We start from the raw sequence: 131,863 nt of genomic DNA, 5'->3' as shown, positions 1-131,863 counted from the left end.
GTTGAAATTTTCAAAACAATAAGCACGTATGCTTTTTTTATCCAATGACAAAACCTTTTAAAAATGGTTAAAGTCCGTCCTTTATTTTACCTAGCCCCCATACATATACAAATGTATAAAGCCTTTCTCAGAAAATTAGTTTAAATATATCGGAACCAAGGTTCAATTCAACATAAATGCTTTATTACGAAAAATAAATCAAATTTTATACTCATATGGTCAACCACGGCAGATTATACTTTCTTACTTGTTATAAATTACAATGAATTTCAGTTACAAATTAATATGAATTGTTCATAAAAACACTTAAAAAATTTTAGCTTTTTTTTTGGCATTTTAAAATCAATTTAGCATTTTTTCTAGCATTATTTTGGATGGGATTTAGCCGCAACATTTTTTGAGACCTGGTCACACTGATTTCAGTTCAGTTAACTTTGTTAGTATTGCCAACTTTTCACTCAAAAACATAACAATGAACAGCTGTTTTTTGCAAATAATACTTTTGTAAAATGAAAAATTTTGGAAAAATAATAAATAAAAAAAACAAATCAGAAAATTGCAATTTACTTAAAACATTAGGTTTTTGTTCTTCCGAAATCATTGTTTTATTGCTTTTGTTAATTGTGTCTTCTCACTTATAACTTAAGTTTAATTGGCCAATAACACTCAGTTAAACTAAGATAATAATTAACGTTACTGTTTACTGAAAAACGCAAAATATATATTAAACTAGGTTTAAACAAAGAATGTAGATTATCTTTGAAAAACCCTAACTAACTAACTAACTAACTAACTAACTAACTAACTAACTAACTAACTAACTAACTAACTAACTAACTAACTAACTAACTAACTAACTAACTACTAACTAACTAACTAACTAACTAACTAACTAACTAACTAACTAACTAACTAACTAACTAACTAACTACTAACTAACTAACTAACTAACTAACTAACTAACTAACTAACTAACTAACTAACTAACTAACTACTAACTAACTAACTAACTAACTAACTAACTAACTAACTAACTAACTAACTAACTAACTAACTAACTAACTAACTAACTAACTAACTAACTAACTAACTAACTAACTAACTAACTAACTAACTAACTAACTAACTAACTAACTAACTAACTAACTAACTAACTAACTAACTAACTAACTAACTAACTAACTAACTAACTAACTAACTAACTAACTAACTAACTAACTAACTAACTAACTAACTAACTAACTAACTAACTAACTAACTAACTAACTAACTAACTAACTAACTAACTAACTAACTAACTAACTAACTAACTAACTAACTAACTAACTAACTAACTAACTAACTAACTAACTAACTAACTAACTAACTAACTAACTAACTAACTAACTAACTAACTAACTAACTAACTAACTAACTAACTAACTAACTAACTAACTAACTAACTAACTAACTAACTAACTAACTAACTAACTAACTAACTAACTAACTAACTAACTAACTAACTAACTAACTACTAACTAACTAACTAACTAACTAACTAACTAACTAACTAACTAACTAACTAACTAACTAACTAACTAACTAACTAACTAACTAACTAACTAACTAACTAACTAACTAACTAACTAACTACTAACTAACTAACTAACTAACTAACTACTAACTAACTAACTAACTAACTAACTAACTAACTAACTAACTAACTAACTACTAACTAACTAACTAACTAACTAACTAACTAACTAACTAACTAACTAACTAACTAACTAACTAACTAACTAACTAACTAACTAACTAACTAACTAACTAACTAACTAACTAACTAACTACTAACTAACTAACTAACTACTAACTAACTAACTAACTAACTAACTAACTAACTACTAACTAACTAACTAACTAACTAACTACTAACTAACTAACTAACTAACTAACTAACTAACTAACTAACTAACTAACTAACTAACTAACTAACTAACTAACTAACTAACTAACTAACTAACTAACTAACTAACTAACTAACTAACTAACTACTAACTAACTAACTAACTAACTACTAACTAACTAACTAACTAACTAACTAACTAACTACTAACTAACTAACTAACTAACTAACTAACTAACTAACTAACTAACTAACTAACTAACTAACTAACTAACTACTAACTAACTAACTAACTAACTAACTAACTAACTAACTAACTAACTAACTAACTAACTAACTAACTAACTAACTAACTAACTAACTAACTAACTAACTAACTAACTAACTAACTAACTAACTAACTAACTAACTAACTAACTAACTAACTAACTAACTAACTAACTAACTAACTAACTACTAACTAACTAACTAACTAACTACTAACTAACTAACTAACTAACTAACTAACTAACTAACTAACTAACTAACTAACTAACTAACTAACTAACTAACTAACTAACTAACTAACTAACTAACTAACTAACTAACTAACTAACTAACTAACTAACTAACTAACTAACTAACTAACTAACTAACTAACTAACTAACTAACTAACTAACTAACTAACTAACTAACTAACTAACTAACTAACTAACTAACTAACTACTAACTAACTAACTACTAACTAACTACTAACTAACTAACTAACTAACTACTAACTAACTAACTAACTAACTAACTAACTAACTAACTAACTAACTAACTAACTAACTAACTAACTAACTAACTACTAACTAACTAACTAACTAACTAACTAACTAACTAACTAACTAACTAACTAACTAACTAACTAACTAACTAACTAACTAACTACTAACTAACTAACTAACTAACTACTAACTAACTAACTAACTAACTAACTAACTAACTAACTAACTAACTAACTAACTAACTAACTAACTAACTAACTAACTAACTAACTAACTAACTAACTAACTAACTAACTAACTAACTAACTACTAACTAACTAACTAACTACTAACTAACTAACTAACTAACTAACTAACTAACTAACTAACTAACTAACTACTAACTAACTAACTAACTAACTACTAACTAACAAACTAACTAACTAACTAACTAACTAACTAACTAACTAACTAACTAACTATAATATATATATTTAATAGTAATTTAATAATACATTCGCTTTCATTGCGAATTTAAAAAGTGACAAAACCTTTTAAAAATGGTTAAAGTCCGTCCTTTATTTTACCTAGCCCCCATACATATACAAATGTATAAAGCCTTTCTCAGAAAATTAGTTTAAATATATCGGAACCAAGGTTCAATTCAACATAAATGCTTTATTACGAAAAATAAATCAAATTTTATACTCATATGGTCAACCACGGCAGATTATACTTTCTTACTTGTTATAAATTACAATGAATTTCAGTTACAAATTAATATGAATTGTTCATAAAAACACTTAAAAAATTTTAGCTTTTTTTTTTGGCATTTTAAAATCAATTTAGCATTTTTTCTAGCATTATTTTGGATGGGATTTAGCCGCAACATTTTTTGAGACCTGGTCACACTGATTTCAGTTCAGTTAACTTTGTTAGTATTGCCAACTTTTCACTCAAAAACATAACAATGAACAGCTGTTTTTTGCAAATAATACTTTTGTAAAATGAAAAATTTTGGAAAAATAATAAATAAAAAAAACAAATCAGAAAATTGCAATTTACTTAAAACATTAGGTTTTTGTTCTTCCGAAATCATTGTTTTATTGCTTTTGTTAATTGTGTCTTCTCACTTATAACTTAAGTTTAATTGGCCAATAACACTCAGTTAAACTAAGATAATAATTAACGTTACTGTTTACTGAAAACGCAAAATATAATATTAACTAGTTTAAACAAAGAATGTAGATTATCTTTGAAAAACCCCTAACGAACTAACTAACAATACTAACTAACTACCACTAACTAACTAACTACTAACTAACTAACTAACTAACTAACTAACAACTAACGAACTAACTACCTAACTAACTAACTAACTAACTAACTAACTACTAACTAACTAACTAACTAACTACTAACTAACTAACTAACTAACTAACTAACTAACTAAACTAACTAACTAACTAACTAACTAACTAACTAACTACTAACTAACTACTAATAACTAACTAACCTAACTAACTAACTAACTAACTAACTAACTACTAACTAACTAACTAACTAACTAACTAACTAACTAACTAACTACTACTAACTAACTAACTAACTAACTAACTAACTAACTAACTAACTAACTAACTAACTAACTAACTAACTACTAACTAACTAACTAACTAACTAACTAACTAACTAACTAACTAACTAACTAACTAACTACTAACTAACTAACTAACTAACTAACTAACTAACTAACTAACTAACTAACTAACTAACTAACTAACTAACTAACTAACTAACTAACTAACTAACTAACTACTAACTAACTAACTAACTAACTAACTAACTAACTAACTAACTAACTAACTAACTAACTAACTAACTAACTAACTAACTAACTAACTAACTAACTAACTAACTAACTAACTAACTAACTAACTAACTAACTAACTAACTAACTAACTAACTAACTAACTAACTAACTAACTAACTAACTACTAACTAACTAACTAACTAACTAACTACTAACTAACTAACTAACTAACTAACTAACTAACTAACTAACTAACTAACTAACTAACTAACTAACTAACTAACTAACTAACTAACTAACTAACTAACTAACTAACTAACTAACTAACTAACTAACTAACTAACTAACTAACTAACTAACTAACTAACTAACTAACTAACTAACTAACTAACTACTAACTAACTAACTAACTAACTAACTAACTAACTAACTAACTAACTAACTAACTAACTACACTAACTAACTAACTAACTAACTAACTAACTAACTAACTAACTAACTAACTAACTAACTAACTAACTAACTAACTAACTAACTAACTAACTAACTAACTAACTAACTAACTAACTAACTAACTACTAACTAACTAACTAACTAACTAACTAACTAACTAACTAACTAACTAACTAACTAACTAACTAACTAACTAACTAACTAACTACTAACTAACTAACTAACTAACTAACTAACTAACTAACTAACTAACTAACTAACTAACTAACTAACTAACTAACTAACTAACTAACTAACTACTAACTAACTAACTAACTAACTAACTAACTAACTAACTAACTAACTACTAACTAACTAACTAACTAACTAACTAACTAACTAACTAACTAACTAACTAACTAACTAACTAACTAACTAACTAACTAACTAACTAACTAACTAACTAACTAACTAACTAACTAACTAACTAACTAACTAACTACTAACTAACTAACTAACTAACTAACTAACTAACTAACTAACTAACTAACTAACTAACTAACTAACTAACTAACTAACTAACTAACTAACTAACTAACTAACTAACTAACTAACTAACTAACTAACTAACTAACTAACTACTAACTAACTAACTAACTAACTAACTAACTAACTAACTAACTAACTAACTAACTAACTAACTAACTAACTAACTAACTAACTAACTAACTAACTAACTAACTAACTAACTAACTAACTAACTAACTAACTAACTAACTAACTAACTAACTAACTAACTAACTAACTAACTAACTAACTAACTAACTAACTAACTAACTACTAACTAACTAACTAACTAACTAACTAACTAACTAACTAACTAACTAACTAACTAACTAACTAACTAACTACTACTAACTAACTAACTAACTAACTAACTAACTAACTACTAACTAACTAACTAACTAACTAACTAACTAACTAACTAACTAACTACTAACTAACTAACTAACTAACTACTAACTAACGAACTAACTAACTAACTAACTAACTAACTAACTAACTACTAACTAACTAACTAACTAACTAACTAACTAACTACTAACTAACTAACTAACTAACTAACTAACTAACTAACTAACTAACTAACTAACTAACTACTAACTAACTAACTAACTAACTAACTAACTAACTAACTACTAACTAACTAACTAACTAACTAACTAACTAACTAACTAACTAACTAACTAACTAACTAACTACTACTAACTAACTAACTAACTACTAAACTAACTAACTAACTAAAACTAACTAACTAACTAACTAACTAACTAACTAACTACTAACTAACTAACTAACTAACTAACTAACTAACTAACTACTACTACTAACTAACTAACTAACTAACTAACTAACTAACTAACTAACTAACTAACTAACTACTACTAACTAACTAACTAACTAACTAACTAACTAACTAACTAACTAACTAACTAACTAACTAACTAACTAACTAACTAACTAACTAACTAACTAACTAACTAACTATAATATATATATTTAATAGTAATTTTAATAATACATTCGCTTTCATTGCGAATTTAAAAAGTGAAGTTTTAATAACTTTTTTCTTCTGTGTTCGTTCTGCACATTTAATAAATTTGTAGGCAGTTTGTTTAATAGAGTTGGCAATACGACATCTAAGCTGTTTTTTCCATAGTTGTTTTGGAAACGTTCTACCATATATCTTCCTTCTGCTCGACTCCTGGTGTTATATGTATGGTTGATTGGAGTGAGGTATCTGTGATCGTTATAAAATTCGTTGATGATTGTGCTATGGTATATATTTTTCACATTCAAAACTTTCAGTTTTCCGGCTAGGCTTGTTGTGTTGACGTTTGAGTTGATGTTGTTGTTTGTTTGAGTTGAGTTGATGTTGTTGTTTGTTTGAGTTGAGTTGATGTTGTTGTTTGTGTTAATATTTGTAGGTATGGTGTTGGCATTTTGGTTTGATATGTTGACGTTTGATGTTGTAAGGTTGTTGTTTGTTGTACCATCATCTTCTACGTTAGTGTTATTGGAGATGTTGATATTTGTAGATGTGCTATTGTTTTCGTTGTAGTTATGTTCGAAGATAGAGTAGTGTGGTGTTGAATTGTTGTTAGTGGTATTGTCGTTTGTAATGACATTTGTTATCAGTGTTGCGTTGTTGTTGCGGTATATCATGGAGTATTGGAGTTGTTGTTTATGTAGCTGATTTTTATGTAGTATTCTTAGAATTTGGTTTTGGGTTTGTTGCAAACTTCTGCAATACGTAGAACTTCCCGAAGCAGTGATACCATGCCTTAGGTAGGATTCAGCTAAAGAAAAATAAGCCTGTTTCAGAACATTAAATGTAGCACAGTTGCTTAGGTGAAAAAGATTGTACGCAGATTTTCTTAGTTTTTTGCGAAGCTCTTGAGTATGCGATAGCCATTTAAAGTTGTCGTCTACAAGAACACCTAGATACTTATATGTTTTAACGACTTCGATAACCGTCTTACATGTATCTGATGTATCAGGGATTTGGTTGTGTAGGCATTGGTTGCTGTGGAATTTTATTCGAATTTCGTGGTTAGAAAGATGGGGCGGTTTAATGTGCATCAACTTTGTTTTCGATGCGTTAATAACGAGACCATTATCATGGCTCCATTTTGTCACGATATCTAATTCTTCTTGCATTGTCCTGTTTGCATCTTCTATCTTTTTATTTGACACAATGATGGCGGTGTCATCTGCATATGCAAAGGCAGTGCTATTCTTGAGTATGTTTATCATATCGTTAGCATACAACAAGTATAAAAATGGACCGAGTTTTGAGCCCTGTGGAACACCGTTTTCGTTTAAGGAAGTTTCATTGCTTAAACAGTTTGAAATTCTCACCTTGTATGTTCTCAGATTTAAGTAATTTTTAAACCAATTTAAACAATTGCCTCTTATGCCATTTTTTTAACTAACTAACTAACTAACTAACTAACTAACTAACTAACTAACTAACTAACTAACTAACTAACTAACTAACTAACTAACTAACTAACTAACTAACTAACTAACTAACTAACTAACTAACTAACTAACTAACTAACTAACTAACTAACTAACTAACTAACTAACTAACTAACTAACTAACTAACTAACTAACTAACTAACTAACTAACTAACTAACTACTAACTAACTAACTAACTAACTAACTAACTAACTAACTAACTAACTAACTAACTACTAACTAACTAACTAACTAACTAACTAACTAACTAACTAACTAACTAACTAACTAACTAACTAACTAACTAACTAACTAACTAACTAACTAACTAACTAACTAACTAACTAACTACTAACTAACTAACTAACTAACTAACTAACTACTAACTAACTAACTAACTACTAACTAACTAACTAACTAACTAACTACTAACTAACTAACTAACTAACTAACTAACTAACTAACTAACTAACTAACTTTTTTTTTTTTTTTTTTTTTTTTTTTTTTTTTTTTTTAAATTATTTAATCTTTATTTGCTTAAAAATTCATTTACAAATTTCTTAAAGAACTAATCCCGCGAAGCCATTAGGCTTATCTGCAGGATAATAATACAAGATATTATGTTTTATTTTGTTTTTCATTGCGAATTCAAAAAGTATAATTTTAGTAGTTTTTTCCTTTTGTGTATATTTTGAATATTTTGTAGATTTGTGGGCAGTTTGTTTAGTATAGTAGGTAATACGACATCTAAGCTGTTTTTTCCGTAGTTGTTTCGGAAGCGTTCAACCTTATACCTTCCTTCCGCTCGTCGCCTGGTGTTGTATGTGTGGTTAATTGGTGATAGGAATCTTCGATCGTTGTAGAATTCGTTGATTATTGTGTTGTGGTATATACTTTTGACGTTTAAGACTTGTAATTTCGCGGCTAGGCTAGTTGTGTTGACATTTAAGTTGTTTGGTGTATTATGTGAAGTTGTGTTGTTGTTTATACCAGTGTTAGCGGTTGTGCTGTAATTAACGATATTGTTGTTTGCGTAACTAACTAACTAACTAACTAACTAACTAACTAACTAACTAACTAACTAACTAACTAACTAACTAACTAACTAACTAACTAACTAACTAACTAACTAACTAACTAACTAACTAACTAACTAACTAACTAACTAACTAACTAACTAACTAACTAACAAACTAACTAACTAAAAAAAAATTTCTGTAGATTTGAATAAAAATCCTGTAGATTTAACTATTTTTTTGTTAATGCCATGTTTCCACTGAGGCGTTTTTAACAAATCTAGTTGATTTGGGCAAAACTAGTTGAAATCATGAAGATTTGCCATAAAGATTTGACAAATCCAAATCTACTTAATCTACTAACTTTAGTGTCGTTATATCAAAATAAAATGACGAGATTTGTTCGAAAATTCGAATATCTAAAACGAGTAAGCTCAGTGGAAACACCTTGAAGAGGTTTAAGCAAATCTAGTAGATTTCAAGCCAGTGGAAACATAGTATAAGGGTTTACTAAAATTTTCGTTAATATTACTTACGATATTTTTTTCTGTGTATTTGGTACACTAAGGGCCAATCTTTAGGTGAAAGATTAGCGATTAAATTAAAATTAATCCTCGATAGATGTTTTTGAGTACTCAATTAGTTAATTTTGTTTGCAAGTTTAAGCGCCCAATGGAGGTGGTTTAATCTTAAGCACGAAATGCAAAAGTATAAACAGCTGATGCAAAAAAATTAATAAAATTTTTATAAATATAAACATTAAAATGTTCTATTTGTTGATTAGTATAAATTATGGACACTTCAAAATACATTTTTTTGTTTTTAATTTAAGTTTTCATTTTCATGAAATTTAATATGAAAATTATTAAATTTACAATTGTCTTCTTCTTTTTTATAAAATATGCATTGTTTTGATAACAAACAGTGACATTTCCTGTTGTTTTGTATGGCAACACTGCGAAGTTTAATCTTGTACTCACACTTTCTGGATGACTTTCGAACCGTTAACTACAATTTCAAGTTTTCCGTTTAATTCCAATTTAATAGAATACCATAAAAGTTTTTGATTTTTGATAATCTTTGAACATCACGTTTTTTGGATTTTGTCTTTAATATAAAGAACACATAAAAGCGTATAAGGACATTTCTCTAAAATATGTCGGAGTCTGGGGGTCCTGGGCCCCCGCCAGTCCAGAGGAGGAGTCGAGATCGGAGTTCACTTTTTGTAAGTGATAGAAGCCGTAGCAGCTCTAGTACCACTTCTAAGAGAAAGCGTGAAGATAAGGAATTAAATAATGACGAAGGCTCAAATTTGAAAATGTTGGCTGAATCAGCCGTCGCCATTGCAGAAAGAATAAGTATGGAATATAGATATAATGACGAACATCGAGGACCTTTCATAGTTTATGTTGATGCGGTGGATCCTTCAGGTTCCCGTAAACCCATTAATGCAATCTCCCTAAACAGAACATTGAAAAAATATGAAGTTGAAGGTATAACTGAAGTTTTGAAAATAGGTTATGGACGTTGTAAGGTGACCTTCAAACAACGAAATTTGGCAAACAACTTTGCTTATGATAAACGAATTAAACAAGATGGCTACTTGCCGAAAATATTTGCACATTTTGTGTCAAAGATTGGTTTAATCTTTGATATACCCACAGATTTGTCTATGGAGGATTTTCAATCTTCAATAATTTCAGAAGTACCAATATTAAAGTGCATAAGAGTCGAGAGAAAGGATCCTGAAGACCGAGAATTAAAAATACCAACAGGCAGAGTAAAGATATTTTTGATGGCCTTGAAATACCAAAGGAAATTTCACTAAAATAAAAGTAAATTACACTAAAATAAAAGTAAAGCATTACATTTCTTTTGCACAATGTTACCGTTGTTACCGCTTTAATCACTTTGCGCAACATTGTAAACAGCAGATGGAAGTTTGTAGAAATTGTTTCAATAAACACGAACAGGCTCAGTCTTGTGGTTAAATGATGTGCACTAATTGTAAAAATGATCATCACCCTACTTCAAAATCATGTCCGGCAAGAATTAAGGCCTATACTATAAAGAAAATTATGACTTTGGAAAATCTCTCAATTAATGAGGCAAGAACAAAATATTCTGGTGCTTTTGGAAACCGTTTTGCTGTTCTTGATGATGAAGTCGAAGATATCTTCCCCCGTTTAACTCCTAAGTCCAATTCAAATATTATCAACAATAGTAAAGAAGCTGCTAAGACAATACACAGTATAATGTCATATTCTGGAATAGTTCGCAGAAACCCTAACCGTGAAAGAGAGGCTGAAAATTCTAGACAAAACATGGAACAATGACAAAAATTGACCAAGGATTCTAATTATGTTAATAATAACCCAGCGGTAAAAATACACATTATGTACTCGCTTATCTAAGTGATATTTCGTGGCAGTCAGTGGTGATGCTTTCACTTATTCTTCCACTTAGATTTAACATAAAAGTGTCCTAGGCTGCCTCATCGATGTGCTCTCGCTTAGAATGTAAGCCACAGTTTCATTAAGACAAATTAAAATTTCACTTACATAATGTGTGGAGTTCTAAGCGAATTTAATGAGACGCCTATAAACGCTTGCAAATAAGAATGTAATGTATGTAGATTACAATCCTATTTGCATTTGTAAGTTAAAGTACCATGTCTTCCGATTTTGTTATAGAAAAAATATATATTTTTTTTACGTTTATTTTAAAATTATGCAAGTTTATTTAAAAATTATCATCAAATAATAAACATGTATTATAGTTAATTCAATAAAAATATAATTAAACAATTTTAAGGAAGATAAATGAAATGAATCTTAATTTTCTTTTGAAACTTTCGGTCATCTTCCTTTACAGATCCTGTAAAGAAACAAGAGGAAATTGTTAGTATTAAAACTAGAATGTATGAAGTAAATTTACCCCAATTTTTAAGTCCGTTTGTGCCATTTAGATCACCACAATTATTTAAAATTTTTACAATAAAATACATTTTTTAAGAAAACACAACTTCACTTACAAAAGATCAACTTTAAACTGAAACAAAAATATTATTTTTTTCATGTAGTACTTATACATACAAAAGAAAAATAAAACGGTACTTTAGTTCTGTTTTTTTAAAAGATATAAAAACAAAAAACAACATGAAAAAGGCAGCTAACTCTCTGCTTAAATCGTAATCAATGTTATAATTAAAGTGCATGATATGTTAAATTACGCATACATTGCACTCTAAGTACTTAGATTGCTCGCTTAGAACGTCATACTGATGTCATCGAATATTATCTAAGTACTTTGTTTCATTTACCGCTGGGAAACCCAATACAAATTTCAATAATCCACACAAAACTTCAAGTGTAGAAAAACTTGCTAGCCAACTAAACGTCAATACAGCTCAATCAGAATCCGATAAATTATTATCCGATATAAAGTATGGCTAATTATAATTTCGTTTGCAAAAATCGACCTGACGGCTATGGAGGTGTAGGCATTTACATAAAAAGGAACATCAAGTATAAAATTTTGAACTTTTCAACGAATATGGATGTAATTGGTATATCAACATTGAATTTAAAGAAAAACATCAACTTAGTATCCGTTTATATACCACCGAATATGTCAAGAAATGTTTTTAAGATTGAGCTTGAGAAGATGTTTTTACTTTTTAACAACACAGCGACTCCTACCTTTATATGTGGGGATTATAACGCAAAATCTACAACATGGGGCTGCCAGATGACTGACAGCAAAGGCCAAATTTTAGAGAATATATCATCAGATTATGGTTTCTCGTCTATCAATGACGGCCATTCAACTTATATATGTAACGATTACGAATCAGCTATTGACGTTTCTTTTGCAAAATGCATTCCACCTATAATTACTTGGAGAACCCTTGACATGAAAATTTCTAACAGCAACCATTGTCCAATAGAAATTGATTTATCTAATCTTTACACTGAACCAAACAGATATTCCTATCTTCATAAATCTAATATGCTCCGGGATATTCATTTGTTAAGAATAGATGAGAACTTGAAAAATATTAATAAATCTTTTACCAACATTATAAGGAAGAATACTATAAAAATCCCGTCCGGCAGTAAATACGTTCCGAAGAGTTGGTGGTCGCCTGAATCTCTAAGATTATTTCGTTTGCGGAATGCCTTAAGAAAAAAATACCGAAAATATAAGACTAATGATAACCTAAGTCAGTACAAAGCGGCCGAGGAAAATTTCATTCATCACATTCAGGAAAAGAAGAAGCAAAATTTCGCTGAGGTGGTAGAAAACGTAACAAACCCAATTTCTGCAAAAGAAATGTGGAGTAAAATGAAGAACCTTAAAAAATATAAATGTGTAAAGAACGCCAATAATTCCTGGGATAACCAACAACAACACGATTATCTAAATCATATAACTGGCGGCAATATTACATCTACAGTAAGTTACATTTCTCCGGCAACAACAACAATACCAGATCTTTCTATACAGCACTTTAACGAATTTTTAAGCACACGCAAATTAGACTCTGCGCCAGGTATCGATGGTATCTCATACAGAATGGTTAATACTCTACAATCCGAAGAGAAAAGTAAGTTATTTCAAACTCTTAAAACAATATGGACAAATGGAACTATTCCCGATGTATGGAGAAAAATAAAGGTAATACCTATTCCTAAACGAGATCTAGATCAGTCGGAAATTCGTAATTATAGACCCATTAGCCTTTTACCATGTTTCTATAAAATTATTGAGGGAATGATGAAGATTATTATTGAGGATCACATTTCGCACAATCGTTTACTCCCTGATAGAACATATGCATTTAGAAAAAATCGTTCAACAGCACAATGCATTAATGATGTAATAAACACAGTTTGCCTATTACAATCAAAAGGTTTATGTATAATGGCAGCATGTTTAGACTTGGAGAAAGCTTATGATAATACAAATGTGGATTTATTATGTTCTTCACTGGAAAGAATGGCCTTTAATACTCACATAATTAAATGGATTTACTCCTTCCTAAGTAATCGTACACTCTTATTAGGAAATGCTTCTGTCTCTACAGGAAAAGGTCTATTACAAGGAAGTGGTCTTAGCCCCACACTTTTCAACTTACCCAGCAAAAACTGGGTAATAGCTTTCAATTGTAACTACTTACCTAACAATATACTTTTCAATGACTACTACATATCGTCTAGATTACATAGAAGTAGTCTAATAAGGTCTTACTAATAATGTATTATATAAATACTTTCTAAATCATAAGTCATCTTGCCAGTGAAGATACAGAAGCTGTATACGTTTTTTCAGGCGATTTTCAATGACTACTTTTTCAAATTACTTGTAATCGTTTGTGGTAAGTACTTGCCTCCAATGACATCACCGTGTTAAAATAATGACTTAAAATGCTATTGTGTAAGTAAATTTTGGCATTTTAACCGCTTACATGGTAATGAAAGTTTTTACTGGGTATTTACTATATCACTTCATCAAGTTTCAAATGAGAACTGTAAATTATTTCAATTCGCCGACGACTTCTTTTTGGTTGTTTATGCAGATACTTTTCAGGAGGCGAAGAATCTTCTCCACGACAAAATTTCGGAATTTACGGAAATTTGTGCCAATATTGACCAACGTTTGAATCATAATAAAACTAACATCATGTGTTTTAACACATACAACACACGTCTTGACATCACAGTCGACAATATTAGCTTGAATCAAGTCAATGAGTTGAAATATTTAGGGAGAATTATTTCTTCCAAAAACTCAATAAAACCTCACGTTGATTACATCGTTGCTAAACACAATAGGACTTGTAACTTTCTGAACATTTTAAGTGGATGCAGGTTTGGAATACATCCCAGAAGGGCTCTACAATTTTCCAAAGCATACAGTCGGTCTAAACTTGAATATGCAGCATCTTCATTTGCAAATTTATCAACATATGCTTCAAATAAAATTAAAACTACTATTAACTCTAGCCTAAGGAGATGTTTAGGATTAATTCGCTCTACTCCAGTGCATTTAATATATCACCTTGCCGGAGAACTACCACCCGAATATAGAATACAACTTTCCACAGCCAAGGAATTGGCTAAGGTATTTGCATTTGGCTTACCGGCAGTCCAAATATTTGATGGAGACAACATTCCACATTTTAATACCAGTTACACTGCAATCTTTCGTATATATGGTCATATATTTAAAAGAATCCAGCCACTTCATAGTATTCGTTTGAATTCATCGAAAATATCGTTTTATGAGGACTTTTACAATGGATTACCTAAATCAGCTTCTAATACAAACCTACTTTTTTCCGAAAAAACAAATAATCTTAAAATTTAAAACTTCGAAATTTTATTCTCTGATGGTTCTGTGGGGGATTGCACATCTGGAGCGGCTTACGTTCACATGGGTACTGGAAGGACAAATAGCTACTACACTGACTTTAAACTTTCGTCTATGTCTGCCGAATTGCTGGCTATTGAAAAAGCTATTGAATTCTCTGCTGAGATGAACTTTACTAAACTAGCCATTTTAACGGATAGCAAAAGTGGAATTCTTGCTTTGAAGATGGACTACTCAGAAAACTATTTCATTCACAATATTTTACGTTTGATAAATAACAGCAACATTGAAAAAGTAGAATTTCACTATATTCCTGGACATTCCAACATTATTTACAATGACTTAGCTGATGATGCGGCGAAAAATGCTCATGAAGTAGGAAATTTCGTTGATACTAAATATCCATTAAAGGACGCAATCAACATGATCGAGAATGATCTAATTTCCAAATGGAATGATGACTACAAAAACAGAATACTCTCGAAAGGCAAAGACTATGGCCGGATTTTTCCGCAGGTGTCAAAACGACCATGGTTTTCTGATAAGAACATTTTTTTTAAGCCCTTGGAAATTAAACAAATAAACAGACTAATAACTGGTCACTCGTTTTGTAAAAGTACCCTGGCGAAAATGAAAGTTTTTGCTGACGATTTGTGTGAAGAATGCAACAGTCCTGAAGATAATTCTCATATAATTTTCCACTGCACAAAATTTGATATCCAGAGACGGAAATACCCAAATATCCTGAAATATGACAGCATTGTCTATTTTTTTGTTGCTGAAAAATCTTCTTCATATGCAGAACTAATTAATTTTCTAAATGATATCGAACTCAATATTTAATGAATATTTGACATTTAATTTATCATATAATTGGTGATGGCAGTTTGTCGTATGACAGCCAAATAATTATCTAGTGCAGGTCGCTAGAACCTCCATATGTTTTTTTTCGAGTTATCGAAATGCGTGTGGAGTAATCGTAAATACAAAAAAAAAAAAAAAAAAAAATCTTGTACTCAAAAACATCAAAGGGGATTAACATAAGATTAAATTTACTTTTAGATTAACTAATCTGATTATTAATTGGCATTTGATTACCATCTCAAAAACCCGCTCTAAAGGCCAAATAGACTACACAAGCGGCTTGACAAACATACCAATATTTTACGTTTGTGTAAGCCTGTTGTGTAGTGTATGAGGGTGTTTCGTGTTTGTACAAATGCTTGCTGTTCGTTTGTACAATAATTAAAAAAAATTGATTTTTACACAAACATATTGAATTTTTGTCAAACCGTTTGTATTGTTTATATTCATTAACAACAAAATTTTCACAAAATTTCCATTTCTAAGAAAAATTGACATCTGTATCTTTGCAAGTGCACAAAAACGTGAAAAAATCGGTGTTTGTTACTAACTAACTAAGGGCGGGTTTCTTACTACTCAGTAAAAACTAGGCTTAACTTGCTGTTAGATTAAACTCGGAACAAATTTAGGCGGACTTTAACCGATGATTATGTTTATGGATTTCAGTCAGTATGACCATTTTGGCATTTTTGCAGCTAGATTTCGCATTTTTGCAGCTAGACTTCGCATTTTTTATTTTGATTTAGCTGTAAAATTTTAATTTAGCATTTGGCATTTTATTTAGCATTTTTATAAAATATTATTAGCATTTTTAGCTTTTTTTTGCAATTTTAGTATATAAACAAAAAAAAGACAAATTTTTGCAAAAAAGATTTATATTGGAAATAGGTTTAACCGGAAAAAATCAGAATTAAATGTCTACCCAAACACAAGCAATAAGAAATATGAGAAATGTAATAATTTACACTGTAATTCAAAATAATGCAAAAAGATTCATAAAGATAAATAACTTAAAATTACGCCAATACAAGTGAATACTTTAAAATGTTGTATTCTCAAATATTTTTCTGGAACCCAATGCTTTTTTAAATTCGAGGTGATAGAAATAATTCAAGAGATTTCATATATTTTTACAAATACGTTCAGTACGCTATTTTACAAACTAATACTTTTTGTTTGCTCATGGAATAAAACATATAATTTTGGAAAAGGCTATATATGACGGTTAATTAACAAATTTTATTTTTTCCTATACGAAATAAAGAGATTTTAATTTTTATCATCCTTCAGGAGTTCTTGTTAATTTATTGAAAAAAATTAATAATATATAATTAAGACTTTCTCATCCTACCTTCTGTTCTTTTTATTTTTACCAAATTTTTAGTAATTTTTTTGTCACTTTTTTTTTAATTAAAAAAATACATAAATTTCGAAAATATTATTGACAATTTATTCTAGAATTACAAACTTACGGATTTGAATATATCTCTCAATTCATTTCATACATTCTCATATATATTTTTCCGAAAAAATCTTGGAATTATGAGTTATAAACCTGACATCTATTCACCGAGATTTAAAATTATTTCAACGGAATTTTCAATATTTTTGTGACATGAAAACCATTTTTAAAGTGTTTTGAGGAAGACAAATAAAATTGTTTATATAAAAAAAAAGTAAAACTAGAAATATTATACTCTTCCTTCCGAAAACACATATAGGTTTTATACAATGAGCAACTAGTGTAATTAATAGAGTTTTTATGTAATTTTTGCATTCAGAAATATTTTAAAGTTAGAGACATTACATATCGCTAAATTTACAAAAATTTTGAAATAATTTTTTGCATTTCTTTTTATCTTAATACCACGGAACTTAATTTTTTACCCTACTCCACTATACTACGTTTGAGTATACTAATCGGTTAAGAATCATTTTCTGAATCGATTAAGCCATGTAAGTCTGACCGTCTGGTAGAGGTTGAAATTTTCAAAACAATAAGCACGTATGCTTTTTTTATCCAATGACAAAACCTTTTAAAAATGGTTAAAGTCCGTCCTTTATTTTACCTAGCCCCCATACATATACAAATGTATAAAGCCTTTCTCAGAAAATTAGTTTAAATATATCGGAACCAAGGTTCAATTCAACATAAATGCTTTATTACGAAAAATAAATCAAATTTTATACTCATATGGTCAACCACGGCAGAATATACTTTCTTACTTGTTATAAATTACAATGAATTTCAGTTACAAATTAATATGAATTGTTCATAAAAACACTTAAAAAATTTTAGCATTTTTTTTTGGCATTTTAAAATCAATTTAGCATTTTTTCTAGCATTATTTTGGATGGGATTTAGCCGCAACATTTTTTGAGACCTGGTCACACTGATTTCAGTTCAGTTAACTTTGTTGGTATTGCCAACTTTTCACTCAAAAACATAACAATGAACAGCTGTTTTTTGCAAATAATACTTTTGTAAAATGAAAAATTTTGGAAAAATGTTAAAACAATAATAAATAAAAAAAACAAATCAGAAAATTGCAATTTACTAAAACATTAGGTTTTTGTTCTTCCGAAATCATTGTTTTATTGCTTTTGTTAATTGTGTCTTCTCAGTTATAACTTAAGTTTAATTGGCCAATAACACTCAGTTAAACTAAGATAATAAGTAACGTTACTGTTTACTGAAAAACGCAAAATATATATTAAACTAGGTTTAAACAAAGAATGTAGATTATCTTTATCTGAAAAACCCTAACTAACTAACTAACTAACTAACTAACTAACTAACTAACTAACTAACTAACTAACTAACTAACTAACTAACTAACTAACTAACTAACTAACTAACTAACTAACTAACTAACTAACTACTAACTAACTAACTAACTAACTAACTAACTAACTAACTAACTAACTAACTAACTAACTAACTAACTAACTAACTAACTAACTAACTAACTAACTAACTAACTAACTAACTAACTAACTAACTAACTAACTAACTAACTAACTAACTAACTAACTAACTAACTAACTAACTAACTAAGTAACTAACTAACTAACTAACTAACTAACTAACCAACTAACTAACTAACTAACTAACTAACTAACTAACTAACTAACTAACTAACTAACTAACTAACTAACTAACTAACTAACTAACTAACTAACAGCAGCATCAAAAGAAAACAAGAGATTGCAATCATTGGAGACATAAACATCGATATCTTTAAGAACAATGCAACAAGAAAAAAATATGTAGACATGATGATGTCGAGTGGCCTGGAGAGCATAATAAATGAGAGTACGCGTGATGATGTACAAACAAATACACGTGCATGTATAGATCACTGCTTTGTCAGAGATAATAAAACAAAATCATCTGGTTATGCAGCATCACAGTGGTATAGGAAAAAAAAAGAGGGAAATAATTCGGTAACTTCTAAACGGTTAATCCGATTTTAATGAAATTTGATGTTGTCGAGATTAGGTTTTGAATTTGGACCTTATAGGCCAACCAGGGGCCCGGCGGGGTGTCCTCAAATTAGGACACCTCGGCTATGTTAAATTTTTAAAACGATCCTATTTCTTCATTTGAGTTTCTTCATTTAGCAGTAAATTATCTCTTATAGTTTAGGAGATATTCGCATTTGAAAATTAAAATTTTAAAATTTTTACCGTCCTTACTTTAGTTTTTTGATAATAGCGGGTCCAAATATTTATTTTTTTATTCGCTTAACAACAAGTTTATATATCAAGCAGTGAAAGAATTATGTAAAAATCATGACTGAGTCCAAAGTTATAGGAATTTTAATTTAAAAAATTAAAAAAGGCGATTTTTTGCCATTTTTTGGGAAAAAAGTATCTTTTTCTTTTTAAGTTATCTAAAAAGTTTCTAAGAAGATGTATATAGAATTTATACTTTTTGTAAAGCTGACTTTACATAAAATACGATAAATGAAACAAAGCCTAAAAATTTTTGATACCGAGGGGACCAGTTCCATCCAAAAAAACCCTATTTTTTATGGAAAATTAAATTTTGAGCAAAAATTCTCAAATCGCATAGTCGATATCAAATTATAGTGACCTGTTTTATATGACCCAATATGTTCTTAATAATTTTGTAACGGGTTTCGATAACCCCGCCCCTGGTATGGATATAATAGGCAAAAAAACAAAAAATCCCATTTTTGGGATTTTTAAAACTTTTTTGGGAATTCCGGGATTTCTAATAAGAAAATTCGAAATTTTTATTTAATTTTGGATTTTGAGTAGAAAAATCTACCTAACTGTACAATTTCATCAAAAAATATTCATAAATAAAATTTTTATTGCAATTTGAAAAATTTGTATCTTCGCAAAAACTGAATAAAAACATTTTTTAATTTTTTTAAAAAAAAAGTATTCCGCAAAATTACCTTTCCATTGATATATAACATGCCTACCTAATGTTTTTTAAGTGACAAATTAATTAGTGAAAACTCTACATCTTTTAGAAAATTTACTTAGCACTATTATTTTCATCCATAAGGTTAACTCTTAAATTTGTTACATATATTAAAAAATGTTCAGGTATTATTTTTTAAACTGTAATGATTTTTACCCCTATAGGTCACTTTAATAGGTAGCTTATTAAAGTGACCTATTGAGGAAAAATTCATTACATAAGGAAACGTTAGACATATTAGGTAGAATATCATAACCCTTTAAAAAATAATTTAATTTAAGTACCTGTAATTAATATATAAGACAGGTTTATATCTGTTTGTAATTATTTGTAATTTTCTAACTGGCGATCGTACTAAAAAAAATTATTTGTGCTCCATTTTATTTGAACACTCTTCAGCTCCTTTTCAAGATAAAGTCAACTTCTTATTGAAATATATTGAAACTGCACATAAAAATAAAGTGGATAAAACTGATATATGTAAAATTGAAAATTTTATAAAATCAGTTGATATAAAACTGAAGAGTGTTCGGTATTCCATTGCTAAATTTCGATCGAAATTTTCTGATTGGCTGGATGAATGTGTAGAAGTTGCTATTTGCGTATCAACTGTTGGTGCTCCCTGTAAGCAGTATGAGGATTTGAGCTCAAAATCAAAGAGGAAAAGGTTATCAGCTTCACTAGAAACCTTATCTAACGAAGAAGTTTCGGACACTTTTAAAGCAATGTTAAGAAAAGAAAAACAGCCTTTGGATGCCATAAAAATTGCAAATATTCTTCCAACCGCATCACCAAGACGACCGAAAAGAATTGTAAAGAGTATACCCACACCATCATCTGATACAACGTTCACTGAGGAAGAAGCTATTGCGCTTATGTTGCAGCTGGGATTAAGTCGTGATAACTACATAACGTTAAGAAAGGCGCTATCTGAAAAAGGAGTGGATGTTTTACCATCATATGACAAAATAAATGAAAAGAAGAAAAGCATTATACCACCTCCTATTGAAATAACTGATCGGAAGGCTGTTATTGGACTCGGCGCTCTACTCGAAAATACTGCTTTAAGGATTGCTTCTGACTTTTCTTCAGACCAACTAAAAAAAATAAATTCTTGTGATCTTCAACTCATTTGTAAGTGGGGATGTGATGGATTATCAGCACTCTCGGAATATAAACAAATCAACACAAGTGAATCATCTTCCGAGTATAAAAGTGTATTTATGGCATCGCTAGTTCCATTAAGAATTCGAAAGTATGCTGACAGCGATTCTCCATCAACCAGTTTCGATGATATTTGGAAGAATTCGACTCCAGGATCCAAAGCTTTTTGTAGGCCAATAAGCTTTGAGTATATAAAGGAATCCAAAACAACAACGCAAGATTTGATAAATCGTATTGAAGCAGAAATTAAAAACTTGGAACCTATAACAATCGAAATAGAAAATTATTCGTTTAACATGTCCTATGATTTAAAACTTACAATGATTGATGGGAAAGTTGGAAATGCCATTACAGGAACATCATCTACTTGGTACTGCTACATATGTGGTGATAAAAAATCAGAATTTTCGAATATTTCCAAGCAAAGATCAATAAATGAGGAAACATTACAATTTGGAATATCCCCCCTACATGCTCGCATACGATTTCTGGAACATTTTCTACATTTAGCATATGATTTAAAGTACAGAAGCATACCGGAAAATGCAAACAAAAGTGCAAATAACAATAAGGAGTTAATGGAAATGAGAGCCAGTGAGAAACGAAGAATTCAAGAGGAATTTAAAAAGCGGATGGGATTAAATATTGATAAACCACTCACAGGATATGGAAGCACAAACGATGGTAATACCGCTAGACGTTTTTTTAAACATTTTGAAACTACTTCCGAAATAACCGGAATTAGTATGGATTTACTGCAAAAGGTCAATATTATTCTAATGGCGATAAATAGCAAGCATAAAGTGAACGCAACAAAATTTGGAGAGTATTCTACAAAAGTTTCTAAATTACTTTTGGAAAGAAATGACACCTACAGTTCCCTGGAAAGAAATGACACCTACAGTTCACAAGATATTATGTCATGGAAAGGTCATCATAGAACATAATATTCTGCCTTTAGGAGAGCTTACAGAAGAACCCCAAGAATCGAGGAATAGAGACTTTAAGCATATTCATCAGTTTAGCTCAAGGAAGTGTTCTAGGCAGTCTCAAAATGAAGATATTTTTAATAATCTGATTCTATCTTCTGATCCTGTTTTATCTACTATAAGGAAACGTTGGATTTGCTACAAAACGTTAGCATTTGAAAATATTCATGAATTTAAAGATTTACTTTATCTTTTAGATATGGACTACTGTGATACCGATTATTTTACAAAATTATATTAATTTATAAAAAAAAATAAATAAAGACTATTTTTATATAAAATAAATACTTGTTAATTTTTTTTAGGGATAAAGAATAAAAGATTAATCGTAAAAAGTGGATGTAAAAATTCATAAAAATTTAGGTAGTAAAACAAATGTATGGATGAAAATAATAGTACTAGGTAAATTCTCTAAAAGATGTTGAGGTTTCCCTAATTAATTTGTCACTTAAGAAACCCGTTACAAAATGATTAAGAACATATTGGGTCATATAAAACAGGTCACTATAATTTGATATCGACTATGCGATTTGATAATTTTTGCTCAAAATTGAATTTTCCATAAAAATAGGGTTTTTTTTAGATGGACCTGGTCCCCTCGGTATCAAAAATTTTTAGTTTTTGTTTCATTTATCGTATTTTATGTAAAGTCAGCTTTCCAAAAAGTATAAATTCTATATACATCTTCTTAGAAACTTTTTAGATAACTTAAAAAGAAAAAGATACTTTTTTCCCAAAAAAATTGCAAAAAATCGCCTTTTTTTAATTTTTTAAATTAAAATGCCTATAACTTTAGACTCAGTCATGATTTTTACATAATTCTTTTACTGCTTGATATATAAACTTGTTGTTAAGCGAATAAAAAAAAAATTATCAAAAAACTAAAGTAAGGACGGTAAAAATTTTAAAATTTTAATTTTCAAATGCGAATATCTCCTAAACTATAAGAGATAATTTACTGCTACGACGACATTTTTTATAGTTCTCGATGAGGAGATTCTATAAATTTTTTAAATCGGAACTCAAATGAAGAAATAGGATCGTTTTAAAAATTTAACATAGCCGAGGTGTCCTAATTTGAGGACTCCCCGCCGGGCCGCTGGACCTATAAGGTCCAAATTCAAAACCTAAACTCGACAATACCTCCAAATTTCATTAAAATCGGATTAACCGTTTAGAAGTTACCGAATTATTTCCCTCTTTTTTTTCCTATACCACTGTGGAGCGTCTTAATTGGTAATTGTGTTGCATTCTGCCCTGGAATGACTTCTGGTTGTCGTAGTTGTAAAAGCAAATTAGGTATGCCATTATTCACTAGGTCTGCTAGGGTCCACATCTACTTTCTACTTTCCGTAGTTGATCTACGTGCCTTTTGCATTTACTGGATTCCGTGGTTGCTGGAAAATATATAGGGTATGCCAAACTGCAAAAATATCTCAAGGCATTTTTGTATTGTCGTTTCTGTTGTCATGCACTTCCGGCCATTTACTAAATGCATCCACAAGTATAAATAAATATTTTCCCATGAATGGTTCGGCGAAATCAGCATGTACACGCCAGAGACCTGCGCCGAGCAAATTTGTCGGCGGCGGCGGCTTATGTTGAAAAGTTTCGGCGGCGGCTTTAAGTCGGCTGTGAGCCGATGTTTGTAATTAATTTTATTAAATTCTCTAGATACAAAAATTTTCATGATGATAGTGTTTTACTTTTAAAGCATAAAAAACATTTTTCTGTTTTAAATCGTTTTATTTTTGAAAGTCAAAAATAAATACAAACAAAAAATTCATATTTTATTACATGAGTTTTAATAATATTAATAATAAAAATAAATATATACATACATATGTAGGTATTTTAAATAACAAATGAAAATATTTCATATATTTTTTATAAAAAAATTTGTACTCGAAATTAATTTTTTTAAATTTAAAGATTTTAAAATTTGAATTCATTGTTAAAAAAAATAAACATTTGTATTATTTTATACTAAGCTATTAAATATTTCATAATTGTCATGAATGAAGAGCACCCTGTTTATTGTTAATGGGCTTAAATTTGATCTTTTCGCTGTGACTAATGAGCCAGCACTTGAAAACGCTTCTTCGGATGATGCGCTAGTTGATGGAATGCATAAAATGGATGAGGCTAATTTCGCCACATTGGGAAATTGCTACAAATAATTTGTTATATTATCGAAAAATGTAAACACATTTAAGGTTTCCCTGACATTCATAAAGTTAACAATTGCTTATTAAACATTTTTCCATACAAAATTTATTTTATAAAACATCAACAATTTCAATGTTCATTTTTGAATGCCAGATATAAAATTTACTATTAAAATATGTATGTTACCTTTTCATTGTTTTGCCACCAAGTAAATGCTTCGCATTCCTCATCATGAGATGAAGCAAAATAATCCTTTATTTCCTTTTCTAAAGGATTTACATCATCTGAAGTAGATGTTTCAGTTATAAATGAAGCAATATTGCTCCGTATTTTTCCTGTCTCTAATTTCTGAAAATTAAAAATTATAAAATTTGCCTTTTTTATTAATTATATGTGTATTACCCTTTTTTTAGCATTTGTTGATGTCGTTGGCATATCGTCATTAATATCTTCACTTGAAAATTTCCGAATTTCCTTTAAAATAAGATCTGTTTTTGATATTCCTCCATTTATATCATCATTATTTAATATTTCGAACAGCGACATTTCCCTGTGAGCGGGAACCTTTTTAAGCCATTTCTCCAGTCTTTTCCAATTTTTTTGTAGGGGATCTAGGAGCGCCGCTACCAAATGAATTTTATAAATTTTAAATCTATTTGAAAAATTTTCTGTGGCAAAGGTATAAATTTTAATCGATTCCTCAAAACTGGCAGATTGCAAATTTTGTTCGATGCTGTCACTTATTTTTTCAAAAAAGACAATATTAGTGTTCACTGTTGGGTACTTACGACCCTGGAGATATTTCGTTGCTTCTTCAAATATCTCAAGAAATTTTAAAAATTCTTCCATAAGACTCTTCTCCATTTCATTTAATATCATTTCGGATTTTCCAATTTCCAATAGGGCTATGTTGACTACTTTGATGTTTCTGTGGAAACTTTTAAACATAGTGCAAAGTGTATTCCACCGAGTATCATTACAATTTTTTAAAGTGCCTGGAGGTTGCGCTCGAAAGAATTTTTCATCGACGTCATCAATGTCCATTAGAAATTGTTGTTCTGTTTCCATTACGTCACACATTTCCGTAGTTTCACTTAGGAGGTTTACAAGTGCCTCATTTTCAAAGGCATTTTGGATTTTGATTATATTATCCGTATTATAATTAAGGCACTTGTAAATCCTCTTTAATTTGCTAACCATATTTGCAAAAACGTAAAAATCATTATTGCATAATATGTCATGCACAATAAACCGATGCAAGGAATGTATTGAACACGGCAACCGGTTCATTTTTGCTAGTTTTAAGGCCGCCACTATATTGCTTCCTCCATCGCTCACAACTACAATCTCTTTTTTTCTAGTTCAAAGTTCTTCAAAGTATCATATACATTTTGACAAATTGTTTGTTTATTATGAGGATGGGGAAAAATTTCAGTTTTTAATGAAATACATTTTGTTTCGAAATTTTGGCAAAATAAAATTCGAATGTTTATAAATCTTCGCCTCTTATAGGAGTCGGTCCACATGTCAAGGACTAGCGAAATGTTTACTGGACATTGATTATTTAAAAATTTGGATATAGTTGTTTTATATGTTCCATAAACATCCTCAAGAGCAGACCGACTTAATGTTGTAGAAGATGGCAATGTCATATTTGGTTTTATCGCCTTAATATAACCAATAAATCCTGGTTGTTCTACTATATTGAACGGCCTTAAGTCTCTGCAGCACATCTGTACAAGCAGACGTGAGTTAGCAAATTTTTCTGTATCAGATTTGTCCAACATTTTTGATTTTCCAGATAAAACGGATTTGGTTTTCGCGTTTGAAGTTTCCGTATTTTTTGATTTCACCTCAATACCGTGTGCACTTCTTAAATGATTGCATAGGTTTGTGGTAGAGGTGGAAACGCCGAATCTGAAATTATTTCGTCTTGATTTAGAAAAAAATCTCATTTGAAATGTAGAAAATCTAATTAAATTGGAAATTCTTTAATTCCAATGGTTCCCAGTCACTTTCAAATTTGTATTTTACTTCCTTCCTAGAAATAATACATTTACTCACCCCTTTAGTCGCATGGGAGTCTCATCAAAGCAAACTTTGCATAGTTGGAACTTTTTTAACATAGGCTTGTTCGCAATCACCAATTGACCAAAATAGTGCCAAACCACTGATCCTCCTGAGGATTTCTTTGTTAAAACTATTTTACTTTTTTCTTTTATTTGGTTTTTACTTGATAATATTTTTTCATATTCATTAATATCTTTATCTAATCCATTAAACACAGCCAAGTCGTCATCGGAATCTGATTCTGAATTGGATTCATTTAAAACATTATTATTTTGAAAAAAATTTGTAATTTTTTGGCTCGCCATTTTGGTTTGATTTCTTTTAGCTCATAAAAAAAAATAACGTACAGTTAAAAGTGTTACCCCATTCGCCGAAAACAAAAAAGAGTTTTTAATGTTACCATATTGCAAAAATAAAAAAGTAAAGGTTTTAAGTCTACCCAAGTAAAAATATATAAATATTATATTTTTTAAATTTATTTTTAATAATTTTTAAGCAATATAAAAAAGTAATATTTTCATATTTTTAGTTTTTTATTATTATTACATACATAAAACGGCGGCTGCATTTAAGCCGACTGGAGCCGAAATTTTTTTCGGCGGCGGCGGCTTTTTAAATTTATCGGCGGCTCGGCTTAGCCGGCTGTCAGCCGATCGGCGCAGGTCTCTGGTACACGCTCGAACGTTTTATTGGGTCTGGTCCAGCAATGAGTATTGTTTACCTTTTTTGGATGGGGTCGGGTTGACTGGCACAGTGCACATTTTGGTACCAACTTCTTTATATCATTATCCAGTTGGTTCCACCAAACGAAAGCTCTTGCAAACATCTATCATGTAGGGGTAATTCCAAAATAAATCGACCAAAAAACGGTGTTTTAAATTTTTGTCCCCTTCGAATTTAAAAATGTACTTTACAAGAGACCGCACTATGGGTCAGAGATTAACTCTGGCGCGAGAAGTATAATTAAATAATTATATGTATTACTTATTAAAGGCTTAAATGAACAAAAAATGACTATAACTCCAAAACTGCTGATAATAGGAAAAAAATTCCTGAAACCAAAATGCCTTAAATTTGATTCTCTACAAATTTTGTAATGACTCCTAAATCCGTAGGATGTATGAAAAAGGAGATATTTAAAAAAAATTATTGTTTTGACCTATGACCTCTAATATTTCAATTATATAAGACATGATTTCAGATATTATTCACCATCCTATTTATAACATTAATTTGATGGTCTGTGGTAATTTTTACCTTATTCGGCATTAAAACCTTAATTTACTAGACTATAAATATTTTAAAATGCATAAAAAGTACTCATTTCCTATGGAAATTGTAAATGTAGCTAAATAAAAACTCCTATAACTTCCAAACCCATTGAGATCCCATCCTAAAATTTTTACACAACAATGACAATAATTTCGTCAATTTGTCATTAAAAAATTAAGAAAAACAAAATATCCTTTTTTAAGATATTCAAGAATAAAGGACATTTTCCACTATATGGTACTTGCGCCAGGACATCATGTAATTTTAATGAAATGTCAAAAACGATTTATCGAAGACCTGTCGAACGAAACATCAATTGTTAAAATCGGATAACTGGTTCCAAAGTTATTCAGTCATCAACATTTTTAATTTTGAACAAAAATACCCGAGATGCCCTTATTAAGTGGCCCATAAAATATGAACCAACTGAGTTAAGGATCCTATTTATACGCCATAGAAACCGCAATTAAGAGTAGAATATATGTTTCGAGTTATAACTAAATCGAAAGGGATGAAAATTTTAAGTGGTCGAAATGTCTGTGGAATTACCCGTAGGCTAAATTCCGTCTGAGAAATTCCGAAACGATCTTTGGATCACATTCACGACCATATTCTAAACATTTAATTAGCTTCTTAACTTCATAATCGTCTTATCTTTTGAGTTCTTCCAAGGTCACAGGTAGATTATCAATCATTTCCCCCTCAATTATATAAACTTCCTCTACAAAATTATATATGTCTGTACTTGAAAGTCTAGCGTTTTCTTTCGATTTCTGCATTTTATATCGTACTCAAATTGTTCCAAAAATAATGCGTAATGTTGTTTTATATTTTGAATGGCCTCAACTTTGCTCTTATTTATCATGTAATCAATTGACTCCTTCATAAATTATGATTTATCCTCATTTGTACTCATGTTAAATTTTTCCAACCGCTCAATTCTTTTAAAATGGGTTGTATCATCAGGAGCAGTAATTTTAATGTCATCTAGGAATACCGAAACACCAGGAATATCGCCCAGCACTTGCTCCATAAGCCTCTGCTACTTCGCTGGAACACTAGCAATTCCGTACATCATACGTGTTGGTCGGTATAGACCTTTATGTGTGTTGAGGGTCAATAAATGTATATCGTCGGGATGAACTTCTGGTTGCAGGTATGCCTTAGTCAAATCAATCTTAGAAAAGTTTACGCCGCCTGCCATCTTGCTAAAAACTTCCTCAATAGTGGGTAATGGGTACTCGTCGACCAGTAATGCTGGATTTGAAGTAATTTTATTACCGCCACAGGTCCTTACAGCTCCATTTTCCTTCGGTACTACTACTTTGGGTGTGGCCCACTCACTACACTCTACTTTCTCCAACATACCTTCATCAACTTGCTCTTGTAATTGCTTTTCAACTGCCTCCATTAAAGGGAAATGGCCTTCAGTCGAGCTTGTAGTTTTGAAATTTTATAGATTCCGAGAAAACGTTTGGATATTTTCTTTTTAACATCTGTATCTATTGTGATGGGTCGTTGGCTTCCACAGTATTTACCACATTATTACCATTAATAACATTATTCCAATTTAATTTTATTTTGTATAACCATTCTCTATCCATCAATGGTTTGCGCTTTGATCGTACAATGTATAATTTGACATTAGTATCAATTTAATTTTTAATATTTACCCATATATAACCAACACATTCTAAAGGAGTTTCACAGCAACTTATTAGATCCATGTCTGGGGCTAAACTTTGGCATCCTCAAGATTGATTATCGAAACAGGGGATCCAGTTCCACCTCAAAATATATAATTTGTTATTACCCTCCAGCTTGTACATGCTCTTCTTACGGCATCCTGAAGCATTTTGTGGGGCATTTATTTGTAATATGTCCTCCACTGTTGACACTGCTGAATTATATTCCGTATTACCATCGGTGTAGTGTAGCTGTTTTTTCTCCTTGAAGCAAACCTTCCATAAATGTTCCTTTTTCTTTCAAAAGTGATTTACATTTATCCGCTGTATGCTTAGGGTCACCACAACCAAAGCATTTCTTTGTATTGGTTCTTTTATTCTTCTCTGTGTGAACACCAATTGCCTCTTTTGTATTACCTTGTAATTCGTTGCCGCCTTTTTCTGCCAATTTGCTTGCGGTTTTTGTCTTTCTCTCCAACAACCTGCTTTGCAGTTTAGAATCTAACAGACCAAAAATTGATTTCGCAAAGCTTTCTCTAAATGTGTTTCAAAATTGGAATTGACTGCCAAATTTCGAATCTCTACCAAAAAGTCCACAGCTTTCTCACCCTCTCTTTGTTTTCTCATATTAAAACGAAAATTTTCCAATAATTCATTTGGTTTCGGATCGAAATGATCTTGTAACATAACCACAATATCCTTGTATTGTAGTTCCTCTGGTGTTCGTATGGGTAACTTGTCACCTGCGTTGCCACTGACCAAACATTAATCCTACCAAACTTTTGTAAAAAATCTACCAAAATCGTTTGAAACCTACCAATTTTTGGATATCATATATTTTATTTTTTTTTGGAGAAAAGTATGACTTTTTTATTAACTACAACACTATTTATTTATTTTTTGAGTTCCTTTTTTTATTGTGCGTTGGATACGCCCTTGAAGATACGAATTTTGTAAAACAGGGATGTTGCGAATGATAGTTTAGCGAAAGTGAATAATAAATTTTATTTTTTGCAAAAGCGAATGCAAATGGTATAATTCAAGTTAATTTGAAAAGAAAATTAAAATTTGTGGTATTAAATATTTTGATGAAAAATCGAGTTGTAACAATTTTTTTACTTAATAATACCTTACTAACACAAATGCAGCTCTGGGACTTTTGATTTTTATTCGCTAAATGTGTTTACATTTAAAGTTTTTTTTAGTTTTCTAAGATTCGATAAAATTTAGGAAAATCTTGAAAATCATTCATACGATGGTTATGCAGCAATTGTGAAGAAGTTTAGATTTAAGTATCGTCAATATCAGTCCCCTAACTGTCAATAAAATACACTCAAAATAACACAAATATGTATAAAATACTAATATATACCTACATACATATATATGTATGTATATATAGTTAGATACAATTCGTTATAAACATTTTCTGCGTTTTCTTAAATCCCTCTTCAAATTACAGACAACATTTAACCCTAGCCCCTATAGGTCGCCTTCACAAAATTACTTTAACATCCATAATTTATTTACAAATATTAGGTAGAATCGAGAAGAAATTTGTGATATGCTGTTATGAATAAAAATTAATATTGTCAAGACCTCCTGGTGGTAAACAGGTGGAGAATATAATGGCAACGCTTATGTGGTGTAAACCCAGGTGGCAATGCTCAGCATAGCCGGTAGAGGTGGCGTAGGGTTCACCATCCTATTCCCCACAAAGTTCTTGAATAAAAATAAATAAGGAATGTACAAATCAAGATTCTTCCTCAGTTTCGATCTCCCTTTACTCTACTATTTTAACCTAATTCCTAGTCATCGCCACGTTGTACCTACTGGTCAGCAGCGGATGTTGTGCTGCTTGGCCGGCCCTTCCTCTGCCATGCCAAATCTTTGGCCAGTTTAAATAGGATTTGCCCCTAGCACTACCCCTACAGACTGATTTTGAATTCTCACTTAAGCTTGGTATTCTGTTCAAAATTTCACGTGAAATTTTTAAAAACTTCATACAAAAAAATTGTAATGAAAATTTTATGGAAAAATGTTGCTGAATTAGTACTCTGTTTGTATTTTTGAAAAACCTGTGAAATGTTTCTAACAACATTTCAGCAACATTTTTTTTATTTGTATGAAATAATATAGGCTCTAGTTATCTTCTTCTATCTATCTATATCTATATATATAAAAATGAATGTGTGTTTGTTTGTATGTTTATATGTTTGTATGTTTGAACGTTATAGACTACTAAACGGCTGAACCGATTTTATTCAAATTTTCACAGCGTATTCCTGTATGTCTGGAATAGGTAATAGGCTACTTTTTATTTTGAAATTCCAAGTGGGCGAGGAGCCACGCCCATATTAAGAAAATATTAAATCCGTATATTTTAGATAATATAACAGTTAGAGTCCTCAAATTTTGTCGGAGCAATTTTAGTGTCAATATAAATATTTAGGACAAAAAGCATATAAATTAAATACAAAAATACGTTTGTCTTGGAAACTATGACAGTTAGAATCTTCAAATTTTACACGAATAACTTTAACATCCATCTAAACATTTTGGGTAATAAATTTGCAGACTACCCATGAGGGGAGCGGCACTTCCCATATTAATTGGAGACAAAAATTCGTTTATATGGAAAACTTATGGAAATAAATTCTTCAAATTTCGCACGAATATCTTAAATATTCATTTGAACATTTTGAAGGAAAAAAAGCGGGGGTCTTGAAGCCCCCATATAAATGAAATAGAAAAATTCATATATCTGAGAAACTATTAGAGCTAGAATCTTAAAATTTTACATGAAGAACTTTGAAATTTATGTGAATATTTAAAGCATAACGGGCGGACTTTCAATGGGGAACTTGGCATTAAATATAAAATTTCGTTTATCTGGGAAACTTTTATAGATAGATAGAAATTAGCGATAGATAGAAACTGGCGAACTTGACATCTTTCATATGTAACATATTATAAATCTGGAAAACTATTGTAGTTAGAATCTTCAAAATCGTTAAGTGGGGAATTTATTTATACATATTCCTTTTAGGGTAGCAAAGCACACTGGGTATAGCTAGTATATATCTATATATATAAAAATGAATGTGTGTTTGTTTGTATGTTTGTATGTTTGAACGTTATAGACTACTAAACGGCTGAACCGATTTTCTTGAAATTTTCACAGCATATTCCTGCATGTCTGGAATAGGTAATAGGCTACTTTTTATTTCGAAATTTCAAGTGGGCGATGAGCCACGCCCACATTAAGAAAATATAAAATCCGTATATTTTAGATAATATAACAGTTAGAGTCCTCAAATTTTGTCGGAGCCACTTTAGTGTCAATATGATCATTTAGGACAAAAAGTAGGCGGACTAGCATTCGTTTATCTGGGAAACTAATAGAACTAAATTCTTAAAATTTAGCACGAAGAACTTTAACATCCATATAAACATTTTGGGTAATAAATTGGCGGACTACCCATGAGGGGAGCGGCACCTCCCATATTAATTAAATACAAAAATTCGTTTATCTGGGAAACTAATAGAACTAAATTCTTAAAATTTTGCACAAAGAACTTTAATATCCATATAAACATTTTGGGTAAAAAATTGGCGGACTACCCATGAGGGGAGCGGCACCTCCCATATTAATTAAAAACAAAAATTCGTTTATCTGGGAAACTAATAGAACTAAATTCTTAAAATTTTGCACGAAGAACTTTAATATTCATCTGAACATTTTTAAGGAAAAAAGAGCGGACTTTCATCTAGGGGGCTTGGAGCCCCCATATGAATAAAATAGAAAAATTCGTATATCTGAGAAACAATTAGAGCTAGAATCATTAAATTTTACTTGAAGAACTTTGACATTCACCTGAACATTTAGAATATAACGGGCGGACTTCCAATGGGTTACTTGGTACCTCCCATATGAATTAAATACAAAATTTCGTTTAACTGGGAAACTAATAGAACTAGATTCTTCAAATTTTGAACAAATTATTTTAATAATCATCTGAATATTTTGGAGGAAAAAGGGCGGACTTTCATCCGGGGGGCTTGAAGCCCCCACATGAATTAAATTCGTATATCTGAGAAACTATTAGAGCTAGAATCTTAAAATTTTACATGAAGAACTTTGACATTCATGTGAACATTTAGAGAATAACGGGCGGACTTTCAATGGGGGGCTTGGCACCACATATATGAATTAAATACAAAATTTCGTGCATCTTGGAAACTCTTATATTATTCAAATTTTTTGTAGATAGATAGAAATTGGCGATAGATAGAAACTGGCGAACTTGCAATAATTTGCTTGACATCTTTTATATGTAACATATAATAAATCTGGTATTTATTTATACATATTCCTTTTAGGGTAGCAAAGCACACTGGGTATAGCTAGTATGTATATACAAATGAATGTGTTTGTTTGTATGTTTGAACGTTATAGACTACTAAACGGCTGAACCGATTTTATTAAAATTTTCACAGCGTATTCCTGTAAATCCGTATATTTTAGATAATATAACAGTTAGGGTCGTCAAATTTTGTCGGAGCAACTTTAGTGTCAATATAATTATTTAGGACAAAAAGTAGGCGGACTAGCATTAGGGGCGTGGCACCTCCCATATAAATTAAATACAAAAATACGTTTATCTTGGAAACTATTACAGTTAGAATCATCAAATTTTGCACGAATAACTTTAACATTCATCTAAACATTTTGGGTAATAAATTGGCGGACTTTCTTCTGGGGGTTCTTGAAGCCCCCATATGAATCAAATAGAAAAATTCGTATATCTGAGAAAGTATTAGAGCTAGAATCTTCAAATTTTACATGAAGAACTTTGAAATTCATGTGAACAATTAGAGCATAACGGGCGGACTTTCAATGGGTGGCTTGGCACAACATATATGAATTAAATACAAAATTTTGTGCATCTTGGAAACTCTTATATTATTCAATTTTTTTTATTGATAAACCATTAAATTTTCCTCTCTGGTCCTGTTAGTATATGTTTCGTCCGGAAGTGCAAAAATAGTCGTCCAGATATGTCCACTCTTGATATGTGAATTCGTGGTTTACATGTATGTAGATTGGTGTTTCATATTTTAATCAATGTTTTTAAGCACAGAATGACGTTTTTATATGATTTATGTATTTTATATGTAAAATTTGTGTAACGACAAGTAATTTTTAGATAAATTATCTGTTTTATATGTAAATTGTGTTTGTAATATTTGTGTATTGTGTTATCTTCGTGATGTGTAGATATATCTTTGTGTATATAGATGTTTTAATTTATATGTAAGATTGTATTTTGAAAAAAAAAGGTTTTATTTTATGTAAATGTGTTGTTTTAAGTGTAAAATTGTGTTTTTTTTAATTTTTTATTTGTGTAGGGTGTTGATCTTTTTTTCTTTTTCTCAAAAAAATCGTATTTTATTTTTTCAACCAAAAAAAAAACTTCTTCTTCTCTTGCTCCTCCTCTTAAAAATTTTCCCGCGCTTTCCCATCTTTTTTTCATCCATCTGACCTTCAGTCATCTCCCCAAACAGCTGTTTTCAAGGTTGCATTCTATTGAAATTCTATATTTTTCCGTCTTCTTCTTATTATAATAGAATGCAACCTTAACCCGTTCAGGGGGAGACAAGACAATATAAATTATTTGTTTTAAGAAATTAATGGATCTAGCTGTATATTTCAATCCACAATTCATCTAAGAATGTGATAACCCAATCAACTAAAGAACGATATGATAGCGAAAACGGTTTTGTCTTATAAGGGCGATTATGATATATTTTATTACTGAAAACGATATTGTTACAATATCCTATTTTATTATTTTGTTTCCAATAAAAAATAAAGAAAATACAAACGTTTGAAAAAAAATCAAAAATAAAAATAATATACATAAATTAAAAGTTTTCAAACAACAAACAAAAGCTGAAAAGACAATTCAAATAAAGTCAAATAAATAATGAATAAATATATGCGAAAATCTTCTTTTAAGCTTATGGTAAGTTTTCTTTATATAATCTTTAAAAATTTCAGCTATTGCAACAAAATAAGAATGCAAAATATGATTTATGTATAACAAAATATGTATGCATGTTAAGTTTCTTTTGTTTCAGATTTTTCTCCTATTTTTGTGCTTCCTTTTTCAGATTTTTTATCTTATTTTAGAGTAATATTTAGTAAAAATTGTAAATATTTGAAAACAGTGTATAAAAGTGAATAAATCGTTGTACTAAATTTTGTGATTTCTACTAATTATATAATTTATTTGTTAAAATTATTATAGGTTTTATAAACATACCAAAAATTGATTTAAACTATCCTACCAAACGAATAAAATCCTACCAAATTTGGTAGGAAAAGCCCAAAACGGCAACGGTGCTTGTCACTCAGTATATTGTACGAATTATACAATTAATAAGGTAGCCTCAAAATTCCTGTTTGTCGTAAAAAATTTTAAAAAATGAAGAAAATTATATTTTTCAATAAGTTTTCTGGGTCAATTGTGATTAAATGTCTTTGTTGTCCTCCTCCCTTGATAAAATAAGAAAATCTTTTGCTCCGGCATACGTTCCAAATCAGATTCAACAATTTTTAGCACGTCCAATTACTTTTCACAAAAAGCACGTTTTATTCGCAAAATTCGTCTTCCCAATAGTTATAGTTTTGATTCCAAGTTTAATTAATTTTTTAATAATAATTTAATTAATATATTATTAATAAAATATATTAAATATTATTAGTTAAAATTTAAATTTATTGTGTTTATTTGTTGCTTTTCCATTCTCCGCATGCAGTTTATTTTGACAGATGGGATTATTTTACAATAACAAATCGCCTGTTGTTTTTGTATTGTTGTATTTGTTGTAGCGACGAGGCTACCTTATTAAGTGTACACTGATTGTACGTATCTGACCCTATAAAATATAGTAGGAGCTTCTGGTGTTTCGCCCTGTCGCATTCATATAATTCCAATGCTGTCTCAAAACGTTTTACCCATCTTTACCAAGTCATCCTCTTACAATCGAAAGGCTCAAAATTGAAAAATTAAACATTTCAGTTTTCCAGAGAAATCGCAGCTGCTACAGCATCCTCCGGCATCCTGTATTATTAAATTATTTTTTGCTGTAATATACACTCTGCACTTGTACTGTAAAAAAATGCAGTTCTTTTTTATACCTTCCACCACCATAAGTGGTGATAGAGGGTATATATAAGTTTGTCGTTCCGTAACACCAAGAAATATTCATCTAAGACCCAACAAAGTATATATATTTTGGGTTCTTATAAATTCCGAGTCAATTTAGCTATGTCCGTCTGTCTGTGTAAAACACTCACGTTAAAACTAAGCAAAGGAAATTAACTAAATTCACCTAAAATATTTCCCATAGCCACCATACAAAGGTATATATTCCCGTAAATTAGTTTATCATTAATAACTCCCTCAAATATATCGGTATCAACACAAAATTTTGTACGTACAAATTTAATATAAACAGATATAATCATGCTGTCAATGTAGATCTCAATCGGTCGACAGTTGGTCATAGCTCCCATATAAGATCCACTTCCGAAAATCACCTAAACTCACATATTTCATTGATAAATCAAGATATTGTGATAAAATTCGAGTTGAATATGTTGTGTGTACATACAAATCATTTACGGATCGGTCCATTATTGGTCATAGCTCCCATATAAGGCCCACTTCCGAAAATCACTTAAAAGCACATATTTCATTGTCAAATAAAGCTATCTTGATAAAATTTGACACAAATATGTTTTGCCTAAATATGAATCACTCTACGAATTTTATTCCGGATAGGCCCATAGTTGGTCATAGCTCCGTTGCCGCCTCAACGCATGTTGTGTACTTCCACCTTTAGTTGTCTTAGCTCCCATATAAGGTTTACTTATGAAAATCACTTAATACGACTTAATTCGTTATTAAATGATTATATCCGGATAAAATTCGACATGAGTATGTTCTGTGTATAGATAAATGATTCTATTGTAATGTTTTCAAACTGGCCTACTAATATAAATTGTTCTGGACCTAATCAAAATTAATTCGACATATACATAAATATTAGTACCCTCAATACGGAAGCAAAAAATTTTGCAAGTTATCTAAAAATTAGATAGTTAAATGGGTTTTAATAAAAAGTAGCTTATTGGTGGAGGGTATATAAGATTCGGCATAGCCGAATATAGCACTCTAACTTGTTTTCTTTAATAAAAATCCTCGTCGACAGAATTGTTCTATATAAGAACCGTTGCATTTGATGGGTTTAATAAGAATACCTAAGTTTTATTCATAGACTGAAAATAACTGCGCCACATAACCAAAGTGATTGAATTGTGATTTATTTTTGTTTTTTAAAATCTCAGAATAACAATGATGAAATGATTTTTACTTAAATGGTTTAGTATAACCTTTACTACTTTTATTTTGTTATTCTTTTCGGTTTCTCTCAACCACTTATCAAAAAATATCTAACATATAGGTTTCTCTCAGTGATAAACTGCAAAAACACAATTATAAATGGTGATCACAGCAATTAACCTTATAAAAACAAAGTGGACCCGTTATTTTCAGTCTCTGGTTTTATTATTTCATTTCATTTTGACATTCACATTTCATAATGTTGCTATACAATCAATAATTATTTACTATAGGTTTCTTACTATACACTCGGCCATTATATCTTTGACTTTTAATCGTTCGATGAATTAATTAATCTTTCACTTCAAAAATAATTTTTGGAGCTTTTAGCGCGGATTTATTTTGATTTTCCTTAGTGTCAGATGCTCTTTTATGTCTGTCAACTTTTTCGGCTATCCCGTTTTTTTTTTTAATGAATGTGGCCTTCATGTTTATACCTTTGTGCAATATCACCGACAGTATTTGGTTTCATATTTAATATTTCACCAATATTTTCATAGGTTTTTTTCATTTTCATAATGCAAAAATACAATTTAATTTTTTTCTAAAGATGATTTTTTTTCCTTATGACCGATTGTTTTTTATTTAAAAAAAGGCGTTTCTAAAATGATTCCACGGGATACACAAGTTTATTTCAACTTTATAATATAAAATGAACGGTTGCAAGTTAAATTTTTTAGTAAGATGAAAAAATCGAATATTAATAAAGCATAAATTTATGTAATATTCCATGTTTTCCAATTTTTTATTATATTTAATCGATGTGTAAATAAAAAATTTGGTATGTATAAAAACAATAAGTACAAAATATTTTTTTAAATACCTTAATTTTTATTTAAAAATTAAGAACAGTAAAAACGGAAATGTAAAAACCGAATATTAATGACAGTCACTGTATGTATATATGTATGTATATTTTTTCCTAATTTTTCATCTCTTTAAGTCGTACGACCCACAGTGGATAAAATATGACATTTTCATATCAAAAATCAATAACTTCCCCATTTCTCTATATAAATATATTCTTTAAAATCTAGACATGTATTTACAAGACTTTTTCCTACCATATTAAAGAGTTTCATCATATTTGTTAAGTCAAATTTTTATAATTTTATTCAATGGATAAGATCTTTTATGCTATTTTTACAATGAATTCCGGACTTGTACTGTTCTTACCATACTCTATATACTGAAGAGGAATGTTTCAACTTCTCCAATCGATTTAACGATGTCCGTCCATCAATCTGTCCTCAAAGAAGTCATTATCAAAATTTAGGTCGCAATTTTCAAGATAATTTGATGCAATTTGGCACAAATGTGTCTTTTTGGTCTAGTACTATGCGTGTTGAAATTTGTTAAAATCGATTCATTATTTCACCTATACTTAACGTGACCAGACATCCCGCTTTTTAAAGGTTGATCCCTACTTAGATTTCAATAGCGTTTTTTAACAAAAAATCCCTCCTTTTGTTACATAACATTAAACATATAGACATTCACTTTTAAATAATAATCATATTACCCATAACTTTTAACTTATATAGTTGTGCTTTTTGCCGCGTGGGTTACAAGAAAAATATCAATCCGATCTTATGACCGGTGTGAATTTAATTTATCCTCACTTAAAGTGACTGTGTATTTGAACCGCCAGAACACACTAATATTTAACACATCGAAATATTGTTCACAGACCCCATAAAGTATATATATTCTGGGACCTCGTAAGATTCTAAGACGATCTAGCTATGTCCGTCCGTCTGTCCGTCTATCTGAAAGAGATATTAAGATGAAATTTTCCCACGTTTTATTCGCAAAATTCGTCTTCCCAATAGTTATAGTTTTGATTCCAAGTTTAATTAATTTTTTAATAATAATTTAATTAATATATTATTAATAAAATATATTAAATATTATTAGTTAAAATTTAAATTTATTGTGTTTATTTGTTGCTTTTCCATTCTCCGCATGCAGTTTATTTTGACAGATGGGATTATTTTACAATAACAAATCGCCTGTTGTTTTTGTATTGTTGTATTTGTTGTAGCGACGAGGCTACCTTATTAAGTGTACACTGATTGTACGTATCTGACCCTATAAAATATAGTAGGAGCTTCTGGTGTTTCGCCCTGTCGCATTCATATAATTCCAATGCTGTCTCAAAACGTTTTACCCATCTTTACCAAGTCATCCTCTTACAATCGAAAGGCTCAAAATTGAAAAATTAAACATTTCAGTTTTCCAGAGAAATCGCAGCTGCTACAGCATCCTCCGGCATCCTGTATTATTAAATTATTTTTTGCTGTAATATACACTCTGCACTTGTACTGTAAAAAAATGCAGTTCTTTTTTATACCTTCCACCACCATAAGTGGTGATAGAGGGTATATATAAGTTTGTCGTTCCGTAACACCAAGAAATATTCATCTAAGACCCAACAAAGTATATATATTTTGGGTTCTTATAAATTCCGAGTCAATTTAGCTATGTCCGTCTGTCTGTGTAAAACACGCTCACGTTAAAACTAAGCAAAGGAAATTAACTAAATTCACCTAAAATATTTCCCATAGCCACCATACAAAGGTATATATTCCCGTAAATTAGTTTATCATTAATAACTCCCTCAAATATATCGGTATCAACACAAAATTTTGTACGTACAAATTTAATATAAACAGATATAATCATGCTGTCAATGTAGATCTCAATCGGTCGACAGTTGGTCATAGCTCCCATATAAGATCCACTTCCGAAAATCACCTAAACTCACATATTTCATTGATAAATCAAGATATTGTGATAAAATTCGAGTTGAATATGTTGTGTGTACATACAAATCATTTACGGATCGGTCCATTATTGGTCATAGCTCCCATATAAGGCCCACTTCCGAAAATCACTTAAAAGCACATATTTCATTGTCAAATAAAGCTATCTTGATAAAATTTGACACAAATATGTTTTGCCTAAATATGAATCACTCTACGAATTTTATTCCGGATAGGCCCATAGTTGGTCATAGCTCCGTTGCCGCCTCAACGCATGTTGTGTACTTCCACCTTTAGTTGTCTTAGCTTCCATATAAGGTTTACTTATGAAAATCACTTAATACGACTTAATTCGTTATTAAATGATTATATCCGGATAAAATTCGACATGAGTATGTTCTGTGTATAGATAAATGATTCTATTGTAATGTTTTCAAATTGGCCTACTAATATAAATTGTTCTGGACCTAATCAAAATTAATTCGACATATACATAAATATTAGTACCCTCAATACGGAAGCAAAAAATTTTGCAAGTTATCTAAAAATTAGATAGTTAAATGGGTTTTAATAAAAAGTAGCTTATTGGTGGAGGGTATATAAGATTCGGCATAGCCGAATATAGCACTCTAACTTGTTTTCTTTAATAAAAATCCTCGTCGACAGAATTGTTCTATATAAGAACCGTTGCATTTGATGGGTTTAATAAGAATACATAAGTTTTATTCATAGACTGAAAATAACTGCGCCACATAACCAAAGTGATTGAATTGTGATTTATTTTTGTTTTTTAAAATCTCAGAATAACAATGATGAAATGATTTTTACTTAAATGGTTTAGTATAACCTTTACTACTTTTATTTTGTTATTCTTTTCGGTTTCTCTCAACCACTTATCAAAAAATATCTAACATATAGGTTTCTCTCAGTGATAAACTGCAAAAACACAATTATAAATGGTGATCACAGCAATTAACCTTATAAAAACAAAGTGGACCCGTTATTTTCAGTCTCTGGTTTTATTATTTCATTTCATTTTGACATTCACATTTCATAATGTTGCTATACAATCAATAATTATTTACTATAGGTTTCTTACTATACACTCGGCCATTATATCTTTGACTTTTAATCGTTCGATGAATTGTTGTTTCTGAAACAATCTTTATTAATTAATCTTTCACTTCAAAAATAATTTTTGGAGCTTTTAGCGCGGATTTATTTTGATTTTCCTTAGTGTCAGATGCTCTTTTATGTCTGTCAACTTTTTCGGCTATCCCGTTTTTTTTTTTTAATGAATGTGGCCTTCATGTTTATACCTTTGTGCAATATCACCGACAGTATTTGGTTTCATATTTAATATTTCACCAATATTTTCATAGGTTTTTTTCATTTTCATAATGCAAAAATACAATTTAATTTTTTTCTAAAGATGATTTTTTTTCCTTATGACCGATTGTTTTTTATTTAAAAAAAGGCGTTTCTAAAATGATTCCACGGGATACACAAGTTTATTTCAACTTTATAATATAAAATGAACGGTTGCAAGTTAAATTTTTTAGTAAGATGAAAAAATCGAATATTAATAAAGCATAAATTTATGTAATATTCCATGTTTTCCAATTTTTTATTATATTTAATCGATGTGTAAATAAAAAATTTGGTATGTATAAAAACAATAAGTACAAAATATTTTTTTAAATACCTTAATTTTTATTTAAAAATTAAGAACAGTAAAAACGGAAATGTAAAAACCGAATATTAATGACAGTCACTGTATGTATATATGTATGTATATTTTTTCCTAATTTTTCATCTCTTTAAGTCGTACGACCCACAGTGGATAAAATATGACATTTTCATATCAAAAATCAATAACTTCCCCATTTCTCTATATAAATATATTCTTTAAAATCTAGACATGTATTTACAAGACTTTTTCCTACCATATTAAAGAGTTTCATCATATTTGTTAAGTCAAATTTTTATAATTTTATTCAATGGATAAGATCTTTTATGCTATTTTTACAATGAATTCCGGACTTGTACTGTTCTTACCATACTCTATATACTGAAGAGGAATGTTTCAACTTCTCCAATCGATTTAACGATGTCCGTCCATCAATCTGTCCTCAAAGAAGTCATTATCAAAATTTAGGTCGCAATTTTCAAGATAATTGATGCAATTTGGCACAAATGTGTCTTTTTGGTCTAGTACTATGCGTGTTGAAATTTGTTAAAATCGATTCATTATTTCACCTATACTTAACGTGACCAGACATCCCGCTTTTTAAAGGTTGATCCCTACTTAGATTTCAATAGCGTTTTTTAACAAAAAATCCCTCCTTTTGTTACATAACATTAAACATATAGACATTCACTTTTAAATAATAATCATATTACCCATAACTTTTAACTTATATAGTTGTGCTTTTTGCCGCGTGGGTTACAAGAAAAATATCAATCCGATCTTATGACCGGTGTGAATTTAATTTATCCTCACTTAAAGTGACTGTGTATTTGAACCGCCAGAACACACTAATATTTAACAAACAGAAGAACTAAGAAATTCCCATTTTTATTTTTTTACCCACCATCAAAAAAGATGGGGGGTATATTGATTTTGTCATTCCGTGTGTAACACATCGAAATATTGTTCACAGACCCCATAAAGTATATATATTCTGGGACCTCGTAAGATTCTAAGACGATCTAGCTATGTCCGTCCGTCTGTCCGTCTATCTGAAAGAGATATTAAGATGAAATTTTCCCAAAATATTTTTTATTGATCAGAAATGTTTGGTATTGAAAATGGGCAAAATTGGTCAACGATTTCACATAGCCCCCATACAAATGTACCCCCCGGAATATTGTGTAAAAAGCTTCAAATATTCACAAATTCGTTGTTTATGAAGCAAATGGCACAAAATTTCGCATAAGTCAGTTTTTTGACCTCCGAAATAAAATTCTGTTATGTCGGACATAGGACCACAATTGGCCCTACCCCCCATATAAGGTCCCCTTTTGAAAATTACTATAATTCTGATTACTGGCTTAAACATACGAATATAGCGATGAAATTTGACACACATAGGTTTCATGCAAGCCAATATCTCTCCACCAAACCATATGGGGATCGGTCCATAATTGACCCTACCCCCCATATAAGGTCCCCTTCAGAAAATGACTTTAACGCTCATTATTGGCGTAAAAATACGAGTATAGCGATGAAATTTGACATAAGTAAGTATCTTAGGAGCCAAAACCTTTCCAGCTAATTTTATGTGGATGATGGATTATTAAAAAGAAGAGTATAGCGATGGAATTTCACAGAAGTAAGTTTTATACGAGCCAAAATCTCTCTACCAAATTTTATGTTGATCGTCCATAATTAACCCTACCCGCCCATATAAGGTCCCCTTGTGAAAATGAGCGTTAAGCTCATTATTGGCTAAAAATACCAGTATAGCGAAGAAATTTGACACAAATAAGTATCTTAGGAGCCAAAACCTTTCCACCAAATTGTATGTGGATCAGGCCTTAAATGACCCTATCCCGCATATAAGGTCCCTAACAGAAAATTACTTTAACGCTCATTACTGGCCTAAAAAAGAGTAAGGCGATGAAATTCGATATAGTTTTGTATGAGCTAACATCTCTCTACAAAATTTTGTGGGGATCGGTCCATAATTGACCCTACCCTTCATTTAAGGTCCCCATCAGAAAATCACTTAAACGCTCATTACTGGCGTAAATGAAATTCGATGCAATTCTCTACCATATTTTATGAGGATCTGTCCATAATTAAGTATTAAGTATAAGTTAAGTATAAGGTCCCCTTAAGAAAATGACTTTAAGGGTCTCATTTTATAAAACGAAACGACAAACGTTCAAAAAAATTTGTATGGAAAAAATTCATATTTTCAAAAATTTCCCAGTATTCTTCATACAAATTTTTTACGTTAACGAAAGTTTCGTTTTATAAAATGAGGGGGTAATACTCATTACTGGCTTAAAAATACAATTAGATCTATGAAATGAACTGAAATCTTCCTACTGACTTTTGTGAGAATTGGTCCATATATGTATATATAACCCTACTCCCTATATAAATAAACATATTTAATTCGAAAGAGCACTGTCAATAGTTAAACCCCCATTACTGGACCTCTTTCAAATATTACAATGATGTTCTCATTAATATCGATACATAATAATAAAATATTCAAAATATCAAAGTTTATTTATATGGCAGTGATTTGATGGTGGGTATATAAGATTCGGCATAGCCGAATATAACACTCTTACTTGTTTCAACTGATATTTGTGTCTGACGTCCTATAGTACTAACTTAAGTGCAAATTTCGTCGAAATCGATTTTTTGAGTTGGTCTCTTGACATGAAATTCCCCATATTTATATCTAAAAAATATAATATTGGTAATTTTCGTAACGATCGGTATAAAATTGGCCATATTTCCCATTTAAAATTCACTTAAAATATTACCCCCGCATTTTATAAAACGAAACTTTCGTTAACGTAAAAAATTTGTATGAAGAATACTGGGAAATTTATGAAAATTTGAATTTTTTCCATACAAATTTTTTTGAACGTTTGTCGTTTCGTTTTATAAAATGAGACCCTTAGTATCGCTTTGAAAATTTCAAAATATATACGTATAAATAAATAAATTTCATGAGGATCCGCCTATATTTGAAAATCAATAATCGGTCAACGATACGCCCATATTTCGGCCATTAGGAGAAAATATATATGAAAATTACTCAATCGTCAGCAAATTGTATACAAATATGTATATAGGAATTAAAGTTAAATTTGACGTTACATTATATACATATATACATTTTTGTTGCAATGTATAGAATCCAATAAAATTTGCATTTTTCTAGAAAACATTTTTGTAAAAAAAATATACCACGGAGAAGATATAATAAAATCTACAAAATGTCAATTAATTTCGTACATATCCCCTATTGAAAGATACAACATACTTCAACTTTAATTAAAAAGTATAAAAAATGCATTTAACTTTGAGCTTTATTTTCTTGTACTTAAAAGATATGTGTTGAAAAAATGTGTCTTAATTAGTATAGTACTTTATCTCAGCTTTTCGGAAATATAAATTTTTTATCAAAAATCCAAAATTTTCAATAACCATTTTCGATATAGTAATCAATAAAATAATCCACTGTGCGACCGTCACGTTCGTCACGGTGGATATGTCCATATATAAAAAATTTCATGAAATTTCAAAATGAAATGACTTCACCTTTAATACTTCGGTTTTTTGCAAACCGGTTTTTTAAAACCCTACCCTTTAAAGGGTAGGGAGCTCGAGGCAGTTAACCTGACAAACGCGAAACCATTCGACGCAACAAAAGCTGAACTAAAAATATGGGTGAGAGAATCCCATGAACACTGAAAAATAATTCATTCAGTTCCCTTTTTTTCATGATAAGGAGCGCACAACACGCCCGATAGTAGCCTAGGTGTATTTCTTCGGATTTGATATAGTATACATCCTCCTATCAACATACCTACCTAAGTCTCGGTTAACCAATTTCAAAAAATTTTAATTTTTAATACAAAATTTTATGTTTTTTGATTTTTTATTGTGATTCGCATTTTTTAAATTTTTGGATAGATAATTCTAATCATTATTTCCCGTCTGTGTATATGAAAACCGATTTGACATTATTTGGCATTATTTGACCCTAGCTCCCATACAAAGTCCTCTTCAGAAAATGACTTGATTGTCCACAATTAACTTATAAACACTAGTATCAGTATCAGTTTTATATAAACATAATTCAAGACGACAAAATTTATAAGGATCACGACAATAAATTTTTTAAGGTCAAGTACCAAGGTGGAAACCGCTCATATTGAATGTAATAGATGGCAAGTGTCTTGACTCCGCAAATAGGCTCATAAGTAAGGATATTGGATTCTGGAAAGAGGTTATCTTCAGCGATGAGTACAAAAATAATATTATTGGCTCAGATAATCGTTAAATGGTATGGCGAAAGCTTGGGGAAACCTTGAAATTATCTAATTTAAAACCAACTGGACCACCAAAATGGGTCTACAACCCAATTAATTTTATTTTTCAACAGAAAAACTATCCAAAATATCAAGTATCTTCTTTCACCAAATTTTCAATGGAGTTCTATGAAGGTGCATACCTTGGCCTCCGTGGCGGACAATGCGTCAAGTGTACAGCATGCCATTGGCAATAACATAGGGGTGAAAGATAACGATGTACTCGGAAAGAGTTCTAAGGTATCTCAGCTTGTAAATATAGGTGAGGGTTCCGGCTCTGAATCCTCAGATGATAATAATAACAAAACCATCATAGCGAATCCCAAAAAGGATGAAAGAAGTGAGTGATAGCATAGCTAAACTAGCTATTACTAAAAACGGCTTTCTGGAGCACAGAGGAGGAAGTTGAAGAAGATGCTTCAGGAAATCATAGTAAGTTAATCTCATGACACTCCAAATGAAAAATCGGATACTCTCTAAATATCTAAGGCAAAGAGGATTTGGTTTCCAGAGGAGTTGGCAACTGAGAATAAACCTAAAAAGAAACAGAGCTCCCCGTCTTCTAATATACAGTCGAAGTCAAGCCATACCATACTCAAAGGAACCTCAAGTCAGAATCCTGCGAGTAAGGGAGACAACGCCAAGCCAGATATTCCGAAGACGAACACGTCGGCGGAATCAACCTCAAAAGTAAGGGTATATCAAAAGAAGTCCCGAGAAACGAGAAGCTAAACGGTGGAAAAGAAAAGACCGCCATCTTACGTTAAAGTTGCCAACAGAAGACACAGGGACGATCTCTGTTATGTAGTATATGATACCGGTAATCCAACAGGCAAAATTCCAATAGACCAGCAGAATAAGGTAGAAGATCTGGTCAAGAATAGCATAGAGGACCACGCAATCGCTTCTCTAAGCTGGGACTTGTAAAGAAGAGGGATCTTCCGGTGCTCTTAAAGTTCACTGTCTACATAAAAGGATGGGGCAGTAAATTGGCTAATGAGCGTATATTGGAAATTCTTGGAAGCCAAAATGCTGAACTAGTCGTGGAAAAATGGGATGTCTTTAACAGGAAAGAAGCACCTGAGGGAACTTTATTTGTAATAGGTATCGACCAGAACTCCATGGCTAGTTTTGCCAAGAACAAACGTAGGGCTTATTTCGCCTCTAAAGCTGTCATATTCAACAAGCCCCGACAAGGACACTAAAATACCTAAGACGGTGTCCACAGCATCATTACCCACTACTGGTAACGTTAAGGAGTCAAATCCTAAAAGCGAGGAGATTACCACTAACTCGCCAGAAAAAAGTCCATCTGACCTTTCCAACATTGGGAAGGCACCGATTGAAAGGGCTGTCGCAACTGTTCCCGACAAGGACACAAAAATACCTAAGACGGTGCCCAAAGCATCATTAGCCAGTACTGGTAACGATGAGGAATCAAATCCTAAAAGTGAGGAGGAAATCACTCACTCGCCAGAAGACAGAACAGCGGAGCTTTCTAAAATCGGGATGGTGAAAATTAAAAAGACTGCTATTCCTATGTCTGATAAGGACACCGCAGTGCCATCAATAGTTCCCACTGCATCAATAGACACTTCAGGCTTACCGGAGGAGTCAAATCCAAAGAGCGAGGATGCGATCACCAACTCGCCGGAAGACAGTTTGATGAATAACCAAATAAACTTCTATCGGAGCGAGACGGCTACCTACGCTTTAATGGCTAAAATAAACAAAAGTAAGATACATATAGCTTTAATCCAGGAACCTTGGACGATTCGTAACAAGTTTTCTGTATTAAATCACGGAAATTTCCAACTTTTTTACGCTGATACAGGGTCTCGACCGAGAAGATGTATCTTATGTCACAAGAACTTATGTTTTCTCCTCTCAACAGGATTATCAACATATATCTTGCATCTGTTTACCTGCCCTTCGATTCTCCGACACTACCACTAACGTCGGGTCTGATGAAACTGCTTGAAGAGGCACAAAGAAAAAATAAGAAAATTGTAATAGGTTGTGATGCCAACTTCCACCATGTAGCCTGGGGTAGCACAAACACCAATCGCCGAAGAAAAGCCCTCATGGATTTCTTTAAGACTAAAGACTTGATCAAATTGAACTTAGGTAATAAATCAATAGAATCAGAGAAGTATTAGATATAAATATGTTTATGTTCAGAAGAGCTTATAAACAAAATTCAGGATTGGAGAGTTTCAGATGAGCACTTCTTTTTTGACCATCGGTGCATAAGATTCAAAATACTACGGCCACCACCAAAGCTGATAAAGTTTCGGAATAAGTCTAAAACTAATTGGACAATGTTCGAGACCTTACTAAAGAACCGTTTAGGACAGGACAAAATTAGAAACGTTCACAAGTGCCCTGGTTGAATCGTTCGAGAACAGCTGCCCTCTGCGAGAGCGGAGATCTGCTCAGGAGAAACCTTGCTTAACAGGTTGAACTGAGTATCGTAGTAAACTTGTTGAAGTTAAGGAGGCCATCAAAAGTTTTGCATCATATAAAGCTGCAGGACCGGATGCATTTTCCGTACATCTGTCAAAGATTTTTACTCCATTAAATGGCAGGATGCAAGGGTAATATTTATATCCAAACCAGGAAAACCTAGCTATGCGACACATAAGTCCTATCGACCGATAAGTCTTACGTCCTTTCTACTTAAAACCTTGGATAAACGGATAGTCGATAATATGGTTAAAGGCAGTATACCAGACAGAGATCGGTAGAAATAGCGTTGAATGAAGTTGTCCACTATATACAAGTTAACACAAAATATGTTGAAATATCTAAATGCATAATTAACAAAACTAACGTTTTGTTTAAGGTGTATAAAGTTACAAACTTTGTTCTCATGAGAAATGCTATGTCGCTATGTCTACAAACAAAACGAGCTGCATTTTCAATAATAAAACCTGTGGTGACAAGTTAGGGTAGAACGTAAGAATATTTCACTGTTAATTTGGAACTTGAACAATAAAGACAATTTAGTTGCAGCCGCAACTAAATTAAAAAAATATTTCTTTAACAGATTTAAATCTGTGTATTTTAATTGGCGCCCGAGCAGGGACCAGATAACAGTCAAGCCTTGACAGGTCCCTTAGTAGTCGTAAAAGACAAACCGGTTCGCGCGTATTTTTGTCGACGCCTGTTAAGCCCCTGTAAAGGATAACGCGGATACGTAGGTTAATAAGTGTAACAAAAATAAATCTATTGAACTAAATAAGTGTAACGAAAATAAATAAATAAAATAAAACGGAATAAAAGAATAGTATTGATATGAAGATAGTTAAAAAATAAAATAGGAATTTTTTTAAACGAATATCGAATAGAACATAAATTGAACTTAATAAAATTAAACATAAAGTTTTTCAAGAACAGTGAACAAATCAAATAATATTGCACTAAATATCGTTTGTATTAATATTAAAAATAATTAAATAAAATTGAAAATGATAAGTTCTTTTTGAACAATTCAAACAATATTATTTTAAATAAAAACAAAATAAAACGTGAACTTAATAAAATTAGAAAACCATCAATTGAATACCTAAAATAACATCCAGCCGAACCAACTCCAACAACAAGGAAATTAAGACAGCATGAAGCAGATCGCCATCATATTATTCATATTATTGTAAGAATTTATATATTTTAATATTATATAATTTTGTCTTAATTTACTGAATTGTTTAAGAAATTTTTGTGAAAATTTTATATTACTATATTGTATATATTTCCTGTTGTCAGTTATAAAGTTTTATGCCCGATTCAATTGAAGAGATAACAGAAAAATTTAGTAAGTGGACAATAACACAACCAACTATAGCTTCCAGCTCAGCTGGACTAAATGAATTGCAAAGAAGACAGATTAAGGAAATTGTTGCAAACGTTGTACGGGCGGGAAATGACAATCCGATGGACGAAGGGGCTGATCAGCCAATAGGTAGAGTTACGGCAAATTTAGAGGAACTTGATAAGGTTCCAGCTATTGTTCGCTCTATACGGGAATTCTCGGGGAAACCTGGAGAATTTAACTCATGGCGAAAATCAGTAGATAGAGTATTAGAAGTGTATGAACCTCTTCGTAATACAGGACGGTACTATGAAATTTTACATGTCATCCGTACGAAAATAATAGGTGACGCCGACATGGCTTTAGAGTCCTATAGAACACCAGTGGACTGGAGTAGAATAAAAAAATGTTTAATGATGCACTATTCGGACAAACGAGACATTGGAACATTAGAGTACCAGATGACCGTTCTTTGCCAAGGCAATAAGACTATAAACGAATTCTATCAAGCAGTGTACCAACATCTGTGCCTAATACTAGATAAGGTTTCATGTCTTGACTTACAAGAGGACTTACAAGAGCTATGACGCATACTTACAGGGAAAAAGCATTGGACACCTTTATAAGAGGACTCAATGGAGACCTACCTCGATTATTACATATCTGTTTAAAGTTGGACAATATGACATTTCGGAGAAACTATGCTCACGCTCAGATCCCAAGAGCAAACATACAGAAAGATAGAACTGGACGTAAATTTTATCCTGAGCTTGCTCATGTTAATGGATCAGGACAACCAAATACATTCCGATATAGTCCCCCGGTAAATTTCAACCAAGATTCTCGAAACCCCAGTTAGAAAGTAGGGTCACCAAATTATGGAAATTGGATTTCCAGACCATTTAATCCTGGAATGCAAAATGTGTTTACAGGACAATGGAATAAACCTATGCACCCAAATGAAACTAATAATTATTCGAGAGCTATCAAAGTGGAACAACTCAGAGCAAACGTATTAATCAACCACCAATATTTCAAAACTTAAAAAGACCTTCAAGTAGTTCTTTCCAAGGGCCAATTAACAAAACGCAGAGAAATTTATATATGAATACTGACTATGTACCCGAAGACGAATGGTACGAATGGACAGGTTATCCCCCTGAAGGAAGTGATGTTGGTGTACGTTCAGCAAATAATGAACCAGATTACGTTCAGGAATATTTTCAACAAGTACCAGAGCAACATGATTTGACCACGGAAAATCAGGACGTTCAACCAAATGATGTTCAACATCTTAATTTTTTAGACTAAACTGTTCCTCGTTTTTGTTAGACACTGGTAGCAATAAGAATTATATTAGACCGGACTTAGTTGAAAATCCAAAAATTAACGAACATACTTTCATTGCCAGATCTGCTAATGGCAAAATTAAAATATCGCAACATACCCTTTTGAATTTCTCAGGAATAGATGACATCCCTTTAAAATTTTACCTACTACCAGGTTTTGACTCATTTGATGCTATATTAGGTAATGACACACAGTGGGGCAGAATGGAAATTTTTTGGAAATAAATCTGGCATTTCTAAACGGCTTATCCGATCGGGATAAAATTTGGCGTGAGCGTAGCCAAGGAGTATTCGAGTTTAAGTTTTTAAGATGAACCCCGCAGATGCCCCAGGGACGGCGCTGTGGCGGCTCAAAGTAGGGTACCTACGACATGTAAAATTTTTAAACTCGTGCCATTTTTTTGTTTTTCACCCAAATACAAAGATTTTTATATTTTGTGAAAGCGCTCGACGAGATCTTGAAAAAACATGCTTGGACATACTACTTATCTCTTATAATATCCGAGTTATAGGCATTTAAAAATTTAGTGATACAAAATTTACCATACCTTGGTCCGCCTTTTTTTGAATACCGGGCGTAATTTTGGACCAAATGGACTCAATTTTTTCTTGTTAGTTAGACAACAAAATTTCCAATAATATACAAAAAATTTCAGATCAATATCGTTTACAGATCCAAAAATATACGTTTTTTAATTTAAAAATTCAAAAAATTTTAGATTTTTGGCGTTTTTTTGCCAAAAATGTGTCTTAACTCTTTTATTAATAAAATAAAATTTTTATTAAGAACATATAACAATTTTATAGTTTTCTAAAAGGTATCTTTACGCAGAACGCTTTGGCGTAAAAAACTTGTCCTATTTTTTGAAAATGTTGCCACTGCGTCCTTCCGAATATGACCTATTTTTTATCAAAACTTCAACTTTGGGCGACATGTTCTAAAATCCCAAAGCTGGGATCAGAAAACTGAAAGCAGTTTTGGAAACCTCAATATGTTTTCTATTTACTCCAAAAGTATTTTCCCAGCCCTGAAAGAAATGTGGACCCTATGGGCAAAAAAGTAAAAAATCCCATTTTTGGGATTTTCATTCCTATTTTTGGGAATTGCGGGATGCCCTTTGACCTTTTCAATTTTTGACAAATTTAACAAGCGTTGAAAATTTCATTGAGTTTTGTTCATAAATAAAGATTTTGTCATATATTACATATTTGTTTAATTTCTAAAACTATGATTTATATCAAAATTTTAATAGGATCGCAGATAGCTACAACAATTTAGTCCATATTTATCCCTTAATATCATTTTTTAGTTAGATATGGAAATTCTCGACCCTTTACAAAAAATTTCAAGCCAATATCTCAATTACATTCAAAAATATGTTCATTTAAATTTCATCTTTTTCATATTTTAGTATTAAGTATGACAGCACATATTTAAATCTTATATTTACCTATTTTCTATTTGTTTGCTTATCCTTATAATTGAAAGGTCTTATTATGCTTAAATTTTCAAAAATTTATTTTTTACCTAAATTTTTTCGACAGATCATTTCGTTCTGTTTCGTTTATGATCATGTAGGTAAAAATATACAGGTAATGATAATTTCGATTCATTCACTAATAAGAAATATCAATGACTGAATTACAGGTTATAGTAATATAGTCCTAAATGTTAATAGGTAGACAATTCGTAATTTTTTACTTTGGAATACCTGTATCGGAAATGACAAGAATTGGTATATAAGTAAACTTCTCAGATTTTAAGTACCATATTTAATAAATCTACAATGAAGATTACATTAAAGTACGAAGAGTTGTGTTCCGTTTTATGGAGTATATCTTCAAAAGGGCCAGAAAGAATTGAAGACATTTCAAATTATATAAAAACTACATATAGTAGAAAAGTAGACAAAACAGGCATATCAAAAATGGAAAACTTTTTAAAACTTTTTGATGTAAAAAGTAAGTCTGTGGATGGAAATCAAAAGAAATTTCGATTAAAATTTTGTAGTTGGATGGAAACTACTACGGAAATCTCAACTTACAACACATCAACAGGAGCGCCTTGCAAGTCATACGAAGACTTATGTTCAAGGTAAAAAAAAAGAGGGTCACACAAAAACTTTTTTCAATCTCAAATGAGGAAATTGCTGATACATTTAACGAAATGCTGAAAAAGGAAAACCAACATATGGATGTCGTACATATTGCAACTATTCTTCCTAATGCATCACCAAAACGACTTAAGCGAATTGTGGCAAGTATACCAACTCCAACATCATAATCAAATTTTACTGAAGAGGAAGCAATAGCGCTTATGTTGGAACTGGGTCTCAGTCGAAATAAGTACCAAATATTAAGGAAAGCTCTGCATGAAAAAGGACACAATATATTACCATCATACAAGGCGATCCAGGAAAAAAAAAAAAACAAACTATCCTACTAAATCAACAAAAAATAATGAAGAATTGAAAGAACTGAGAGCTGCGGAAAAAATCAGAATCCAAGAAGAATTTAAAGTTCAGATGGGATTAAACATCGACAAACCACTTTCAAGTTGCGGTAGTACAAATGACGGTAATACGTCGAGAAGGTTTTTTCGTGATTTTGAAATTACTTCAAAAATAACTGGAATCGACAAGGAGTTGCTTCGAAGAGTTAAAACTATTTTAATGGCACTGAATAGTAAACATAAAATTAATGAAAATCGATTTGGGGAATACACATCTGAAATTTCTAAATTACTTGTATCTCTGTATCCATGGAGGGAACTAACACCAACAGTACACAAAGTATTGTGTCATGGTCAAATAATAATTGAATCGAATATTCTTCCAATTGGAGAGTTAACAGAAGAAGCCCAGAAAGCGAGAAATCGAGATTTTAAGCATGTTCAACTATTCAGCTCAAGAAAATGCTCCAGGCAATCACAGAATGAAGATATTTTTAATAGTTTACTTCTATCTTCTGATCCTGTTCTTTCAACTATGCGAAAAAGATGGATTTGTTATGAAACTCTATCATCTCAAAACAAGGAAGATTTAAAGGACTTATATTACCTTCTGGATATGTATACCGATATGACAGATTATTTTATAGAAAATAAGTAGTGTTAGGAATTAACTATATAAGTAGGTTGTAAGAATTAATTGTATTATGTTTAAGATAAACAGTTCAAATAAAAAAGCTATTATACTAACTGATGATATTGTATTAAATTGTGTTTTATATTTCGGTGGGCGGGAAAGGTAATTTGTGTGGGGTGATTTAGGTGTTGTTGTGCGTGGCTCATAATAAAATTATAATTTTTTTTTATTTTATATACAATATTATAATAAAATAATTAACTAAATGATTTTTAAAAATTGTCCAAATATTTTATTCAACACCAAATGTATGTTCTGTCATACTTAATACTAAAATATGAAAAAGATGAAATTAAAGGACACAGGTTTAAATGAACATATTTTTGAATGTAATTGAGATATTGGCTTGAAATTTTTTGTAAAGGGTCGAGAATTTCCATATCTAACTAAAAAATGATATTAAGGGATAAATATGGACTAAATTGTTGTAGCTATCTGCGATCCTATTAAAATTTTGATATAAATCATAGTTTTAGAAATTAAACAAATATGTAATATATGACAAAATCTTTATTTATGAACAAAACTCAATGAAATTTTCAACGCTTGTTAAATTTGTCATTTCAAATAAGAATATGCAAAAAAAAAATTGAAAAGGTCAAAGGGCATCCCGCAATTCCCAAAAATAGGAATGATAATCCCAAAAATGGGATTTTTTACTTTTTTGCCCATAGGGTCCACATTTCTTTCAGGGCTGGGAAAATACTTTTGGAGTAAATAGAAAACATATTGAGGTTTCCAAAACTGCTTTCAGTTTTCTGATCCCAGCTTTGGGATTTTAGAACATGTCGCCCAAAGTTGAAGTTTTGATAAAAAATAGGTCATATTCGGAAGGACGCAGTGGCAACATTTTCAAAAAATAGGACAAGTTTTTTACGCCAAAGCGTTCTGCGTAAAGATACCTTTTAGAAAACTATAAAATTGTTATATGTTCTTAATAAAAATTTTATTTTATTAATAAAAGAGTTAAGACACATTTTTGGCAAAAAAACGCCAAAAATCTAAAATTTTTTGAATTTTTAAATTAAAAAACGTATATTTTTGGATCTGTAAACGATATTGATCTGAAATTTTTTGTATATTATTGGAAATTTTGTTGTCTAACTAACAAGAAAAAATTGAGTCCATTTGGTCCAAAATTACGCCCGGTATTCAAAAAAAGGCGGACCAAGGTATGGTAAATTTTGTATCACTAAATTTTTAAATGCCTATAACTCGGATATTATAAGAGATAAGTAGTATGTCCAAGCATGTTTTTTCAAGATCTCGTCGAGCGCTTTCACAAAATATAAAAATCTTTGTATTTGGGTGAAAAACAAAAAAATGGCACGAGTTTAAAAATTGTACATGTCGTAGGTACCCTATTTTGAGCCGCCACAGCGCCGTCCCTGGGGCATCTGCAGGGTTCATCTTAAAAACTTAAACTCGAATACTCCTTGGCTACGCTCACGCCAAATTTTATCCCGATCGGATCAGCCGTTTAGAAATGCCAGATTTATTTCCAAAAAATTTCCATTCTGCCCCACTGTGTGACAGTATGAAAAAACTCCGTGCAGTAATTCACACAGCCGAAAATTATTTTATTATTGGAAATGAACAGAAAATTAATATAAAACAACGTACTTCACAGAACGTAAATTATATGGAATTACGAACACAACACTTAAGTGAAAATCAGAGAACATCCCTCAGGAATATTTTGGAACATCATAAACATTTATTCGCAGAACCAGATGAAAAATTAATGTATTCCACTGTTGTAATAGGTGATATAAGAACGGAAAATATGACACCAATATATGCCAAAAGTTACCCATACCCCATGGCATTAAGTGGTGTTGTGGAAGAAGAAGTTAGTCGACTATTAAGAGATGGAATTATAAGACCGTCTAGATCTCCATATAACTCCCCAATTTGGGTAGTCCCAAAAAAGGAAGATCATTCAGGGAAAAGGAAATACAGGCTAGTCGTCGACTTCAGAAAACTAAATGCGGTTACAATTGCGGATAAATATCCCATTCCGGAGATTAATGATGTACTTGCCAATTTAGGTGGAAATCAATATTTTACTGTTTTGGACCTTAAAAGCGGATTTCACCAAATTCTTTTGAAAGAGGAGGATAGGGAAAAGACAGCGTTTTCTATTAACAATGGAAAATTCGAATTCACCAGATTACCTTTTGGTTTGAAAAACGCTCCATCAACTTTTCAAAGGGCATTAGACGATATATTGCGACAATTCATCGGGACGATATTATTATTTTCAGCAAAGATGAAAAATCACACTTAGAGCACTTGAAAAGTATATTCGAAACTTTGGAAAGGGCACATATGAAGATACAGTTAGATAAATGCGAATTCTTTAAGCGTGAGATGGAATTTCTAGGTTTCATCGTGTCGAAAGAAGGAATAAAAACTAATCCAAAAAAAGTGGAAACGATATTGGAATTCAACTATCCCAAAACATTGAAAGAACTACGTTCATTTTTGGGATTGTTATCACGGGAAGTCATACTATCGTATCCCGATTTCAATAAGGAGTTTCAATTAACAACCGATGCATCGAATTTCGCTATTGGTGCTGTACTCAGTCAAGATGATAAGCCGATAACTTTTATATCCAGGTCATTAACAAAAACTGAAGAGAGTTACGCGGTAAACGAAAAAGAAATGCTTGCAATTATATTGGCATTAACTTCACTAAGGAATTACCTCTATGGATCAAAGAAAGTAATTATTTACACCGATCATCAGCCCTCCGATCATCAGCCCTCAGTAATAACAACACTAAATCGAATATGAAAAGATGGAAATGCACCTTGGAAGAATATAATTACGACATCCAAATAATACAAAATTGGTAGAAACACCCATACCAACTTATCCTGGTCATACCATTCACATCGATATATTTTCAACTGATAAAAAAATTATTTTAACCTCTATTGATAAGTTCTCAAAGTATGTGCAAGTTAAACCGCTTAGTGGAAGATCAATCGAGGATATTAGAAGACCACTTAGAGAAATTTTATTTTTCTATGGAGTTCCAAAGAATGTGGTTATGGACAATGAACCTTCATTGAACTCACCCTCGATCTTATTCATGATGAAAGAGGATTTGAAAATAAATATTTTTACCACCCCTTCCTATAGAAGTGAACCAAACGGACAAATAGAACGTTTTCATTCTACCTTGTCGGAGATAATGAGGTGTCTTAAGGAAGGAGGAATATCACGAGATTTTGGAGTGCTACTGGAAAGATCAGTAAATGAATACAACCATTCTATTCACAGTACAACGAACAGAAGACCAGTAGACTTATTCTTTGGTCGTGTTATACATAAATGCCACAGCAGAAATTAACATTATTTTTTATTTTGTCTCTAGGATAATTTGTTTTTGTACTTATTTTGCAGACTACCCTACATAGCAGTTATGGCAGACATTAACATTCTCGACTACTCTAACGCAAGACTTGTAACGATTCACACTGGAATAGCAAAAAGACAAAATGGAACATTTAAAGTTATACATTCTATTGACATAGATAAATATAAGGATTTGGTTGATCATCTGGACTATCTTCTAAAAACAAATATTACATATAGTCCGTTTCTAACACAACAAACGAATGACATAAATGGACTTATTAAACGTCTAAGTCCATTGATTTCATTGGTTCCGCATGAAAGTGTATTGCCGGAACACCTGACAGTCATGATTTTGAGATTTTAAATCAGAAAATGACAAATGTACTGGGAAATAATAATAGACAGTTGATAGTAAATGAACTGACCATTAATAGAATACAAGAGATTTCAAATATCACAAATCAAATATTGAAAGTTAGAAAAGATGATTGGAATAATGAACTATCAATTGAATTGGAACATAAATTAAATTTAATAGAAAAAGAGTTAGAAAATATTGAATACGCCATACAATGGGCAAAGGTTAATATTGTAAATTCATTTATTTTTTCCAAAACAGAAATAGAAATTTTAAAAATGTCTTAGTAAATTACAACATACCTATATTTAACGTAGATGAATTGTTAACTTTTGCAAATGTAAAAATTGTGACGAATGATAAGGAAATTTTGTATATTTTAAGCATCCCAATTACACAAAATGATACTTGTGAAACATATTTAGCAAAACCTATAAAATTTGGTAATTTAATAGATAAAATTGAATTTGATAAAATTTTGAATTGTAATAATGATTTATTTGCCATTAAGGAAAATTATAAGAAATATAACGATTTAACTATATGTAATAGGAATAATTTAGTATCCTTAAGAGATGATTATTGTATAACTAGCCTATTTAAGAACAGAGTAGGGAACTATACCCAGGTCAACAGCGAACACATGACCACCATAGAGGAAATTGGAAGCGATATGATTTTATTAAACCAATTCTACGGCAAATGATGAGGAAATGAAGCTGAATGGAATGTATTTGATAAAATATTTCAATTTAACAATTACGATTGATGGGCAAGAATATTTTTCACATGAAATAAGCGGCAGCAAACCACTACCAGCCTCTTTACAATCTAGGGCAATTGGTGACAGAATAGAAGAAGTGCTATCGTTAAAAAGATTACAGAAATTAAATATTGGAAATATTAAAAGATTGGAACTTTTGGAAATAAGAAATAATATACTTACAATGGTAATTGTGGTTATCATAATTGCTATTCTTATAATTGCTATTTGTATTAAGATATGGAAAAAAATTAACTATCAAGGAAAGGAAATAAGAGAAGATTCTCCTGAAACAATTCAAACAGCGGATATGAAGAAAACGGCTGAGAAAAAAAAAACAGACAAGCATCTATGATCTACAGTCATTTTAAACAATCGGGACGATTGCACTTAAGAAGGGAGGAGTTAACAAAAAATATGTTGAAATATCTAAAAGCATAATTAACAAAACTAACGTTTTGTTTAAGGTGTATAAAGTTACAAACTTTGTTCCCATGAGAAATGCTGACGCTATGTCTACAAATAACACGAGCTGCATTTTCAATAATAAAACCTGTGGTGACAAATTAGGGTAGAACGTAAGAATATTTCTGTTAATTTGGAACTTGAACAATAAAGACAATTTAGTTGCAGCCGCAACTAAATTAAAAAAATATTTTTTTAACAGATTTAAATCTGTGTATTTTAATTTACATAGGTGAATCCTTCGAAAGCAAACTGGACGTACACACTGATACTCCTATCCAATCCTTAGACCAGCTTGATGTTGACTGGATCAAATACATGGTAAGGAACAGATGGATAAGCTGCGAGATTTGTAAAAGAACCATAGACATGAAATGGGGCCTTAGTCCTACTATGACACATTGGCTCTATAAAAGTGTAATTAGACCAATCATAAGTTATGATTCAATAATCTAGTGGACTTCTTTGGAAAAAAGTATAATATCAAACTACAGGAAGATCAGCGTACATGCTGCTTGGGTAGAAGTGGAGTCATGAGCACTACGTCAAAAATGCTCTGGAAACAATGCTAGATATTCCGCCCACAGTACCTAACATATTTACCGAAAGCCAGAAGGCAATTAGGGCGATATCAGATTATAAAGTTAAATCTATAACCGTATTGGATTGTAAAAAGCTCTAACCGAATACTCTCCCAGAGGTAAGGTGCACATTAGTGAATGGTATGAAAAGCCAATAATCGATTTTCGATTTTTTCGATCAACTATTTTAGTTTCCATTTTTAAGTCGATTAATCGGGCCCAATAATCGTTTATTTTGACCGATTACGACTATTTTTAAAATTTTTTTATATAAAAATATTTCCATTTTTTAATTAAAAACAGTTAAAAATGTTATATTAGTTCGAAATCTAATTAAAATATTAGATGCACCTCAAAAAAGGTGCTTTAATTACCCTTCTTAAAATATTTATTGTTATGGGGTTTATTGTTGACCTTCGTAAGCTGGACAGTTTTTACATATTTAGAAGGAAAGTTCACCCAGGTTGAAAAACCATTCTTTTATTCTTTTTAGATATATTTTAATTTTTTAACATTTATCATTTAAAAGGTTTTTTGAATCCGTGTTTAACAGTGCACTATGATTCAGATGACCACTTTTTTGGCCAAAACTAAAAATGTGTCCAAAAAATATTTTTATGGTGTAATAGATATACTATTTTGCTTAAAATTTAAGTGCAATGACAGAAAAATATGCCAATTTACATACCTACCTACCTATCGAAAACATAAATTTGAGTTATTAATTAAATATTATAGTTCTAAATTACTATCCAACTTTAAAATTTTATTCTCCAATATTTAACGATATTTGCTAAATTTTGGAATATTTAAAGAAAATACCCCTTTATAACAAAATGTCAGTTTTCCCGAATAAAATCCCATTATTTCCGACAAACAGATTCTTAAAGTTTCATACTGGGAAGAGGTCGGACTTTTTTTAAAAGCTTATATGAAGTTGGTGATCGCAAAGATTTAAGAAGTTATACCAAACATCCATGTTTTACGTGCCCCACATTCTTTTTGGGTCAGCTTTTTACGTTAATTATACTAGTTTACAACGATTTTGCGCATGATATAAAACCTATATAAATTTTTTTATTTTGGCCGTCTAAGTCCAGAAAAAATATTAAAAAAATCTAGGACGTAGAATTTTTGAATTATTATTAGGAGGAAAAAATTGGATATTTAGAGTTGTAGTTATTTTTTATATAAAAAATTTTACTTGTCTTCCTTACAACACTCTAACAATCGATTCCTGTCACGAAAATATTAAAAATTACGTTGCAATAATCTTAAATCTTGGTGAATATATGCCATTTTTATCACTCACACTTTTAAGATTTTTTTAGAAAAAGTATAAATGAGAATGTAAGAAATGAATTATGTTGGATAAATACAGTTTGTAAGTATGGAATAAAATGTCAATAATTTTTTTTTCGAAATTATTTTTTTTATTTTTTAAAAAAATCTAACAAAACAATTACTAAAAATCGGGTAAAAAACAAAAAAAGTGGTAAAAAATGGGTTAAGAAAGTCCTAAATTTTATATTATTGAAATTTTTTTTAATTTGGTTGTTAGGTTCCCAAAACAGGAGGAAGCACCCAAAAAACAATTCTCATTTTCAAATATTTTTCCAGCACTACTGGAGGAGGATGCTTAATAAAAACCACTTTATCTCAAAATTTCGACGTATAGGAAAAAAAATAAAAATTGATAATTAACCACCGGACATAGCCCTTTCCCAAAATATATGTTTCATTCCATGAGCAAACAAAAAATATTAATTTGTAAACTTGTGTTATTAAAGTACTTCCTTTTATCTTTTATATCCAACATTAATTTTTTAATTTGTTTTTTTTTTTTTATCGCTGAAAGTGGAAAAAATAATCTGCAAAAATCTGTATTCGAAATTACATTTTATGAAAAGCAACTTTTTTTGTTATTAAAGAGTAATTTAATGTTGATGAAAAAAAAAAAAAATACATTTTCTATAGCTCCGAAGTATGGCCTACAATACTGCATTGAAAAATTTGTTAAAATGCGACATAAAAAAATAGTTTTGGCCAAAGAAAGTGGTCGTCTGAATCATAGTGCAGTGTACAAAACTTGATAATGTTGTGCATTTTTTTTTAATTTTTATAAAAACCTTACAATTATATACATATTTTGTTTGGAATATAACAATTATAAGGAGGTCGTTATTTATGATTTTTCACCATTGGATGCGGCCTTTCAAATGATAACCCATATATATTGCATCAAAAATATATATGGGCAATTTCGTGTCAAGGTTAGTACTATTGTAAAGTAGCCAAACAGAAATTTTCAGCTCTATCGGTCAAGAACTGCCGGACTTAGAGGGGGTCGTGGCGAAACTCTGCCATGATGTGAACCTACTTACATATATCACTAAAAAATTTCATTGAAACTAAAATCGTGTTATTGTTACCCCACGAAATTGCCCATATACTAAAATTTAAAAAATAATTAGAAAATACCTTTTTTTTAAATTTGTCCAGCTTACGAATGGTTATCGATAGACTCTAAAACAGAGCAAATTAAATTTTAAGAATGGTAACAACACGATTTTTCCATGAAATTTATTAGAGATATACATATGTATGTAGGTTCACATTATGACAGAGCTATGTCATGGTTCACATAAAACTTGTTGCTAGGTTGCTGTGCTTTTTTTATAGAGACTGCTGACAAATGTGGACCGATTTTCACAATATTTAAGAGAGTTATAGAAAAATAATTTGTGTAAAATTTGGTAATTAAAAATTTGAAACATTATGCTTTTTATTTTAAGGAGCAAAATTTTCGATTAATCGTTGCAGAAAATCGATTTCAGTGTAAAATTGGTAGTGTAGAATCGATCGCAAAATAATCGATTTTTTACAGCAATAATCGATTAATGGTCATAATCGAAGTCGATTTACCATTCCCTAGCATGTAGAGAGGATAGTGAAACTCTAATTTCCCTCACGAACACTGACTGGAAAATTTTAGGAATTACGTCCAGGAAACTGAGTTTCTGAACATCGGACGATAACACATTTAGTGAAACTATATAAGGTTTTTGTTTTTACCAACAAACATTTTCCATGAAAATGAGCGCACAACAGGCCCGATAGTGGCTTAGGTGCATTTCTTCGGATTTGATGTAGATACATCCTCCTATCAACCTAACCTAACCCTTTGTGAAGCTATTTTATGACATTTTTTTAAAAAAGGCTAAATTAGTTTAAGTAAATTATTTGTTTAAATTTTTAAAAATGTTATATAACATAACACATGTATTTATTTATTTTTCCTACAAAATATTTTATAAAACGATGTTTGTTTTCATAATACATTAAATTCGAATACTTATGAGAGACATTGTATGTATTACAAGGTTTTGATTGTGGGTATATAAGATTCGTGTTAGTCGAATATAACACTTTTACAGGTTTTGTTATTAAATAATTTCACTGTTCTTATTAGGTGACTTCCTTATAAGAACAATGACAGTCATTTGACCAGTAAATTGACTGACACTACTGATAACATACCCATCATTGCGTAGAACCACAAAGTATACAGAGGTGTCACTTTTGACATTTAAAAAAGTCTAAAATCAGCTTTTGTTTGATTTTGAAATTGTTTGGTGAGAAGAGGTATATAAAATACAGCTAAAAAAAATTATTGAATTCGTTTTGTGCGAAAGAGAGGGAAATAGTTTTTTGCTCGTGACGCCTCTGTATACCCTGTGGTAGAACAAAGCTTCTATCAATTTCTTAAGTTGGAGGTCCACACCTCGCGATCTAAGCTTCTTCGCATTCTACGCGGCTATCAAAAAAGTAGAATTTATGTTGTTGTGTGCTACAAGTTACAAGCACAAAAGCGTAAGATGCATTGACGCGTAGAATGCTCAAAGTAGATCTACTTTTATAAGCGTCATAAGCAGCGAACGAATATATCAGCAGATTTTGACAATTTATATTCTATTTTTAATGTGTATTTATCAATTTTAATAAACTAAAACGAGTTAAATTGTGAAAATATAAATAAAAAACTTAAGAAATGCGAAGTTCTTTTCAGGAACCTGCAGCTTTAAAGGCAACGTGTAAAAAGTGATGGAAATATTTGTGAACATCTGATGTTGCATCACCCTCGCAATTATGAATTCTATCGACCTTAAAATATATATTTGAGCTGCTCACTCTTTTGTTGTTTACTAATCAAGGATGATAAAAATATTAATCATGATTGACTGATCATGCTTGATGGATATATCCATCACAGTTAAGAAATAAAAAAATGACGTATTAAGGTGGAAGTACACAACACGCGTAGAGGCGGCAACGCGTTTCACGCTTTTCAAACTTTTCGCGCTTTATAAGCGGCAAGTTACACACCACGCGTCATTTTGATCTCTCTTTTAATTTATTTTAAGACTATTACTGTTTTAAAAATCAAAATTTTAAGTTTTTGTATATTTTTTAATATTTTTCTTCCATTGTTGAAGAAATTTATTTCATTTTAGATTATCTATAGTGGATAGACGTGTTTTAAATCGCTCTCACAGGAAAATAACATTGTGAATATAAATTCTTAATAAAAATATAAAAAAAGATAAGTAACAGCGAATGGACGCTAATTAAATACATACTTATTTATTTTTAATATTAAAAATACATTTAAATTAAATAAATTGTCGTTTTTGTTAATGCAATTATTAACAAAACAATTTATAAAAAAAGCAAAAAGTATACAAAAAGAAAAAATAACAACAAAACCTTAAATAGAGTGTAGTGTGTGTTATTGTGCATGAGTTTCTCTAACTCTCCAACAAGTGAAAGGAGGCTCAGTAGCAATGGAAAAAATGCATACTTTGTTATGAGCTCTCCATGCAACAACAACAATAATTATGATCCAAAAAATCATAAAAATTATTTAAGTGTAAGAACAACAACAAACGAGAGATCTCCTCTCTCAAGTGCGCCAAAACAGAACAATTGTGTAGATAATAGCGCAAAAGAAAAAATAAATAAACAAACAACAGATTCAAAAACAACAACAAACGAGAGATCTCCTCTCTCAAGTGCGCCAAAACAAGACAATTGTGTGGAAGACAAAGCAAAAGAAAAAATAGATAATCAAACAACTGATTCAATGGTTGATGTAAATAGTAATGCTAATGTGAACAATATCACAAATAGTACCAATAACAATATTAACACTGTGAAAACCATTAATGATAAGGAGGGTCACTCAAGCCCAATGTCAAAGAATACTGGTGCCATACCAAAAAATACTCCAAATTTATTGAGCTCGCATAAAACGCAAAAGATCCAAACGGGAATGGACCGTTATGTCACATATGCAAAACGTAAGTCCAGCCCTAGGACTTCAAAATTGGAACCAAATCCAAAACAAGCGAAAACAAATTCCGTAAGTCAAAATCGTTTTGCACTGCTTGATAACCAAGAAAGTGAAAAAGTACCATCTATGACTTTAAAAGACCAAAAGCCACCTCCCCTCTATTTGCGCGAACCTACCACCAATCTATTGGTAAATAAGTTGTCCCAACTTGTAGGCAAAGAAAATTTCCATGTAGTCTCTCTACGGAAAGGAAATATTCAGGAAACAAAAATACAGACTTATTCAGAAAAGTCTTTTAGAACAATAGTTGATAGTTTTGATTCTGAGAAAAGAAATTATTACACGTATCAACTAAAAAGTGCAAAGGGTTTGACAGTAGTTATCAAAGGTGTAGACAGCTCTGTACCAACTGATGACATTAAAAAGGCGCTAGAGTCTGAAGGTTATGAAGTGAAGTCCATTCACAATATATTTAACAAGGACAAAATTCCCCAACCAATGTTTAGAGTTGAAATTACTTTTAACTCTTCACAATTGAAAAAAAAGGGTGATACTCATCCAATATACAGTTTAAGATATCTTCTCAATCGCAAAATAACTGTAGAGGAACCCATTAAGCGCAGAGGTCCTCCTCAATGCCTAAATTGCCAAGAGTTCGGTCACACCAGAACTTTCTGCAAATTACCATCTGTTTGTGTGAGATGCGGAGACATCCATAAGAGTCAAGATTGTCCTTACCCAAAAACAGATAACAATAAAAGAAAATGCAGTAACTGTGGTCAAAATCACACTGCTAACTATCGCGGATGTCCAGTATATCTACACATCCAACAATCAAACAAGGCCAGAAGACCTTTATATGCTCAATATAAAGCTTCTAACTTCCCAAGCCTTCCTAATACTTCTAGTGCTCAATATAGAAGTATCACAAATAAAAGCAATCAGAATAAATCGTATGCCCATACGACAAAAGAGGGTTCCGTTACCCAAATGAATGCAAATCAAACTTCTAGTGCCCAATATAGAAGTCTTACAAATAAGAATAATGAGAATTTGCAATCAAACAATGAAAATAATGCCCCATTATTTTCATATGCACATGCATTAAAAGAGGGTGTGCCTGCACCCGAAACAAATTCTCAAAGCTCTATTGAGAATCTAATTCAAACCATGAACAGTTTCATGGCAAATATGCAAAATATGTTTCAACAATTAATGCAGAATCAAAGCATGCTCATGCAGATCCTGCTAAATAAAAAATGAATTCTCTAAGAATTTGTTTTTGGAATGCTAACGGCCTTAGCCAACACAAGAATGAAGTAGAACAATTCCTGCTACTTCAGGAAATTGACGTACTACTCGTCTCTGAAACACACTTTACCCTAAAGAATTGTTTCAGAATTAATGGATACTACACTTACGATACAAAACATCCAAGTGGCAGAGCCTGTGGTGGAACAGCCATTTTAGTGAGAAAAAATATTAGACATTTCCCAATGCCAGAATACAAAAAGGACCATATCCAGGCCACCTCTATAAATATACCTGATAGTCGAGTTACAATATCTTCAATATATTGTCCTCCTAGGTATAATGTTAATCGAGAGCAGTTTCTCGAATACTTTAAAACTCTTGGCCCAAGATTCATAGCAGCTGGTGATTATAATGCAAAACATACATTTTGGGGCTCTCGCCTCATTACTCCCAAAGGCAGACAATTGCTAGAAGCAATATCGTACAACAGACTAGATGCCATATCTAGTGGCCAACCTACCTATTGGCCTACAGACCTCAATAAGATTCCCGATCTAATTGACTTTGCTGTAATCAAAAATATAAAACGAGAATTTATTTCAGTGATCCCTTCATTGGACCTCTCGTCAGACCACTCGCCTACAATTTTAACGTTATTAGAAACCCCAAATAAATTGGAAAACTATTGTTCTTGTTTCCCTAACAAGAAAACGAACTGGTTAAAGTATAAAATGTATGTTAGCTCACACCTGCCACAAAACATTTCATTGAAGAATGACCATGAAATACAATTCGCTGTCGATATATTTACGGATATCTTACAAGATGCTGTCAAAGTGTCTACACCCCCAGTCACCTTGGGAGACTTCAAAAAATCGAAATGTCCTAGGAACATTGAGTCTCTTATTAAAGAAAAGAGAACACTCAGACGTCAATGGCAACAATCACGATCTCCAAACATAAAGGTTAAACTTAATCAGTGCCAAAGAAGACTTCGCATCGCTTTAAAGGATAATAAGGAATCTAATCTGAGAAATTATCTCAAAAACTTAGACCCTACTAAGAAAACAGAATATAGTCTCTGGAAAGCTGTTAAAAATATGCAGTGCCCTATTGCATATGAGTCACCTATACGCCTTCAGAATGGTCAATGGGCAAGAAATACGTCAGAAAAAATTGAAGCATTCGCCAATCACTTGGAGAATGTGTTTACTCAAAATGATACAGATTCTTCTATTAGTGCTAACATTATAAATAATGTGGTTCCACACCCAATAAAATTCCGGTTCTCTACCGTGAAGATGACAATCAAAGGTCTAAAGGCAGGAAAATCACCTGGTATAGATAAAATTACTACCACGATGATAAGTAACCTGCCCAATTCAGCACTGAGAATTATTTTGTTCATCTTTAACTCGATGCTACGTATTGGATACTTCCCTAACTCATGGAAAGTATCCGAGATTGTTATGATACCAAAACCGGGGAAAGATGTCACTCAAGTGACATCATACCGTCCCATTAGCCTGTTGTCTTTATTCTCAAAACTTTTTGAAAAGTTATTGCTTGAAAGCCTTTTAGTACACTTTAACGATAATTGCATTATTCCTGGCCATCAGTTTGGTTTCAGAAGAAAGCACAGCACTATCGAACAGGTACATCGAATAACAACTCTTATTCGAAAGGCCTTCGAGAGCAAGCAATATTGCTCTGCATTATTCATAGATATTTCTCAAGCTTTTGATAAAGTCTGGCACGATGGACTAATACACAAAATTATCACATTACTACCTGCGAATGTTCACAAACTGCTTAAAAATTACATATATGAAAGATCTTTTCAAATCAGATCTAAAGATGTGATCTCTTCACGTCGAAAAATATCTGCTGGAGTACCCCAGGGGAGTATTCTAGGTCCGCTCCTATATATTTTATATACTGCAGATATGCCAACGAGCGCACTGACTCACACATCTACATTTGCGGATGATACCGCTTTTGTAAGCATGCATGCAAACCCTTCAATAGCTTCTGAACAACTCCAGTTTCACATCGGCGAATTGGAAAAATGGCTGGACAAATGGAAAATAAAAGTCAATGCTACAAAATGTACTCACGTTACATTTACTTTAAGAAGGGAAAATTGTCCTCCCGTGCAGATAAACAATATAAAAATTCCTGAACAAAGCCATGTGAGATATCTTGGTATCCACCTTGATCGCCGCTTAACATGGACTCACCACATTGAAGCCAAGGTTACACAAATAAAATTAAAGTCAGCTCAATTGTACTGGCTAATTGGACCACGGTCTGCTCTAGACTTGGAGTACAAAGTGCTTTTGTACAAAACAGTTATAAAACCGATATGGCTATACGGCATTCAACTGTGGGGAACAGCCTCCTCATCAAATGTTGAAAAATTACAAAGAAAGCAGTCAGCACTGTTAAGGTCAATAATAGGTGCCCCGTGGTACATTCGCAATAGTAATATTCATAGGGATCTCAATGTCCCCATAATACGCGAGGAGATCAAACTCTCTTGTTTAACCTACCTGTCGAAACTAATGGATCACCCAAATCCCCTTGCCAGGGAGTTGCTGTCATTTGAGGGTCACAGACGACTGAGAAGAACGGAAACATTGGATTTTGCCAGATAATCAAATTATCGAGAACTTTTGTTGAAATTGCAGTGGCAATAACGACGTTAGTTATAGTTTAGGTTAAGATTTCAATACTTATTGTAAATTTCTATGTAAGAAAGATTCAATAAATAATAACTAAAATGAAAAAAAAAAAAAAAAAAAAAAAAAATTTTAGATTATTCTTATTCTACACAAAAGAAAATGCAACCCTGATCAGCTGCCGACGCGTCAAAAGTTGAAAGTTGCTGAACTTTTCGCGGCAGACGCGTTACAAACTGCTATGTGTAACTTGTTAAATGAAAATACACTATTTCAACTTTCAACGCGTGTTGTGTACTTCCACCTTTAATCGGTAATTGTTGACTAATCACACTTGATGAATATATCCGTCAAAGCTACACCAATTTATAATAAAATACAATTTATTAATATTTTAAGTTATATATATTGTTAATTTTATTAACAGTAATTATATACATATCATTTTACCATTTTACATATCTCGCAGAATCTCAGTCCTCTAATTATCTATTAACTTGTGGAAATAATTTGTCTGTAAAGAAATACATAAGTACACATAAATATTGAAATATAAATATCAAAAGTTCATATTTATGTTTCCATTGATTAATTAAACTCCGAATTGTTTGTCTACTGCTTCTCTTCCTGCACTTTTTTAAAATTCAGTTTATAATAATTCTCTTTATGTTTAATAATTTTATTTAATATATTTTTTAATTCTTCACTTCTCGATCTTTCGCTTTCGCAGAAACAATTAATATGTAACGACGAAAAGTACAACTCTGTAACACAGTGACAGTCATTTGGTTGTCATTGTTGATGAAAATATAAATTTTAATACATATTAATTAAAATGTAGTTGTTTCATTCTTTCATATTCGGCCATTTCAACGGCCATTTTACCGATCATTTGACTGTCATTATGGATGGAATTATCTATTAACTACTTTTTTATCAATTCAATTATATTTTTTGTTTTTTATTTTCAATTCTTTAAAAAAAAACTTGCAAGTGTGTCAGTAAAATCATTTTGTATGTGTTAGTTTTGTTCATACTTTCTTATAGGGTTGTGAAATGAAAATACACTATTTCAACTTTTTGACAGAAGCCTATAAACCCGTGTTTATATTAGACAATACAATGACGTTTTTTACCAACACAACGTTGTCTAAACAATTATTTATACAACATTGTCATAAAGATGCTTTAACTATAATAATACCATATGTACCTGCTAATTTTATCATGATAACAATTTGACGTTTAGCAAAATAAAAATATTATCAGGTGATTGAGTAGCATCACCTAATGTGAATTGGCCTTGATATGTAGCTGAAAACTTTGCCGGCTTAAATTGATTTTAAGCCGCCGAAGAAATTCATGTGTCAGCCATCGATGTCATTATTTGTCGGCGCAGGTCTCCGTTGAGAATACACAATTTATTTGTGAGCAAAATAAATATTTTTCGTACTTATTATTTAATTATACATAAGTGCTTATAAACGGAGATTCATACATATCTTTTGTAAAATGAATTCCGAGGAAACTCGTTTACGAAGTTTTAGTGTATGGCCCATTAATGCTCCTGTATGTTCTCGGACTCTGGCAGCCAATGGTTTTTTTGCAACTGGAAATTTATTAGAGGTGGCATGTAATTGGTGCCATTGCCATATAAGTGATTGGGAGTTTAATGATAATGTGGAAGAACGGCACACTCGTTTAAGTCCACAATGTGAATTCATTATAAACAGGCACCAGTGTGGTAACATACCATTTTCAATGACAGAAAATGATTTATTACGGGTGAACCAAGATCGCAACACGGTTGTAAATGAAGGTCCGTCTTCAACAGCAAAGGAGCATCGCGAACTTGATTTACTAATTGAAAAGGATCGTTTAGCGACATTTGTTAACTGGCCGGTAATAAAATTTATTTTTTTTCGATATATTCTACTAAATTTATAATTAAATAATTGTTAGAATCCACATATTACACCACAATCATTAGCGAAAGCTGGATTTTTTTATCGTAATCGATCTGATGAGGTTGAATGTGCTTGGTGTAAAGGTGTGATTGCTCAGTGGGAAAAACAAGATAATGCATTCGAAGAACATCGTCGATTTTTTCCAGAATGCCCACGTGTACTACTGGGACCTTTAATTGAAATAGCCAATGATGGAATTCGAGACTTGGGTATTCAACAAATATCACCTCCTAAAAATCCAAAATATACATCTTTGCACTCTAGACTTCGAACTTATTCAAATTGGCCAATACCAGAAATACAAAAGCCGGAAGATCTAGCACAAGCAGGACTTTATTACCAAAAGATTGACGATCAAGTAAGATGCTTTCATTGTAACATGGGATTAAGATCATGGGAAAAGGAAGATGATCCCTGGTTTGAGCATGCTAAATGGTATGTATGTATTCGTAATAAGTGGTTAAAAAATGAAAATATTCAAGACAAAAATATTAATAGCATAAAATGGAGCAACAAAACTGCAAACTTTTTTCTTTTTCAATACTTTTCGAAAATTTTATATTCTAAGTCAGTCGTAGTATAGAACTTCTGGTCCATCAAATATCAAAAATAGGCAATTTTTGCGGATATCAAAAATACCATAACATGATTTGGTAGGGCGTGAACAGATGTTAAGGAATATGATCGGTATAGTGAAAAAAGTTTCCGCACCAAAAGCGATGAAGTTTTGTATAAATATTACTTTTTCTAAATGAGAAAAATAAATATTTTTGCCAACATTTTTGGATTGGTATTACATTATCTTAAATAAAACATTATTCTCGAATTTCTAACAAATCGTGGTAATAAATAATACGTTTATATGAAAATTATTAAAATATTTTTTGTAAAAGACACATTAAAAATTTTAATGGAAAATGATTTTCCTTAAGTGTCTGTACTACTAATTTTGTCCCTTCTTCATTCATATACGCCTTCTTGTCCCCTTCTAATCCAAGAATTGAAAAATAATGTACTCTATAACACAATCCAATTATAGATCTTACTATGTTTCAAATTTAAAGAAAATCGTTCCAGCCGTTTAAGTGTCATAAAAAAAAACATATAATTGTTTTAAAAGTGCCAAAAAAGATCCGGTTTTACCCATTTAATTATTTATTTATTCATTGAAGTGCATAAGTGCATTTTGTAAGTCCTTTTACGGAGCAAATACAGATTTCCCTTTTTTTTCCCCCTAAGGGTGGGCTTTCGAAATATACATATTCCTGAAACTATAAAAATTATAGTCTATAATAATTTAACTTTAGAATAGAAAAAAATCGGTCTTAAAGCACAAAAGTACTAATTTTGCCCGTTGTTCACCATTTGGCCTATTTTTTGTACCCTTCTGGTCCAACTTTCGCAACGGCACTTTGGCAGTACATATTTTTGACAAATTAAAAACCATAATCGAAAATGTTTTTGCTTAAGTATAGACAAAATCAGTATTAACTCCCAAAAATACTAATTTTAAACGTTTTTCACCCATGTTTCGAAAATTTGAAGAATCAGTTCAGTCGTTTAAGCGTGATTGACGAACACACAAACAAATAAACAACCAAACGAACAGACGTACAAAGAGATTAATAATATACATATATTAGGATAATAGGACTAATGTTCGAAGGATTGAACTGGGCTTTGTTATAATTATTATTTCACATGGCACAGTTTGTCATCCCTAATTCTAGGTCAGTTGTAAGTTATATGCTCGATCGTCTCTATATAGTCCGGTATACTACTATCCCACTTATTGACAAAGACCCTAACTGAAAAGTGCCCTGTTAGCATCCCTATCAGAATTTGGTATCTATCAGGTTTGTTTCCCCGAAGTCTAGTATCGTAATATCTGTAATTCCTCAAAGCGAATTATCCTGATCAAATAGACCTACAGAATTTTTGTACGATTGTCATCCCTAATTCTAGGTCAGTTGTAAATTATATGCTCGATCGTCTTTATATAGCCCGATATACTACTGTCCCACTTATTGACAAAGACCCTAACTGAAAAGTGCCCTGTTAGCATCCCTATCAGAATTTGATATCTATCAGATTTGTTTCCCCGAAGTCTAGTATCGAAATATTATGATCTTTAATTCCTCAAAACGAATTATCCTTATCAAATAGACCTACAGAATTTTTGTACGACTGTCGCTCGAATGTTTGAATTGAATAGATTCCTAGCCGCCAAGCCTGTTACAAATGTTCTATAAGTGACCGGTACAAAATGATGTCAAAGGCTGCTTGGAGTACTAATGGCATCACTATTGCCAATAGTGGCACACCTTTGAGCTTTATTGAGCATCATGCTATGACTGTCCTTTCTCAATGCTCCTACCAGTCAAAGCTACCATAAGTTAGAATAGGCCTGACAACCGATGTGTAAATATAATTTACCATATCTGGTTGCAATTCTTTCCTATAGAAAATACACATTCTTTCTTATAGATAATAATCATTCTTTCCTGAGTATTTTCTTTCCATAACAGCTTGCTATCAAGGAAAGTCCCTAAATACTTAGATCCTCTAGATAAACTTAGTTCGACGCCATCTAACTTTAGCAGCTTGACGTTGTATTTTTATACTGTGCTGCCAAATCTTGGAGACCAAAAAGGCTAAACCTCTTTTTATAAAAGACACCAAAATTTAATAAATTATAATTAAAAAGCAATATTTTTGGCAACAATGTTATATCAAATGCAACAATGCAATTTATGCACTAAAAAATGCAAAATAATATAATAATAATATCCCAGCAAAAAAAGTGTGGAAAAAGATGTAGAATTTTCATCACAACTAGTAACCCGAAGTGCTTCAAATTCGGGTGTAAAACCTATGAATTTTACATTAGCGTGTCATTGGAGGGATGTTGTTCATTTTTGGCAGCTTTGAACTACATCTGATCTTATTTTTAGAAGCAGTAAAAATCCGATATTTGGATGTCAAAAATAAAACACATTCTCTTAATGACACGCTTATGTAAATTTCACTACTCTTTCACCAAATCTTGATGTACTTCAAATATGTTATTTGTAATGACTTTTCCACATCTCTTTCCTCACTTTTAACTGGAGTTTCATTTGTAAGGAAATATTTGGTTTATAAAAGTGAAAAATATGAAATCGCATTTTAAGATGTGATTAAGATGTGGTTTGTAAAGTATGACATCAATTATTTTTTGCTGGGATGCACTATAAAAATAGAAAATATGCACTAAAAATATTGTCTTGTGAAATTTAAATAACATTTAAGACCATATGGTTCCCTACGCCAATTACGAATATATTTAAAATGTGATTTGATTTAGAAATTAGCGCATTTGTGTAGAATTTGCTTTAATTCCAATATGGACTTTAAAGTCAATTTCTGACGGATGTTTTGTATGGCGGTTAGGGTTAGACAGATGTGTTTGGAAGTCAAGTCAAGTTATTTGTTTATAAGGACACTCAGATGGACAGACTCAGAAAGAGATTCTAAGCGGATACTTTAAGGTTAATAGTCATCGGCGCAAACGCCCCAATATAGTAGTTTAGATTTTAAAAAATAACCTAAACTATGTAAAATTTAATGTCATAGTTTTACAGATTGAGCCTAGTTATTTTTTCTTAGGTAAATATCAAATTTATTGTAAAAATATGTAATACAACGAAATCAAAACACAATTTTTGCTAAAAAATAAAAAAATGCAAAATATGCAATAAAAATTTGAGAAATATGCAAAACATATGCAATTTAAACCAAAATATGCAATTTATGCGTTTATAACAAAATATGCAAAAATATGCAACAACATAGCAAATTCTTTGATTTGAAAAGAAAAATAGTTAAAATTATTTTGAGTTACTGACTACAAACATTCATTAGCATAGAAATCCTTGCCCTGGTTATATCAATCAAAGAATTACTAAAATAGTAAAAACAGGTTCTCCAAAAAGTACTGAATAATTTAGCAATGCCGATGCATCAGGTATGAAATATTGTGATATGTTTATACGGGATATGTTTATTAACTGCAAGATTTTCGGGCAATTAAAAAATGATTAATTCAGCTTCTTAATACTAAGATGAGTTTTTATTTAAGACTAATATACAAAGTTGAACAAAATACTAACGTATCAAGAATGAACATGTAAAAAGAAGAATAAGAACGTACATGTTGCAAGGTAGCAAAAGGGTTGCCAAGTTTCAACAAGCACTACTTAATGACACAAAAAAAGATAAATCTTCTCCATTACCAAAGATCAACATATGAATTTTTTGAATAAAAGATATATTTTTGTAAGAAATATGAGTGATCACAAATAGAGATTATTTTCTCAATAAGTTCGGTTTAAAACGAAGTTATTGATGATTTTATGTTTTTAGCGTGTTCCTAGTAAAAAGAAATATTTTTCCAGAAATATGAGGGATCACAAATCGAACTCATTTTCTCAAGGGAAGTTATTAAAATTGTATACCACTTTTGGGCTCTGTGCTTTAAAAAACCGAGGATGTTCATGTTAGAATTGTATAAATAGTAAATAAATTTATGCCAATTAGCAGCTATTTCACTAAATTTTTAAATGGCTAATGGCAAAATTTATTTTTTGATGGCTAAACGAGATTGAAATGTGCTAAATTTGGCCATAAAAGGGTTAAATTGGCAACAATGATCTTATACCTTCTGGTAAATAATACTAGTTCTGTTTTTTCAGGATTTACGCCTAGTCCCTTAGCTTTTATCCACCGAGTGCAGTCTCCATAACTGATCGTGAAAAGAAATTTTTTAGGCCAGTAATAATACCACGTCATACGCATAAGCAATGATCTTCCTAATCACTCCTTTGGATATACCCTGACCTTTGGTTCTTGACATAGTCAATGGATTCTCAGTACTGGGACCATGAAATCCTTTTTGCTCTGATAAGATCCGTTGAAGCACAGTTGTTCCATTCAATTGCTTGACCTGTAAGCTTAGTCCTAAGTTCCATGGTCCACCACTTGGGTTGTTTTCTCCTGTCCGGAAGAGTAATTGGACAAGATAGCTCGTAGCTTTCCTTAAGTAGTTCTGAAATTGTTCCCCTCACAACCCCATTTTTTGATGTCCTTGCTGCCCATTGTCAATTAATAGACTTTTTTAAACTTCTTTGATAACCCATTCAGACCAAACGAAATCAAGTAATTTCAAGATTTCGATCGAAATCTACTTGAAATTAAGTAATTTCCCAAGGGTTAAAATTACCAATTTTACCTTTTAGTATCAAGGGTTAATTTTACCTTACGAAAATTGTACAGTCTGGATTTGATGTTGCCTTTTCACATTAAGAAAAAGAGTAGTTCATGGACTTATAATGCCAATATGTCTATATGCCTTGGAGGTATATTCAGGTACCTTTGGTTATGTGATAAAGAGGTTGGGATTGACATTTAATAGAGTTGTGAGATACCTATATTCTATTGGAATGAGGCAGCATTATGGATTATATTAAGTATAGAAATTTATTGCACTTTTACAAGTTATGTAAACTGCGTGCTCCGGAATATTTGGTTAGTTTGTTTGAGTTTTGCAGATCTAATAGAAATAGACAGTTAAAAATACCAAAGTTGACTTCAATATTAGAGCGATCATTTTGTGTTAGAGTGGCACGTGTATACAATAAATTATCGAAAACTTTGAGAAATTTTGATGTTTCTGTTGAAACTTATAAGAAAAAGCTTTTTCGTGAAATTTCTGAAAACAGTTTATCCTTGTAGGTTTGAGTAGAACTGTGGAATGTTCTTATAGAATCGCTGATTTTGGGTATATATATATGTTTTCTACACAAGGTAATTTATTTCTTTATTGTGTCAATATGGTGTAGTTAGCTGTTGTTGTTGTTGTAGCAGCGACACCTGAAATTACACGTATATATATTTAAACATTATTCCCTACTCTTCTTCTTCGCTCTGGTTATCCAACTCCGTTAGATCTAAACCCAGTAGACGAGCCGCATCCAACGGCTGAGTCCAAAGGGATTCAGGTTCCAACTGAGTTGGATTTGCCCTGCAGTTAAAAAGGTGTTGAACATTGTGTGGGCCTGTTCCACACGCAGGACAAAGATCTTGAATGGTGTCGTTTATTCTCGACCAGTACGAGTTTAAACGGGTACACCATCCGGATCTTAGTTGTGCCAATACCACTCTAGTACGACGTGGTAGGTTTCGTTCCTCGTTTGCAACGGGTGGGGGACGGCCTCCCAGTATTATACTATCTCGGTGGGAATTGATGGAGTCTTCCACCGCCTGTTGATGGATAGTATTCAAAGCTGTCCTGTATGAGCTTTCGTCCTCTATATCATCCAGGTGTTCTTGGATGTCACTCTCATACATACGAAGATCTTTCCTGACATGCCTCGGGGGGGGTTCTAACTCCGTTAAATGGTGGTTAGGGTGGCCCTTCCGATGACATCCCAGTAGGAACTGCTTTGACAGCATGATGTTATGTTCCTTAACTGAAAGCATCTTCGTTTCGTCATGCAGATGTTCTTCGCATGTCATTTGAATGCAGCCTGTCACCGTTCTTAGGGCTGCGTTTTGACGTTTCTAGGTGTCCACACTGGCGCTGCGTAGTTTACCACTGACCGGCCAATCGTTTGGTAGGTAGTCAACAAGGTTTCTTTATCCATTCCCCAAGTGCTGCCGGCTAGAGACTTGAGTACCTTGTTTCTACTTCGCATCTTGTTGCAGATTGCAGTGGTGTGCGCTGAGGACATAAGGAGGCTATCGAATGTGACACCAAGTATTTTGGGGTGATTTACCGTCGGAATTTTTTCGCCATCGACTGTCACATCCAGTTCTAGCCCTACTTCCTTAGTCCAGGTGGTGAAGAGAGTTGCTGAGGATTTCGTAGGCGATATTTTTAAATTCCTTAAATGGAAGAAGCTGGAAAGATCACATAGGTAACTGTTTATCAAGCCGCAAAGGTCATCAATACTATTGCCCGTGGCCAATATCGAGCAGTCATCGGCGTAAGATATTATTTGGACGCCGTCCGGGGGTGTTGGGAGTTTAGACATGTAGAAATTAAACAGGATCGGCGAAAGAACTCCACCTTGGGGTACTCCCTGTTTAATTCTACGAGATTTAGATCTCTGGTTCCTAAACTCCACAAATGACTGTCGACCACACATGTAGTTCACTAGCCATCTCTTGGTGTTGTCAGAGAGACCAGATGTTAAAATGTCTCTGAAGAGAATGGCGTGATTGACCGTATCAAACGCTTTTGATAGGTCGAGTGCCACGAGGACCGTTCGTTGACATGGTCGGGCCTGATTAAGGCCGTGGCAAACTTGTGTGGTGATGGCGGTTAAAGCTGTTGTCGTACTGTGCTTTAGGCGGAATCCATGTTGATGATCTGCAGGATGTAGGTGTTGTTGTAATTCCGGGAGGAGTAGTGCCTCAAGCGTCTTGGCAATTGGTGACAGGAGGGAGATAGGCCTGTAAGATTCTCCCTGGTTTGCACTTTTCCCTGGCTTCAGCAAGGGAACAACCCTGCCCAATTTCCAGACCTCGGGTATTATAAGGGTTGACATCGACAAATTGAGGACTTTTGTAAGGTACTCAACTCCCGGTTCATCCAGATTTTTCAGCATCAACATGGATACACCGTCTGGGCCAATAGCTTTCGATGACTTAGCATCTCTGATGACCTTCGTAACCTCGCTCGTAGTAAAAACATATGGTCTGTCACTGACTCGAAGATCGTGTACCTTCCTTACGATGCTTCTTTTCGCCTTGTCTCTGTCGGGGTGCTCTATAAATTGACGTGCAAAGTAGTTCGAGCAGCGCTTAGGGTCGGATATGGTATTTCCATTGAAGGATATCGCGACCCTATCCTCATGTTTGGCTGGATTCGACAGAGATCTGACAGTAGACCATAGTTTGCTGGCTCCGGAGGTTAAGTTACAGGTTTTTAGGTGATTTACCCACTTTTCCCGCTTGTAGTCGTTAACCAACTTGCTGATCTCCCGGTTGAGCTGTTGAATTCTGGGATCGCTGGGGTTGGTTCTTCGGATTTCGTCTCGCTCATCTGCTAGTTCCGCTGCTGTTGCTGGGAAATTTGGTCTTATAAGCGGGATTCTACTAGCAGGTATTGTACGAGCAGCGGCAGCAAGGACGATTTCCCGGAACTCCCTTTCTGCGGAGCGCACGTCAGAAGGGGGGGGGGGGGGGGTAAATTCCTAAACTTGCGGTTGGTAAACTCTCTGAAGCTTATCCAGTCTGCCTTTTTTTGATTTTTATAAGTCCGGCGTTCAGAGACTATAAAGTCCGTCGGTTTGTCAAGCTTTATTATTATGGGTAGATGGTCTGATGACAGCGAAACTATAGGTTGCCAGGACGTATAGTTTAAGAGACCAGCACTACAAATTGTTATATCTGGCGAGCTCGTGCAACTACCCATAATTCTGGTGGGGGCATCGTCATTCACTGTGCAAAACGTGGAGTTGTCTATCTGTTCCGCAAATGCTATACCCCTCTGGTCATCCCCGAGATTCGAGTGCCAGAGCTCGTGATGAGCATTGAAGTCTCCCATCACGACACGGTTATCACCTTCCAGGAGGAATTTGATGTCAGGGTGATAACCTGCAGGTAAGCTGTTGACTGGCGGAATGTACACGTTGTACAGCTCAATTTCGGCAGCACCTGACTTAACCGCAATCCCCTGGTGTTCGATGTTTGGATCTGGGTTATTAAGGTCAGGCGAAATGAGTCTGTACTGCACAGAGTTGTGTACGATGAATGCGATGCCTCCACCACCGCTCCTTGCGCGATCCATTCGCAAGATGTTGTAATTATTACAACGCTGTAATTGGCAGCTGGACGTTAATTTGGTTTCTTGGATCGCTGCGATCTGGACTGTATGATGCTGCATAAAGTGAGTTACCTCTGTGATCTTACTAAGGAGGCCGTTACAATTAAACTGCATTAATGTCAACACTTCAGGTCTATGGGCAGCAATTTGAGGTGTTAGTGGCTGCGAGTGTATTTGTTGTTGTGGCTGTGGGTGTTGTAGTGGCCTGTGTTGCTGTTGTGTTAGATGCTGTTGGGGAGGAGGTGTAGCCGTGCTCGATTGCGTCGATGTTGATGACGTTGAGGACGGTGAAGGGCTGCGTTGTCTATTAATGCAACACGGGGCAACGAAACCATCACTCCACTCCCCAAGATTATTCAGACCGCTGCAGTTACGGTTGGCATCTTTCCTGAAGTGGACCCACTCGTTGCAAACGGTGCACCTAACTGATGGTCTGTTAGAGTGCAGAACTCCGTGGCAAACAGAGCAGTACCATGGTCCTGGATTTTGTTCAACTCCGGCTCGGACCAAAAGAATACGGAGCAGATTTGCCGGAATAGTCTGCTCCTTAAAAGAAAAAAGAAGAATAGAGAATACATACGTGTAAAGTCGGTGTGGCTGAGTTGACAATCCTTGGTCGTTGTTCGTTGAACTCCGAGTCGTTCCGGTGCGAAGAACCGATTGTCGTGGGAACGTAGTTAGCTGTTGTTTATATTGGATTTGGGAGATTTGCTGACTGTATATTGTGGAATTTGTCATTTATATTGACTTGTTTAATTGTATCAACTTCTGTATTTATGTAATTCTGTAAATAAAAATTTTGGGGATTTTATAGCATATATTGGGATATGTGCTTTAATTCTATGTGTAATTGAGTTTCTTGTAAGTCTTTCTATGACTTTGGAAGCCAGGTTTGTTGTGTGGGATTTTACTAGGGCATTTAAGGTTTTCTTCGCTTAATTTTGTTTTATTCAGGTGACTGAGATTCTATTTTGCTACATTAAGAATTAACTTTTTTTTTGGTTTTGTCTTATATTTACATACTGGTTTTTGTAATGAATTAACTGACAATGATCTGGCAGTATCATTAATTTGTAATTTTTATTAGACTTTTTGTTACTGTTAAATAATGGTTGAAAATAATTTTTTAAGTGGAGGGTTGCTGTATTATATATTTAGTCTGTATAATAGGTATATTTTTTAACAATTGTAAAGTTGATGTCTTTTGACTGGATTTTTTGAGAATTGTTTACTGTGAGTGGGTAGTAGTCTTGTAATACTATAACTTATATATGCATTTTGCATTCTTCTGATAAATGAGCTGGAGTTTGTTTATAATTGAAATTAGAGATTGTATTCTGTTGTATATTTTCTATTATGTGAATGGTTTATCATTATTGAAATATTATATGTTTTATTGATATTAACATGCATTTTCCCTTTGTTGGTTATTACCTTTTTGATATTAGAATCACTTGACTGAGTTGTGGTGTTATTATTGCATTTGATGGTACTTTGGTAATGTTGAGGAATTAACTATGTTGATTTGCTTTTGCAGTTGGAAATTCGTTGATGCTATAATACTGTTTTTCGTGGGTAGAAATGTTTAGATTGGTCTTGGAATTGTGTTGTCATTCATATTGTTATTGCTATTCTAGAGTAATTGTCTTTGTGATTATCCAATATGATGAATTACTGATATTGTCATAATTGTGTTTATGGTTTGTTTTATGTGGTTATTGATATTTGTATTGAAATTTTAATGGATTTGGCTGAATGCATTATATTCAATTGTCATTTACTTGTTATTTCATATGTGGGTGCATCATTGAATATCTGTTGACTGATAAAAATTTGCTGGATATATGTAAATGAGGTATCATTAGTGTTTTACTTGTAATTGCTTGGATGAGGATTATTTGTGTTGTTTGGATTAATACTTTGAACATTGTTGGTGTTGTCTGCTTCATTGTTTTTTTATTCAAGATTATTTTTAATATCTTATTGTTATATTATTAGAAGTTGGAACTTTGTATTTTCTTTTACTTTCTTTAACTGATTATCTTATTTAACATGCGGGGTTTCTTAAATTGGTATTTTTCTTGTAGTTCATTGTGTCCTTTATGTGAGACCTTTTTTTTATAAGATTTTGATTTATGTTGTATTAGTCCCTCATATTACTCACTAATTACTGTTATTTGTTTCTTTTTAAGGTATGTTATAATACAAATATTTTAGACTGTTGCTTTGGTATTATTGGTTGCCTATTTATTGTTGTTGGTTCATATCATTTTAATTGCAATTAATATGCATAGGTTTTTTATCTAGTATTGACTGATTTATGATATGAACTTTTTTGAGATTGTTTGCCAATTTTGGGAAATTTCTGTTAGCTTTGAAATGGGGGAATGTTTTGTGGTTTAAGGATGTTGTGATTGCTCAGTCAAAATTGCTGATTTGGATGAATTTACTTTGTGACTGTTTTGGTGGAAGATGATTTGTGACTGTTATTGTGTACATAGAGTTTTGTGTTTGTGAGGGTTTTTTCTGCTATTATATTTTTGCTCTTATAGAATTGTCTTTTCATTTTGTTCTTTTAAAGTTAGTCTTGAAATTTTTATTATGTAATTGACTGGTAATTTTGGTATTTAAATTCTTTTACATGAGTCGATATTTTTTGGGGTGGTTTAAAACTTTCTTCCAATTGTCTTATATTTCTTCAGAAATGTTCAACTGATAGGTGTTTTATAGCTTCATGTTTCTGTCTGATTTGTATTACCTATGTCCTTTACAGTCTGGGGTGTTATTTTCCATATAGTTGCTGTATGACATATTGATTGGTTCTGTGAGTTCATTTTTGGGATTGTTTATGACTTCTACATATTCTTTTCTTTATTTTCACCTGTTTTGCTTCTTTGAATTACATTTGATTGATTGCAAATTATGTAGGAATTTAGGTTTAGGTTAAGAAGGGTTATACACCGTAAAAAAAAAAAACGGTGTATATCCACTCGGAGACCATAAGGTCCATTGTGATTCCCTTCAAGAAGTGAAGATTCAAAACAGAGAAGCCAAAACACTTCCACAACACAAGAATGAAAGAAAATAGAAAAGAAAATAGGTAGAGAGTGGAGATTCAAAAACAGAGAAGCCAAAAAAACGCTACCACAACACAAGAATGAAAGAAAATGGTAAAGAGGTCATATTAATAGATAATTAAATAACAGATAAGTAAATAATTATATATATATATATATAATAAAGAAAATCCATGTCCCCCTATAAAGCCCAGTTAAAGAAGTGACTAATTCCCTTGACAAAACCTAAGTCCCGCAATTTCCCCCAGTTCGCCATGGAACCTATTCCCTAGCCATTTCAACCTGAGGTTCTGTATCCTAGAACACTGGCAAATAATATGCTCGATCGTCTCTACTTCCTCCTCATCCTCGCATAACCTGCAAAAGTCCGGTACACTACTGTCCCACTTACTAACAAAGGTTCTAACAGCAGTGTCCAGTTAGAATCCCTATCAGAACCCTTAGACTGCGTCTGTCCAGTCCTATAAGTATTTTGGTAGCACCCATATCAAGTTTTGGCCACAGGGCCTTTGATATTTTGCAATCCAATCTACTATTCCAGGACTGGTTAATGATATCACGTATTCTTTCGAATATCAACCTATTATAGTGACAAATGGGTGGTTTAACCATCCTTTCCCTGTCATCTATATCAAGGTTCGAACCTAATCTAGCTAGTTCGTCCGCAACCTCATTACCATGCACATTACAGTGCCCTGGCACCCAACACAATCTAATGACAAACAGTCTCATAATGTCCCTAAGGGCATTTCTGCAATCTACAACTAGGTGAGCGTGTGCCGTGTGACAATCCAATGCTCTAAGAGCAGCTTGACTATCAACATAAATTGTCACAACCGACCCCGGATCGATATGATTCCGAATCAGTTCCGTCGCTTTCCAGATCGCTAGGATCTCTGCTTGGAAGACACTACATTCGTCAGGGAGTCTGAATGACCGTTTTATGTTGATATCAGCGATATAGACACCGGCTCCCGTGCCGGTATCCATCTTGGACCCGTCAGTGAAAACTGCACACCCTCCAAACAGTCTATCGGATACAAGCCAATCACCCCTAGTTGGAAATTCTATCATAGGTGTTTCCCCGAAGTCTAGAGTCGTAATATCATAATCCGTAATTCCGTGAAGGGAATTACCCTGATCAAGCAGACCTACTTCGTACAAAATTTTTGTATGATTGTCGCGCGAGGGTTTCACTAACGAAGACTCGTAGAGTCTTAGTAGATTCCTAGCCGCCACACCCGCTACAAAATGTTCTATAGGTGACAGGTTCAGAATGATGTCCAAGGCCGCTTCCGGAGTACTTCTAATGGCACCAGTAATGCCAATGGAGGCACACCTTTGAGCTTTATTGAGCAACTTCCTGTAGCTGTCCTTTCTCAATGTCTCCCAGCAGACAATGCAACCATAAGTTAGAATAGGCCTGACAACCGATGTGTAAATCCAATTTACCATATCTGGTTGCAGACCCCAATTCTTCCCTATGGAATTCTTGCATGTGTAGTAGGCATTGAGACCCTTTTTCATTCTTTCCTGAGTATTTTCCTTCCATGACAGCTTGCTATCAAGGAAGTTCCCTAAATACTTAGCTCCTCTAGATAAACCTAATTCGACGCCATCTAACTTTGGCAATCTAAAATTGTCTACCTTATACCTTCTGGTAAATAGTACCAGTTCCGTTTTACAAGGATTAACACCCAGTCCCTTATCTTTCGCCCATAGCGAGAGTTCACCTAATGCAGTCTCCATGATGTCACTGATCGTGGATAGAAATTTTCCTTTGACCAGTATCACCACGTCGTCCGCATAGGCAACTATCTTCCTACCCTTAGATTCAAATAGCCTTAGGATACCGTTAACCGCTAGTAGCCACAGAAGAGGAGATAAAACACCTCCCTGTGGTGTCCCCCTGGTAACCTTTCTCCTAATGCAATGATCCCCTAGGGTCGAGTTAATAATTCTACTGCTAAGCATACAGACTATCCAACTCACCAGGAAGTCCTGAACTCCGAGCCCTATAAGCGAATCTCTAATAGCCTCAATCCTTATATTATTGAAGGCTCCCTCAATGTCCAAAAAACGCAGCCAGAGTATAATACTTATTCTTCAAGCCGTGCTCAACACAACTTACCACCTCATGCAGTGCACTCTCAACAGATTTACCCTTAAGGTAGGCATGTTGAGCGCCACTAATGAGGCGAGTATCAATATTGTTCCTTAGATGTAGATCTATCAGTCTCTCAAGTGTCTTCAAAAGAAAAGAAGACAGGCTGATAGGTCTAAAATCCTTTGGCTTTGAGTGGCTTACCTTACCGGCCTTGGGTATGAAAATAACCCTAACCTCCCTCCACCTCTTTGGTAAATACCTACTACCAATGCATCTCTTAAAAATCTTCATCAGAAGAGATATAGCGTCCTGAGGCAAGTTCTTTAGTAGAGCTGGAAATATACCATCCGGCCCCGGTGACTTGAAGGGGTCGAATGAATTAACCGCCCATACTAGCTTTTCCCTAGTGACTATCTCCTCTATGCAACTGTAGGTGCCACTTGGCGCCACAGACTCGAAGTCCCGTTGGTCGTCAACCACATCTTCAGTTGCAAGACAACATGTGTTTCCATTAGCAGAGCTAGGGTCTCAGAGCTAAACTCAGTCCATGAGTTATCACTCCTTTGGATATACCCTATGACCCTTGGGTCCTTAGATAATATCCGTCGGAATCTTGATAACTCGTTGACATTGTCTATGGATTCACAGTACTGGGACCATGAAATCCTTTTAGCCCTTTTGAGATCAGCCTTATACTTATTGAAACACATTTTATAGTTGTTCCAGTCAATTGCTCGACCTGTAAGCTTGGCCCTATTGAACAATTTCCTAACAGTCGACCTTTGAAGTCTAAGTTCCTTGGTCCACCACTTAGGTTGCTCTCTTTTGCCCGGGAAAGTAACCGGACAAGATAGCTCATAGCTTCCCTTAAGTAGGTCTGTGAACTCGTTCACAACCCCCTCTAAATCAGTTGGCAACAAATCGCACAAGGCCCGCTGTGCCAATACAGACTCTACCCTATCATTAAAGGTTCCCCAATTTGTTTTCCTAGGATCCCTAAAAGGTGGACTCCTAGCCAAGACAAAATCCAGTGTGAAGGTAATGCGACTATGGTCCGAGAATGAACAGTCCGTTGCAACCTTCCAATCCCTAACGAGATCTTCTAAACGGTTAATTAAAGTTAAATCTATAACTGCCTCCCTATCCTTGTTCCTGAACGTCGGCGTATCGCCCTTGTTACAGATGATGAGATTATTATCAGTTATAAAGTCAAATATTAACTCACCTCTTTTGTTGATATCCTTGCTGCCCCATTGGCAATGATGAGCATTAGCATCACAGCCCATCACAAGGATCGCACTTTTTCTTTTCGCATATGCCGTCAGCTCACGCACCTCAGAGCCGGGTGGGTCAGTCGCCTCGTACGGCATATACACCGAAGCCAGTGTGAGCGTACGCCTACCTTTGGCTTCTCTGTTTATTACGGTTATGTCACCGCTCCTAAAAGAATGAGAAATGAGAAAACCTAATTCATTCTTTGCCAGGATACAAGTCCTTACCTTGTCCTCGGAAGACGGGACAAATAAGGTGTAACCTTTGACCCTTAAACCAAGAACCTTATTGTTGTTAATCCAAGGTGGATAAGGGCCACGTCCGTCTGTGAATCGATGAGGAAGGTTACTAAATCGGCTGAAGCTGCTTCACAGTGATGCAGGTTTATCTGCACCACTAGCAACTTCTTTGGTTCTGTCATGTTTCGGGTACCGGAACCTGACAGTGCCAAGACCAAATTTAGCAACCCCCCCATCTCATCCAGGACTTCTAAGGACTTACGATCCACTGCGAATCGAAAGTCCTTGCCAGTATTCTCCTTACAAACCAGTGAGTTCACATGTCTCCATTGGTCTGTAAGAAGTCTACCATTCTGTTTGGCCAATACTGCCAGTATGGTTTGCACCGTTCTTACGGGTGGTGGAGTCCACACTGTTACTATTGACCGTAGTGGCAGTTCGGAAGCTTGTATCACCTCAAGCTTTGCTGCTGGGTTAATGTCGCTACATTTGCCAATTGCCGATTTTAAGAATTCCAAGGAGTTCTTGTTTCCGCAATTGACAACCTTCACGCCTTTAACCCAGTCTGCACCATTGAAGGATACATCCTCCGACTCACCCTCAAAGATGGCGATTTCATCAATCAGCCTACCTTCAATTGATTGCCAGAAATCGGTACTGATCCTCCCATCTGGATCATTCCGATCAATGACTGCCACTTGAAGGCATACATCTAGGCTGGTTGACTTCTTCACCTTCTTACTGGATGAAGAGGGTTGATCATCACCAGATCTGGCTCTCTTAATTGTCTCCTTACGGGGACCTTTAGGAGCGCCATCCGGGGATGGACCAGACCTCATCTTTGTGCTAGGTGACTTTGACACCACTGGTTTGGAGGGTCGGTCACTACCGGAGCCCTTTCCCTTACTGAGGTTCTTGCGGAGGTCAGTAGGAGAGCGGGCCGGAAGTTTACCGGTCCTCTTTACCTTACCTGGTGTCGTGTCCACCTTGCTAGGGTTTTTGGGTGGTAGACCTTTGACCTCCGCAGCTCGCTCCGAAGATATGAGCGCATTGGTTTCCGGGATACCACCCTCTTTGCCTTTCGGCAGACTGCAGGTTGATGTTGCTATCGACCCATCACACTTTTGAGTGTTAGTCGGGTTGATTGCAGCATCCAGCAGAGACCTCAAAGTCCCGTTCCTAGCCTTCTCCTCCTTCGTTCGGCCTGTATAATTAATATCTCGTGGAGGGGCACTTGGCTTCTCCTCCACGGCTACTTGCCGAACGACCTGTGGACGGTCTTCTCATAAATGTCCCCTTTGGATCCTCTTGGCCTCTTTAGCAGGGGATGTTATCTTAACAGTCTGACTGTCAGCAAGCTCTTCGTCAGACAGAGATAAATTCCCCAGCTTCTGTGTGGCACTCCACGTCTAAGTCGGTCAGTACCTGTCCTTCATGCTCAACAATTCTGGCATGGAGGTCAGTAAGGGTAACGTCACCGTCCTCCCATGTACTGTCCAACTCCCCATTATCCTCGTTGACCGTGACGTCCGGATTGTCTCTCCCTAACAGGTCGACCACCCCTTCCGTCGTGTCCCTACTCTCATCCTTTTTTGTTTTTATATTTGGGTCTTCTATTCTGAATCCCACGAGTATGCACGTACAGACGGACGATCCACGCAGTGACGCCGTACGTGGGCTAGGCAACTACGTTACAACAGCGCTTTACCATGACGCTGAGGGGAGCTGTTAGCAACTAGCCTCTTTATGCACTGGCTAGCCATCCAGGCCCTCGGCACTGCTACCACTCACCTTGACCTTAAAAGTGCTTATATAACGCTATGTCTAACGGTAAAGCCCTTACTGCTCAAAGAGCCAAATCGAATAACATAGCGTATCATCTATGTCATGATAGAAGGAAGTTGGATTGACAGACACATACCACACTCACTATCTTGACAAGATGAGTAACCTTTAGTTATACACTTCTTTGAAACCATAACTTCCTGTGGCTGGATACCGAAGCATTAGTCACAGTAAGCTCTAGTCACGATGTGTACTTAAGCCCTCGCATAACGACAAGATAGTTACCCTTGGCGAAGGTATGTAGGAATTTGGTGGAAGATGATTTGTAGGAATTTATTTATGATCAATGCGGTACAATTTAATTGTCCTATCGTTATTTTATATAGTATATTATCTTTTTAAATAATTTAGTTGTAATTTTATTTTTATATAATTATGTATTTTGTGTTGGAAGAATTATTGCAAAGTAGAAATTTGTAACCGCTTATGGCCTATAGGCTAGGTTATTGAATATTGTTAAATAAATAAAATAAATATAAAAAAAATAGCACAGTGAGGCAAAATACACGAAAATTTAAATACCTGGGAATACCGAGTAGATCAAGAATCTATTTTTGAAATTTGCCAAACACCTCCAAAATTTTCAGATACTGGTAAAAAAACGGGTTTTCGTATCTTTAAGCACATATATATGTAAGTGTATTGTTGTTGTAACAGTTCGACTGTGGCCGTTTTTTCGTAATTCTTAAGCAGTTTTCTCAGCAACTTCAAAAGATAATTCGATGAATTTTGTCAGACGTCATTTTTTTACCCAGGGATCAATTATATTCAAAATCATAACAATCGATCCAAAATTTCCCATAGCCCCCATACAAAGGTACATATTTCCGGAAATGGATTTATCGCTAATAACTTCCTCAAATATATCGGTATTAACTCAAATTTTTGCATATAAAAAATAACTTAAACTTATATCATTGATAAATAAAGCTATCGAGATAAAATTAGACATGAATATGTTTTGTGTGTGTATCAGTCATTTTCCGAATCGGTCCATAATTGGTCATAGCTTCAACGTGAATATGTTTGTGTATACAGAAATGAGTATGGGAAATTTTTCCCAAATCGGTCGATAATTAATCACAACTCCCATATAAGGATCATTTCCGAAAATAACTTAAATGCACAATTTCATTGACAATAAAAGTTATCGGTATAAAATTCAAGTTGAGTATGTTTTGTGTATATATACACTATCGGACAAAATAAAGTGCAAACGTGCTCATGCTACATTATTTCATCGAAAAATCTGTTAAATGATTATTGAATATGGAATTTTTTAAAATTCATTTAGTTTATATACAATGCTACAAAAATAACCATCAAACAAATTTATTCCACCTAAAATTATTCTGTATAACATTTAAAATTAAGTGTAAATTTTATATATCATTATTTAAATTTCTTGTATATCAAAATATTTATTTATTTTGGTTCTGATTTTAATATTTGGATCTACTTAAGCCATTTTGGTAATTTTGTTCTCCATTATTATTCGCAATCGCCTTCCCTTCCCCATATGATAATTTTCAAAAGAAATCCGTTTTTGATCACTATTTCATCGGAATTTTTTGATCAATTGTGGTCCAAAATTAATCTATTGGATTTAGGGCGGTGCTATGAGCAACTTTTTTCAATTTTTCAGTGATTTTTCCTACAGTAATGTTATTTTTTAACTTTATCAAGTACTTAAGCTTATTATCTTGCCGAAATATAAAGTTGCCCAAGGCCGTTAGAATTTTATGATTTGTATCTTAAATAAAGTGTATTTATCACTACTTTCTTATGATATGTAGAGTTTACAAGTTTTTTTACTCCATCGTATTTTATTAGTATTTGAAATATTTAGCATTGGAAAAAATAATAGAAACGATTCATAGTAGTACACTGGAGACATAACCTAAGATTTCTTAAACGGCGTGTTTGTACTTATTTTAAAAATTTTAATTGTAAATTACATTTCCAATAACAAAATATACTGTTTCCTCGGTTATTTATGTTAACGTGTGTTTTTTTAAAGCCTGGTTGACCATATGAGCTCTGACGGCTGAATTGGAGCCACGACTTTCAAATTTTCTTAAATAAAAAGTTAAAACAGTGAAAGAAATTGCTTAACATTGTTAAATTACTTAAAAATTTGGTTCTTGTAAAGATTTCGAGCCGAAGAAGTTTTGAATCCGCTTACAGATAACGGTAATCCACCGATTTTGGCCCAGTTTTTGAGCAATATTTCACACTTTGGCAACTCAACCCGTCCTTGGTGGTTAAAAAGGGGCTTAAATATCAAGTATCTTGATAGACAGGTAAAATATGTTGAATTTAAAACTAAATTTTTTTTTAGATTTTGTGAAATTTTTGTGTTAAATTTAACTTATTTTAGCATTATTTCACAAGTCCATCAATATACTTTGATATTTAAGCCCCTTTTTAACCACCAAGAACGGGTCGAATTGCAAAATAGCGAAATATTGCTCGAAATTTGGCTCAAAATCGGTGGATTGTCGTTATATATAAGTGGATTCAAAACTTTTTCTTCTCGAAATCTTCTCAAAAACTATTTTTTTAGATAGTTAGATTAGAAGTCATTTCTTTCACTACCTGAACTTTTTATTTAAGAAAACTTAAAAGTCGGGCCTCTGATTCAGCTGTCAGGATCCATATGGTCAATCAAGCTTCAAAAAAACAAATGTTTACATACAAATTAAAGTAAAAAGTATATTTTTATATTAAGAATTTCATTTATAATTACAATTTTTAAAAATAAATACAAAACGCAGTTTAAGAAATCAAAGCTTGTGTCCCCAGTGTTATACTGTGTACAGTTTCTATTGTTCTTTCTAATGCCAAATTTTTTAAATACCAATAAAATGCGACGGAGCAAAAAAACTTAAAAACTCCATATATCATAGCAAAGTAGACTCAAATACCTTTTATTTAAGATACAAATCATCAAATTATAACGGGTAGTTTTTGAGAAAAATTTTCACCACCAAATAAATTCGTTTCTATTATTTTTTCCACCACTGTATTTATGTTAAATATCAATCATATGTTGATTTCGTTTGTTATTTTGATATAATTGTTTTGCCTTTTGTCAAAAAGCGCGTGTTTTTTCTGTCTTGTCGTTAGAAGGAAAATGTCATATTTTTTAATTTAAGACTGTGTGCCAAACGGCAGCAAAGTTCTATGGTAAAATAAAATTTTCTTATGGTGGAAAACAAAGAATAAACAAGAAGTGAAACGCTGTAATTTTTTTACAACAATAACATTACGCTCTTCTCACAGAGGAGTGCTGTGTAAATCCAACACATATGTAAAAATTGTATTCTCTCTCCAAACTTCAAAACTTTTTCGCGAAAATTTGAGGATAATAGCACTTTGAAATATTTTTTATCACTTAACATTATATTTTATATTTTTTTTTGCACAATTTAAACACATTTAATAGCCCGAAAATAATATATTTTTTACAAACGAAAAAAAATATTTTTTATTTTTTGACATTGAATTTTTGTTGGTTGAAATCAAAGAATATAAAGAAATTGGGGCTTGTCAGTTGGTACGTAAAGGAGTTGTCATTCGGTACCTAACTCTAAGTATGTATTGGTAGAATTTTTGTATTAGTATTGGAGCTCCAACCACTTTCACCACACTTTCCAAACATACATACTTGCATAAAATCGTACATAAAAATTTTAGGAAAAATAAATAACATTTAAATTTCTACATTCGCAGATTTTTTAATTTATTTTGCCCACATCTAATCAGTAAACATTTAATAAATATATTTTTCGGACTTAAAATCTCTTTTTTTGCAAAAAAATGAGTTTATTTTAAATAATTTTTTCATTTTCAATACCAAAATATACAACTTTGTTTTGTCAATTTTAATTTCAACACACAAAAATTAATTGTCAAAAAAATTAAAAAAATATTTTTTTAATTTGTGAAAAATAAAAATATTTCGGATTGTTAAATGCGATAAAATTGTGTAAAAAATTAAAAAATAGTTATGTGTTTGTGAAAAAACGTCGTTTAAGTCCCATTATCCCGGTATTTTCGCGAAAAAGTTTTGAAGTATTGTGAGAGAATTGAGTTCTCACAAGTGTGTTGAATTTACACAGAACTCGTCTGTGAAGAGAAGGAAATGTTATTGTTGTAAAACAATGTCATAGTCCAACTTCTTATTATTCTTTGGTTGAAATTAAAACTAAAAAAAACAATGTTGTAAATTTTCGTATGGTAAACGAAAAAGATATTTCAAATAAATAATTTATTTTTTCAATATTATAGATTAAAAAACAAATAGACGTGTTTATAAAATGTTTGTAGATAAAATATGTGGAAAATATCTTAAGAAACCTTTCAAAGTATAAATTGAAATTTTTGCAACTATGTTGACTTGAGAATTCTACTAATACATTCTTAGAGTTAGGTACCGGATGAAAGTAGACTTAGGTACTTTTGACAACAGTTTCATTTCTTATTTATTCTTTGGTGGAAAATATTATTACTTGCTGTGACAAACGAAATAGTTTTACTAAAATATTGGGAAAGGTTTCCTGATGAGCTGGCTTAAGCAACCGGCGAAATGCGCATAGGAACTAGCTTCCCCACCATCAATACATTACAGTGAATTTATTTAAAAATTGGGGTTGAAAGCACTATAAGAAACTCTTTAACTTATTTGAAAAAATAATAAAAATTCCGAAATCAATTTTTAAACGAAATCTTTTTGATTACATTAAATTTTGAGAATTGTTACTATTTGAACAAGAAAATCTGCATTTATTTTAATAAAAGAAGCTCTTTTATTGATTTTTTTATTATTGAAATAAATTTCTACAATCACAAATGTATTATACACTGAAATTGTAAAATATTTTATTTTTTGTATTTTAGAATTTTTCTTTTCATGAGGTGAATAAAATTTAGGTAGCCCTATAAGCTAGTAAAATTTTATTCACCTCATATCTATCAAAAATTTACATTTTCAAGTAAATTGTTACCGATTAAATTGTTACCGATAAGGGATAGAATTAAGTGAGTTTTTATGGCCATTTAAATTTCGATTTAAATGCAACTAATGTTTAATATTTTAGGTAATAAAACACACCACAAATAAACGCCATCGTTTTATATTAATACATGAACAAACATACAGCGTTTTATTCCCTTGTATCGTTTTATTATTTCTATCTAGTGTTACTGCCGTAACATTAGATATTTAGTTTGCTGCCGCAACAACATTTTTTATTATTTAATTGAACGCTGTACATTTATATCCTACGTACATACATGTCACGTCGAAGTGAACGTTTAATTGGAAAGAGAATGTCTAAAACCGGGGAGAATGAAGCCGCCAAAACGAACAGTGCCAGGTCGTTAGAAAGCTGTGGTGAAGAGGATATAACGATAATTGAACAGTCATCCATTACTGAATTGAAGGATGAAATTTTGAAACTTAAGGAAGCCCTAAGGGTTTTAATGGAGAGGACCCACGTTCCATCTTCATCTAATCAAACACAAGGTCCTAGTGGGACAACAACGCCGTATATATTGCCTAATACAATTTCTACACCGCCAGCCGTGGCGAACTGCCAAATGTACACAATGCACACACGTGAACTCCGAAAGCTACATGATTTGCCAGAATTTTTTCGTCAACCAGAACACTGGCCAATGTTTAATTTCTCGTATAATGAAACAGCAGCACATTATAACTACACAAATTTGGAGATTTTAATGAGGTTACAAAAAGAGTTAAAAGGTGACGCAAGATCGAAAGTTGAAACCTTTCTAACTCATCCGGATGGCGTAAGCCAGGTGATGAATGTGTTAGATTTTCATTATGGACGCCCCCAAGTACTCATACGGAGCCAAATTGACACGATCCGTTTCTTTCCCCCTATAGTTTAGTTTAGTTTAGTTTAGTTTAAAAGGGTTGTATACCAAAAATATATACATCCACTCGGAGACCCAGGAGGGTCCATTGTGATTCCCTTTAAGAAGAAACAAGAAAAATAAATAGAAAGAAGATAGAAATGCCGGAGAGATAAGTTTGAAATTACTGAATTCCTATCCTAATAGAGAAAGAATGATGATAGTATTGGAAGGGAATTCTACGAGGTCCGGCGCCTAAATAGCCAATCCACTCCCCTGACAAAACCTAGAATGTCGCCTATACTACACCTAGATACATCTCCTAGATCATCATGGAATGTTTTTCCTAACCATTTCCGCCTCAGACTCTGTACACCAGGACAGTCACACAAAATATGTTCTACTGTGTCTAGCTCCTCTTCGTCCTCACACAACCTACAAAACTCCTGTGTGTTAAAGACCCAATTACCAAAAAAGGCTCCTATTGCGCAGTGACCGGTTATCACCCCTACTAGAATTCTAATACTCCTCCTGTCCAATCCTAATAGTGTTCTGGTTGCCTTGGCATTCAACCTCGGCCATAAGGCTTTGGATACCCTGCAATCCATCCTACTATGCCAGGATTGGTTGGAGGAGTTCCTGAATTTGTCGGAAATTAACCTATAGTAGTAGCAGATAGGAGGTTCCACCGACCTAACTCCACTATTATTGTCCAGATCTGACCCTTGTCTGGACAGTTCGTCTGCGATCTCATTACCCTGTATATTACAGTGCCCTGGAACCCAACACAACCTGATTGTATACAACTCAGATAGCTCGCGGATAGCATCCCTGCAGCTGCTTACTAATCTGGAATGAACTACATGACATTTCAGGGCCTTAAGTGCTGCCTGACTATCAACATAAACTGTCACCTCCGACCCCCTTCTAATGTGTGTTTTTATCAGTTCCATAGCTTTCCAGATCGCTAAGATCTCTGCTTGGAAAACACTACATTCATCCGGAAGTCTATATGACACCTTTATGTTGTAGTCTCCTAAATAAATTCCTGCACCTGTGCCGGATTCCATTTTGGAACCATCAGTGAAGATTGCACACCCTTCAAACAAAACTTCAGATCCCATCCATGTGTCCCTACTTGGAAACTCTATTTGGGGTGTTACACCGAAGTCTAGTGTCGTAACTAAATGATCAGAGATACAATCCGTAGTCCTTTCATTACCTGTTAGACAAACCTCGTACAAGATCTTAGTGTGACCCACCCTCTGAGGTATTACTAAAGATGACTCATAGAGTCTCAGTAAGTTTCTAGCCGCCACACTCTCAACATATTTGTCAATGGGAAGTAGGACCATGTTCGGTCTTAAGCCCCAGTTCTTACCGATGGAGTTTCTACATGTGTAATAGGCATTGAGCCCCTTTTTCAGCCTTTCCTGTAAATTTTTCTTCCATGACAGTTTGCTGTCAAGGAAGGTACCTAGATACTTGGCTCCGTCTGACAAATTCAACTCGACGCCGTTCAATTTCGGCAAATTGAAACTCTCTATCCTATATCTCCTGGTAAAGAGTACCAATTCCGTTTTTAATGGATTGACACCCAACCCATTTGTACCGGCCCAGTTCGATAAGTCGCTAAGCGCCGCTTCCATGACCTCACTGATCGTAGGGAGAAATTTTCCCTTAATCAGAATCACGACGTCATCTGCGTACGCAACTATTTTCCTACCTTTGGATTCGAAGATTTTGAGAATAGAGTTAATCGCTAGTAACCAAAGCAGAGGTGAAAGCACTCCTCCTGGTGGTGTACCCCTATCCAACTCACCAGGAAATCCTGAACACCGAGTGTAACTAACGACTCCTTGATGGCCTCTATTTTAATATTATTAAAGGCTCCTTCTATATCCAAAAACGCGGCCAAGGTATACTCTTTGTGATCTAGACCGTGCTCAATACAACCCACCACCTCATGAAGCGCACTCTCAACCGACTTACCCTTAAGATAAGCATGTTGAGCATTGCTAATGAGATGGGTATCAATATTGCTCCTAAGATGAAGATCTATCAGTCGCTCAAGAGTCTTCAATAGAAAAGACGATAGGCTGATAGGTCTAAAATCCTTCGGTTTAGAGTGGCATGCTCTGCCAGCCTTGGGAATAAAAATTACCCTAACCTCTCTCCACCCTCTAGGTAGTTATCCCATTTTAAGACATCTCTTGAAAATATCGGCTAAAGCACCAATGCGTCATCAGGGATATTACAGAGCATGGCTGGAAAAACACTATCCGGACCCGGCGATTTGTAAGGGTCAAAAGTGTTTACCGCCCAGCTAAGTTTATCCATGGTGACTATTTCCTCAATGTGACCAGATGCATGACTAGAGTCTATAGGTCTAAAAACCCCCTGCTCTACGTCCCTAGCATCAATGTCCTCACAACCAGGGAAGTGTGTTTCCATAAGCAGAGAGAGTGTCTCGGAGCTAGACTCCGTCCATGAGTTGTCTTCCCGTTGAATATAACCTAAGACCTTTGGATCTTTGGATAATATTCGCTAAATCTAGACATCTCATTGACGTTTTCAACAGATTCACAGTACGTCACCCACGAATTCCGTTTTGCTCTCTTGAGATCTCCCTTGTACTTATTAAACACACTTTATAGTTGTTCCAATCTGCTGTTCGCCCTGTGAGCTTGGCCCTATTAAACAATTTCCTAACCGTCGACCTTTGATTACGAAGTTCTCCGGTCCACCATTTAGGTTGTTTTTGTTTGCCCGGATATTTTAGCTCTCTTTTAGCACGTGAGTAAGTTTATCCACAGCGTTGTCAAAGTCCTTAGGTCGCTGGACCAAGAAATCAGACTGCGACAAACCTGACTGAACCCTGCTGAAGAAACTTGCCCAGTCTGTCTTACGAGGATCCCTGAAAGGGTCCTGCCTAGTTCTATTAAAATTCAATGCGAAGGTGATGCGACTATGATCAGAAAAAAAAGAGTTCGTATCAACCTTCCAATCCCTAACGAGATCATCATTTCGGTTCGTTAGTGTAATATCTATGACTGCTACCCTATCTTTATTCCTGAACGTTGGTGTAGTGCCCCTGTTACAGATTATAAGATTATTCGCAGTAATAAAATTAAATACCCACTCACCTCTTTTGTTGATGTCAGCACTTCCCCATTGACTGTGATGTGCATTTGCATCACAACCCAGTATGAGGATGGCTCTTTTCCTTGTAGCAGATGCCGTGAGCTCCAGCACCTCATTGCCAGGTGGCTCTATAGCTTCATAGGGCATGCACACTGAGGCCATTGTAAGCATTCGTTTACCCTTGGCCTCTCTATTTATGACAGTGAGATCACCGCTCTTGAAAGAATGAGATATTAGAAAATTTAGCTCAGTTCTTGCCAATATACATGTTCTCACCTTATCCACAGTGGACGGGACGAACATATATCCCTTAATGCCCAATCCACGAACCTTATTTTTATTTATCCAAGGCTCCTGGATTAAGGCCACGTCTGTCTTGGATTGGCTGATGAATTTTACCAATTCTGCCGAAGCTGCCTCACAATGATGCAGGTTTACCTGCACCACCAGCAGCTTCCTTGGATCTGTTCTGTTTATAATATCTAAACCTAACAGTACCAAGGCCAAAATTGGCAACACCCCTCACCCGATCCAAGAATTCTAGGGATTTTCCATCCACAGCGAATCGAAAATCCCTTCCTGAATTTTCCTTACACACCATTGAAGTAACATACTTCCATTGGTCTGTAAGGAGACTACCATTTTGCTTTGCCAATACCGCCAGTATAGTCCCCACCGGTCTTACGGGGGGTGGGATCCACACTGTCACTATTGACCTAAGAGGCAGTTCGGACGATTGAATCACTTCGAGCTTAGTGTCCTGACCAAGATCAACAAGTTTGGCAACTGTGGCCCTTAAGAATTCAAAAGAATTCTTATTACCACAGTTGACAATCTTGACTCCTTTAGCCCAGTCAGCACCCTTAAATGATACATCATCTGGACTGCCACTATGTGCAGCTATCTCATCCAAGAGCCTACTCTCAACCAGCTGCCACAGATCGATACTGATCTTCCCATCCGGATCATTCCGATCTATAACTGCTGCTTGAAGGTGTCCTTCTAGGCTCAAGGATTTCTTCAATTTCTTTGTTGATGAATGCGGCTGGTCATCCCCCGATCTAGCTCTCTTAATGGTCTCCTTACGGGAACCACTAGTGATGCCAGACGGATCTGTACCTGTCGCTTTTGGGTTCCTTTAGTGAAGAGGCTTGACCGCCTCCAGATCTGATTCGCTTAAAGGTGCCCGACTGGGAAGCAGCTGAAGGTTTCTTAGAGCCTCTCCTGGTACCTTTTTAGGTGGTGTCTTACTACCAACTGCAGCTCCCACCGAAGCACTGACGGCTTCGGCAGCAGGAACACCACCCTCCTTTCTATCATCTAAACGGCAATTAGCAGATGTTGACGGTCTTACATCCAGGCCGACGACATCTGCTGATTACAGTTCCTCAAGAGAAGACCCACCCAAGAGAACACTTACAGGACCATGGATCCTTTCGAATGTGGCCACATCCTGTCGGTGCCTCTTGAGAAGGTACTTCTCTTTCGCCGAGAACGACGCCGGATCCCTCTGCTTCATCTTAGCCAGAAAAGCCAGAGATTTCCGAGTGCCGTTCTTTGCTCTGTCAAGCTTTGTTCGGCCAGCTTTTGAAATATCTCGTGGAGAGGCACTAGGCGACTTCTCCACGGCTGCCTGCCGAACAATTTTGGCGTCATTTGCGCCGAGTGAACAACCTTCATCTGAAAGCTTACTTTGAGTCCCCTTGGCCTTGCCAGCAGGAGGAGATGAGGCTACCATCCGATTTTGAGATGATATCACAGTGATATCATGCTCTCCATCGGAAGACAGAGTCAAATCCACCAGCTTGCATATGGCACTAGCTTCCCCAAAGGAATCTTTCGACAAGCCCAGAAGGTCGTCCACATCGCAGTCCTTCAGAATCTGTCCTTCATGGTTCAAAATCCTAGCATGAATGTCCGTCAAAGTCAGGTCCCCTTCAAAAATACTGTCCTTGTCCATCTCTAAAACGTCACTGTCCCTGAAAGCCGTAGTGTCCTTTCCAACTACCCTTTCGTCATTTCCATTGTCCGTACTGTCCTCTCCTCCTTTCACTATATTATCCTATGTTTTTTTCATGTTGTTTTCCATTTTTGTTCCCACGAATAAGCTCGTTCAGACGGACCACCCACGCAGTGACGGCATACGTGGACTAGGCAACTAACTTTCAACAGCGCTTTGCCATGACGCTGAGGGGAATTGCTCACGACTAGTTTATTTACGCACTAACTAGCCATTCAGGACCTCGGCACAACTACCACTAACCCTGACCTTAAAAGTGCATTTATAACGTGCCACTCCAAACGGTAAAGCCCTTATCAACCAAGAGCGAACCTGCGATGGGCAGTCACGTATCATCTTTGCCCTGTTATGCATCAATAGGCTAGGTACCACCTATCGATAGACATAACCCTGACAGGATGAGCCACCATTAGTTATATATTCCTTTAGAGTCATGACCACCCGTGAGAAAGAGTATTAAAGTCTCCTAAGCCAGAGAGACCATGACCACGGAATATACGTAAGCCCTCACATCGCGACAAGATTGTTACTCAGACTGGAAGAAAAATGCACGAGATGGTAAATTTTAGTACGATGGTGTTAAACCTTACAGTTTTTCTGGAAAATGCAGGTGCAACTCCTCATCTAAGAAATCCTACGTTACTCGATGAATTGGTCCAATAGCTGCCACCAATAAAGAAGGAGGAATGGATGAGATACTCTATTCAAAACCTTGGTCAGTACTCCAGTGTACGTCAATTTAGTATGTGGTTACAAGATGTTGCCACTTATATAAACCCCTCATTTGCTATAACGACAGAGAATCATCTTACCAATTGCATTATGTATCAACAAAACCATAAATTGTACCAGTGCCAAAATTTTAAGGAATTAAAGATAGCTGATCGGTGGAGGTTTGTAAAAGATAATAATCTTTGTTTTTGTTGTTTACGTGCTGGTCACGACTCGGCTAAATGTCAAACTAAACGGCAATGTGGATTATTCAAGTGTACCAGGAATCACAATAGACTACTTCGCGATGGGGATAAATTCGAAAACGTTAAGAATGTAAACAAAAATGAGAACTCTGATGGTAAACATCAAATGACTGTTAGTGATGGTACTGGGTCGATAAATACTGAACAAACAAACAGTGTTGTAAATGCAATTGTTGACAATTCATTTAATACGGAAACATTAAGTTCTTTCCTGGTCAACTTAAAGGTCCGAAAGGCTCGGTTAAAATTGTTGCTTTTATAGACGAAGGTTCTAAAATTTCCCTTCTGGAGGAGAAGGTCGCAACGCAAATTGGTCCAAAGGGCTCATCAAACAACTTATGCCTAGGGTGGATTGGAGGCAATACAACAAATGAAATGTCGAAAAAGGTCGACTTAGAGATATGTAGTTCACATGAATATGGTACGTGTTATAACATGAGGAATGTATGGACCACTTTGACCAATTTGAAATTGCCTCCACAGAATCTATATATTGGTAATTTTAAGAATAAATTTCCTATTTTGAACAGGATAAACGTAGAGGAATATTTTGATGCCATACTAAGACTGCTTTTTGGGTTACCACATATAAGGCTAGTCCTACCGTTGAATGTAATTAATTTGGATGATAGCAGTACATGATTCGCAGTACACCAAACAAATTTAGGTAACATATTGTTTGGTTCGAATGAAGATTCAGCAGCTCCAACCGTACGTAGAATTGATGATGACGTTATGGATGATATTAATCAACAAATAGCTGAATATTTTACTATAGAGAATTTTGGTGTACAAAGTACGAAAGTATTAGTGTTAGATGATGACCGAAAGGCGGAGGATATACTTCAGAGTACTACGTTGAAAATTGGCCAGAAGTATGGAACTGGTCTTTTGGAGAGACAAAATAAATTTGAGTTTACTGATATCTACACTATGGTCATGAAACGTCTCGAGTCGTTGGAGGAAAAAATACGCAATAATGATGATTTAGCCCATTGATATAATGATAAAATGGAATACTATGTATCGAAATTGTATGATAGAAAATTATTGCCGGAAGAAGTTTCTACTGTTGATAATCGTGTATGGTATTTGCCGCATTTATCCACGATTAACCCAAATAAGGGGAACAAACGTCGCCTTGTATTCGATGCCGTGGCAACTGTTAATGTTGAGTCATTTAATTCAAGACTAATGAAAGACCCTGGTAAATATCAACCCAGATCATTAATATCCATACTCCTTAAATTTCGTCAGCGAAGAATTGGTGTTTGTGCGGATATAAATGAAATGTTCAACCGCGTGAATATTTGGAAACAAGTCCAGATATCCCAACGATTCCTGTGGCGCAATGGTGACCCTACAAAATCTCCTGATGTGTAGGTGATGATTTTCGGATCCGCCAGTTCTCCTTGCTTTGTCCAGTACGTGAAGAATTTAAATGCGGCGCACTATGAGGATTCGCACCCTCGGGCGGCAAAGGCTATTATTGAGTGTCATTATGTTGATGATTATGTGGATTCTTTCGACAGTGTGGACGATGCTTTTGCTGTAAGTAGAGATTGTTATGCGCCGATTAGATACTCGAATAATAAAAATTGACAATCTATTAAACTTTGAAATAACCGCTCAAAACATTGGTTAAGGGGTATGTAAAAAGAATTCCCGCTAGCTCCATCAAAGGTACGTTGGTCCCAACCCATGTATCTAACGCGTAAGCATATAACATACTCTTCATACCATAGAGTATGCAAAATTTCAAATGAAAAGAACGAGGAATAATATGAAAATAATTCAAAACTGTGTGGCAAGATGGTAAACCACTTAGGGTAAAATTTTCCCTCCCAACTGAATATTATCAGACGCCTATGACAGATCTACTACCCTATAGTTTGCTATCTGTCCCTATATTGACATAATTATTTACTTACATACGCATTTCATGATGGTTATCTTTCCCTTATAAAAAAATTTTTTAGTGTTTCATTTTAATATAATTACAAAATTACGCAAAATTTATTTAGCAAAGATAAAAGGGAATATGTGATAAATTCATACATACTTTATATTATATGATTGTACAGAGCATACTAATAATTGTAAATATTGATAATTGCTTATTACATTATTATTTCGGACAGAGAAACAAAATTGAAACGGACTGACTTATGATAATAATGAGAGTTAAATAAAAGAAATAGAAACAAAATTAAAATATGATCATCACTTACAAAAACATGAATGAGAGCAATTGATTAATGAAATTTACTCCACGTCGATTGATTTGTTGGGCCCAGCTGTCAATGCGTGTTGTTTTTGTTGTTGTTAAATTCTGCCTTTTTGTAAATGAAGATTATGAATGAAAAGTATATGCTAAATTTAGAATACGAGAATCATTAATAAAAAAAATAGTAAAAGTAAAAGATAATAATACTACGTGGCTTATTTTACACCAGATGTAAAATGTTAGTAATAATATGATAACATTTTGTAGTTTTTAAATTTTAGTTAAATATAAGTACATTTTTGTTAATTTTAATAATTTTATCAGCTTTAAATGAAATTCATTGATAAATTAATATTTTAGAAAATTTATAAGTATGATTTAATTATACTTATAAATTAATTCATATAGTTTTAAGTAGATACTTCAAAATTTATAAATTATTATTTCTAGAATTTTAAAAATTGTTTGTTGTAATTTTCTTAGATTTAAAAGTTCATAATATTTAACACTTAGTATATTGAAATGGTTTTTAATGAGAAATTTAATAATTTATATTATTCTAATTGTTGTAATTTTGATAGATTATTCTAATATTTCATAATAAGCTATTCTTATAATATTATTAGAACTTGTAATGAGATGTTAAGAATTTTAATGGATTTCATCATACTCAACTTTTATGTAATGAAATTAGGTAAAACTTTAGAGTTCATAATCAGATTATTTAATGAACATTTCTTAATCAATTTTAGCAAATTATTTGAAATTCCAGTTTAGCTCAGTTTTTAGATAATTGTAGGTTCTATAATTCTAGTATATATTTGATTTTATGCAATTAGGTAATTAAGTAATAGTAAATTAGTCTCAATTTTAGGATTTTAGGTTCGATTTAGGTGAATTTTTTAGTAAATATTTTAGGTATTTGAATTAATTTTATATAGTATATCTGGTGTAATGTTTTAAATTATTTGGATAGGTTTAAGAAACTAAAATGTGGTTAAGACGTTACGTAATCTGGTAGAACTTGTGATGTGTATATCAAGTTTATGATGTAATTATGGTGGTTGATCACTTGTCTCGGTCCACGTGTAATTCGTGCCCGTTATCACAGACCCTCGTAGCAAAATTTGTGAAAATATGTGCGCTGAATTTGCGCAGAATACTACCATGTGGTTAACGGATCTTAAAGGAAACAAATTGCCAAGTTGGGTGAGGAGCCTCTTGGTACAAATGGGACAATTTTCTTACCTTCTTATATTAATCGTGGATTTGGGATATTTTTTTTTCTAGTTATTAAAAATTCACCAGTTTTCAACGATTCTAGCGTTAATGGAGCAAATTGTCAAAGTTATATAATTTTGGTCACTTTTGATTTCACAATTAATAAAATTTAGTTTCACTTTGAAAGATGTTTAAAGTTCCGATTAAGGTTCTTTACTTTAATGAGATCACTATAAGAATGAACAGAGATTAAAATTTGCATAATGTGGTATGATGTAAAATAAATTACGCAGCAGAATTATTGAATTTTACAAGGAGAATTAAAAGGCATAGGAAATACCAATTAATAACTTAATGCAAAAAAAAAAAAGACAAAAAGTGTATGCAAATTTTTTTATTTTTTTTATGTTGATCTTTACACAATTATACGCACATACATAGTAGGTACGTGTATGTAGATATGTAATTTGCTTTCGTTACTCTCTTTACTGGTTTTGACTTTTTTCTAGCATGATAGATATAAAATAAACAACTAAGAAGGGTACCTAAGTTAAATATGTGAATTATAAGTAAAATATGAATATGCGTACAAACTATGAGTAGATATTGAAATTCTGAAATATTTTTCTAAAAAAAAAGATTTAAATGTCTAATAAGATATTAGTTTTAAAGAATCTGTGTATATTCATAAAAAGTAAGAAAATTTTCAGCAAATCATACAGCTACTCACACTCAAAATGGGACATCTCATAAAAATACTAAGATTTCATATTTTGTGTTCATTATTTCATATGGATATGAAAAAAACGAGCAACTTTGTTCTATTTTATTTAATTAAAATAATAATTTCCTAAAATTGGCAGCTCTGGGGTTTCTGCAGGGTAAATAGGATTTTTTTTAATTTTTATTTATTTATCTGGCAACACAATGCTCACATTCAAAGTGGGACAGGTTACTTTTTTGCAATTACCGTTATCTTTGCCGATCGAAATCAGTAATTACATCTTAAAATCATTGTTTTATTACATTTTATTGTGCTAACATATTAACTTCTTTAAAATGTCACAAAAGGGCCAAACTACAGTTGAAGAAGGACAAATTATAATAAACAACTGTAAAAACCACAAATCTATTAGAGAAATCGCGAAAATTGTTAATAGAAACAAAAGTACAGTGTTTAATATTATTAAACGCTTTAAAGCTAGTAATAGTGTTGAAAATAAGAAAAGAAATTGTGCGAATAGGTGCAAATTATCCGACCGTGATAAACGATTTTGTTTAAGACAAATCGAAAACGATCCACTTTTGTCAGCAGTTGACATAAAAAACCAATTAAAAGAAATAAAAAATGTAGATGTGAGTGCTGAAACAGTCCGTCGACTCTTTCGAAGTCATAACTTGCACGGAAGATCCTGCCGGCGAAAGCCTTTAATATCGAAAAAGAATCAAGACTTGAGATACGCTTTCGCTCAAAAGCACATTAATAATGATACCATATTCTGGTCCAAGGTAAATAGGTATTATTTAAATATTCTAAAATTTTTCGATTTTAAAGTCAATTGTGTAGGTTCTTTTTACCGATGAAACAAAAATAAACCTCTTTGGACCAGATGGTAAAAGATTCGCTTGGCGCAAACCACGTGCTGAATTTCAAGACAAGGCTATTAAAAAAACAGTCAAATACGGTGGTGGTTCTCTTATGATATGGGGCTGTATGTCGGCGGCTGGTGTAGGTAAAATACATTTTGTGAACGGAATTATGGATTCGAAGTATTACATTGACATTCTTAAAGAAAATGTGTTAGAAAGTGCCGAAAATCTTGGCATAAAAGACGACTTCGTATTCTATCAGGACAACGACCCCAAGCATAAGTCTTGGACTGCTCGGAATTGGCTCCTTTATAATTGCCCAAAAGTAATGGAGACTCCTGCCCAGTCTCCAGATCTGAATGTTATAGAGCATTTATGGGCAGAGTTAAAGAAAAGGGTAGCAAAAAGAAAGCCCAAAAGTATTGCTACGTTAAAGGAGGTCGTAACGGAAGAGTGGTACAATATTGAACCTGAATTTTGCAAAAAATTGGTTGAAAGTATTCCACGGCGCTTAGAAGCTGTAATTAGAAACAGGGGCAAGTCAACCAAGTATTAAAATTAAATTAAAATTAAAACCAATTAAAATATAAATATGATTTTTATATTGTCCCACCTTGAGTGTGAGCTTAGTTTTAAGTAAATGAATCATGAAGTGGCTAATTTAAGAGTAGTTTTGTTGAATTAGTTGAATTTTTTTTTAGTTCTGTTTTTATATTCCCTCAATAAATAAAATATAACAAATAAAAATTCTAAACAGTAAACTGGAGTTTTTATTTTAAGTTATAAACATAGCAACATAAGATTTTTACTATGTGTCCCATTTTGAGTGTGAGTAGCTGTATATGTTTATGATTTTCAAAAGAACACAAATTTCGTAACAAAAACCGTATCAAGATGTTGTCGCTATACATCAACAAGCTAACTTTGAACTACGAGGATTTGTGTCAAATTCGAAAGAGTTCCAAGATGAGATGAATAATGGTGAACCCGAATATGTTCCTACAAACTTAAGTAGTGGTGAAGTTTCGTTTGAGAAGATTTTAGGGATGTTTTGGCTACCAGCAGGTGACACGTTCTGTTTTGTCCTAAAATTTAAAAAGTTGCCAAAGGCAGTTTTAATAGGTGACCGAAGACCTATGAAAAGACAGATCCTAAGTATTATTATTTTAATTTTTGATCCTTTTGGGTTTTTGGCGAATATTGTAATAGAAGCCAAGTTGTTACTGCAGGAACTGTGGAGATATAAATTGAAATGGAGTTCGCCAATTCCTGAGCAGGTTTATGGGAAATGGTTGAAATGGTACAAAGAACTCGGTGAAGTGACACGGATCAAAATACCTAGATGTTATAGTTAGTTCTTCTGTGAACCCACAACAATCGTTGATTTGCACGTGTTTGTGGATGCAAGTGAGGTAGCATTCGCTGCTGTTGCTTATTGGAGGATAACTAGTACAGGCATGGCAGAAATAGCTTTTATAGCCGGAAAATCAAGATGTCCCCCGACAAAGCCACTCTCAATTTCGTGGCTTAAACTTCAAGCTGCAGTTCTTGGTGTTAGGCTAAGCAAAATGATAGCGTCAAGCCACGATATAGAGCCGAGGAATATTATCTTTTGGTCCGACTCCAAAACTGTTATAAGTGGATACGATCTGATTGTAGAATTTACAAGCAGTTTGTGGCACATCGTATTTCCGAGATACTGGAATACACTGAAGAGGATCAATGGAGATGGGTACCGGGTTTGATGAACCCTGCAGATGAAGCTACGAGACCAAAAAAATCGTCATGCTGGCTTGAAGGACCTGAATTTTTGAAGTTGGACGAAGAACAATGGCCTAAACTACCAGGTGATGTGACAGATTATGACATCGAAGTTGAACGGCGATCTAAATTTGTATTGACAGTACAAGAGTTCCCAGTTATACCATTTCATAAGTATTCGAGTTACTACAAATTACTAAGAGCTATGGGTTGGTTCATACGTGCAGTAAAGGTATTCAAAGCATATACAAATGGTGGAACGAAACGGTTCCAAAATTCCCAAAGATATTAGAGTATTGCCGAGATTGTTGAAGCTGAATTATTTTTATGCAAAGAGGCTCAACGTAGCAGTTTCCGAGCAGAATATGAACAACTACACCTGAATAAAACTGTATCGAAATCAAGTCCAATTTTTAAACTTAACCCTTTTATGGGTGATGATGGTTTGATTAGATTATCTGGTCGTATAGACAAAGCTGCTTGCATTTCGATATGTACTAAAGAGCCTATAATTTCACCCAAAGGACACGTTCTAACAAATCAGATTGTGAAACAGTATTACCAGGATTTTAAACACCAAAATCAAGAATCAATATGAGCTGCTATACGTGTTAAATTTTGGATACCAAGCATTCGACAGGTTTTAAGGTCCGTTAATTATAATTGTCAATTGTGTAAGATTATGAGTGCTGTTCCGAAACCCCCTTTGATGGGCCAGCATCCAATTGACCGTCTTTCTCCATATATAAGACCGTTTTCGTACACAGGTGTTGATTATATGGGCCCGTTCCTAGTTTCGGTGGGCAGGAGAAGCGAGAAAAGGTAGGTTGCCCTTTGTACGTGCTTAACCGTAAGAGCGGTAATTTGGAGGTAGCTCGAGATTTGTCTACGGACGCAGTTATACTATGTATAAAAAATTTTATTAATCGAAGAGGTTTGCCGGTGCGTCTTTGGAGTGATAGGGGCACGAATCTCGTCGAGGCGAGTAGGGTAGAGTTTGTATTTGATGACGAAAAAGTAGCACGCGAGTGTTCTCGTCGTGGCATTGAGTGGTTGTTCAATACTCCTGCGATGGTGCGTGGGAACTAATGGTTCGGGCAACGAAAAAGTATTATATTTTACATTAAAGAAAAAATCACCCCAACTCGACACCTTTAATTTTTATTGATTGAGGCCGAAAATTTGATTAATTCACGTCCACTAACTCACCTATCAATAGATAGTGCATATCATGAGCGCTTAAAATTTTTTGCTTGGTTCCCCAAACATGGTTCAAACCCCAGCTGTTCCTGAAAAGGTTTGTCTACGTAAGCAGTGGCATATACTACATCAATTGAAACAAACTTTTTGAAAGAGGTGGGTGTTGGAGTACCTTCCAGAGTTGACGCGACGAACAAAATGGAATCAGCCAGTTGAACCAATCAAGGTCGGGAACGTGGTAATTATATGTTACGACAACGAAGCAGGAGGGCAGTCGAAACAAGGTCTGTTAGAAGAAGTTTGTTTGGCGAAGGATGGGCAGGTTCGTTCGGCGGTGGTTAGGACTTCAGCGGGAAAGTTGAGAAGACCTGGACGTTGTTAGTGAGTCTCCCAGAGCGACTCACGGGCGGCGGGATGTTGCAGATTAATATCAAATTTTGAATTTACTGGTTTTTAGTTTTATTTTGCGTGACACACTGATGAATGTATTTATATTAAATGTCAATCATATGTTGATCTCGTTTGATATAATTGATTTGTCTTTTGTCAAAAAGCACGTATTTTTTCTGTCTTGTCGTAAGAAGAAAAATGTCATATTTTTAATTTAAGTTTGAAATACTAAGGGATAGAATTAAGTGAGTTTTTATGGCAATTTCAATTTCGATTTAAATGCAACTAATGTTTAATTTTTTAGATAATAAAACACGCCACAAATAAACGCCATCGTTTTATATTAATACATGAAGAAACATACAGCGTTTTATTCCCTTGTATCGTTTTATTATTTCTATCCAGTATTACTGCCTTAACATTAGATATTTAGTTTGCTGCCCCAACAATAATTAACATGTTCTGCGTATAGATAAATCATTTTGCTAAAATTTTTTCTAAATGGTCCATTATAAGTCATAGCTCCCATATAAGGAAAAAACATCGTTTCAAAAAATACTAAAACGAATATGTAAATTTCATTAAAAGTCGACAGAAATATGGTTTGAAAATAACAAATCATCCTCCTAAATTTTTGGCATCGGCAAAATCAGCCTATAATAGGTTATAGCACCAGTAAAAAGTCCATATCCGAAAATCACTTAATATATGTACATTTTTTTTGACCTAATCAAAATAAGTTCCATAAAGAAATTACTAAATTATCAAAAAACTAGATACATTGTTAAATGGGTTTTAATAAAAAGTAGCTTGCTGGTGGAGGGTATTTAAGATTCGGCATAGCCGAATATAGCACTCTAACTTATTTTCTTTTCGAATCAAAACATTTGCAACAAAATTGCATGGATTTGTTGTTGCATCTCTTTGCATATTTTGTTATAAATGCATAAATTGCATATTTTGCTTTATAAAATTTTTATAGCATATTTTGCATATTTTTAAATTTTTCGGACACAATTTTTTTTTTTTTGGTATTACTTATTTTTACAATTAAAAAAAATTATTTAAAAATATTTAATTTAAATTTTAAAAAATTGTAAACAGTAAAGAAATCTAAACTCCTTTGGAAATTTTTGCTAGGATCAACAGGTCAAAAGTTACACTCATTTGAAAAAACCCTGTCCAACTTTGATCCCCTCTACCTCCGGAAGTTCTTGACCGATGTGTGTGGCCTACTATCCAATAGTGCTAACCTTGATGAAATGAGTTTGCAATAATCCTTCGTGATACTGCAGATTCTTTAAATAATACAAACTTATTTGACCCTAGTACCCATGCAAACACTCTTAGAAAATGACTTTGATTCCATAATTCTCTTAATTATATTAATATCACGATGATATTCAGCGTAAATAACTTGCATATAAACATATTTCGTTTCACCAAGTTTTATGAGGATCGGGCCACATTTAACCCTATCCCCCATATAAAGCATATTTCAGAAAATCAGTTTTTAAACAATTTTGTATTAAAAAGAAAAGTTGCGTTTTACTCATGAACACACATGGTTTTCTAATACATTAATAAGTAGTACGGCTCCTATATGTATGTAAATTACTTTGCAAAAACATCTTCGCCATAGTGTGTTTAAAATAAGATTTTATAAAATTTAAACTTAATTTTTCCCGACTTTACCATAAGCAATAGTAAAAGAAACAACATAAACAAACAACGAAATATAACACAAAAAAATGCACAAGGCTATGAAACCTATACAGATTTAAATATAATTTTTTTTTTAATACAAAGATGTAGCTTTTTTTCAAAGCATGCAATGAAAAAAACCAATGAACAACCAGTGGTCATAGAAAAATAAATAGAACTGTTACTGAGAGTAAGAAATATTACTCTCTCACATGTACAGGTACTGTCAGAGTTGGCAAATATAATTTTCAAATTGTACAAAACAGCATTAACAATTGTACTTTTTGATTCCATTTGTACCAAATCACTTTCAAAATTAACAGTTCATTTGTATTAGCCCATAGATTAGTCATTAGACTAGTCAATAAATAAGTCCATTTGGTCACCAGATTGGTATATAGACTAGACAGTCAATAGCCTCCCTATATAAAGTACACAATAGGCAACTCTATAGACTAGACAATAGACATTATAGTAGAGTATTGACTAGTCTATATATTAGAATGTTATATATTAGTCCAAAGGCAAATTCATAGAATAGTCTATAAACTAGATAATAGAATAGTCTCAGACTAGACTCTAAAGACTAGATAATAGGACAGTCGGTAAATAACGCAAAGACTAATTCAGAGACTAGTCCCTAGATTAATTTATAGACCAGACGATAGAAAATTCATTAGACTAGTCCAAAGTCAATTAATAAGTACTTTGAAAGTCTATTCAAAATAGCACTTAAAAGACCCTTAAAATTATTTTAAAATTTTAGCGATCGGATAAAAAAAATAATCTTAAATAAATTCCCTTTGTTAAAAGTTATTACAGCTTGTATGGTTGCAATAACTTCCAAATTTCTAAACAATATGAGAGAATATAATCAAGAATTGTATTTTTCCTCTTCAGAATTTCTCGATTTTATCGAAGGACTACCTACATTTGAACTTTGTGTCAGAAGTACAACTTCAGATTATTAATTCAATAAGGAAATAAATTTAAAATTGTACAAAATGGATCATTGGTGTAACAATGTACTTTTAAGGATTGAATTGTACCAAAAAAAGTACAATAGTACCAATTTTGCCAACCCTGGGTTCTGTGTGAATTTTATACACTTGTATGAGTATTTTTATTTTTGTTTACATAAAATAACAAAAATATGAAAGTGCAAAATTTATCCGAATACATCATACCCTACCACATTGCGAGAATGTTTCAATAAGTTATAAAGTAGGTTTTTATTTAGAAGTTATATTCAAGAGATTGATGTTTGCTTAATTGATGAATGTTCTACTCAATATAACAATATATAGTCAAATTTACGTATGCATAAAATTTGTTGAGTTGAATTTTATAAAGGGCCAATTCGTGTATATATGTATGTATATACCACTTAGAAAAAAATTCAATAGGATAATTTATGGACGGATTACATCATTACATCGAAGCAAGTGTTACTAACTTTAAGACTTAAACAAATGTTCCCATTAGTGTGGCATAGGGTTTATTCGTTTATATCAAGCATTAATTTAAGCATTAGCCTAATTCCTTTGGCAGAATACCCCCTGCTGCTGAAATAAACATTGCTAAAAGTTATATTTTTGCCATAAAATTGTTGAAAACATTTTCAGAAAAAAACTAATTTTTCAATTGTTTTTATTTTTTTAAATATTATTTTCAAGTGTCAATATTAGCCCAACCCAACAAACACAAAGAGTTTATTTAAAATTAAGAATAATTTATAATGAAGATCTTTCTTACATTTATCAACATTCTCACGACTTAGGTTTTTGACAGCAGACTTAGGTTTTGTCATACTCAGTTTCAGTCTATGTATACCTTTTCTATGCCAGTGGTTGTCAACCACACATACGCTTTTCAATAAAAACAAAATACGCAAAACAATAAAACCAACCCCCCGTTTCTATGGAGGAAAAATAAGGTGTAGATGTTCCCGACTAAAATGAAAGTTTAATTGATTATAAGATAGCGTTTCTCAAAATTTTTGTCCTGAGGTCAATATTTGGCAAGCTGGATCAAAGGATAAAAAGTCCTTTTTGGAAGTTATTGTGATTTTTTCATATTTCCTCCAAAGGAAATATATATAATATTGGTATCATAAGAAAAGTCCTTGAGAGACGCTTTCAATGACATGTATTTTTATGTAACAGTAAAAATAATCGAAATTTTTTTAATTTTTCGTAAAATTTTCAGATTCATATTTTACATGTTAAATTTAATAGAATTCGTTGAAATTAATACACAATAATCCTCAATAAAACCTACCGAAACGATTTTTTCCATTTTTCAAAATTCAATGTAAATCAAATTTTATTTAAATTTAGCATAACAAATAAGTAGATGTTTGAGATAGATTGTGTTAATATTTTAGTTAAACTGAAAAATTGGATTGGTAATAGAATGAAACCATAAAGTGTTATATACCATATGAAAAAAACGAGCAACTTTGTTCTATTTTATTTAATTAAAATAATAATTTCCTAAAATTGGCAGCTCTGGGGTTTCTGCAGGGTAAATAGGATTTTTTTTAATTTTTATTTATTTATCTGGCAACACAATGCTCACATTCAAAGTGGGACAGGTTACTTTTTTGCAATTACCGTTATCTTTGCCGATCGAAATCAGTAATTACATCTTAAAATCATTGTTTTATTACATTTTATTGTGCTAACATATTAACTTCTTTAAAATGTCACAAAAGGGCCAAACTACAGTTGAAGAAGGACAAATTATAATAAACAACTGTAAAAACCACAAATCTATTAGAGAAATCGCGAAAATTGTTAATAGAAACAAAAGTACAGTGTTTAATATTATTAAACGCTTTAAAGCTAGTAATAGTGTTGAAAATAAGAAAAGAAATTGTGCGAATAGGTGCAAATTATCCGACCGTGATAAACGATTTTGTTTAAGACAAATCGAAAACGATCCACTTTTGTCAGCAGTTGACATAAAAAACCAATTAAAAGAAATAAAAAATGTAGATGTGAGTGCTGAAACAGTCCGTCGACTCTTTCGAAGTCATAACTTGCACGGAAGATCCTGCCGGCGAAAGCCTTTAATATCGAAAAAGAATCAAGACTTGAGATACGCTTTCGCTCAAAAGCACATTAATAATGATACCATATTCTGGTCCAAGGTAAATAGGTATTATTTAAATATTCTAAAATTTTTCGATTTTAAAGTCAATTGTGTAGGTTCTTTTTACCGATGAAACAAAAATAAACCTCTTTGGACCAGATGGTAAAAGATTCGCTTGGCGCAAACCACGTGCTGAATTTCAAGACAAGGCTATTAAAAAAACAGTCAAATACGGTGGTGGTTCTCTTATGATATGGGGCTGTATGTCGGCGGCTGGTGTAGGTAAAATACATTTTGTGAACGGAATTATGGATTCGAAGTATTACATTGACATTCTTAAAGAAAATGTGTTAGAAAGTGCCGAAAATCTTGGCATAAAAGACGACTTCGTATTCTATCAGGACAACGACCCCAAGCATAAGTCTTGGACTGCTCGGAATTGGCTCCTTTATAATTGCCCAAAAGTAATGGAGACTCCTGCCCAGTCTCCAGATCTGAATGTTATAGAGCATTTATGGGCAGAGTTAAAGAAAAGGGTAGCAAAAAGAAAGCCCAAAAGTATTGCTACGTTAAAGGAGGTCGTAACGGAAGAGTGGTACAATATTGAACCTGAATTTTGCAAAAAATTGGTTGAAAGTATTCCACGGCGCTTAGAAGCTGTAATTAGAAACAGGGGCAAGTCAACCAAGTATTAAAATTAAATTAAAATTAAAACCAATTAAAATATAAATATGATTTTTATATTGTCCCACCTTGAGTGTGAGCTTAGTTTTAAGTAAATGAATCATGAAGTGGCTAATTTAAGAGTAGTTTTGTTGAATTAGTTGAATTTTTTTTTAGTTCTGTTTTTATATTCCCTCAATAAATAAAATATAACAAATAAAAATTCTAAACAGTAAACTGGAGTTTTTATTTTAAGTTATAAACATAGCAACATAAGATTTTTACTATGTGTCCCATTTTGAGTGTGAGTAGCTGTATATGTTTATGATTTTCAAAAGAACACAAATTTCGTAACAAAAACCGTATCAAGATGTTGTCGCTATACATCAACAAGCTAACTTTGAACTACGAGGATTTGTGTCAAATTCGAAAGAGTTCCAAGATGAGATGAATAATGGTGAACCCGAATATGTTCCTACAAACTTAAGTAGTGGTGAAGTTTCGTTTGAGAAGATTTTAGGGATGTTTTGGCTACCAGCAGGTGACACGTTCTGTTTTGTCCTAAAATTTAAAAAGTTGCCAAAGGCAGTTTTAATAGGTGACCGAAGACCTATGAAAAGACAGATCCTAAGTATTATTATTTTAATTTTTGATCCTTTTGGGTTTTTGGCGAATATTGTAATAGAAGCCAAGTTGTTACTGCAGGAACTGTGGAGATATAAATTGAAATGGAGTTCGCCAATTCCTGAGCAGGTTTATGGGAAATGGTTGAAATGGTACAAAGAACTCGGTGAAGTGACACGGATCAAAATACCTAGATGTTATAGTTAGTTCTTCTGTGAACCCACAACAATCGTTGATTTGCACGTGTTTGTGGATGCAAGTGAGGTAGCATTCGCTGCTGTTGCTTATTGGAGGATAACTAGTACAGGCATGGCAGAAATAGCTTTTATAGCCGGAAAATCAAGATGTCCCCCGACAAAGCCACTCTCAATTTCGTGGCTTAAACTTCAAGCTGCAGTTCTTGGTGTTAGGCTAAGCAAAATGATAGCGTCAAGCCACGATATAGAGCCGAGGAATATTATCTTTTGGTCCGACTCCAAAACTGTTATAAGTGGATACGATCTGATTGTAGAATTTACAAGCAGTTTGTGGCACATCGTATTTCCGAGATACTGGAATACACTGAAGAGGATCAATGGAGATGGGTACCGGGTTTGATGAACCCTGCAGATGAAGCTACGAGACCAAAAAAATCGTCATGCTGGCTTGAAGGACCTGAATTTTTGAAGTTGGACGAAGAACAATGGCCTAAACTACCAGGTGATGTGACAGATTATGACATCGAAGTTGAACGGCGATCTAAATTTGTATTGACAGTACAAGAGTTCCCAGTTATACCATTTCATAAGTATTCGAGTTACTACAAATTACTAAGAGCTATGGGTTGGTTCATACGTGCAGTAAAGGTATTCAAAGCATATACAAATGGTGGAACGAAACGGTTCCAAAATTCCCAAAGATATTAGAGTATTGCCGAGATTGTTGAAGCTGAATTATTTTTATGCAAAGAGGCTCAACGTAGCAGTTTCCGAGCAGAATATGAACAACTACACCTGAATAAAACTGTATCGAAATCAAGTCCAATTTTTAAACTTAACCCTTTTATGGGTGATGATGGTTTGATTAGATTATCTGGTCGTATAGACAAAGCTGCTTGCATTTCGATATGTACTAAAGAGCCTATAATTTCACCCAAAGGACACGTTCTAACAAATCAGATTGTGAAACAGTATTACCAGGATTTTAAACACCAAAATCAAGAATCAATATGAGCTGCTATACGTGTTAAATTTTGGATACCAAGCATTCGACAGGTTTTAAGGTCCGTTAATTATAATTGTCAATTGTGTAAGATTATGAGTGCTGTTCCGAAACCCCCTTTGATGGGCCAGCATCCAATTGACCGTCTTTCTCCATATATAAGACCGTTTTCGTACACAGGTGTTGATTATATGGGCCCGTTCCTAGTTTCGGTGGGCAGGAGAAGCGAGAAAAGGTAGGTTGCCCTTTGTACGTGCTTAACCGTAAGAGCGGTAATTTGGAGGTAGCTCGAGATTTGTCTACGGACGCAGTTATACTATGTATAAAAAATTTTATTAATCGAAGAGGTTTGCCGGTGCGTCTTTGGAGTGATAGGGGCACGAATCTCGTCGAGGCGAGTAGGGTAGAGTTTGTATTTGATGACGAAAAAGTAGCACGCGAGTGTTCTCGTCGTGGCATTGAGTGGTTGTTCAATACTCCTGCGATGGTGCGTGGGAACTAATGGTTCGGGCAACGAAAAAGTATTATATTTTACATTAAAGAAAAAATCACCCCAACTCGACACCTTTAATTTTTATTGATTGAGGCCGAAAATTTGATTAATTCACGTCCACTAACTCACCTATCAATAGATAGTGCATATCATGAGCGCTTAAAATTTTTTGCTTGGTTCCCCAAACATGGTTCAAACCCCAGCTGTTCCTGAAAAGGTTTGTCTACGTAAGCAGTGGCATATACTACATCAATTGAAACAAACTTTTTGAAAGAGGTGGGTGTTGGAGTACCTTCCAGAGTTGACGCGACGAACAAAATGGAATCAGCCAGTTGAACCAATCAAGGTCGGGAACGTGGTAATTATATGTTACGACAACGAAGCAGGAGGGCAGTCGAAACAAGGTCTGTTAGAAGAAGTTTGTTTGGCGAAGGATGGGCAGGTTCGTTCGGCGGTGGTTAGGACTTCAGCGGGAAAGTTGAGAAGACCTGGACGTTGTTAGTGAGTCTCCCAGAGCGACTCACGGGCGGCGGGATGTTGCAGATTAATATCAAATTTTGAATTTACTGGTTTTTAGTTTTATTTTGCGTGACACACTGATGAATGTATTTATATTAAATGTCAATCATATGTTGATCTCGTTTGATATAATTGATTTGTCTTTTGTCAAAAAGCACGTATTTTTTCTGTCTTGTCGTAAGAAGAAAAATGTCATATTTTTAATTTAAGTTTGAAATACTAAGGGATAGAATTAAGTGAGTTTTTATGGCAATTTCAATTTCGATTTAAATGCAACTAATGTTTAATTTTTTAGATAATAAAACACGCCACAAATAAACGCCATCGTTTTATATTAATACATGAAGAAACATACAGCGTTTTATTCCCTTGTATCGTTTTATTATTTCTATCCAGTATTACTGCCTTAACATTAGATATTTAGTTTGCTGCCCCAACAATAATTAACATGTTCTGCGTATAGATAAATCATTTTGCTAAAATTTTTTCTAAATGGTCCATTATAAGTCATAGCTCCCATATAAGGAAAAAACATCGTTTCAAAAAATACTAAAACGAATATGTAAATTTCATTAAAAGTCGACAGAAATATGGTTTGAAAATAACAAATCATCCTCCTAAATTTTTGGCATCGGCAAAATCAGCCTATAATAGGTTATAGCACCAGTAAAAAGTCCATATCCGAAAATCACTTAATATATGTACATTTTTTTTGACCTAATCAAAATAAGTTCCATAAAGAAATTACTAAATTATCAAAAAACTAGATACATTGTTAAATGGGTTTTAATAAAAAGTAGCTTGCTGGTGGAGGGTATTTAAGATTCGGCATAGCCGAATATAGCACTCTAACTTATTTTCTTTTCGAATCAAAACATTTGCAACAAAATTGCATGGATTTGTTGTTGCATCTCTTTGCATATTTTGTTATAAATGCATAAATTGCATATTTTGCTTTATAAAATTTTTATAGCATATTTTGCATATTTTTAAATTTTTCGGACACAATTTTTTTTTTTTTGGTATTACTTATTTTTACAATTAAAAAAAATTATTTAAAAATATTTAATTTAAATTTTAAAAAATTGTAAACAGTAAAGAAATCTAAACTCCTTTGGAAATTTTTGCTAGGATCAACAGGTCAAAAGTTACACTCATTTGAAAAAACCCTGTCCAACTTTGATCCCCTCTACCTCCGGAAGTTCTTGACCGATGTGTGTGGCCTACTATCCAATAGTGCTAACCTTGATGAAATGAGTTTGCAATAATCCTTCGTGATACTGCAGATTCTTTAAATAATACAAACTTATTTGACCCTAGTACCCATGCAAACACTCTTAGAAAATGACTTTGATTCCATAATTCTCTTAATTATATTAATATCACGATGATATTCAGCGTAAATAACTTGCATATAAACATATTTCGTTTCACCAAGTTTTATGAGGATCGGGCCACATTTAACCCTATCCCCCATATAAAGCATATTTCAGAAAATCAGTTTTTAAACAATTTTGTATTAAAAAGAAAAGTTGCGTTTTACTCATGAACACACATGGTTTTCTAATACATTAATAAGTAGTACGGCTCCTATATATGTATGTAAATTACTTTGCAAAAACATCTTCGCCATAGTGTGTTTAAAATAAGATTTTATAAAATTTAAACTTAATTTTTCCCGACTTTACCATAAGCAATAGTAAAAGAAACAACATAAACAAACAACGAAATATAACACAAAAAAATGCACAAGGCTATGAAACCTATACAGATTTAAATATAATTTTTTTTTTAATACAAAGATGTAGCTTTTTTTCAAAGCATGCAATGAAAAAAACCAATGAACAACCAGTGGTCATAGAAAAATAAATAGAACTGTTACTGAGAGTAAGAAATATTACTCTCTCACATGTACAGGTACTGTCAGAGTTGGCAAATATAATTTTCAAATTGTACAAAACAGCATTAACAATTGTACTTTTTGATTCCATTTGTACCAAATCACTTTCAAAATTAACAGTTCATTTGTATTAGCCCATAGATTAGTCATTAGACTAGTCAATAAATAAGTCCATTTGGTCACCAGATTGGTATATAGACTAGACAGTCAATAGCCTCCCTATATAAAGTACACAATAGGCAACTCTATAGACTAGACAATAGACATTATAGTAGAGTATTGACTAGTCTATATATTAGAATGTTATATATTAGTCCAAAGGCAAATTCATAGAATAGTCTATAAACTAGATAATAGAATAGTCTCAGACTAGACTCTAAAGACTAGATAATAGGACAGTCGGTAAATAACGCAAAGACTAATTCAGAGACTAGTCCCTAGATTAATTTATAGACCAGACGATAGAAAATTCATTAGACTAGTCCAAAGTCAATTAATAAGTACTTTGAAAGTCTATTCAAAATAGCACTTAAAAGACCCTTAAAATTATTTTAAAATTTTAGCGATCGGATAAAAAAAATAATCTTAAATAAATTCCCTTTGTTAAAAGTTATTACAGCTTGTATGGTTGCAATAACTTCCAAATTTCTAAACAATATGAGAGAATATAATCAAGAATTGTATTTTTCCTCTTCAGAATTTCTCGATTTTATCGAAGGACTACCTACATTTGAACTTTGTGTCAGAAGTACAACTTCAGATTATTAATTCAATAAGGAAATAAATTTAAAATTGTACAAAATGGATCATTGGTGTAACAATGTACTTTTAAGGATTGAATTGTACCAAAAAAAGTACAATAGTACCAATTTTGCCAACCCTGGGTTCTGTGTGAATTTTATACACTTGTATGAGTATTTTTATTTTTGTTTACATAAAATAACAAAAATATGAAAGTGCAAAATTTATCCGAATACATCATACCCTACCACATTGCGAGAATGTTTCAATAAGTTATAAAGTAGGTTTTTATTTAGAAGTTATATTCAAGAGATTGATGTTTGCTTAATTGATGAATGTTCTACTCAATATAACAATATATAGTCAAATTTACGTATGCATAAAATTTGTTGAGTTGAATTTTATAAAGGGCCAATTCGTGTATATATGTATGTATATACCACTTAGAAAAAAATTCAATAGGATAATTTATGGACGGATTACATCATTACATCGAAGCAAGTGTTACTAACTTTAAGACTTAAACAAATGTTCCCATTAGTGTGGCATAGGGTTTATTCGTTTATATCAAGCATTAATTTAAGCATTAGCCTAATTCCTTTGGCAGAATACCCCCTGCTGCTGAAATAAACATTGCTAAAAGTTATATTTTTGCCATAAAATTGTTGAAAACATTTTCAGAAAAAAACTAATTTTTCAATTGTTTTTATTTTTTTAAATATTATTTTCAAGTGTCAATATTAGCCCAACCCAACAAACACAAAGAGTTTATTTAAAATTAAGAATAATTTATAATGAAGATCTTTCTTACATTTATCAACATTCTCACGACTTAGGTTTTTGACAGCAGACTTAGGTTTTGTCATACTCAGTTTCAGTCTATGTATACCTTTTCTATGCCAGTGGTTGTCAACCACACATACGCTTTTCAATAAAAACAAAATACGCAAAACAATAAAACCAACCCCCCGTTTCTATGGAGGAAAAATAAGGTGTAGATGTTCCCGACTAAAATGAAAGTTTAATTGATTATAAGATAGCGTTTCTCAAAATTTTTGTCCTGAGGTCAATATTTGGCAAGCTGGATCAAAGGATAAAAAGTCCTTTTTGGAAGTTATTGTGATTTTTTCATATTTCCTCCAAAGGAAATATATATAATATTGGTATCATAAGAAAAGTCCTTGAGAGACGCTTTCAATGACATGTATTTTTATGTAACAGTAAAAATAATCGAAATTTTTTTAATTTTTCGTAAAATTTTCAGATTCATATTTTACATGTTAAATTTAATAGAATTCGTTGAAATTAATACACAATAATCCTCAATAAAACCTACCGAAACGATTTTTTCCATTTTTCAAAATTCAATGTAAATCAAATTTTATTTAAATTTAGCATAACAAATAAGTAGATGTTTGAGATAGATTGTGTTAATATTTTAGTTAAACTGAAAAATTGGATTGGTAATAGAATGAAACCATAAAGTGTTATATACCATTGGAAAGCTAATGATTACGCGTATAATGATGTACATATTAAGTACGTTAGATAAATATAGCTAGCAGAATACCTGGGACAAATTAGAGTTTAAAATATTAAAATAAAATACAAAACATAACGAATTTCGTAAAACAGAAAAACTCATTTAGGTGAAATTGCCTGAGGTTTATAATGTAATAATTTAAATTACTTACATTAAATAATTGTATGTAAAAATTTTCCGAAAAATTACGATATTTGTAATAATTTTTGAGTTGTATAGACCATTCCTTAAAAAGGACATTTTTATCCTTTGATCCGGCTCACCAAATATTGACGTAAGGATAAAAATTTTGAGTAATGGTATATTAGAATGAACTATATTTTCATTTTCGGTGGGAACATTAGCAACTTCTATTTTGGGGCCACCCTAATGTACATCCAAACATAAGTTTTTTTCCAATGCAATGTTTTTTTTTTTTTTTCAAATCATGCACTAACATTCCCTTCTTTTGATGAAATTTTCAGAGGTTTTCGTGGATTTTTGCTCATATCTCCGTTATTTATGGACGGATTTTGTTGATTTTAAATAGGAAACTCCTCGAAAACATGTCTGACAGAATTATTGAAGATTTGAATCCCGAAGATATCTGGGGTCTTCAGAAAATTGATGGCATGGACATGGCATAATCGACTTCGTTATCTATAAGGATCCAGAATTTATATACTTTACAGGGTCGGAAAATTTCACGAAGGTGAAGGTTATAAAACATGTTTGTCGATGAAATGCACACATATTTATTTCTCTAGGTTACTTAAACTTCATATATGTATGTATGTCATTATAAAAGCCTCTGAATCCCTAAATTACTGACTTATTTGTATTCACTATCTACAAATTTTTAAAAATTTTGTCTTTAGGAGAATTCTCCCGTATATTTTATTTTAGTTTACTCAACTTTTCTTTCAGTGCAGTTCTCTCTCTTACCAATACACTAACAGTCTTAGCTTTGGCAATCCCTGGTGTTGGATAACACATTTGTTGGATAACACCAAAGAATAAATAAGAAATGAAACTGTTGTCAAAAGTACCTAAGTCCACTGTCATCCGGTACCTAACTCTAAGAATGTATTAGTAGAATTCTCAAGTCAACATAGTTGCAAAAAATCGTATTGAAAAATATTGAAAAAAAAATATTACATTTCAATTTATACTTTGAAAGGTTTCTTAAGATATTTTCCACATATTTTATCTACAAACATTTTATAAACACGTCTATTGGTTTTTTAATCTATAATATTGAAAAAATAAATTATTTATTTGAAATATCTTTTTCGTTTACCATACGAAAATTTACAACATTGTTTTTTTTTTAGTTTTAATTTCAACCAACAAAAATTCAATGTCAAAAAATAAAAAATATTTTTTTTTTCGTTTGTAAAAAATATATTAAATTAAATGTGTTTAAATTGTGCAAAAAAATTATAAAATATAATGTTAAGTGATAAAAAATATTTCAAAGTGCTATTATCCTCAAATTTTCGCGAAAAAGTTTTGAAGTTTGGAGAGGAAATAAAATTTGTACATACAGTGTCTCTCATAATTATTCGAATTTGGGTAAACTATAAAAAGAAACCAAATTTAATAATATATTTTGTGTGCAAAATAAATAAATTAATTTGTTATATTGTCTAGATAGTCCTTATGTTTGATATCACGCTTTTTAAAACTTGAAAAATTTGCATTGATTTAAATTAATTGTGCTTTTTTAAAAAAAAGTCCATGAAATTGCCTCATAAAAGTATACGAATTTTTCCTGTATTTCATATTTGATCATATTATACGCAACACAAATTTTAGAATCGAATGGTTTTTATGCGTAATATTGTTTTAAGGGGTTACTATCCACGGAAAGGATATATTTTTGGCCCATTTGGTCCACAATTTTGCGGAATTTGTACCCTCTTTTCATGTAATATCATTAAAATAGCGATTTTTGGCCATAATTGTAAATTTTTCTCCTTTTTTCCAGAGATAAAACAAAAATTTGATATTGGGACTTAAAAGACCCTTTGGGGTATCTAAAAATAATATCTTTTGTTACAAGAATCTGTAGTTAAACGTTCCAAGATAAATTATTCGGATCATTCTTCTTTCGCTAATTCAATATATTGGAACTTAAGTCCATTTTTATAATGCTAGGATCAACTATTTTCGGGAAAAGTTTTCTGGTATATATTCTTTTAGATATCAGCTTTTATACATTTTAAGTGTTCAATGGGTTGTGGAAGTGTACAACTCCAAAACATGCCTCGAAGAAACACCATTCAAAATAGTAAAATCATTATTTTTATATACCACTGGACTCCATGCTGCATGGCACGATATCATTATGATCACATCAAAAATGTTGATATGTGTTTAAATATTATTTACTATGATCAAATTGAAACCAAAATTTAGGACTTACAGTGTTATTGTAACGGGCAACATAAGCGTGAAAGTTACGAGTAGTAAAAACTGAAATCTACTATATAGGATGACGTTTTGTTAAGGCATGTTTTGGGGTTGTATACCGCTATAATATATTGAAAATTTAAAATACATTAGTGCCAATATGTACATGAATATACACTAGACAACTTTGTCGAAAAATATCGTCCCTAGAGGTACGAAAAGGGACTTATGATCCAGATAATTCAATTAGAAACTGAAAAACGATACCAAAAATACATCTTGGAACGTTTAAGTACAGATCCTTATAACAAAAAATATTATTTTTAGATACCCTATGGGTTCTATTAAATTCCAATATTAAATTTTAGTTTTATTTCTGGAAAAAGGGTGAAAACATTACAAATATAGCCAAAAATGAAAAGAGGGTACAAATCCCCCAAAATTGTGGACCAAATGGGTCAAAAATATATCCATGCGGTTGATAGTAACCCCTTAAAGCCATATTAAGCATAAAACCATGCGATTCTAAAATTTGTGTATCGTATAATATGATCAAATATGAAATACAGGAAAAATTCGCATACTTTTGTGAAGTAGTTTCATGGACTTTTTTTAAAAAAGCACAACTAATTTAAGTAAATGTAAAGTTTCCAATTTTTAAGGGGCGTGATATCAAAACTAAGGACTATCTAGACAATATAACAAATTTATTTATTTATTTTCCACACAAAATATATTATTAAATTTGGTTTCTTTTCATAGTTTACATAAATTCGAATACTTATGAGAGACACTGTATGTGTTGGATTTACACAGCACTCGTCTGTGAGAAGAGCGTAATGTTATTGTTGTAAAAAAATGACAGCGTTTCACTTCTTGTTTATTCTTTGGATAACACATTTGTAAAAATTGTATTCTCTCTCAAAAATTCGTGGATTATAGCACTTTAAAGCATTTTTTATCACTTAACATTATGTTTTAGAGTAGAAATACAAACCTGCGGATGCGGTTGCGTTTTCTGGTTCCAAGAGAAAATGTAAATAAAATCGAGTGCGGCTGCGGATTTGAAGCCATTTTATTGTTTTTTGTTTTTGTATTTCATAGTTTATTTATCCACATGATATTTGTTCATAGAAAGTATGAGTGGCATGGCAACTCTAAATGTATTGGTGCTGATTTCTTCAACGATTTAAGTTGTCAATATAAAAAAAATATCAGTCTCCGCAGCCGCAATATGTATTTCTACTCTTATTTTTTTGCACACTTTAAATCAGAGAAAGTAACTGTTATTATTTTTATTTAAAAAAATTTAATTTAAAATTTTTATTTGATTTGTATTTCATTTCTCAGAAAATACAAATTGCTTTTTATTTGTATTTTTTACATTTTTCATAAAAATTACTGAGAAATTTTTCAAATAAAAAATTAATAATAAAAAACACAAATAATTTTTAAACCATAAGGCAAAAATAAAAATCAGGCAATGATTTTTATTTTTTGAAATAAATTATAAAACTCATTATGCGATATTTACGTTTAAAATACATTAAAATGATTAAACAGAGATTAAACAGATCATTTTAAATCAGAGAAAGTAACTGTTATTATTTTTATTTAAAAAAACTTAATTTAAAATTTTTATTTGATTTGTATTTTATTTCTCAGAAAATACAAATTGCTTTTTATTTGTATTTTTTACATTTTTCATAAAAATTACTGAGAAATTTTTCAAATAAAAAATCAATAATAAAAAACACAAATAATTTTTAAACCATAAGGCAAAAATAAAAATCAGGCAATGATTTTTATTTTTTGAAATAAATTATAAAACTCATTATACGATATTTACGTTTAAAATACATTAAAAATGATTAAACAGAGATTAATAAAAAATTGGTAAAATTTCTTTACCACTGATGTCATCGACCAAATTTGCTGAAATTGTGCAGAAATTTGATTCGAAAATTGGAAAATTAAAATTCTTTAGGTGATTTTTATTCTTTGTTTTGAAAAATAAAAATCATTGATTGATTTATATTTTTTGTTTGAATAAATAAAAATTACTGAGTGAGTATTTTTACAAAAAACGCAAATAATTTTTTATTGAAACAAATAGAATAAAAATCGAAAATAATTATTATTTTCAAATTTTATTATAAAAATCAAGAAAAAAAGTTTATTGAGAAAATCGATTAAATAAGGTCTGGGAAATATTTTGGTACATTCAAAACATTTCATACTGATTTTTTAAGCAAAAATTTCATGGATAATAATTATTTTCTGTCTCTGCTTTTAATACATTTAATAGCCCGAAAAAAATATATTTTTAACAAACTAAAAAAAAATATTTGTTTGACATTAAATTTTTGTTGAATGAAATTAAAACTAAAAAAAAACAATGTTGTAAATTTTCGTATGATAAACAAAACAATAAATTTAAATAAATTATTTATTTTTTCATTATTGCAAAGTATAAATTTGAATGTAATAATTTTTTACAATATTTTTAAATACGATTTTGTGCAACTATGTTGGCTTGAGAATTATACTAATATATTCTTAGAGTTAGGTACCGAATGACAGTAGACTTAGGTACTTTTTTACACCGTTTCATTTCTTATTTATTCTTTGACCTCTAATTTCAGTTCTGACAATTGACCCAAGAGAACATAAATAAAATTCCATAATTTTTAAAATATTTTCAAAACCAATTTTTTTAATTACCCATTATATAAATTATTTTGTTTACAGGTATCCAATGTGCGAATTTGTACGTTTGGTAAAAGGTGTAAATTATATTGAAGAGGTTCAAGAAAAAACTAGAACTTTACAATCATCGGATAATCCAATAGTTCCTATGACGATAGAGGAAGCTATGCTAACGGAGCCTGTAAAATTAGCACTTGAGATGGGTATCGATGCTGATGATTTACGAAACAAAACTCAGCAAAAAATATTAAACTCGGGTCGCCCATTTGAAACGATTGAAGATTTACTAAAAGCAATATTTGATGAACAACAGCATGTTGATTCTAACACAGAAAACTCTCTTCCAACGTGTAGTAGTAATAACTGCCGAAGCCCAAATCGGATTAGTCAAAATAGATCTTTAAATACAAGTTCCGCAATAAATAACCATATTAACATAGGTAACATACCTAATAATGACATGAATTTAGAAAATGTGAGCGATATAACAAGCACTCCAACAGAAACATCATCATGTATTCAAATAAGCAATGACGAAATATCGACGAAAAACCATAATACAAATGATAAAATAAAAAGAGGTCAAATAGATAATGATTCACAACTTCCGAAAACATTCGCTGGCGAAAACTTGGCTCCAGATCGTAAATTACTTGAAGAAGAAAATAGAAAATTAAAGGATGCACGACTCTGTAAGGTTTGCTTAGATGAAGAAGTTGGAGTAGTTTATTTACCATGCGGTCATTTAGGTATTGTATTAATATATTAATTGTATATATGTATATAATTATATAATTTGAATTTAATATTTTTATTAGTAACATGTGTACAATGTGCTCCCGGTGTTAACCAGTGTCCTATGTGCCGAACGACAATAAAAGGATTTGTAAGAACATATTTATCATAAATCCTTTTTGTTAAAAAGTGAGATGCTGCATAAATTTAATAAGTTATTAAATATATTTAAGAAAATCCTTCATACTTTTTAGACTTTAATTTGATAGTCTGTTAATGTTAAGTAAAGTATATTATGTAATTTGTAATAAAATTAATATGAAAGATATTATTGTTTTGTTTTCTTCCTACACTTCCCTCATCAAACATAATTTGAAAAAGATTTTCCACACAAAATAAGTCAACATTTCATGTTGATCCAGCAAAAACTCGGTAATGACTTGTACTTATATAACCACTTACTTTTCAATAACTACTACATAACGTCTGTATTACTTTTAAGTACTCTTATGCAAGGCATACACGATGCGACCTTTTAAACAACACTGCTTACAATCAAGTTGCGTATATTGCACACAAATGTTACAATTTTGAAAACAATCTCTTAAAACAACTTTATTTTGTTAATAAATTTGTAGAACTTGCCAAAATATCAATATCAAAACAACCGTCTTACTTTGTATCAGCGGTTGTATCGTGTATGCCTTGCTTTATAATGAATTTTATAAGCAGATTTATTTGCACATTTGAGCAACACAATTCTGCAGGCAATTTATTGAAAACCTCGCCACGCAGAGCCGGACCAAAATAGTTGTAGTTCAGAGAATCTCCCCCGAGACTCTCAGCCATACTCATTCACCTCCCGTGAAGTCGAGAACATAATCTCTAAATCAAAACCATACAAAGCTATTGGTCCGGATGGCATCTCTATGTTAATACTAAAAAATCGGTGTAGTTTTATCGCAAAATAAAAATGTTCGTGCCTTAAGGAGGAGTACTGTCACTTTTAATTATTATTAAAATTATTATTATTAGAATTATCCCCAAGGTTTAAAACCCGAAAATATCAGGGGTAGTGTTAGACAGCCTCCTTCACTTCATAGGGCACGCAAGTTACATTAACCAAGAGGTTCGAAATAGAAATAAGGTCCTTAAAGCTCTAGTTTGCACCTCTTGGGACATGGATTAGGAGACGATTATAGCGACATATAAAGCAATTGGTCGCTCTCTTCTCAATTATGTTGCAGCAGTATGGACCTTTTTCCTCAGTGATACCCAGAATAATTAACTCCGAATTTCAACCGGATGCGTCAAGATGACGATTGTGGATCTCCTACATGAGAAGACCAGGTTACGGTCAGTCTGAGAACATAATGTGTTATTGACCCTCTCACATCACATCCGGATAGACTTCTGACATTTTCGCAGTGACATCCAAGACGTCATACCAACGTCATAAGACGTTATTTGTTGCATCAAATGGTGGTCACTGAAATCATTAACGGCTTCAGATGCAACAGAGTTCTAAATGAACACCACAGACATTCGAGAAGCATATTAGCGCAATTAAGAACCGGTTGGTGCAGTTTTCTTAACTGTCACCATGAACGAATCGTTCTTAAAAGCATTGCCCTACCTGTCATCAAAGTCCTCACTTTGATTTATTCGATTGTCCCACTAGGTCTAAAAATTTGTGCCCCATAGACCTATGGTTAAGACCGACTGAGGTGGCGCAGTTTCTCCAGCTATCCCTTCCACCAGTCGAACTATTACAACAACCGTCGCCGCCCACACCCTCGATTGTGGAGACCTGCTGTAATATCAATATTGTATGTAGTGTGTAGTAATGCGAATGATCAAGAATGATAAACTAAAGATTACGTCGTCAGGCGAACATAATTAAATCTTTCTGCGCATATAGGAGCTCTGACGTCACACAATCTGTGTTCCTATTGGTTTTCAGCAATAAATATAACAGTGGGACAATTTATTATTTTTATCTAAAAATTATGAGATAGTAACAATTCTTTTCATAAATTTATTTATTTATTGCAATTTCTTTTGTAAAAAATATTTAATAATATTTTATATACTAAAAAATGCTGTGCCGAATTTTATATACCCTTCACCATAGTGTATTTAAAAAATATAAATTTTATAAAATTTAAATTTATTTAATTTTCACAATATCATTATTATAGTAATAGCTAATCAAAATAAATATCAACAACGCTAAACGAAATAAACACACTAAATCAGACGTCGGCGCTAGTATTGTTCTGACAACGAAGATTTTCGGCAAATTACATGTAGGTACCAAAGTAAATTAATAAAGTAGCATCACTTGAACAGCTGACTATTTTTTTTAAACTAGATAAATGAAGCAAATTGTCAAAGTTTGTTTTGAAAATTGTTAACATTGTTTACGTCGCCATTTTTAAATTGTGTTTTGCTATTTGTTAAAATTTGTGAAAAGTTGAAAAAGTGAATTAAAAGTGGTTTAAAAGTGTAATAAATTGTATAATATATAATAATATAATTAAATCGTTAATATTTTTAATTTAAAAGTAATATTTTTTATTTATGTTTTGTTCACATTGTTGTTCAAGGAAATTTTATTTTGACACAATCTTAAATTATTCCAAAAACAAAATACATGTGGTTGTTGTAGATGTTGTTGTACAACAAGAGATGTCGCTACTTTATTAATATACTTTGGTAGGTACACAACACGATCGCAGACGAACTTCTAAACAAGAGCATCAAAAATACAAATCAAAGTAAATTTATAAACAGTGTGACCAGGTCTCTAAAAAATGTTGCGGCTAAATCCCATCCAAAAATGCTAAATTGATTTTAAAATGCCAAAAAAAATGCTAAAATTTTTTAAGTGTTTTTATGAACAATTCATATTAATTTGTAACTGAAATTCATTGTAATTTATAACAAGTAAGAAAGTATATTCTGCCGTGGTTGACCATATGAGTATAAAATTTGATTTATTTTTCGTAATAAAGCATTTATGTTGAATTGAAACTTGGTTCCGATATATTTAAACTAATTTTCTGAGAAAGGCTTTATACATTTGTATATGTATGGGGGCTAGGTAAAATAAAGGACGGACTTTAACCATTTTTAAAAGGTTTTGTCATTGGATCAAAAAGCATACGTGCTTATTGTTTTGAAAATTTCAACCTCTACCAGACGGTCAGACTTACATGGCTTAATCGATTCAGAAAATGATTCTTAACCGATTAGTATACTCAAACGTAGTATAGTGGAGTAGGGTAAAAAATTAAGTTCCGTGGTATTAAGATAAACAGAAATGCTAAAAATTATTTCAAAATTTTTGTAAATTTAGCAATAT

At 32.6% G+C, this 131,863-nt stretch overlaps 2 protein-coding genes across 2 annotated transcripts; both read left to right on the top strand.

Annotated features, from left to right (window-relative positions):
* The first annotated feature begins 66,241 nt into the window (after positions 1 to 66,241).
* Positions 66,242 to 70,882, top strand: LOC119609866. Its single transcript, XM_037964862.1, has 2 exons — positions 66,242 to 66,640; positions 70,856 to 70,882. Exons 1-2 carry the CDS (start codon positions 66,242 to 66,244, stop codon positions 70,880 to 70,882), a joined length of 426 nt encoding a protein of 141 aa, XP_037820790.1.
* An 865-nt stretch (positions 70,883 to 71,747) lies between these two features.
* Positions 71,748 to 128,824, top strand: LOC119609773 (death-associated inhibitor of apoptosis 2). Its single transcript, XM_037964686.1, has 4 exons — positions 71,748 to 72,288; positions 72,349 to 72,788; positions 127,804 to 128,510; positions 128,580 to 128,824. Exons 1-4 carry the CDS (start codon positions 71,899 to 71,901, stop codon positions 128,666 to 128,668), a joined length of 1,626 nt encoding a protein of 541 aa, XP_037820614.1. The 5' UTR covers positions 71,748 to 71,898; the 3' UTR covers positions 128,669 to 128,824.
* Positions 128,825 to 131,863: the final 3,039 nt, after the last annotated feature.

This window comes from Lucilia sericata, unplaced genomic scaffold (assembly GCF_015586225.1).
Source record: "Lucilia sericata isolate MDLA Ls3-8-SP2 unplaced genomic scaffold, ASM1558622v1 Contig000025F_arrow, whole genome shotgun sequence".
Lineage (NCBI taxonomy): Eukaryota > Metazoa > Arthropoda > Insecta > Diptera > Calliphoridae > Lucilia > Lucilia sericata.
This window is presented reverse-complemented; position numbering and strand designations above follow the sequence as displayed.

Coding starts and splice junctions, on each gene's coding strand:
- LOC119609866 (XM_037964862.1), top strand. CDS start 66,242: ATGGTTGATGTAAATAGTAATGCTAATGTGAACAATATCACAAATAGT. Junction 66,641..70,855: donor AACCTACCACCAATCTATTG/GTAAATAAGTTG, acceptor CATATCTCGCAG/AATCTCAGTCCTCTAATTAT.
- LOC119609773 (XM_037964686.1), top strand. CDS start 71,899: ATGAATTCCGAGGAAACTCGTTTACGAAGTTTTAGTGTATGGCCCATT. Junction 72,289..72,348: donor CGACATTTGTTAACTGGCCG/GTAATAAAATTT, acceptor AATAATTGTTAG/AATCCACATATTACACCACA. Junction 72,789..127,803: donor TGGTTTGAGCATGCTAAATG/GTATGTATGTAT, acceptor TTTTGTTTACAG/GTATCCAATGTGCGAATTTG.